The 113,381-nt window shown below is 39.2% G+C and overlaps 4 protein-coding genes across 5 annotated transcripts; 2 read left to right on the plus strand and 2 right to left on the minus strand.

Moving 5' to 3' along the window:
• Positions 1–21,168: 21,168 nt before the first annotated feature.
• Positions 21,169–22,197, plus strand: LOC135705128 (lysozyme-like). Its single transcript, XM_065226698.1, has 2 exons — positions 21,169–21,492; positions 21,568–22,197. The coding sequence occupies exons 1-2, from the start codon at positions 21,186–21,188 to the stop codon at positions 21,699–21,701; spliced, it is 441 nt and encodes a 146-aa protein (XP_065082770.1). The 5' UTR covers positions 21,169–21,185; the 3' UTR covers positions 21,702–22,197.
• Positions 22,198–46,922: 24,725 nt separating this feature from the next.
• Positions 46,923–75,988, minus strand: LOC135705146 (uncharacterized). Its single transcript, XM_065226734.1, has 3 exons — positions 75,780–75,988; positions 60,203–61,024; positions 46,923–47,379 (listed from the first exon to the last, which is right to left on the minus strand). The coding sequence occupies exons 2-3, from the start codon at positions 61,008–61,010 to the stop codon at positions 47,306–47,308; spliced, it is 882 nt and encodes a 293-aa protein (XP_065082806.1). The 5' UTR covers positions 61,011–61,024; positions 75,780–75,988; the 3' UTR covers positions 46,923–47,305.
• A 2,216-nt stretch (positions 75,989–78,204) lies between these two features.
• On the plus strand, positions 78,205–82,930 carry Hem (Nck associated protein 1 Hem). 2 transcript variants are annotated; one of them, XM_065226707.1, is made up of 3 exons: positions 78,205–78,334; positions 79,141–80,513; positions 80,581–82,930. In XM_065226707.1, exons 2-3 carry the CDS (start codon positions 79,164–79,166, stop codon positions 82,597–82,599), a joined length of 3,369 nt encoding a protein of 1,122 aa, XP_065082779.1. In that variant the 5' UTR covers positions 78,205–78,334; positions 79,141–79,163; the 3' UTR covers positions 82,600–82,930. The 2 variants fall into 2 exon arrangements, with proteins under 2 accessions (XP_065082779.1, XP_065082780.1); XM_065226708.1 differs by lacking the exon at positions 78,205–78,334 and adding an exon at positions 78,882–78,975.
• A 4,836-nt stretch (positions 82,931–87,766) lies between these two features.
• LOC135705143 (aldehyde dehydrogenase, dimeric NADP-preferring-like) lies at positions 87,767–108,179 on the minus strand. Its single transcript, XM_065226729.1, has 10 exons — positions 108,128–108,179; positions 90,487–90,521; positions 90,031–90,089; positions 89,560–89,962; positions 89,102–89,496; positions 88,838–89,035; positions 88,352–88,467; positions 88,135–88,270; positions 87,911–88,061; positions 87,767–87,846 (listed from the first exon to the last, which is right to left on the minus strand). Exons 2-10 carry the CDS (start codon positions 90,499–90,501, stop codon positions 87,835–87,837), a joined length of 1,485 nt encoding a protein of 494 aa, XP_065082801.1. The 5' UTR covers positions 90,502–90,521; positions 108,128–108,179; the 3' UTR covers positions 87,767–87,834.
• Positions 108,180–113,381: the final 5,202 nt, after the last annotated feature.

Here is a 113,381-nt window from a genome sequence, read left to right on the forward strand (position 1 = left end):
TGTTGCTAATCTTTAACTAATAAAGTATTTTATTAACTACAGTAGTTCCTCGGATACTTATTTCCACTGAATATATCACGGCCCAATAGGTTATGGGCCCAGCAGTATCGTGGAAGCTGTAGGACAAGAACATTTCCGGTGAAATCGCGTTTGGAGCTCAAGGACATTTTTTTTTCGGTTCGGTAGTGGCGTTGTGTTCGTGTGTGAAACAAAATGGCGGACGTAAAAGTATCGTTCGAAAAGTTGAATGACAATAATTTCGCGGTGTGGAAGTTCAAAATGGAGCTCTTCTTGGTGAAGGAGGAGCTGACCTCTGTTGTGATGGTAGCCAAGCCTGCTGAACCGACGGCCGAATGGATCCAAAAGGATGGAAAGGCTCGTGCCATGATCGGGCTGGCTGTGGAAGATTCGCAACTGGTGCACATCATCAGGAAGACGACGGCGAAGGAGATGTGGGACTCATTGAAGAAAATTCATGAGGAGTCGTCTCTTTCTTCAACTTTGCACGTACTGCGGAAGTTGTGTTCGATGCGGTTGTCTGAAGAGGGCAATCTGTTGGAGCATCTGAATGACATGACAACGTTGCACAACCAGTTAGAAGTAATGAGAGAAGGACTAAAGGACAGAGTGTTCATGGCGTTGATTCTCTCAAGCCTTCCGATGTCATACGGTAGCCTCATCAACGTGATTGAGAGCCGACCAGAGGTGGAAGTGACTGTCGAGTTCGTGAAGAGCAAATTGCGTGAAGAATGGCGTCGTCGACAAGTGTGTGGTGATGGTGTGGAGAGCATGGAAAAGGCTCTGAAGATGGTGAGTGGTAAAAGCAAATTCGAAAAGAAGAAGAAAGAAGTCATTTGCCATCATTGTCACCAACCCGGACATTTTCGGCGCGATTGTCCGAAGCTTGCGAAGGAAAAGTCGCAAAAGGAGAAGAACGATGCTGGAAAAGCGAACATAGCGGCAGAAGTTTCTAGTGGTGTGATGGAAATGTGTCTGGTGGTTGCGACTCCGTGTGATGCTGGAAAGTGGTATTTGGATTCCGGAGCGACGTCGCACATGACGAGTGACGTGAACATGTTGAACAATGTGGACCGTAGTAAAAGTGTTGAGATCTGTTTGGCCGATGGTACACGCATCAGGTCCGGTGGTTCTGGAACCGGAAAAGTTGTGTCGCTAACTGGAAGTGGAATCCGGATGAACGTCACGCTCAACGATGTGTACCATGTGCCTTCCCTCGCAGGTAATTTACTGTCCGTAGGTAAGATTTGCGATCTTGGATACAGTGTCGTATTCGAGAAGTCTGGTTGTCGAGTCCTACATAACAAGGAAGCAGTACTGGTAGGCGAGAGGAATGGAGGGTTATATCGGTTGAAGCAGTTTCCAGAGCAAGCATTGGCGACCACTGTGAAGCATCCTGAATTGTGTGAGCATTTGTGGCATCGTAGGCTGGGTCATCGTGATCCGGAAGCTATTACGAAGATAGTGCGACACGATTTGGGTTTCGGCCTGAAATTGCAGAAGTGTACTGTAGATTGCGTATGTGGAGTTTGCTTGAAAGGGAAGATGTGTCGGATTTCGTTTCCGAAGCAGTCCCAGAGCAAGTCATCAGCGGTTGGAGATCTGGTGCACTCGGACGTTGGTGGTCCGATGGAAGTTGCCACACCCAGCGGCAACCGATTCTACGTTACTATGGTGGATGATTTCAGCGGTTACACTGCAGTGTACCTGTTGAAGACGAAGAAAGCTGGATCCGAAAGCAGTGAAGTTGGTCTTCGTTGGATACGCAGAGGGTCGCAAGGCATACCGTTTCTTGAATCTCGAGAACGATACAATTCTGATCAGCCGTGATGCGAAGTTTGTGGAAGTGCGTGAAGAAGAGGTGCCCCACGGGTGCCGGCAGGAAGTTCCCGAAGAAGAACCGTTTCTGTTTCCTGAAAAAGTGAGTGAAGAGGTTATTATATCGCTTGAAGGGAAGAAGATCGAAGAGGTTACTATACCCGAAGCTGTTGAAAGTAGTGATAGTGAAGAGGAAGCGGATCCAGAAGAGTTGGACAGTTCGCAGTATACGATCGCGTCTAATGGTGATTCATCGTTCCATGGTTTCCCGTTGGATGAAATCGCTAGGCGGTCTTTGAGGTCATCGAAGGGCGTAGCACCACGTCGCCTGATAGAAGAGATTTTCGTGGCAGGCACGCTTCCCCCAGAGGAGGAGATGGAGCCGAGAACGCTTCAGGAAGCTTTGAGCTGTGGGAAGAGTGCTGAGTGGAGAAAAGCCATGACTGACGAGCTGCGATCTCACGAAGACAACGAAACGTGGGAGTTGGTAAACCCCCCTGCTGGGCGAAAGCCAGTAGGGTGCAAGTGGGTTTACAAGATAAAACGAAATGCTGCTGGAGAAGCTATTAAGTATAAGGCTCGTTTGGTCGCCCAAGGTTTTTGTCAAAAGTATGGTCAAGACTATGACGAGGTCTTCGCACCTGTTATAAAACAGACCACTTTGCGGACGCTTCTGGCGATCGGGACCAAACGGAGCTTGGTACTTAAGCATTTTGATGTGAAGACTGCGTATCTATACGGAAGACTGGAAGAGAAGATATACATGCGGCAACCAACCGGTTTTGAGATTAAAGGTAAGGAGAAGCAAGTGTGCAAGTTGAAAAGGAGTATTTACGGGCTGAAACAGTCGGCTCGTTGCTGGAATCACCGTCTGCACGCCGTTCTCGAAGTCTTGAATTTCAAGCAAAGCCAGGCTGATCCGTGTCTTTACACGAAGGTTGTAAACGGAAAGCGCGTATACTTGCTTGTCTACGTCGACGATATTTTGATCGGCTGCGAAAGCGAGACGGAGATCGAAAAGATCTATGCGGCCCTGAGTAAGGAGTTTGAGATGACCAACCTAGGAGATGTGAACTATTTCCTGGGGATGGAAATCAAGAAGGAAGATGGTAAGTACGGCATTTCGCTGGAAAGCTACATAGACCGAGTTGCTGAGAGATTCGGCCTCGGTGACGCCAAGAGTGCGAAAACCCCGATGGAGGATGGATTCGTCAAAACCAGGGAGGACAGTCCTCCACTCGAAACAAACACGCAATATCGGAGTCTAGTCGGGACACTGTTGTACATCGCAGTCTGCGCGAGACCGGACATCGCTGCTAGTGTGTCCATTTTGGGGAGATGCGTGTGTGCCCCGACGGAAGCCGATTGGATAGCGGCTAAACGGGTAGTTCGCTACCTGAAAAGTACAAAGAAGTGGCAGTTGAAGTACGGAGATCCTGACGGCAAGTTGATTGGATACTCAGATGCGGACTGGGCGGGTGACTTGAAAACTCGAAAGTCGACGACTGGCATCGTTTTCATGTTAGCAGGTGGAGCCATTTCGTGGACAAGCCGTCTGCAGAATTTCGTCACATTGTCTTCGATGGAATCGGAATACGTGGCGTTGAGTGAGGCGAGCCAAGAGGCTGTTTGGCTTCTGAATTTGTTCGACGACTTCGGTGAACCGTCCTTCAAGCCAGTGACGCTGTGGGAAGACAACCAGAGCTGCATTAAGTTCATTGTTTCGGAACGGACGACCAAGCGATCGAGACACATTGAGACTCGGCAGTGTTTCGTCAAGGAGTTGTGCGATGCAAAGGTACTGGAACTGTTGTATTGCTCAACCGAAGAAATGGCTGCAGATATACTTACCAAGGCGCTTGGACAGGTGAAGCTTCGGAAGTTCTCTGCTATGCTGGGATTGACCGGCGGAGATCGTTGAGGAGGAGTATTGGTAGGAGCAACGATCGAGATGCTCTTACCATCAGAGCTGTGCTGTCAAGAATAAAACTTTCTACCTACACCGACAGCACCGCCTACCTTGTTTTTCTACATTCGTAAAAGCACCATTCAAGTGAGAGCATTGTTGTTGCTAATCTTTAACTAATAAAGTATTTTATTAACTACAGTAGTTCCTCGGATACTTATTTCCACTGAATATATCACGGCCCAATAGAGAAGCCAAAGGAGAAGTGGAAAAAACGGAAGGAAAAAGACATGAAGAAGAAAGCTGAACAGAAGAAGGTGATACCCAGGACTCGTCGGGAGCGAAGTAAGGGCGATGCTCTGATCGTCGAAGCTAAGGACAAAACGTCGTATGCAGCACTCCTCCGGAAGGTACGAGAGGATCCGGAGTTGAAGCAACTAGGAGAGAACGTGGTGAAAACCAGGCGAACCCAGAAAGGCGAGATCCTCTTTGAGCTGAAGAAGGATCCTGCTATCAAGAGCTCAGCCTTCAAGGAGCTCGTCGAAAAGTCTCTTGGCGAAGGGGCGAGCGTAAGAGCTCTATCCCAGGAGACAGTGGTCGAGTGCAGGGACCTGGACGAGATCACCACAGAAGAGGAGCTAAGAAGTGCGTTGAGAGTGCACTGCGATCTGGGAGATGTCCCGATGTCAATCCGCATGAGGAAGGCGTACGGCGGCATGCAAACGGCGGTTATACGGCTTTCGACAGCTGCAGCGAATAAGCTGTTGGAGACGGGCAAGGTCAAGGTTGGCTGGTCATTGTGCTCGCTGAAAGCCACTCCTCGGGTTACCAAGCAATTGGAGCGATGCTTCAAGTGCATGGGATTCGGTCACCAGGCGAGGAACTGCAATGGCCCTGACAGATCTGATCTGTGCAGGAAATGCGGAGAGAAAGGCCATATTGCAAGAGGCTGCACGAAGCATCCGAGGTGTATGCTCTGCAAAAAAGAGGACGGTAACGATCATACGACGGGAGGCTTCAAATGCCTAGCATACAAAAAGGCGATGGCAGGCCAACAGTAATGGAGGTAACCCAAATAAACCTCAATCATTGCGACATTGCTCAGCAACTGTTGTGGCAGTCGACAACAGAAACAAAGTGCGACGTTGCAATCATTGCGGAACCGTATCGAGTCCCTCCCGATAACGGTAACTGGGTTGCGGATAGAGCTGGGATGGCAGCTATACAAGTTATGGGCAGATACCCCATTCAAGAAGTGGTTGCGAGCTCATACGAAGGCTTCGTCATCGCCAAAATCAACGGAATCTTCATGTGTAGTTGTTACGCACCCCCAAGATGGACGATTGAGAAGTTCTACAAGATGCTTGATGGACTTACCGAAGAGCTGGTCGGACGACGACCGGTAGTCATCGGAGGAGACTTCAATGCTTGGGCAGTGGAGTGGGGAAGCAGGTGTTCCAATGCAAGAGGGCACAGTCTGCTGGAAGCTCTGGCAAAACTGGAAGTTATGCTGGCCAATAAAGGCACCAGCAGCACTTTTCGCAGAGATGGCCGAGAATCCATTATCGACGTTACTTTCTGCAGTCCGTCGCTGATGGCAAACATGGATTGGAGAGTGTGCGAAGGATATACCCATAGCGACCATCAGGCGATACGATATGGCATCGGTCAACGGAATACTGTGGCAGTACGGAGGACGAGAACTTGTGACCGAAAGTGGAAGACGAAAGCTTTCGACAAGGATTTGTTCGTTGAGGCACTTCGTGTGGACGGGAGTCCCGTAGATCTAAATGCGGACGAGCTGACAGAAACGTTAGTGAGAGCATGTGACACGACCATGCCGAGGAAACTGGAGCCAAATAACAGACGGCGTCCAGTCTACTGGTGGAACGAGGCACTTAGTACTCTCCGCGCTAGTTGTCTCAGAGCCAGAAGACGTGTTCAGAGAGCAAGAACGGAAGCAGACAGAGAGGAACGAAGAGAAGTGTTTCGAGCGGCCAGGGCCGCTTTTAAACGAGTGATTAAGCAGAGCAAGTCGAACTGTTTTAAGGAGCTGTGTCAAGACGCTGATGCCAACCCCTGGGGCGACGCATACCGAGTCGTGATGGCGAAGATCAGAGGTCCAACGATGCCCGCTGAAATGTGCCCAGAGAAGCTGAAAGTCATCGTGGAAGGACTTTTCCCGAAGCACGACCCAACAACCTGGCCACCTACACCGTACGGAGAAAGAGAGGGAGATAACGTCGAAATCACCAACGAGGAGCTCGTAGTAGTGGCGAAAGGATTGAAGGTGAAGAAAGCTCCCGGTCCGGATGGAATCCCCAACGTAGCGTTGAAAGCGGCGATCCAGTCATCCCCGGACATGTTCAGGATGGTGCTGCAGAAATGCCTGAACGAGGGTCACTTCCCTGACAGGTGGAAGATACAGAAGCTAGTGTTGCTGCCGAAACCAGGAAAACCGCCGGGGGATCCAGCATCATACAGGCCTATATGCCTGCTGGATACACTCGGAAAACTCTTGGAGAGGATCATCCTAAACAGGCTGACGAAATACACGGAGAGTGAGCACGGATTGTCAGAGAGGCAGTTCGGATTCCGGAAAGGGAGATCGACGGTGGATGCAATTCGGACAGTGGTCGAGAGAGCTGAAAAGGCGTCCAAACAGAAGCGGAGAGGAGATCGATATTGCGCCGTCATAACGATCGACGTCAAGAATGCGTTCAACAGCGCCAGCTGGGAGGCCATCGCCGAAGCACTGCATAGAATGAGGGTCCCTGACTACCTGTGCAGGATCCTGAGGAGTTATTTCCAGAACCGGGTTCTGGTCTACGAGACAGACATGGGACAGAGATCGATTAGGATCACAGCGGGAGTTCCACAAGGCTCCATCCTTGGTCCAACGCTCTGGAACGGGATGTACAACGGCGTGCTAACGCTGAAACTGCCCAAAGGAGTTGAGATCGTTGGCTTTGCGGACGACGTCGTCTTGACGGTAACAGGCGAGACGCTGGAAGAGGTGGAAGTGTTGTCAACCGAGGCAATCGACATGATTGGTAACTGGATGAAAGGAGCGAAGCTGCAAATAGCCCACCACAAAACGGAAGTGTTATTGGTCAGTAACTGTAAAGCGGTACAGCGGGCGGAAATCACCGTCGGGGAGCACACCATAGCCTCGAAGCGTGTGTTAAAATACCTGGGAGTGATGATCGATGACCGGCTAAACTTCAACAGCCACGTCGAATATGCCTGTGAGAAGGCTTCGAAGGCCATCAACGCGATAGCTAGAATCATGCCGAACAACGCTGGTCCCAGCAGTAGCAAGAGGCGTCTTCTGGCCAGCGTGTCATCATCGATACTGAGATATGGAGGTCCAGCCTGGGTTCCAGCGCTGGAAACGAAGCAGAACCAAAGGAAACTGAGCAGTACGTTCCGGCTTATGGCCATGCGAGTCGTGAGTGCGTACAGAACCATCTCGTCGGAAGCAGTATGCGTTATCGCCGGTATGATCCCTATCGGCATCACCCTGGCGGAGGACAGTGAGTGCTACAGGCAGAGAGAAGCCGGAAGAGTACGGAAAGTTGTGAGAGTGGAGTCATTGGCTAAGTGGCAACAGGAGTGGAACACGACGGAGAACGGTAGATGGACACATAGACTAATACCGATTATTTCGACCTGGGTGAACAGAAAACACGGAGAAGTCAATTTCCACCTAACGCAGTTCCTGTCTGGCCACGGCTGCTTCAGGAAATACCTGCATCGGTTCGGACACGCAGCGTCACCCCTCTGTCCGGAGTGTGGCAACGTCGATGAAACGCCGGAGCATGTGGTCTTTGACTGTCCAAGGTTCGAGGCAGTGCGAACGGAGATGCCCGTCCTTAACGTGGAGAATGTCGTCGATGAAATGTGTCGAGAGGAGGACTCTTGGAATGCCGTCAGCAGGGCAGTCACACAGATTATGTCAGAGCTGCAGCGTAAATGGAGAGAAGAGCAGCGATCTAGCAACGCCAGCTAGCGCTGAGAGTACGACAAGTGCATGAGCACAGCCACCCCCCGAAGTAGTCGCTTCACAGTGGTCCCGGGGGGATCCAGGCAGAGGAGAGAGTAAGGAATGGGTTTTAGTGGAGCTGCACTAGGCAACTAGTGGATACCACACCGTGCCACCTTCACTACAGGCCAGGCTTCTTGAAGCTTTCCTAAACCTTACTATAAAAAAAAAAAAAAAAAAAAAAAAAAAAACACGCACACACACAGGCTAATACCGACTCTTTCGACCTGGGTGAACAGGAAGCATGGAGAAGCCAACTTCCACTTGACGCAGTTCTTGTCTGGTCATGGCTGCTTCAGGAAGTACCTGCATCGGTTCGGACACACAACGTCACCCTTCTGTCCGGAGTGTGGGAATGTGGAAGAATCACCAGAGCACCTGGTCTTCGAATGTCCTAGATTTGATGATGTGCGAGAGGATATGCTCGCCCTTAGCACGGAGAATGTCGTCGAAGAAATGTGTCGAGAGGAGGGCACCTTTAACGCCGTCAGCAGAGCAGTAACGCAGATCATGTCAGCGCTGCAGCGAAAATGGCGGGAAGACCAACTAGAAAGTAGTAATGTGCTCACACAAGTGCGAACTGAAAGCCGAAGCCGGGAGAACTCTCCGTCAGAGTAGGCTGTATCCACCACCAGGGATAACCGAGTAGAACGTGACGCTGGGAGATAAATGGCTCACAAATTGGAGAGACGATCAGCGAACTGGAAGCGCCAATTAGCTGAGGTAAAGTGAGGTGCGTAATGCACGGCCCCCTCTGAAGTAATACGACAAGTGGTTCCGGGGGAAAAGGGCAAGGCGTCTAAGGAGGTTTTAGTGCGGTAAGAATCCCACACACCGTGTCACCGCGACTGTGCGCCCAGTCGTCAAGCGGTGGCACGATGGCCTTTTTGAAGGTTTCCTCCTTGCCAAAAAAAAAAAAAAAAAAAAAAAAAACACGCACACACACACACACACACACACAAACAAACACACACACACACACACACACACACACACACACACACACACACACACACGAACACACGCACACACACACGCATACACACAAACACATACACACACACACACACACACACACACACACACACACACACACACACACACACACACACACACACACATACCCACACAAACACACACACACACACACACACACACACACACACACACACACACACACACACACACACACACACAAAGACACACACACACACACACACGCACACACACACACACACACACACACACACACACACACACACATACACACATACACACGCACGCACACACACACACACACACACACACACACACACAGACACACACACACAGACACACACACACACACACACACACACACACACATTTAGTTATGCTGGCCAATAAAGGCACCAGCAGCACTTTTCGCAGAGATGGCCGAGAATCCATTATCGACGTTACTTTCTGCAGTCCGTCGCTGATGGCAAACATGGATTGGAGAGTGTGCGAAGGATATACCCATAGCGACCATCAGGCGATACGATATGGCATCGGTCAACGGAATACTGTGGCAGTACGGAGGACGAGAACTTGTGACCGAAAGTGGAAGACGAAAGCTTTCGACAAGGATTTGTTCGTTGAGGCACTTCGTGTGGACGGGAGTCCCGTAGATCTAAATGCGGACGAGCTGACAGAAACGTTAGTGAGAGCATGTGACACGACCATGCCGAGGAAACTGGAGCCAAATAACAGACGGCGTCCAGTCTACTGGTGGAACGAGGCACTTAGTACTCTCCGCGCTAGTTGTCTCAGAGCCAGAAGACGTGTTCAGAGAGCAAGAACGGAAGCAGACAGAGAGGAACGAAGAGAAGTGTTTCGAGCGGCCAGGGCCGCTTTTAAACGAGTGATTAAGCAGAGCAAGTCGAACTGTTTTAAGGAACTGTGTCGAGACGCTGATGCCAACCCCTGGGGCGACGCATACCGAGTCGTGATGGCGAAGATCAGAGGTCCAACGATGCCCGCTGAAATGTGCCCAGAGAAGCTGAAAGTCATCGTGGAAGGACTTTTCCCGAAGCACGACCCAACAACCTGGCCACCTACACCGTACGGAGAAGGAGAGGGAGATAACGTCGAAATCACCAACGAGGAGCTCGTAGTAGTGGCGAAAGGATTGAAGGTGAAGAAAGCTCCCGGTCCGGATGGAATCCCCAACGTAGCGTTGAAAGCGGCGATCCAGTCATCCCCGGACATGTTCAGGATGGTGCTGCAGAAATGCCTGAACGAGGGTCACTTCCCTGACAGGTGGAAGATACAGAAGCTAGTGTTGCTGCCGAAACCAGGAAAACCGCCGGGGGATCCAGCATCATACAGGCCTATATGCCTGCTGGATACACTCGGAAAACTCTTGGAGAGGATCATCCTAAACAGGCTGACGAAATACACGAAGAGTGAGCACGGATTGTCGGAGAGGCAGTTCGGATTCCGGAAAGGGAGATCGACGGTGGATGCAATTCGGACAGTGGTCGAGAGAGCTGAAAAGGCGTCCAAACAGAAGCGGAGAGGAGATCGATATTGCGCCGTGATAACGATCGACGTCAAGAATGCGTTCAACAGCGCCAGCTGGGAGGCCATCACCGAAGCACTGCATAGAATGAGGGTCCCTGACTACCTGTGCAGGATCCTGAGGAGTTATTTCCAGAACCGGGTTCTGGTCTACGAGACAGACATGGGACAGAGATCGATTAGGATCACAGCGGGAGTTCCACAAGGCTCCATCCTTGGTCCAACGCTCTGGAACGGGATGTACAACGGCGTGCTAACGCTGAAACTGCCCAAAGGAGTTGAGATCGTTGGCTTTGCGGACGACGTCGTCTTGACGGTAACAGGCGAGACGCTGGAAGAGGTGGAAGTGTTGTCAACCGAGGCAATCGACATGATTGGTAACTGGATGAAAGGAGCGAAGCTGCAAATAGCCCACCACAAAACGGAAGTGTTATTGGTCAGTAACTGTAAAGCGGTACAGCGGGCAGAAATCACCGTCGGGGAGCACACCATAGCCTCGAAGCGTGTGTTAAAATACCTGGGAGTGATGATCGATGACCGGCTAAACTTCAACAGCCACGTCGAATATGCCTGTGAGAAGGCTTCGAAGGCCATCAACGCGATAGCTAGAATCATGCCGAACAACGCTGGTCCCAGCAGTAGCAAGAGGCGTCTTCTGGCCAGCGTGTCATCATCGATACTGAGATATGGAGGTCCAGCCTGGGTTCCAGCGCTGGAAACGAAGCAGAACCAAAGGAAACTGAGCAGTACGTTCCGGCTCATGGCCATGCGAGTCGTGAGTGCGTACAGAACCATCTCGTCGGAAGCAGTATGCGTTATCGCCGGTATGATCCCTATCGGCATCACCCTGGCGGAGGACAGCGAGTGCTACAGGCAGAGGGAAGCCGGAAGAGTACGGAAAGTTGTGAGAGTGGAGTCATTGGCTAAGTGGCAACAGGAGTGGAACACGACGGAGAACGGTAGATGGACACATAGACTAATACCGATTCTTTCGACCTGGGTGAACAGAAAACACGGAGAAGTCAATTTCCACCTAACGCAGTTCCTGTCTGGCCACGGCTGCTTCAGGAAATACCTGCATCGGTTCGGACACGCAGCGTCACCCCTCTGTCCGGAGTGTGGCAACGTCGATGAAACGCCGGAGCATGTGGTCTTTGACTGTCCAAGGTTCGAGGCAGTGCGAACGGAGATGCCCGTCCTTAACGTGGAGAATGTCGTTGATGAAATGTGTCGAGAGGAGGACTCTTGGAATGCCGTCAGCAGGGCAGTCACACAGATTATGTCAGAGCTGCAGCGTAAATGGAGAGAAGAGCAGCGATCTAGCAACGCCAGCTAGCGCTGAGAGTACGACAAGTGCATGAGCACAGCCACCCCCCGAAGTAGTCGCTTCACAGTGGTCCCGGGGGGATCCAGGCAGAGGAGAGAGTAAGGAATGGGTTTTAGTGGAGCTGCACTAGGCAACTAGTGGATACCACACCGTGCCACCTTCACTACAGGCCAGGCTTCTTGAAGCTTTCCTAAATCTTACTATAAAAAAAAAAAAAAAAAAAAAAAACACACACACACACACACACACACACACACTCACACACACATACACACACACACACACACACACACACACACACACACACACACACACACACACACACACACACACACACACACACACACACACACACACACACACACACACACACACATTAGGGTGAAGCTGCAACGAAGTTTTCCGTACATAATGATCGTTACTCATAACAACGTTAAACAAGAAATACTTAATATTTACGTCTTGGCTTTTAGACACTGAAATCGCTGATTCACTATTCGTGAGTGTTCATTCAGAATGAGCGCTCACGAATCATAAAATTGCTGATTGAGACTATTTGAAAGTAAAATTTTTAGATCTTATGTATCAAACACATACTTCGCAATCTCTTCTAGTAACTTACAAGTTAAAAATATAATAATAACGTCTTATGATTTCATAATTCCTATGAACATTGTTTATGGCGAAGTAAGTGGATTTTGCCGTGCTGAGAATTAGTTTAATCAAAATTGTGGTAAATTTTTAATGAATTTTGATTAAAAAATGTATTTAATTGTGTTTTAAATTCATTTTGTGCAATTTTTGTACTTAGGTTATTTTAGAGTCTGAAAAGCATTAACTTGAAGATTCGTGACATAGAATCAATTAGCCCCTTTTTCAATTATTCATGCGAAGATCTCCGTAACGTTGAAAGTAAAGTCAGCCGTTCCAAACGAAGCACCTACAGGAAGAAAAAATGCTCTCATGAGTTCTTTAAGTGAGAAAAGATACTGCTTCGATTGCTGCTGTTGTCGGTTGATGGTCCCACACAACACAATCATGCAACTACCGTCCGATCTGATTAAAAATGTTGCTAACTGTTTATTATCATGTGTACAAATTATCCTATTTATAAGCATCATATTATTTCCAAAATAAACGAATAAAAAAAATGATTTTGTTTATTTCATAGGCATTGAAATATATCGCTATGAGAGTGTGCCAGACGGCCTAACTGAGATTTAAAATAAATTTTAAAGGTTTTAATTACGTAGATATTTGGATAAACCATGTTCCAACTTCACATCGAATAAAAATTAGTAATGATTAAAAAAATGAATTGAAGATAGAGCCAGTAAGAAGAAAACTAGGTCCAAAAGCTCGAGTACTTACTCTACTGGCAAGCATAAATAAGGCTACCAATCTTCATAAAAGTTTTCTGAAAAAAATACCGATCCTCCAGTCAGATTTGAAACGTTGTCGTCTCTAGCCGTGTACAAGTGCTTCGTTTACCAAACTGATTATTACCGCCTTAATAATCAAATACAATAAACGAACTGTATCTCGGATGGGTAAACTATCCCACAAATGGTTTGGATGATACCCCGAACACGTCGTTAAGGTCTCTTTCTGTAAAACAATATCACAAACTTCGTTGGTATTTTCTAAGTGTGTAGCATAAGAAGTGTGTATTGTTAACGGAAAGCCAGCAGATCACGATTTACCATGGTATGCGCGATGTGATCATTTGTTTGCATTGCAACCCAATTATTGTTATAGAGCGAAGGAGCTGGGGATTAAACTCATAATCTTCTGCTAAGTAAGTAAAAACTAGTAATCCTAATCCGTAATCCTATATATGTATAAAGAGAGAGAGAGAGAGTGTGTGTGTGTGTTTAAAGTGGTCCTGAAAGAAGCATTAAATTTCAAATTATTATTAAATTAAAACAGCCGCTTGCTGTTGGTTATACTTCGTTGGCACTGGCTAAGCAACCTCTGGAATTCCTCCTTAAACCGCTCTGTGGTCTTCTTCGGCGCACAATTGAAATTTACACCAGTTACAATTAACAAAAACTTTATCTAAACGAAAACTAAAAGACATGTATTTACACTATTTCACATCGAACATTCATTCTACAAAATACGTACGGAGGTTCGCGAGCTGTGGTAGAAGCGGACTGATTATCTGTGTTTATCGTCGTTGGTTCTCGGTTCTCTTCTTTGCAGTAGTATGGGTTCAGGAGAAATCATTCCAACCGATGAGGCCCCTCCAGCGATACAGTGCGATCACTCGACCTCGCTGCATCCATACGAATCGATCACATCATTCGCAGACATCTAGATACCACCAAATAATTATTATTGTAACATACACTGCACAAACGCATAGGGCAAAACTTGGCAAAAATAGTTCACCAGTTCACTGAGAATTCAAACAACGTAAGCAAACAAATTCGTGGCGTAGACAACGATAAAGTCACGCACAAACCTGGAACATTTTACTCCGCGGCAAGTGCTGCCAGTTATTGTAAACTAAACAAATCACGTTGCTAAATCATCTGATAATATTTCAGCGAATGTCTGCATATAGGATTACTAGTAAAAACGGTCACCGCTAGGTCACTGAGAGCCTTATTCTATATGCATATATTCCATTACGACCCACTTCGTGAAATTTAATAAGCTCATGACCCAACAATATTGAATACAGATCGTGAAAGCCCAAAATGACCATAAAATCTCTTTAATACATAAAAAGCCTTGAAGCCTGTATGATGGTCTAAAACCCAAAAACAGAATGGCATTGAAAGTATACCTGTGCACCGCCGCACCATGCCACCGTGATGATTTCTGATACGCCGACAATGTAATTTTTTAATACTTTTAAATTTTGGAAGACGTGTTTCTCGCCAACCAAGTTTCACAAAATAATAAATAAATAAGAGATGAACTAGCCTTCGGCTAAAAATCTCTATTATAAAGATTTAAAAAAAATAATGATAAGATATAAAAAAGGTCTTTGTTTCTTTACCATAGACCGGATTTTTTAAAATCGTTCTACTGTTTCCGGAGGTACCGGAGTTTCAAGCACTTCCAATCTATGCTTATCGAAGCCGAGAAAATTTTAATCCAGTAGGATTCTAGAGACCGTACTGCCCCGTAACGTGGGTAGATCACCTTTTCGTGGTACGTTACGGGATGTAAGATCTACCACCGATTCCTAGTCCTGACTACTTCAAACTAGGGGAACAGGATTTTTCAGTAATCCAAGGAACATATTTTAGTCCTTGTTACTTTGTATGCCTTGTTGATAGTGACAAGACTCCGCTTTGTCTACCGAAGATAATCTTGAAACAAGGAAAAAATGAGTTAATTGTCTTCATCTATGTGATTACTAATCTTCTATTCGTTGTTCCCTAGTTTGAAGTGGTTAAGACTAGGGTTCTAATGCATGGTCATATTCGATTTTTTTTACAGTTGTCATTCTTGCATTTATCGCAAGGATCCGACTCTAATTGAAAGGTCCCGCTATTTATACCCTTCGGAGTGTTGAAACACCCTCCAAAGGCGTGCCCCTTTGTCAGTCAAAATTGGATTCCTTAGCAAGAAAAATAAGCAATGACACAAATAATAACCATGCATCAGAACCCTAGTCTTAAATTCAACCGAGGGAACAACGAATAGAACATTAGGAATCACATAGACTAACTAACTCATTTTTTCCTTGTTTCAAGATCAGCCTCGGTGGACAAAGCCGAGTCTTTTCATTAGCATAAAAAGTAACACGGACTAAGATGTGTTCCTTTGATTACTGAAAAATCCTATTCCCCTAGTTTGAAGTAGTCAGGACTAATAATCGGTGGTAGATCTTACATCTCGTAACGTACCACGAAAAGGTGATCTACCCACGTTAGGGGGTAGTATTTTTCTTAAATGACTATATTTTTTCTTTATAACTTAGTCTAAGATGAGGTTTTGATTGGAAGTGACGTCTTCGTTCTATGATTTGTTGAAAAATATCGAATAATTCACGGAAAATTTCAGCTCAATGTTGGTCATTGCCGGAAAATTATAGAAAAATTTAAGGCAAGGAAATTTACGGTACAGAATATTACTCGTATCAGCAGGATGGATCTCCAGCCTACTTAGCAAGTCTTATACAGATGTGTATGAATTTAAGGTGGTGATTAAAATGATATGCGACGTATACTTAAATATGTGGTGCATGCGGTTTGCGACGTCTCGAAGAAGCGGCTAAAGCTGGTTATCCGGGTTAAAGGTGATTCAATCGAGAGACGATTGTATAGGCATTCTACATACAATGACAAGTGACTTCTGAAATTTAGATCCAAAATTATGTCTTTTTGTTCAAATTCATATGTGTCACCCTGCACACTGTTCACAACAAGCTAAACATTGCATTGGGTCCTAAGTAACATTGACAGATTCTCTTCTTCGAATTTCTCTTTGTAGCCCCATGGTCATGTATAGACATTCCCAGGTATTTTCAGCACACAAATCGATAAGAGAAGCTTTTATCTAGCATCTAATATTACAAACGCAACAAGAAACGGTTATGCACACGAAAGACAAAGTCAGCGAAGAGAATCGATCATTGTTACTTAGGACCTAATACAATGTTCAGCTTGATATATTTCCAGATGAAACGTCATAGCCATAGAAGAAGGTAGATTAAATTACCTACCGCCTTATTCGAGTGATGGCAATAATTGGAAATAAACTGTTTTAAAATAACTATAATATGTGGTACTGTTAATCTCGTGTTGTTACACGCTGCTTTGAATAGTTCAGCAAACCTCCCAACTTTAATCAGCTTAATAAGTATGTTTACGATGTAATCTAGATCTTAGATTTGATCCTTCATGTTTTATACAACTTCAACACACGCAATGCAAGACTTGAAATAGGCATTCACTCAACATTTATTCAAATTATTCCTATTATTCCGTGAAGAACGCAAACGTAAAATTGCAACATCTGCATTTGTTCTGCTTGCCAACATCGTGCAGCAACTTGTAGCAACTCTAACGCATGGGAATGGGAAAAGAGCGAACTGAAATCTAAGAACAAACTTTATTAATTTACATTTTGAAACATATTTCATACGTCACGATGGTACGCTAATTAAATATTCATGCATGCCGCTGCTGCTGCTACTGCTACTGCTACTGCTACTACTTGAAATGCAAACGCATTCAAATAGGTGCAGACATAACGTCATCATTTAATTTTAGCTGGAAATTTATATGCCACTTTCTCAGTCGTGGTCTGGATACATCTTGAACATAAAAAATGGAAACATGCTAACCAGCAACTGTTGGAATATGCTAGTTGGCCTCCATCTGATTACATTTTGCTTCTTCATACCCCCGAAAAATCGGTCATTCCGAGGTTGAGTCCTAAACTTTTTACACCTATCTTAATTTTTCTTGTAGACATAGAAGTTGATGATAAAATGATAGCTAAAACCTTTTAAGGGGGTATTCCCAATCTTTTGCCTTTTTTCGGCCTGTTTTTCAATTAATTTTTTTTTCAAGGAAAATGAATAGAAATGCGCCTAACTCTTTGGGATTCTTGTTTATTGAACATTAAAGTTTACAAATAAATTTTTTTCGACACAAAAAAAGACATTATTGACGTCACAAAATGGCGGCAAACAGACCCCTGTTCGCCGCAAACGCCTGGACGGGCGAGACTTTTCTCTGGAACGGCTTCATCTGAAACAGATTTCGTGATGAAATTAATAATCTGCATAAGATTCTCTGGAGCTTCTCCCGTTGGCAGCAAAAAATCTTGCAAATTAACAAAATGGCGGCCATATGAAAAAACAGGCGATTTTTAGCCCGCTTTTTTGCAGCTTTAAGGTGCTTCAAACAATGTTAAATGTTAATATTTTTGGCTGAAAGTGGGAGAAGCTCCAAAGAATTTAATAAGGAACAAAATGCGCAAAGATTCAAGTCAATATCTCTTATAGTTTCTGAGAAAAAAAATGTGGTTTCGAGAAAAACGCGTTTAAAGTGTTGACTTTAGTTAAAACCATTTTGGGGGTTCTTACCATTAGTCAGCTATGCCTGGACACCGAATTCGCTGATCGGAAAACGGCTTGGGGGGATGAAAGTATATAGTCTAACGTACAAAAAAACGTGAAAAAAAAAATTTGATTTTTTGAAAAAAAAGATCGGGAATACCCCCTTAAATTAATGTTAACGATCAGATGCGGCACATAAGTGCCATACGATGAAGTAGCACGGAACCCTGCTATGGTATGGCAAATTTTTTCATATTATATCTTTAATTATTAACTACTTAATATTATAAATAACGTTTCAGATTTAGAACAGAAGTAGAACTAAACCAATTTCTCGAGGCCCAAGGAAGACAACCCTATATCCCTATCAGAGACGTGTTGGCTACCCACGATCTCTGCTATATGCAGTCGATTTATGTGTTTCTGCAAATGTCTAGTAGGGGGAGGAGGGGCATAGTGAACAGGTTGGGCATAGTGAGCATCCCGCAGTTTGGCTCTGGATCTCCAGCTGCATGAAACAAATCAACTGGTAGTAGGTTCAATATCATTATGATATTGATCATACTACCAACCAATTTGTTCCGAACGGCCGGAAGTCTAAGCTGGTGCACGGGATGCTCACTATGCCCCTCTTATCCCTATAAGAATTTAATTCGTTTGTCTTTTGTATCTCTTTATTAGTTTATGTTTGTCTTGTCCCCCGTCTCGATGAGTCTCATCGTCGCCCACTGGTCACCATAGCCGGTCGAACTCCAGACGAATCTAGAACCACACTACCGTTCATACTGGCGACATCGCTCTGATGAGACAACAAAACCCTACCCCCAAACTCCTTCTCTTTTCCTATCCTTCGACAATGTACACCTCTAACCTCGGGTAAGCCACGAGTATTCGGTCCAACTCCTACTAGACATAGAATTAAGTGAATTTTGTTACAAACAAAGAACAATGAATTATCGGCTCCGTAAAGCTAATGTGATTAAGCCTTACATATAAACGAACTAGATAAAAAAAAAAAATAAACTAAACCAATTTCGTTTGGCTTTATGAAAAGGTCATTTCAGTCGAGTTAAGTAACAAAAAATCCAAATAAGAAACATGTATTACTTACTGTAATACTTTCCCGAGCAGGAGAATATAACTAATGAATACCTCATTTTGATCTGATACCAAAATTTTGTATTGATCAGCATGACATAAGAGGAAAAATACCAAAGAATAATACAAAAACATTTCATGCAAAATACTTTGTAAATAACAAAAATTGATATTTATATACCAAAAGAATACCTGTGTTGTATTGTTTTGGTATTGCAATTGCATAATTTGGTATTGGAATGGTATTGTGGGAACATTTTTTTTTTTGTATTATTTTTTTGGTCTTTTGACAGTGAGCTGTGTGTTGTTTCTTTTGATAGCCAATACAACCTGTTACAACTCTGCATTGAACAAATTTTAGAAAATTGTTTCGCTTAGCTGTAGCAATGCAAAGAGAAAATCGATGAAGCGAATCGATCATGGCGTATGCGCCCTTACCCGAGCAGGAATGAATATCTCGATACCTTAGATTGGTATGGATGAGCCTGACATAAGAGATAAAATACCAAAAAATAATACCAAAAAAATGTTCTCAAAATACTATTCCAATACCAAATTATGCAAATCCAATACCAAAACAATACCACACAGGTATTCTTTTGGTATCCAAATATCAATTTTTGTTATGTACAAGGTATGTTGCCTATAACAAGGGGGAGAGGTAGCTCATCGATTCTTCCGGTTCGCCTCCTAGCATCGTGCTATAAGGTACCAGGCGATAACCAGGGTAGTTGATCGATAGCTCGATGACGTCATTTCGTTGACGTATGCAATGGGAAATTCTCATAGTAGGCGTTGACGTGGGACGTTGTCGAGTTGTTGAATAGCAACTATCGTGGTAACTCACCGATTACCTGTCGATCTTTTAAAATTTGGAAAGACGTCTGCATTGAATTGTCTCATATAATAATATTCCGCCCACTATATCACAAGAAATTGCGAGTAGCTGAAAAGAATGGAGATAAGTTAAGCATTGGGTACAGGACCAAGTCTCCCCTGGGTGGTGCCAAAAGATGAGCGCAATAGAATCATCAAGTTGCCATAAGGCACGGAATGAGACTATTGCATGGCTGGGTAGTCAAAGTCTTCCATTCGTTAGTCATTTCAGGTGGATTAGAACAGGTTTAGGTGGGCGTTTTCCAGATTTGGATTGTTCAGATGTAATCCTGGTTAGGACCCTGTCATTGAACGTCGCGTGAAAGTGGAACTAAGTACTTTTTCGTAGTTTTTAGTTTTCGGATTTGAAAGATCGTCGGTTACAGTGGCCTGCTTACTGAGCAGAAAAATGCGGTCCCAGGTCCTTAAATATCAAATAGATTTATGGTAAAATCGCTTGTGTATCGTGTATTTTGCGAAACTCGTTGTTGTCGTTGGTTCCGGGTTTAAATGGATACACAAATTTGAGCAACGGTATTATGTGATATGAGGGGCTCGGTGGCCTTAGAGCAACCGTTTTTGCTTACTGAGCAGAACATCATGAGTCTAATCTCAGGCCCATCCACATTCAAGATTCTTCAATCGTTTTATTTGTTAATATGACTACATGGTAATAACAGCAACTCGGTGATTAAAAAGGTGCTCGTCTGCCTAGTGGCAAACGTTTTTGCTTACTGAGCAGAAGACCGTGGGTTTAGTCCCAAGCTCCTTCGCGTTATAGGATCGTTAGGACATCAATTCAGCTTATCGTTTACCAAAACGAACCCTGCTGTAAACCCAACCCTCTTATCCAACATCCCAGTGATTCCTCATGGAAGTGCAGAGGTGTTCTCGGCTTCCATCAAAGCGAGTGTCATGTCAACACAATCCTTCCCATTCCTTTCTTGACCTGTGTTCGGGCGCGGCCGGCGCTGGTATTGCCTAATATAAAGATCACCAGTTTTTACACATTGAGGATGATTGCTAGTCCCAAGCATCGTCTATTGGTTCTCTGTGTAATTACAGCTGATCTGGCAGTAACAGAGTAGCAACCGTGGGCGGTCAATCAAGCTCAAGCTCAAGCTCACAAGGTATGTTGCCTATAATATTTTGGTATTATTCTTTGGTATTTTTCCTCTTATGTCATGCTGGTCAATACCAAAATTTGGCATCAGGTCAGAATTAGGAATTCATTAGTTATTTTCTTCTGCTCGAGTAGACATACTCACTGTCGATTTTACCTCTTATGTCATCCATACTAATTTAAGGTATCGAGATATTCGTTCCTGCTCGGGTTGTAACCAATCAACTTGTTCCAATAGTTACACAACTTCAATATATGTGCTTTACGACATTTTCAGAATAAAACTGAATAAATATTCATTTCATGTGCATATATTTCGAATGAACAAACAAAATTAATTTAACTAGATATATAATGAGCTACAATTTTCTGTTGCTCGTCAGTTCAAATGTAAAAGCTCCATCAATGATGAAAACGATCGCATTTATTATTGCAATTGCAGCAGTTTGTACTGCGTTTGGGGCCGTTGAAGCCAAAACATTTACCGAATGTGAACTGGCCAAACTTCTTCGCAGCAGGTACAACTTTGATAAGAATAAGGTGAACAACTTTGTCTGTATGGCAAAAGCAGAAAGTAGTCTAACCACAAACAAGACCAATAGGAATAAGAATGGATCCACCGATTACGGGCTATTCCAAATCAACAACAATTACTGGTGTTCATCACCGGGGCACACTTCTAAAAACAATGATTGCAAAGTCTCTTGTTCCGGTAAGTAAATAAATTAAAGAAAATATTATATATTATATAAATATTTTTTCCAATTTTGAACCTTATTCATTTCAGATTTAATGACTAACGATATTACTAAGGCAGTAACTTGTGCTAACAAGGTTTTTGCTCGTCATGGATATTCTGCATGGAATGGATGGAAATCAAAGTGTCAAAATGGAGTCAAAGATCTGTCATATTGTATGTAATCCTGAATTTACAGAGAAGAATAAAAATAATTAATACGATTTAATTATCACAGTGCTGTATACATTTAACTATTAAAAAGTTCAGGAAAACATATGTGGATATGGAAGAAGCTAGTATTTAATTCATGAGTACAATTAAATCACGGAAATGTATCTACAGCCGATATACCAACTCAAAATTGAGTCGAATTCAAATCAAAATTGTAAAAAGTGCGGCAATTGCAACGAGTGAGTAATTTTTTACTCGATTTTCCTCAAAAATCTGATCGAATATGAGAAAATTCGATGGACATTTTACTGAGTTAATGAGTACGCTGATCATTTTCCAAAATGTGAGCTCATTTGGTTACGATCTCATACTGTACTATCCCATTAAAGTTTATATGGGAATTCTTCTTTTTGCTTTATTATAGAGACTTTCAGCCTCTATTAAATGAGAATTACTATGGGTAAATTGAACTTTATGTTCACCTCGTTCTAACCGCACTGTGCATAGGTGTAGAGGGGGCTACACCTATGCACAGTGCGAAAATTTGATCAGTTGCTAAGAATTTTGAACTGACGGTTTTGAACAAAATTAAAAGAAATTAATTTAATACTGAGTTAGGGGGAACTCAGTATTAAATTAATTTCTTTTAATTTTGTTCAAAACCGTCAGTTCAAAATTCTTAGCAACTGATCAAATTTTCTAAATTTTCAATTTTCAAATTTGTCTCATAAAAAAATTGTTTTCCAGGTCTCCGAACCTTGAAATTTGTTTAAGTTGCGGGAACATGAAGTTTTTTGAAGATCATTAGATCGAACGCTACTGAGCTGCTTTAGCAATGGACCCAAATATTGGAGAATGAACACTAATCTCCCTTAGGGGCATCCCTTAGCTCAGTCGGTAAAGGTGCAGCTACAAAGCAAGACAATGCTGGAGGTGGCTGGGTTAGATTCCCGGTCCAGTTCAGGATTTCTTTCTAAAGTCTGAAACTTCCAAGAATTTTCGAGAAAATTTTGAGCAGAATTCCAAACAAATTTTGAAGATAGCTGAAGAACAATCCGATTGATAATTCCAAGGGATTATATAAAAAAAAACTGTAATTTTGAGCATAAAGTACAAGTAAAGTGTCAATTTTGACACCTGTATGGTGCATTGTTAGGAGAATTTCAAGATAGTTCTGAAAAGAACTCTATGAGAAGAAGAGAATAAAAGTTCAAGTGAGTTCAAACGGTAATACCTTATTTTTATTTTTATTTACAACGCAATACATTTTTTCCTTGATTTGTTTTCCGTCGATTTTGTTTTCCGTGCTGAGCACCAATGCTACCGACGCCAGGGAGGCAGCTCCCACACATGGACCCTACCTATTGACCCATCAACTCATGAATCGGGGACCAACGGCTTTACTTCCCTTCCGAAGTAAGGCGTGATCAGAGATGTTATGCCTCAGAATATCCCGGCGGTGCCGACTGGGATTGAACCCAGGCCTGCTGGGGTGAGAGGCAATCACGCTTACCATTACACCACCGGCGCCGCTGACACGCAATACAATCCTCAACTTCCTTTCCTCTGTATATATCATTTTCCTTGGCAATAGGAGTAATAGCCGTAGTAATTATCATAAGAAGCTGACAATAATCCGGTTGTTGGATAAAATCATAAGAAAAGAAAAATAAAATCTAAGATTAATCCAAAGTTATTCTGAGCAGATTTTTCAGGTATCCTAATAAAAATTCCAAGGGAACATAATTCCGAGGGGCGGTGACCTCGGCGTAGTGGTTAGCATCCATACCTCTCACGCCAAAGTCACGAGTTCAAATCTCACCCCCGGACAAGTCACGAATAACCCAAGAGCGTTAAAGTGACTATAATAATAAAAAAAAAAAAAAAAAAAAAAAAAAAAAAAAAAAAAATTATTCCAAGGATGGTTAACAAAAATAAGATTGATTCTAGACAAATAAAAAAACATGTAATTTTTTTTTTTAGATTTCTGAATAGAAATTTAAGAAAATCTCTGGGAGCATCCTAGAGAATTCTGCGAAAAATTAAGAGTTCTGAGAATAAACTTATTGAAACTCCGAAGAGAATTGTGAAAGGAGAATTTTAAGGAGATACCAAAGATAATCCCATTTTTTCGAGGGCAGTGGCTAACAGACTGTGCTTACTGGAGCACTTAGTGCTCCGACAAGCCTCTATTAGTTCTTCGAAATGTTACTCTTAAACTTGATGTCTGGAAAAGTGAATTTAAATGGCTACCAATAGCAGATTAAATTTTTTCAAGTCCAGAAATTGAAATTTTATTCCATTGAATCGTAAAAATTATTCTTATTCTGAAACTGTTTTCTTTGATAGATTGATTGATAAGTAAGTCTTATATTTTTTATTAACACCTCAACACTGAAATGTCATCCGTGGTGCCCGAAAAATTCTACAATATTGATATATTTGCTAGGTCTTCGATATTTTCTTGTCTATGAAATTGAAAACCCAAAATATTGATTTTTTTTTCAAGTTCAAGAATCCAAAAAAAATTAAATCCGTTTTTGAAATTTTCTCTTGAAATGATTTTTTTAATTCTGATATCATAAAAAAACTAAGGTCCGAAATCATCAAAATTTTCACAACTATGAAATTTTGCAAATTGTCTGGAATATTGCTAAAAAAATGTTCTTGCCCGGAATTCAAACATCTTCAAATGTTCCAGAACAATTACTAAAGAAATCAGAGTCCTAAATCATTATAAGATCTCACAAATTCATCGAAGTTCCTATATATTGAAAAAAAATCTTGTTTACTTGCATTTGCATTTAGAAATAATCTATGAAAGTCCACAATTTCTAAAAAAAAATCTAATGTTGAAAAAATTATTACCCTTTTTTATAAGTCTGCAATAGTTCGCCAATAACTTGTAAATTAATAAGAGCTAATTAAATAAGAAAGCTAAACATCCCTATTCTATCCCTGAATTTCTCTGTAGTCTACTGATCTTATATGAAATTTAAGAAATTTCTCCAAAAACATAAAAAAAAACATGACCCTTGGATTGCCTATTCTGGCCGGACTTGGCAAGCTGCTACTAATCAAATTCCACCAAACAGTGGTACAGCGAAAATGGCTTCACAGTGGTTCCCTAGGAGATGAATCCAGTCAATACTCCGGAACTATGCGATTTTCAAGTTTTCAGCATTCGACATAATAGCACTCGATCAAATGGCGTTCAGCGTTGGCAACTGGCCTAAACCTTCATCTTTTAAAAATGTCCCCCACCCCCCTTATTTTGAAACCTGGCTACGCCCTTGGGATTTGATCTAAGTTAGAAACTGGCCACTTCCCCGGGGGCACCACCCATATGTCACCAAAGGATTACAAGGCACTCAGTAAGCGTGCCATTGTTCTTGACTACGAACTCTAATGTAATTTGATGTTTCGCCTGATGGGTTTTATTCGTTTCATGTTGGTTTTAGTCTCACGGCCTATACAAACCGGAACATGATCTGATCATATCTCTGAAATCAGTTGACCGACTTCAAATATATTCAACAGCGTACTCGACCTTCTCCGATTTGCATAAAACTTTGCATACTTGTGTGTCATGGCCAATCATTCACATTTTTATAAAAATTTGGCCAGGATGATGATTTTTTTGTCAAAATGGAATCTTTGTAACTTTTCAATAAATTGTAGTACAAAAACGTCACTCGATCAGAGCCCAAGTAACCATAGGCACGTTATATAGCCTTTTTAGCTGTATACAGCTAAACAACGGCTATATCAGTGTTTGTAAATTCTGATGAGGCTCGTATATAGCAAAAAAGGCGGAATAACGTATCTATGCTTCCATTTATTAACGTCCATTTAAACAAACCACCTTGAGGAGGTGGAGATAGTTCATTCAGGACGAACGTATCTATGGTTACTTGGGTTCTGATCGAAATGACGACGTCTGCGACAAAGGTGTAGAGAAAAATAAAGTTTACAGATTAAATCGTATATGATGTTGACTAGTTTAAAACGAAATTAAAACTTGCATGTACAGTATTGGCCATTCAAATTGCGCAATAGGCCGATTTTCATACAAACTAGCAGACTTTGGCATGTTGCAACTATCTTTTATTATGATAAGTTGCTGAATTAATCTGATGCTGATTAAGCTGAAAGGGGGCGACCCCGGCGTAGTGGTTAGCATCCATACCTCTCATGCTAAAGTCACGAGTTCAAATCTCACCCCCGGACAAGTCACAAATGGCCCAAGAGCGTTAAAGTGACTATAATAAAAAAAATAAAAAAAAATTTAAAAAATAAGCTGAAACTTTGACACAGAACTATAAATGTGCTGAAATTTGCGTGTACGTAATATCAAATTATTGGAAGCGCTTGCCAGAAATTGACGGGTTGGTTGAAAAGGGCCAACTAATTAGCACATTCATAATTCAAAATTTCCGAAGTCTATTATTTCGGAATTTTTTGACCATATCGTAAATAACATTCTTAGGCACGCCGTCATTTATTGGCAATATGGTTGAAATTTTTTAAATAATAACACTTCGGAAATTCAGAATTATAAATGTGCTAATTAGTTGCCCATTTTCAACCAGCCTGTCAATTTCCGGCAAGCGCTTCCAATAGTTTGATATTACGTACACGGAAAATTCAGCATATTTGTAGTTCTTTGTAGAAATTACAACTCAATTGATCATAATGATGTTTCAGGAATTTCAGAGATTTTAAGGAAAAATCCAGTTACAATAACTTCAGTAAAGCCCTAAAATCTGTAGAAAGTTTATGCTTTCAGGGTAGTTGAAAGATCTTGAATTAAATCCGATTAATTCAGGGCTGTTCCTTTAAATTTTACAATATTTTGAAAACATCTTGCAACTGCATAAACTATTTGGTTTTAAACTGCAGGAAATTCTCCGAAAATTTCATCGAAGTCCAAAGAACTCCAAAAAAGTTGGTAAAACTTGAGAAAAGATTGGGGAACTATAAAGATATTTCGAGAATTCCTTAAAAATGACGGAAACGTCCAGAGAAGCCCGAATATGTGTGTTTGTATACAATCTATTTTCTACTGACCGGCAGTACTTTTATGGAAGAAAATTGTTTGCAGCTATTTTTATACATGCCTGTTAATACATGTACATTCTGAGGTTGCCTTCATATACAATAAGCCCCACATGAAAACATTGAATATATCAATTAGATACATGTAATGCATTCACACTTCCAGAATAAAAACAAAATACGTTTTCTAAAAATTTAAAATTTAATATTATCTCACCAACTTTTGTTGTTTCTTCACTCTTATGTCCAATTTTCGTGCCTATTTGTGAACTCGTTGTCCTTTTCTGCACTGCTGATAGTCTCCGGAAAGTTGATCTTAAATTCCTAGTTGCGTCTTATGAACGGAAAATAGACTGTGCCCATATCCGGATAGTTTCGTAACAAGCATCAGTCCATTGTTGTATAGCATGTGCTCCATCTTACTGTTCTTCAGAGAGAAGCCCGGATGTATTCTGAAAATTTCAGAAAATTTCTGAAAAGTCCAAAGAATTTATGAAAAGTCGAGAGAATTTCTGGGGTGTTTAATGAATTTCATCGAAGTCCAGAGAGCATAAAAAAGCCAAAGAAATTCACAAAAAGCTAAGAGATTGTCACAAAAGCTACGTGAAGTTCAGGGAAGTTCCGAGAGGGAACATAAATGTTCTTACATGTATGGACGCTTAAAAATCGGGGGGTGCACATACAGGGGTTACTCAAAATAACTAGCATAGGCAAATTTTTGGTCAACTTGGTGTTGTAACTTCGTTAAATATGATCCGATTTTAAATCTTTCAAGACCATTTGACTGACAACTAATATTGTTCTACGATATAGCCACTAAAATAATCCTGGTCACCGAATACCGGAGATATTCCGGGTTTCCGGAGGGCTTGTCTAACTTGCTAAATTTTTGGAAAAATTTAATATATGATGCTGCCTTTCCGGAGTTACTGGAATGCCCTGGGGGGAACATGTAGTAGGATGCAATCACATTTTTACACAAAACAATACCATTTGGGAGCTTATTCTGGAACCAGGAGATGCCCCAGGATAACATGTTAGAGGAAAATTGTATTTTCACTTCACAATGCCGTACGACAGCTCGAACTATCTGAAGTCTTGAAATGGACCATTGACTACTAGCAGTGGATAGGGAGATTAGGTCTTTAAACTCTGGTTGTAGACCAATAAAAGTCCCTCTTGTATTAATGTAAGGTGTAGCAAGAGCACAACAACAACTCTTTAATGAACAAAATGACTTTCGACGTCAGCTCTGGAGATGTTCGCCAGCACTTTTGTGCTCACTAGTGACCATCAGTTAGTGCCATTTCCAGCATTTCAAATTAACAATAGTGACAGTGCGAATAAACCATTCTTATTTGAAAAGTTGCACTTTTAATCTGGGTTTCAAAGCTATTTGCTATTTGCAAAGCTTTGTATTATTAATGAATTATTATTTATAAATTAAGAATGCAATTTAAAATTGTATGAAAATGTTATAATGGAACCGTCTAATATGATGTTGGACCACAATTTGCTTCAATAACAGCTTGGATTCGTCTGGGAATTGATTCATAAAGTTTTTGGATGGCTTCTAGTGGAATGTTGTACCATTCTTGGATCAGAAGATGTTCAAGCGATTTCAACGACGATGGAGGAGGAAAAACGCTTCGAATACGAGCTTACAACGTCGACCAAAGTGGCTCAATTATATTTAAATCCGGCGACTGTGCTGACCATGGCAGGTGTGTAAAGTCCTCGTCGTGTTCCGCACTACAGGTTCCACGGCATGTTTTTGAGTAAAACCGCAATTGCCCCCTACTACAGGTTCCCCCGAGGGTATCCCGTGATTCCGAGAGCGGTCAATGTGGTCAATGATTAATTTGAAGTTTTTGGAAAGCCTATTCTTGAAAAACCATGAAGAATGAGCTGTCGCACGGCATGTTTTGGTGTAAAAATGCAATTTTCCTCTGCTCCAGGTTCCCCCGGGGGCATACCGGAGGTCCCGAGAGCGGCCAATGTAGTCACTAATCCATTTAAAGTCTATCAAAAGCCTATTCATGAAAAAGCTAGCAGAAAAAGCTGTCGCCCGGCATGTATTGGTGTAAAAACGCAATTGACCCCTGCTACATGATCCCTCGGGGGTATCCCGTGATTCCAAGACTGGCCAATGTGATCAATGATTCATTTGAAGTTTATGGAAAGCCTATTCTTGAAAAACCATGAAGAATGAGCTGTCGCACGGCATGTTTTGGTGTAAAAATGCAATTGTCCCCTGCTCCAGGTTTCCCGGCGGCATACTGGATGTTCCGAGAGTGACTAATGTGGTCAATGATGCATTTAAAGTTTATCGAAAGTCTATTGACGAGAAACCATGAGAAAGAGCTGTCGCACGGCATGTTTTGAGTGATTAAAGGATCTGCCCGCGTTCAGAACCCTCCACCAGAACCGATTCCAGGGAAATGGCCGATTTTAGTTCTTGGCATATGATTCGCTTAAGAAATGGTTCTTCTTTCGTTGTATTCACTAAAAATATATATATTTAACCAGCATCATATATAAAATTTCACCAAAAATTTAGCAAGTTAGACAAGCCCTCCGGAAACCCGGAATATCTCCGGTATCCGGTGACCAGGGTTATTTTCGTGGATACACCGTAAAACAATATTAGTTGTCCAGTCAAATGCTCTTGGAAGATTTAAAATCGGATCATATTTGACGAAGTTACAACACTCCAAAAATGACCAAAAATTTGCCTATCCTAGTTATTTTGAGTAACCCCTGTATGAAAATTCAGTGAGTAATCGTTCTCAATTCACCATGACAGCACACTATGCCATTCGGGCCGAAAATCGGTTACAAAGAAGGGTAAAAAGGAGCTACAAAAAGTGTTTCATTAAAACTAATTATCAATTTATTAAAACTCAAAACCATGTCCATAAATCTTGTAAATTTGAACAAACACACAACGGGAAAATTTAAGATTCAATTACAGATTTACCTTCATTCTGATTTGAAACATATTCATTCCGGAAAACTTGCTTGCATGCTACAGTTCATTATGATAACTTCCATTAAATTTCTTGTAAAAAATGCAGAGGATGTAAGAGTAGTTGAATCATTAAATGCAATATACTGCAGTCAACTTAATAAACAGCAAAACTATATGATTACCGAGTAATTTCATAAATGCGAAAAAATGAATGAATTTAACCACTTCATTTAGTGTTGTATTCACATCATGCAACATCCTTTTATGCCTATGCTAGCTTCGTCCAAATATTCGTCTGCCGTCTGCCAACAGGCTGTTAGAATTTGATTTTAAGTAATATTATGGTTTTATTACCGGTGCATAATTAAATGGCAACATAATAATAATAATACTGCATTCTAAATCCCACTTAAATCTCCGTACGTTGTCCATCTAATAGACACACCGAACACTGCGTCCCTCGAATACGAACTAGATATCGTCTGGTACATAAAATTGAATCATAGCTCGAGAAGACAAAACTGAATACCTACAATAATGCCGATCACAATGCCCAGGCCCAATCCTACCTGAAATAGCAAACAACGCAACTGCATTCTGATGTGCTTCGCACAGAAATTGCATTTGGCTCTCTGGATGGATGCTCTCGTCGGTAATAATTTTATAATTGTTTTTAAAGCTTTAATATTATAATGCATTATTAATTACACTCCCACATCATTGACAATGATTTATTATCGCCATTTAGTCAGGTCTGCATATACTTGCACCGAGCCTTCAAACCGGGGGTGGACTTCTCATAAGTGCAATGGCAAGGTATTGGATCCATTTGGAAATTCCTCCAAAGAGAAACGTCGCTGTTCGAAATCACACATCTGGCCGTTTGGTGTGTGGCTTCGCAGAATGTGAATTTATGGGCGGCGGCCGCAACATACGAAGCGCGAGAATGTGAAAATTCTTCACTACATAATTGCATGCATTTACGGTTGATGCATCACCGCCTCGACTGAATGGACCTGAAATCCGGCTGGAAATAACAACAACAACAACAACAACACCAACAGCCAGCCCGATGTACACATACCAACTCACGTGCCTACAATGTCCGAGATTGAGCCATAATCGTTTTCCTTTTGTTTTGCGTCTGGAAATTAATTATTTCTGTCCCGGTGTGTTCGCGAAACGGTGGCCACATGGGAGGGTAGATTGAGAACATTCATTTCCCACACATTTCAGTCGTTAGGGATGTTTGTAATTTAGGAATCTCTTGTGTCATGCTTTAAGCTAATACAGTGTGTATAATTAACCCAACAAACAATTTCAGCTTTACAGGCCTTCTTTTCCACTATCGTGATAGCGATCTAGACGGAAATCTGCTTACGAACGAGTGTGAGGTTATCTAAAGGTGGAAGCAGGACAATGACGAGCACATTAACGATGATGTAGCAGAGAGCGCAGAGAGCAGACTTATGGGCACGTACATAAGACGACAGGTTCCAGGCCCCAAGCCTCCAGAAAGTCAAAAAAGGCGATCGGTCGACTGAAAACAATAAAGCCGCTGCACAGTGCATAGTAGGGTGGGTCAACTTCAGAACCTCTTGTACCACACTGCTCTTTCGATTTGTATTGAGGTCCCTAACAACTGTGCCAAATTTGAACAAATTTTGTAATGAACTGTTGCTGTTTGAATCTATTTGAGGTGTCACAAGATGGGTTTTATTCGTTTTAGGACTGATTTAGTCTCATGGCCAATACATGATCATGATCTGGTCATATCTCCGAAACCAGTTCAATAAAAAAATAAAAAATATTCAAAATCGTTTTATAGGATCATAGTAGCGGAAAATCTACTTCAGCCTTATTGCCCATTCCCGACCTATCGAGCACAAAACATCAAATAGGGAAAATGGATGTAATGTCGGCCTAAATTCCCCTAATTTGAGCCCATACATAATTCAGCATGGTCCCCGGTTCATGAGTTGATGGGTCGATAGGTAGGGTCCAGGTGTGGGAGCTGCCTTCCTGGCACGTCGGTAGCATTGGTGCTCAGCACGGAAAACAAGATCGACGGAAAAAACAAACCAAAGAAAAAAAATAAAATAAAAAAATAAATTCAGCAATTGACTAAATTTTCAATAGCGACCAAAAATATCCATTAGTATCGTCCCAATGACGCGTTCATCTAGATAAAATGGATAAAAGGCAGCTGTTTAGCGATGGGCCCAATCTTAGATCTTAGGGACGAAGTGTTGAGGAACGCAAAATAAGATCTCAAAAACAAAAGGCGCACGCAAATGGGCTTTTCTTTCCCGATATGCCAAAGAGAATCCCAATGGTGTTTCAATGGCTAATAGGTCCAAGAAAACCCGCAGGCCAAGTTGAGCCGCCAGAAGTAGTTTTGCATTTTCAACAATAAACGAATATTTCGCGACCCCTTATCAGAACTAACGGTACATATGGAAAGGTAAATACATTTGGAAACCATCTGTAGTAATAACATTCCGTTTGGTGTTAAACTACGCTAGATTAAGAAAGACTAAGGGCGGGTAGTGCTTTATAGACCGATAATGGGGTAGTTAACCCTGCATTTCATTTTGGTGGTTGTGGGGCCGTATTACGTTCACTGGTTGTCGAGAAACACGACTTAGCTCCATGATTTTTGGGAATTTTGTTCCGTCCACATCTACGGAACCAGTTAACCGATTCTATAAATATTTAAAAGTGATCAATGAGACCATGAAATCTATAATTTGGTTATTGTTGCGATCATTTCAGTTTAGTGGTCGAAACACAACTTAGTTCTCTTAATCTGTGTTTTTTTTCGGAGGTTGTTCCGTCCATATATCCGGAACCAGTTGAAAAATATTCAAAGGCGATCTATCGGACCGTGGAAGCTTTCCTTTCGTGGTTCTTACGTCCAATTCTGTACAGTGATTACCGAGAAACACGTCTTTGAAATTTGTTCGTTACATTCACACACAAAACACAAATCGTGAGTTAACGATTGTGCGATTACAGCGCACTTCTTCCGGCACTAGGGGAAACGCTTCTATAGTTGCAGTACGTTAGAAGCGTTAGGTTCCTATAGTTGTGCTTGGAGACTCAATACACAACTATAGGAGCCTAACGCTTCTAACGTACCGCAACTATAGGAGCGTTTACCCTAGTGAATTATTTCAGTTTTCAACTGTACCGATAATAGTCAAGCCGCAAAATCGTGAATGATCCTAAAAAAAATTCCAAGATCGAGACTTAAAAAAAATGGCTTAGATCCAGAATTTTAAAAATTATCCTAGCACATTGATTTTTTAACCTATAAACCTTTTAGAAATAAAGCTAACACGTTTGGCCAGAATTTATAGAATTTTTCCGTGTCAGAGACTCGAAATATTTTTGACGTTCTAAGTAGAATCATGATAAATTATTTAAGTCTAAAAAATGGAAAACCAAGATTTAAAATGTTAATGTTAACAAACCCAGTGGCGTCACGTCCACATGTGCAACCTGTGCATAACACAGGTGTAAATAATTAAATGCGTTTAGATTTTATAGTTTTATGGTCACATTATTGTTGTACTTCTTTACTCCAGACCACAAGTGACCATGAATACACTATTTTATAGTGTGACTCAATTAAATCATCGAACTTGGTTTGCTTCAAAAAGGATTAAATTCAGTTCGGATGGTCTGCTTAATCCCTAGTGCATTGATTTCTAAGCATGTCGATATCACTGCCATGACAAAACTCGTTAAATAGTGCACCTAAAGTTTGTGAATGGTCAAATGCCTGATGTAAGCAAAGCAGACCTTCTATCACCTCTTGAAACATACCATAAATTTTCCACAATACATGGCGGTTTGCACCACTAGTTGTAATTGGAACTTTTAGCAGTCACGCGTCAAACGGGAGCAACACGGAAACAGCAGTCTGGTACGCTTTGGACGTGTATCATATTTGCAGACCGGTTTAAATGTGTGAGTTTAAATTAGAAGAACATTTGTCATGTATGGGTGCTTAAAGTGTGCATTTCTTTCTGTGCACTTGGATATCTGATTACAGGCAAAGAGAGTAATAGAGAAAGAGAGCGCAAAAGCTCGCTCTGATTATCTTGTCAGTTGTAAATCTCTCAATTACCGATGGTTGCGCCGGTGCGCCTGTCAAAACTTATGAGCTTCCCCAGGTTCATTCTGATAGTGTTGTTCTGATGAATAAAGAGTAACTCTTTAACTCTTTAACTCTTCAACTGTTGATTAATTCAAGTTTGCTACACAGGAGACTTCATGAATTTTCTTTAGATTTTGATACTGTTTTGTATAAAAAAATAAAATTCGCAAGTGTTTGACGGATATTCTTCATCGTTAGAGTTAGCCTTGTGATAAAAACGAGAATTAGTTAAGTTTTGCAATTCCTCCTGCTTCAGTTAGCGTGAAAAGGGCCATACAAGTTTTGTTTAAACAAGATGATAGACCATTTAAATGTTACGTTAGGTAGTGATTAATAAAGTAATGGAGAATATGTCCCTCGAATTCATGGAGCAAATAAAACAAAAACTTTAACGAACAAAGTTTGGTGCACAGGCAAACAAATTTGTCACGCGACGCCTCTGAACAAACCTACCTCCAGCTGAAAACGATTTACGAGATCAATTAGTAATAAAAATTACATTGAAGGATAAATAGTTCCCTTCAATTTAATTTGAAATTGTTTCAACATTCCTCTAAATTTAATCAAAGTGTTTTGTTACTTCATGCGTGATGTTCAAAACGTAAAGTTTCATGATAATATTAGTACTTATAGCATTTCCTCCCAAATCTGAATCCTCAAAATGTGTTCCACCAATGGCGAAGTCAATAACGATAAAACTAACATTTCAAACCAAAGTTAGTAACCTAAGTACCGTGGGGGACCGAAATTCGTACACCTCATACAAAAAGTAGGCGTTTTGTATGAGACGTATGGATTTTGATTCATTTCTTAGGTGTACGGATTTCGGTTCGCCACGGTACACTATTGTCCCTTTCTTATTTATAAATTACAGCTCAAAAATGAATCTGTTGAATGCAATTTTTTAATAGAATTCCTATACTTGAAATTATTTATCCTAACTTGCACATCCCCACACTCGCATATGCAGTGTGGACTGAAAACAGGAATCCAACGCAACAGAGCCATACTGGAGCAGCACATCGCTTCGGATGATTATCTAGATATCGTTCTGATTGGCTGTTTAATTACGATGAATTATGACCCTCGGGAACGATTTTGCACAAGACGGCAAGAAGATAATATGAATTATGGGACGCGTGTACGGGAGCTTTCGTAGTATTCTCAGAGGCGAGATTTGTAATGATTATAGTCTTTCTCGTATTTACACACATCTATTTTCCATTAACAACAGCAGGTAACCACGTTAACATTAGTGTAGTACACGTGTCATAAAAGATATTAATTTCCGATTACAAGTACGTTCTTAGATTAGTCAATATGAGACATTGGAAGATTTTACTCCACAATGAAAGAATTTGTTTATTCATCGACACTGTAGGAAATCGCATTATGGAAAACCGCAATAAGGCCAAAGACACCAACCATGGAATCAACTCATTCTACAATGGAAACATTGTACGTGACGTTACTACGGTTTTTACAGATTTGTTGACAGATTTTGTACTGCCCTGCGCTTTGGTCAGAGAGCGTATAGGGCGCCGTTGTGCCAATTTGATCGTGGTACATTTCGAGTATGAGAGAGTGATTAGATCAAAAGTGCCTGATAAAAATGCAAGTACTTTCGCGGATTACTCGAAGTTGCAATAGTGAAGATATGATAACAGACAAGCAGATACAACACTCTCAAAACGTTCATTGAAATCGCTTTTAACGGTATATTTAAATGTTTCTTAGTTGGTAGTACCGCCACTTGTGGCGTGCATAATCAATTCCCTTGCGTTTGACGTTTACACACTACAGTCTTCTGTTGAGTGTATACGACAGATGGCAGTAGTGTTTACAATGTGAAATGTTCAATGTGTTGTGTCTGTTTGTCTGTGTTATAATATTGAGGTAACATTAGGATAAAATCAAAACATTGAGAAATATAACGCATCACTTTCAGGAATACTTCACTTCGCAACCGATGAACCATTCTGACGGCCATATGAGTACCCAAGTAACCATATAGTCGCAATAGGGGAAACGCTCCTATAGTTGCGGTACGTTAGATGCGTTAGGTTCCTATAGTTGTGCATGGAGACTCATGACACAACAATAGGAACCTAACGCTTCTAAACGTACCGCAACTATAGGAGCGTTTACCCTATAGCTTTTTTTTCCTTGATTTGTTTTCCGTCGATCTTGTTTTCCGTGCTGAGTTCCAATGCTACCGACGCCAGGGAGGCAGCTCCTACACCTGGACCATTCCAATCGACTCATCAACACATGAACCGGGGACCAAACGACTTTACGGCGTGATCAGAGATGTTATGCCTCAGAAGTTCCCGGCGGCGCCGACTGGGATTCCACCCAGGCCTGCTGGGGTGTGAGGTAATCACCTGCTGCAATTTTACTAAATGATTCAATTCTTTTCTACAGTGATTCAACAATTTTCGAGTTAAATCAAATATTTTCAAAATTGGTTTAAAATTTTAGAAGTGAGACCAAATCAGAAACGATTCAGGAAATTCCAAATTGAGGTGACACTTTTCAAACCCGATTCAAAACTGAGTCGAATAAGTCATCAAAAAATTTCTAACTGAGTCTTTCTGTTATGTTATTCAATCCTTTTTAAAGTTTTCAACACTTTCCTGAAGTGATCCAACATATCCAAAACCAAAGCTTGAAAGAATTGGTTTCGCATTTTCTGGAGTGAGGCCACATTAGCTGTTTTAATCTCTTTCCTAAATGAACCCAAGGTTTTTCCTACATTGATTCAACTTTTTCCTAACTGAGTCCAAACCTGCCAGGACGGGTTTGACATATGCCTAAGAGAGCCCCAGATTTTTTTGAGCTTAAATTTTCCAAACGGAGTCCAACCTTTTCTGAAGTGGTTCAATACCAAACTTTTCTGTTGAGTGATTGAATTATATTTAATGTTAGTCTGAGCTTATCTGAAGTGATTTAATTAACTTTTAACGTAGATTCCACTCCTCTAGACCCCTTCCTCGTTCTTGAGAGGTTCACATCTTTTGAAAATTATTCTGAGATTTTAAAGTATGGACCTTCGTGTGTTCATACCTGATGGGAGCTTTTTTTAAACAAACACAAATTGTTGAGAAAAGTGGGTTTACATCCACAAAAGAACGCATTTTTATATAAATTTAGGTTTCTTGATTAGCCAAGTTGGATTTTGGCTCCGTCCTTTGAAAAACACGTTTGGATTTTGTAGAATAGTCCTTTGTGAGTGCATACGTGATGGTAGATTTTTTTGAAGCCAGGTTGGATTTCGGTTCTATCGTTTGAAATATGTGCTTGGATTTTGCTGAATCCGTCCGTGAAGGACCAACCTGGATAATATTCACAAAAGTAAGTATTTTCATAGAAATATATTTTTTCTGTTTTGTCGAACTGAATTTTCCCAACAAACAATTTGTGCTGAACAAAGGCTGAATAAGCAATTTTTTAGCTGAAAAAGCATATTTTTTCCTGAAGAAACTCTTATTCTGCATCCAATGTTTGTTGGGTTGGCTCCTATCTTTAAAAAAAGGCTTTTATTTTATAGAATAGAACCTGTTGAATCCATACGTGAGGGCTAAATTTCTCAATTTAAGAGAAAACCGAATTTAAATTCACAAAAGTACGTATTGTCATAGAAACTTTGATTTTCTGTTCTGCAAAATTGAATTTCGGCTCCGATATTTGAAAAATAGACTTGGATTTTTTAGATTGGAATTTTTGAAAAAACCGTACAAAAAATACGTATTTTGATGGAAGTTTGGGTTTCCTGTTCAGCCAAGTTAGATTTTGGCTCCGTCGTTTGAAAAATAGGCTTAGATTTTATAGACTGGACCTTGCTGAATCCATACGTGATAGGGGAAACGGCTCTAATGTTGGCCTATGGATCGAAGATTGAGACCATCGCTAAAAATTCGCTATTTATCAATTTATCTAGATGAACGCTAATGGATATTTTTGGTCGCTATTGAAAATTTAGTCGATTGCAGAATTTATGTATGGACACAAATTAGGGGCATTTAGGCTGACATTACTTCCATTTCCTCGAGTACATATTTTGAAGCATGCACATTTTTTTTTAGAAAACTGGTTTTAAATTCTCAAAAGTACGTATTTTCATAGAAATTTGTGTTTCTTGTTCAGCTATTTATCAATTTTATCTAGATGAACGCGTCACTGGGACAGTACTAATGGATATTTTTAATCGCTATTGAAAATTTAGTCGATTGCAGAATTTATGTGTGAGCCCAAATTAGGGGCATTTAGGCCGACATTACATCCATTTCCCTAGTACATATTTTGAAGCATGCACATTTTTTTTAGAAAACTGGTTTTAAATTCTCAAAAGTACGTATTTTCATAGAAATTTGTGTTTCTTGTTCAGCAAAGTTGAATTTCGGCTCCTTCCTTTGAAAATAGTGGTGGATTTTATAGAATTGCTGAATTCATTCTTATTTTCATAGAAATTTGATTTTTCGGTTCTGCCAAATTGCATTTTGGCTCATATCTTTGAAAAATAAGCTTGTATTTTATCGAATGGACCTTGCTGAATTCAGGTTTAAATTAACCACTTCATTCGAGCAGATAAAATGACGCACAGATAAAAATTCTGAATTTTAATTGTGATGTAAACATTCATTCTCGTAGACTTGTATTTCATTTCACGCAACCGAGCAACTTGCAAACAATGTTGTTTACAAAGATGGGCTTTTGTATACAATATTTGCTACATTGCATGAAATGTGTCGGAGCTTTACATGATATATAATGTAAACGTATATGATATGTGACGCTCCATTTATGTGCATCATATTGAACAGAAATTTACACTACTTTTTCGAACTGTGCGTTTACTACCACTCGAACTTTGAAATGAAACATTATTTTGAGATTTTTTCTTCTAGAACCTCGAGAAAAGTAGCCAACATTTGTGCGTTTCATAAAAACATAGAAATTAGTTGGTCCAGTTTTGTGAAATCGCTGGTAGAAAGTCACGCCAAAACTGCTTGACAAAGTGGTCAATTGACAAAAATTCCTATTTTTGTTAAAAATTGGTTTTAATGTTCAGCCAACATGGATTTCGGTTCCTTCCTTTGAATTTTAGGCTTGGATTATGTTGAATAGACCTTCCTGAATCCATACGTCTAGCTAGATTTTTTGAAGCACACACAATTGTTGAGAAAACTCAGTTTAAATTCACAAAGTAGGTATTTTTATATGGATTTGAGTTTCCTGTTCTGCTTCTGTTATATTTGAATAAGGAGGAACTATCGGAAACAGAACTTTTTTTATAAGAACTAGGGTAACTGATGATGGTTGGACCTATTTAGGCCGGTTTCACACGACGTCAACATTCATGTCGTATTTTTTTATGAATTCAACATATAATTATAAAAAATGCGTGATTAGGGGAAAGATCTACCTTTCTTGTTTCTAATAATAACATAAAAAGTTAAATATTATGAACAAATGATTTTATAAAACGTTTTTGTTCAGCAAAGAATTATGATGTTGGTTGGACCAATACTGATCTTGGTTGGACCTAAAAAATGATGATGGTTGGACCTATTTTTGCAAATGCTAGTTTAACCCATATTTGTTCAAAAACTTTGTTTAGAGCTTATTGGTATCATGAAAAAACCGTTTTTATACAGTTTTTATGAATTTGCTATTTAAAAAAATCAAGAAATTTGAGTTTAACTTCGTTTTAAAAAAAGTTTACTTTCCACGCATTAGCTATTCATCATGGCTTATTTTCTCGGAAATCATTGACCCGATTTGGAAATTTTTAAACGTCAAACTATAGGTTATATTGTGGTCCCATTGAAAGCTATCAAATATTTTTGGAATCGGTTAACTGGTTCCGGAGATATGGCCGGAACAAGTTACAGGGTATATGGATCATGGACCTAATTTTGATATGGAAGGAATAAAACCTATCATGCGACACTTCACTTACACATTACTTCCAAATTCGATAACAAGATCAATAACAAAATTGAGTGCCTTGGACCACATTGGCCACTTCCGGGCATGTTCTGGGTGCTCCCGGGGAATTTAGGGGCTTAAAATGACCGAATATCAGAACTAAATTCCGGTTTTATAGTTCTTTTTCTCCTAGGAGTTTTTTTTTTCGGAAATAGGTTTCAGTTAACAATTTTTAGTTTGATAACATTTTATTTCAAGTTAATTCACACACAGAAGGTGTATGAGAAGTGCTTACTGTAAATTCATATTAACAGATTCTTTCGGCGCTTTCGTGGTAGTTTGGAAATCGGTGGTTACCCTTTCAGCCAACCTGACGATGGAATTCCTCCTTTAAATTTACGCCCAACTAATGACGCAAGGTCTTTAGCAGCTTCCAAGATCTTTTTGGTCGTCTTGGGACTGCCAGAAGCAGCGCATTTACAAACCCAATCCCCTAACTGGTTCTCCAAATCAACACTCAACACTATTTCCCTTCCATATTTCTTGCCGTGGCTTCCCTTAATTTTTGCGTGAAGTGTCGTTTTCGGAACATTGTACCTTTTCTGTGCCTGGTACGCGGTAAGTGATTTATTTCTTACTAAAAGAACAGCCTCTTGAAGATTTTCGACCGTATAACTCTTTTCTTTAGCCATTTTTTTCAATCGAAGAAACTGATCACTCGGCCAAAACTAAATCGAATTTCAAATCAGTTGCGCGTAGGATGTAGACAAACCGAAGCGCACCTAGCGGCCGTCTTAGGAAACACATAGGTCCAACCATCATCATGCGTAGGTCCAACCATGATCATATTTATCTTATCGAATTTCGTCAATTATTCAAACATTCTAGTGAAACCAATGGATAAATGGCATACTAACGTGTTGTTTACACCTTAAAGCAGTATTTTACTGCATGAAAATAAAAATAAATGTAAAAAGTATTCCTTTTTTGTATGTTTGAAAGTAAGGCATAATGACGAGCTAATGCGTGGAAAGTGAACTGTTTTGAAAACTCATTGAAACTCAATTGTTTTGAAGTTTTTTCAATAAAACACCCATGCAAATTGAAGAAAATGTATATTTTATGATAGTAAAGTGATCTTTGAAAAAAAATTTCAGCGAATGATTGACTAAACTAGCGATTGAAAAAATAGGTCCAACCATCATCAGTTTTTGGATAGGTCCAACCAGAATCAATTACCCTATTACGTTTGTGGTATTCCGCTTGATGGTTTACCCGGAATTTATCAAAACCCAAAGATCAGTTGCTTTGATCCTATTCATCTACATTATTACCAATGTTCTTCCTTGAAATGATACAAAAACTTAGGCGCGAAATGTCTTGTTTATAACCTGAGTGTTACACATAATAAAGTCAACATTTATGGCTTCTGTTATGCATTATTGTCAAAAATCACGGCTTCAAAGAATTAAAAGACTTAAGCGAAGTAAGAAGTAATGTAAACGCTCGAAACCAACGAATAAAATTGAATCAGAAGTTCAGAACTAAACCTTATGATTGAACGTGAAATGAAAATGATTTGCCTTAGCAGAAAAAATATGAGAAATAAAAAAAAATACAGCAGAGCACGTGAACTCCTTACTCGGAGACGAGCCAGCCAACGGCTGAAAGTCTCCTTAATAACGATATAAAAAAAAAAAAAAAAACGTGAACTCCTATCCAATCCATCCCAGTTTGTAATACAACTTCCCAAATAAGAAATCTGCCATTTTTTTTATCACATTCGGTCAACAGCTGGCTGTAATTCACCGTAGACAACAATCTTGAATATTAAATTTGCTTTGTATGGACTTGTCTGTCCCCGCATCCGGCAATTGAACCCTTTTCAAACTGAGCATGACACATCTCGTCCTATTCCGAGGTCAAAACGGAAACAAGCTGAAAAGATATAGGGGTCCAGATTCGAACGAATTACATTCTGTAAAAATCATCTACAGCTAGGAAAATATAATACAAAATGCTGGAAAGGATAGAGAAGATGATTATGAGTTATACCAACAGAATAATCGGAAAAATCTGATTCTCCGGAGAAGCCGCAAGTGTATAATCATCTATGTCTAATAAGCGGCGCCGGTGGTGTAGTGGTAAGCGTGATTGCCTCTCATCCCAAAAGGCTTCTGATCAGGGAAGTAAAGCCGTTGGTCCCGGTCCATGAGTTGATGGGTCGATAAGTAGGGTCCAGGTGTGGTGTAGGAGCTGGGAGGCCCTGGCGTCGGTAGCATTAGTACTCATTACGGAAAACAAGATCGACGGAAAACAAAACAAAGAAAAAAATCACTGTCTACTGACCGTCCTAATCTAGCATTCTGCCGTCGTGTCACAATTAGGTATTGCACCGTATGCGGGGAGTATCATTTACGTTCACAAAATATGCCTAGCATCTTAAAATGCTTCATCATTAGAATCTAGTGGAATCGCCAACCAACAGGCGGACTTATTGTGTCTTGCTGTAATAATATCAGTGCCAACATTTCAAAGGGGAGTAATTGCTTTTGTAAACAATGGCTTTAGCTATCGATTTCTCGCAAATAAAAGTCCATCCCTCCAAATTAACAATGCTAGCTGTTAAAGGAAACATTCATCTACCTGCTTGTGTCATTAATCTTCATGCGTAAGTTTTAATTCACGAGAAATCGACGGCTAAAGTCATTGTTTACAAATACAATTACGCCCCTTTGAAATGTTGACACTGATATACATGTTATTCGGAGGCCTTAGGCGGGACCTCAGTCAATAAAGGAAAGGTATTACAAAAGACAAAAAGACATAACACTACGCCTGCTGTTCATCGTGAGTGTTTATACGGTAGGTTTAAATGTTTGTTGGTTGGTAGTGTAGCTACTGGTTGTAGAGTGCAGTGCCAACCAGATTATGGTCAACAAATGATGATGAGAGTGTTTCATGAACGAAGTTTTACATTCAATAATATTCACAGTGATATGTCTGTGTGTATGTCTATTACCAAGGCCCGATCTGGCCTAGAACTTTTTTGGGCATGCACATTTTTTTCGGCTTTCTGGGCATTAGACTGGCCAAACAAAAATAAAAATTCTAATTTTCCACGGACCAACCCCTAAATTTGTTCTTTTCGGTGAGAAAACCATACTCTGATAGTTTCAGCTGGCACTTTTAGTTTGAATTAAGTATAGAGAATTTGGATAAAATTCATGAAAAAATGATACCCTTATCCCTCATTAAAAGGTTTCCTTATTCTCGATTTGATTCAGATTTTTAAAACTTGTGGTTCAAACAATGAGTAACAACTTTGCATCATGAATCCAGTAAGTTTTTTTTTTTTAGATATTCGTATTTGAATGTATATGAGTATTTTGTATATGAACATTTCAACCAAATCCCCTTTAAAACATTAAACTAAATGTATCGTAGACCATTTCAATGACAATAAATACTTAATGTCTATTTTTCATACATTATTGTTGTTGGGTAATTCCCCGTTTTGCACTACGTGCGCACCCGCGAATAGCTAGATCGGATTATGTAGTTTGAAAACTGTGTAACACCGGTGTGATACGATCACTAATTAATAATTTTATTCTATGCACTACGAAACGCATTTATTATTCTAAGTGGACTGTATTTATTCAACGCGATCGAACTGAATCGATACCGGTACCGTCGGTGGTCGGGAGCTAACTGGCTATTCTACTATCTCTATTTGCAAGTGATGCTGCGAGAGCATATCACTGATAGCCTACCGTGCCTATCTCTCGTGTAGGTACATGCAGACGTTCGTGGTCACTCATTTCTCCTGGATTTCCTAATCTACAGTGATGCACACAATTATGTATCCTAATTTCCCTAACAATTGTCACAAGCCAAAAAAAACCTCGGGAGCTTCTTTTGTCCTAGATATATGTACATCCGAATTCTCCCAGGAATCTCTTCTAGCTATCCTATAAATTTTCATCTGATTTTATCGGAAGCTTCTTCCAGAAGTACTTCTGAATTCCACGAAAGCGTCATTTGATTACCGCTGGAAGGTTCATCCAACGTCTTCAGCATGTTTCTTAAAACTTTCATTGGAAGTTTATATTCAATCGTTTCAAACTACCCTAGAATTTGACATCCCCGGAAAATTCATCCGACTTCATTGATTAGTATTTTTGGCTTCGCATATGTTCTTCCTAAAGAACAATCAATCCCATCAAGGTGAGCATTCTCTAAAAAAAAGCCTGGTAGAACTAGGAACTTTAAATAATAATTAAAAATTCAAATGAACTTAAGTTGGAAAGTGTCACTTAAAAATTCATACATGTAAACCACACAAATTTAAGAAATAAAGATCATTTAGCTTGAGCTTGAGCTTGAGCTTGATTGACCGCCCACGGTTGCTACTCTGTTACTGCCAGATCAGCTGTAATTACACAGAGAACCAATAGACGATGCTTGGGACTAGCAATCATCCTCAATGTGTAAAAACTGGTGATCTTAAATTAGGCAATACCAGCGCCGGCCGCGCCCGAACACAGGTCAAGAAAGGAATGGGAAGGATTGTGTTGACATGACACTCGCTTTGATGGAAGCCGAGAACACCTCTGCACTTCCACGAGGAATCACTGGGATGTTGGATAAGAGGGTTGGGTTTGCAGCAGGGTTCGTTTTGGTAAACGATAAGCTGAATTGATGTCCTAACGATCATATAACGCGAAGGAGCTTGGGACTAAACCCACGGTCTTCTGCTCAGTAAGCAAAAACGTTTGCCACTAGGCAGACGAGCACCTTTTTAATCACCGAGTTGCTGTTATTACCATGTAGTCATATTAACAAATAAAACGATTGACGAATCTTGAATGTGGATGGGCCTGAGATTAGACTCATGATGTTCTGCTCAGTAAGCAAAAACGGTTGCCCCTCATATCACATAATACCGTTGCTCAAATTTGTATATCCATTCAAACCCGGAACCAACGACAACAACGAGTTTCGCAAAATACACGATACACAAGCGATTTTACCATAAATCTCTTTGATATGTAAGGACCTGGGACCGCGTTTTTCTGCTCAGTAAGCAGGCCACTGTAACCGACGATCTTTCAAATCCGAAAACTAAAAACTACGAAAAAGTACTTAGGCCTTCATTAAGTTCCACTTCCACGCGACGTTCAATGACAGGGTCCTATCCAGGATTACATCTGAAAAATCAAAATCTGGCCAACGCCCACCCTAAACCTAAACCTGTTCCAATCCACCTGAAATGACTAACGAATGGACGACTTTGACTACCCAGCCATGCAATAGTCTCATTCCGTGCCTTATGGCAACTTGATGATTTTATTGCGCTCATCTTTTGGCACCACCCATGGGAGACTTGGTCCTTTACCCAATGCTTAACTTATCTCCATTCCACTCAGCTACTCGCAATTTCTTGTGATATAGTGGGCGGAATATTATTATATGAGACAATTCAATGCAGACGTCTTTGCAAATTTGGTAGATCGACAGGTAATCGGTGAGTTACCACGATAGTTGCTATTCAACAACTCGACAACGTCCCATCGTCAACGCCTGCTATGAGAATTTCCCATTGCAGACGCCAACGAAATGACGTCATCGAGCTATCGTTCAACTACCCTGGTTATCGCCTGGTACCTTATAGCACGATGCTAGGAGGTGAACCGGAAGAATCGATGAGCTACCTCTCCCCCTCAAGAAATAAAGATCATTTAGAGTAAAAAAGTCCTAAAGTTTTTCCCGGCCTCCCTTTCTTCTGGCTTCCTTCGGAAAATTCTTCTGACTTCTTCAGGAACATTCTTCCAATTTACCTTTAAATCTTCAGTTTCGTCTGAAACTTAATCCAAACTTCCTCTTTTTTTCCCTTGATTTGTTTTCCGTCGATCTTGTTTTCCGTGCTGTGCACCAATGCAGCTCCCACACCTGGACCCTACCTATCGACCCATCTACTCATGGACCGGGGACCAATGGCTTGGCTTTACTTACCTTCCGAAGGAAGGCGTGATCAGAGATGTTATGCCTCAGAACATCCCGGCGGCGCCGACTGGGATTGAACCCAGGACTGCTGTTATGAGAGGTAATCACGCTTACCACTACACCACCGGCGCCGCTAAACTTCCTCTTTGGAGGTTTCTTTTCGCTCCTCTGGTAAATTTCTCGAAACTTTCACCCATCTTTCTTTCATCGGGAAATGTAATTTTTGGTATATTTCCATGATTTTTTTCACTAAATATGTCTACGTTTCGATGCAGTGAGCAGGGCTGTGGAACAAGATACTTTTCTCTAGAGCAAATATTCGAAAAACATTAGACTAGCTCAAAATGTCAAAACTGTTATAAGATTTCTGAATCAGAAAGTAAGGTCTATCACTAGTTCAGTATCTTATCGTTGATATTCCTTCAGCTGGTTTAAAAATGGTCATTGGTTTCTTAAATGACACGAAGTTTTTCTAGTTTATAATAAACATTAAAGATGTTCTTAACAAAATATTTATGAAGTCTATTCGGGTCGATATGATATTTCAACTAAATTCTTCATTAATCAACATTATTATTCATTTCATAAATATAACTGTATCAAATGAAATCACGTTTTGAGCTTGTTTGGTAAAAAAAATATAGCCCTAAGTAGGCAGTACTTCAAAAAATTTAATTCATTCTACGGAAAATAATTGCTTCTTTTCAATCTTTTTTATGTTAAAACTGTTTATTGTTGACCCTTCATAAAGCCTCAAGAAAGCAGAATAGTCTGTAAACCTTTGTTTGCAAGGTCGCTCATATCACCCCGATAGTGTGCTCATTTTACACCAACGGTTTTATTTCGGTTACAAAACGAACATTTATTTAATTTTTTCTTCTTTCATAAGATTCAAACGTTTACTTTTAATATTCAATTTGCGTTTATGATGTAAATGGGGCTGGAAACTATCCATTTGGTTATACATCATTCGAATTTTCCACTGAATTTTGTATGATTAGCGATGATTTTCTTAAGGTGGCCAAACTGCTCTATTTTCCCCTACTAATTTGATTAGATTGGTTTTTTTCGGATTGAGTTAGTATCCCTCAACTGGGAACTTTATCCAATTCTTCAGAAAGTTTTAGAGGATGATTTACCGTTGTGAAGAGAATTTATTTTAAATAAAAAGATAGCAGGCAGATTGGTATCCAGATGCAGCCTTTTTTTTTGACTGTATATTGTGGAATTTTACATGCACATTACATTCGTTCTCTCTTCGCAAATGTTCATTCGACGGATTTCTGGTGCAATTCTTACCTGTTAAGCATTGATCTTTATATGAATGTAGCATTTTACTTCATCAATGTTTCGCAGTTTATTTTAGCAAAATTACAATAAATAATAACCTTAATGCCGAGTTTATGGAAATTGAATACATATACATATATTATTATTTTTATTTGTTAAACTATAATCATCTTTCACTCGTTGGAAATGATTTATTTGACGGTTTTGCAAGACTCCAATGAGATAGGTTGAGATTGCGTCTCAACCAGTGGATGATGGCTGTAACCTGAAATGTTGAAAATGTTAAGAATGTTATGTTTAGATATGATGAATATGAAATTATAATAGTAACACTTAGAGACCAACCAGAAAAAAATAACAGTAACAACTTGAGAGTTACTGAAAATTTTGTCGAATTCAATTTAAATTTACAAAAATTTACTCAGTGGATGAGTAAAATTTCCCTTGATTTTCTTCAAAAATCGGCCAAATATCAGGAAAATCGATGGAAATTTTATTCATTAACTGAGTTACCCAATTTTTTGCAATTTTGAGTTACTCTCATCGGCCGTGAATATTGATCCAATTTTTGAAATCCGACATTGGGATTTTTTATATCGGACAAAATGGATCGAAGGGTTTCAGAATTATATTAAATTTTGCCCACGGGTAGCACTTATGCTTTTAAGAACGAAAAACAAATTCAAAGAAATAGAGTTGGCTAAATTTCCCGGAAAATTTAAATCATTTTTTTTCGATTTTCCCAAACATCACATACATTACAAAGGTGTCTTTGAAAGAAAACCTTATCAAGATAAATCAGTATCACTGAAACACCCATCAAACTAAAGCTTAGGTTCGTCCCATTCATATGAGGCTAGTTTCGAAATATTCTATCAGGGGTCTATAGATCAATTAAGTTTTTTTTTCATATTTTTTAGTGTAAATTACGTCCAAAACATAATTTAATTCCGTTTAAACCCAACAAATGTATGGAAAAGTGATCCCCGATAATGTTTTGTTTAAACTAGTCTTAAAGATAGAAAAGCACCTAAGATTTCGTTTGGTAAGTGTTTCAGGTTTTATAATAATATTGTTCTACCAGATACACCATGACTTATTTTAGAAATCCATAATTCATTAATGAAATATAAAATAAACAATATTATAGGATGCAAACTAAATTTCCATTTTAAAATTCAATTTTTTTTTTTATTAAAAAGACTTTCAGCCATCCGCTGGTTTATCTCTGTTATTCAAGGTTTAATCCCTGTTTTATAAATCATGGAATAGAAAACCATTGAATTTAATCATGATAATTTTTAATGCTTCTATCAAATTCAAAAGGATCTTATTTAAGCACAATTTTGATCACAACATGATTATAAAATCAAACATGTTTTAATTTTTTTTAAAACAAGTCACTGAAATATATCGAACCTTTTTAAATTTTAAAGAGCATATTAACCGATTTTGGGAGGATCAATTATTATTATCAAGCTTAAAGATAGTTAAACAAGCATGGTGTAGATACGACTCGTAAAATCGTGATGTCCTCCGTCGATAGTTGGTGGTCCTCTGTGAAGATGTGTTCCGCAACCTTTGATTTAAAATCATATGTTAAGCCTTTTTGCTCTTGCTTTTTGGCCGTATTAACCTCCGCTATATGTTCTTTAAATCTAGTTGCTAAAGTTCTCTTTATTTGTCCTACGTATACTTTGTTACAATGATTACATTTTATTTTATATACACTTGCTTTTGTGGCATCTTCCCTGGTTTTAATGTTTTTGGGGGCCCAACTCGCATCAAGCGAGTCAGCCCCAGATGAAACTTCACCGATAACTTATCGGTACGTGGATGTGATATCTTTGTACACTGGACACAACCGATGTTGGAGTTAGAATGTGCTGTCTTTATTTCTATGTATAGTAACCAGCTACCTGACTTGAAACATGCTGACGAGAAGTCATTTTTAGTTGAACAATTTATGGTGGCAATCGTTCCCATACTTGCTGGTTATGCCAAAATGCTGACTTAAGCAGACACTGAAGTAGCGTTGCTTAATGTTAAATTTTGATGGAAGCATGTAGGTACACTACACTTTACCTAAGACATTAGCTGGGCCTTTAGTGAATCCTAACAATGATTTCAACTGGCTATGTCCAACAATCAATACGAAACTAACGATTTTAAATTGGCTCACTACTTGACTAGCCTATTGGTCCCAAGCAAATCGATTAACGTACCCCATTCTAGTCAAAATTCTAGTACTACACAATGTTTGTTTTGATTCGCTATGAAAATTTGACAGATAAAATGAGGGGTTATTGGATTTTCCTATGTTTCGAGGGGTGAATCGATTAGCTTGGGACCGAAGATAGTACCAGAGCTGAGCCAAAAAGATGAGCACATTTCTTCGGAACCTACTAGTCTTAGAGTTACCTCTATGCTATGTCTACTTGTGAAAACTAAATCTAATCCGAATTGTTTTAACTGTGGTCTTAGCTTACAAGTAATATCTTGATCAAATGGAACGGACACTCGTTTCAAGGGTTCAGGTGCTGCGGTGGGGGTTGTTAATAATCTCCTTTGTAGAATTCTCGCTTTTTTATCAATGATTGCCTGGATTGTGGTTTCCTTGTATCCGTTGAGTCTTGCTGTTTCGAAGATGTACTGTAATTCCTTAACCTTTCCTGTATCACTGAGTGGAAGAGTCTGCATCCGATGAATCGTGTGGTGGAAGGCGGCCATTTTCTGTTGGAACGAATGGTTGGAACTATAGGGGATAACTCTTTTTGTGCTTGTTGGTTTCGTGTAAATTTCGTATTCAAGCGAAGAAGATGATGCCGATTCCCTGATGCCTAGAATATCAAGAAATGCGAGGGGGGCGGCACATCTAAATCTCAATTCTAGATGCTCAAAAAATCTCACACTAGCGAATAAATCTTCGAAAAATCATCATCCCCCTCGAAGAAATGCGAGTTTCCCGTCTTTTTCTACCTCGTGAGTGAATTTAATATCCTTGTGAATTATGTTGATCTCATCTAAAATTTGAGGAACGGCTCACCGTTTAACTACGCTGAAGACATCGTCAACACACCTCCACCAACGGTTTGATAATAGTCCTTTCTCCTTTACGATTGTCTCCAAGTTGGCCATGAAAAGTTTACACAGGAAGGGGGATAGGGGGTTTCCCATTGGGGCTCCTTTTGTCTGCTTGTAGAAGTTACCTCGGAAAGAGATGCAGTTCTCTTCCATACAATGGGGGGTCAGCTTAAGGTACGTCCGAACCTTGTTTCTCTATGCTGCATCCTCTCGTTGTGTTAATAGCCAGTCCTCCAAATGGTTGATCGCTTCTTCGACCGGTACGCTGGGAAAAAGAGCTGTGACGTCGAAAGATACCATAATCTCGCCTTCGTTGATGTCTCCTGAAGATTGTAGTTGCTGGGCGAACTCCTGGGTGTTACTAACTGCTTTATTCTGGAACTGATTCAGCATACTCTGGAACTCTGTGACTAGCTACTTCGCTAGTTTGTGGGTGGGAGAACCAACTGCATACACATCTCTAGCATTTCATTCCTCAGTTTCTGGACTTTGGGGAGACCTTTGATCCTGGGTAGAATAGGATTAGATTCCAGTGCTTTCTGCTTTCCTCGAGATCAACAAACAACGGAATTCAACTTTACTCATCAGGGATCAAGGAAACGGACACACATGGCTTTTCAAGTGACTACCTAGGACACATCAACGAGTAAACAGCGGAGTATCTGCTCCCAGGCATGGAAAATCATTTGCATTCATTTCGTGCATTCATTTACATTCATTTGCCCCTAACTTTTTCTGTATGTATGTATGTAAGTAGCCACCATCCTAGCTTGGGTCTTGCCCTGCATGCGGCTCCACTCAACAGCAAGATCAAATTCCATCATCATTCTGAATTCAACATACTGCTGTATGAAGGGCCCAAGGGTTGGACGGGCCCGTAAGCAGAGGCACTTACGCGAAACCCGCGGGAATAAGAGAATCTCCTTCCAACAATATGATTCAACAAAATGAATAACGAAATTCGCAATACATGTTAAGCTTTCCACGGGATGGTTTGTTTAAGAAGAGCGCGTCAAATTCATTGCAACTGTTGGAGTGAAATGTAACTATCTAAAGTGACAGTACACATTCCCTCCTAGACTCCGGTTGGCACTCCACTCCATTGTCCAGTTACAACTTCAATGATGCCCTGATGCTCCCTCCCGTCCCAGTATGTATTGTAATTTACATTATGAATTTATATATAATCATATGATATATAATGTATTAAAAATATGTAGTAAAATGAAAAATATAATAAAAAATAAAGATGTTTTACAAAATAAAAATAACCTCGATTGTTGGGTCCTATACACACACTTTTTGTTTTATGTGCCATGAAATGACATAATTCATCATTGTATGTTTTGAAAATATAATACTAAAGTATTGAATCAATAGACCGAAAATCGAGGTTATTTGGACATGAGACATTATATTTAAAAGGATACTACCAAACCGACCATCAAACGCACTGCCCAAAAAAGCAGACACGTCCCCTCGAAAATGCAATCGAGAAATGTACAAGAACAATCCTCAACTGGAACGTACTCACCAAATCAATATATCCGGGAGCGCATTCCCGATGTCGTCGAACGGCAAAAAAAAGGAACTCGGTGAGCAAATTTGTGATAGGGAATTTTCACTGAATTTTCACTGAAAACAACCACGAATTTCACCACACCCAACTGCGAAACACGTTCAGAAGCACTATTGGTACACTTTCGATATCAATTACTTTTGAAAAAACTTTTTTTTTTTTTTTTGCAAATCGTTGATCGTTCTACGTGAAGAAGTAATATTAAAAACATATAGTCAAAGTATTTTTTTTTTTTTTGCAAAAATAGTTGCAACTGTACCAACATCAACACTGATCGTGCCAACTCTTTCACGCACCTTGCAGGGCGTACATAAACTGAAATTAAAATTTTCACTCGCGATGCCACAAATTTCTGGTCCGGGAGAAACAATCAAACCATGCAGCGCCAAATCTTCTGATGCTTGCAATTTTGCAAACATGATGAATCATGTTTCTTTCTCGATTCTAAAACTTCTCGGAAAGCGAGAAAACAACCACTCACACACGTATAACCGTCCGGGAGGCAGAGTGCCAGCGCTAATCCGGCAAATGCAGCCGAAAACTATGAAAGCGAACGCACGCACAAAACAGAGAACAAACACAACCTTATCCAAAAGGGTTCCGTGCGCGACTGTCATTTGCCCCTAACTTTTTCTATCAACAAAATAATGTATGGATCTTTTGTAGGTTTTTTTTATAAGCTACAACTTTTGTTAACAACTCAAATCCGCATCGCTTATGTATGACGAACCAAGCGAACATAATCCACTACTGTTTTTCAATGAATGTATTTTACATCCACTGAAAAACAGTAACAAGTTCTGCCCGCTCTAATTCGTCATGCATAAGAGATACGATTCCACTGCGTCCTAGCAAGAAGTACGGTCAGCTTAGTTCGCGCTCCGCTATTTTGGAAGTTTTCTCGCTATTCGCTTGATTTAAATTGTCAGTTTTATCTCGCTTAGAGTTCCCAGCTAAATAATTAACTAAAAGTGTGTTTTTTTCTGAGAAGAAAGTGTGTTTTCGGCATCATCGGAAGGAAAATTGTTTTTACGATTGCCAATTCGCCAACCATTTTGCGCACCACCGGTGCGCGGTAACGCATACCTGCACACGGATCATCGTCATCGAGTGTTCAGCTGAGTGCCGACATACAAGCACACACCAACGAAGACCGCCCGCATACGCTGATCGAAGATCATCCACGCTGCGCGTCGCTCCACTGCTGCCGTTTAAACGCTCGGTGGTAGTAGTATAGGATTATCAGATAAGTTTTTGTTCTTGTTTCTCTCTTTCGCCCACAGTTAAATTTTAAGTTTGTGTTCTGTGTTTGTAGTTTTTTTTGTGTATTGTGTCCGAGTGATTATCGTTTCAGTGGTAGAGCGTTTTTCGCTCCCACTAGTACGGCAAAATGGACATTTTGTCGCAAGACGAAATGGACGTTTTGTCGGAAGATGACACCACTTTGCCACGCGATGGCAAGAAGGGTCGAAAACGTACGTCATCTCTCCCTGGTTCATCGTCTCAGTCTGGCAAAGGACAGGCTCAGATAAACCCCCGATCGCGAGCCTATCCAGATGACTCGACTGGCCCATGGGTTGTCTACTTTCAGCCCAGAAACAAACCTTTGAATGTAATGCAAATTACTAATGATCTGACGAAGCGATACTCGGCCGTGACTGAAATCACGAAGGTTAGGCACAATAAACTTCGTGTCTCCGTCTCTAACCTCAAGCAGCCTAACGAGATTGCTGCCTCCCAGCTCTTCACGCTCGAGTACAGAGTTTACATCCCAGCTCGTGATGTGGAGATCGAAGGTGTGGTCACCGAAGCGAGTCTGACCCCCGAGATCTTGGAGAAGCAGGCGGTTGGCCGTTTCAAGAACCGTTTGCTTCCTCCGGTGAAGATACTGGACGTCCAAAAACTGGGCTCAGTATCTGTCAGCGAGGGTAAAAAGAGTTTTACCCCCACAGACTCGTTCCGTGTGACCTTTTCTGGTTCAGCCCTTCCTCACTACATCGAGCTGGGAAAACATCGACTACCTGTGCGTTTGTTCGTTCCCCGGGTCATGAACTGCCAAAACTGTAAGCAGTTGGGACATACGGCCTCCCACTGTGGCAGCAAGGCACGCTGTTCCAAATGCGGAGAGAAGCATGGGGATGACACCTGTGCAGCTACCGCACCAAAATGCGTGTACTGTAAGGGAACTCCTCATGGTATCTCGTCATACCCGGTGTACAAACAACGCGGGGAGAAATTACAACGCTCACTTAAGGAACGTTCCCGGCAGTCTTTTGCAGAAATGCTTAAGACGGCCACGCCATCGACCAACGACAAAAATCCCTTTTCTCTTTTGTCAGATGACGAGACTGACTCTGACTTGGCTGAGGAGGGAACTTCTTTCTGTTTTTCAGCACGGAAACGAAAACGCATCCGTTCGCGGAAAGTTGAGAATGAAGAACCTTAAATCAGCTTGCCCAAATCAAGGAGTGGTGGAAAAAAGGAAGTTTCTACTCCTCCTGGATTCAGAAGAACTGACTATACTCAGGATTTTCCACCTCTCCCGGGGACATCCAAAACCCCTGATGTCCCATTTTTAAGAACAGAAGCCCCTTCTTCATCTGGGTTGTTCTCATTTGATAAAATTGTGGACGATATTCTCAAGTACCTGAATATTTCTGATCCTCTCAAAAGCATTGTTCTGGCAATGCTTCCTACTGTGAAGACCCTCTTGAAGCAATTGACATTGAAGTGGCCCCTCATTGCAGCAATCATTTCTTTCGATGGATAATTTTCCAAACGAGGTCGGGGATTTGATCACTATTCTACAGTGGAATTGTCGAAGTCTTATTCCTAAATTAGACTCTTTTAAGTTTTTAGTTCACAATAATGATTGTGATGCATTTGCTCTTTGTGAAACTTGGCTCTCTTCAGATATAGATCTTCCTTTTTATGATTTTAACATTATTCGACTGGATCGTGAGGATTCGCGTGGAAGAGGGGTACTTTTGGGGATCAAAAAGTGCCATTCTTTCTATAGAGTGAATCTTCCACAATTTACAGGTATTGAAGTTGTCGCATGTCAGGCTATTATTAAAGGTAAGAGCCTTTGTATTGCTTCTGTTTATATTCCTCCTAGAGCCGTTGTTAATCGAAAACAACTTTCAGATATATGTTCAGTACTTCCTGCTCCACGGTTGATTATGGGAGATTTTAATTCCCACGGTACAGGCTGGGGGGAACTGTATGATGACAACCGTTCTACTTTTATATATGACCTCTGCGACAGCTTTAATATGACAATTCTTAACAATGGAGAAGTAACACGTTTGGCTGGTCCATCCTCAAATGGAAGTAAATTAGACCTCACACTTTGCTCTAACTCATTATCGTTGGATTGCACGTGGAATGTGATCCAAGATCCCCACGGTAGTGATCACTTGCCGATCAAAATTTCAATTGCCAGTGGGTTCAATCCGTCGGAATCCGTTAACGTCGCGTACGACCTCACCCGTAATATCGATTGGACAACGTTCAAGACCGCGATAGAGGAAGCCGTGTCGTCGGTAGAAGGGCTTCCACCGTTGGAGGAATATAACTTCCTCTCCAATCTGATCTTGGACAGCGCGCTTCGAGCTCAAACTCGGCCGGTTCCTGGAACGTCTTTGCGTAGGAAACCTCCTTCCCCTTGGTGGGACCACCAATGCACTGAGGTTTATCGTAAAAAGTCCGACGCGTTTAAGCTTTTCCGGAAACGTGGAACACCCGTGTATTTCGAAGCGTACTCGGCTCTTGAACGCGAACTCAAGAGCCTCATCAAAGCCAAGAAACGCGGATACTGGCGGCAATTCGTGGACGGATTATCGCGCGAAACGTCGATGAATACGCTTTGGAACGCGGCGCGAAGGATGCGTAACCGGTCTTCGAACAACGAGAGCGAGGAGTACTCAGATCGTTGGATTCTCAAGTTCGCGCGAAAAGTATGTCCTGATTCCGTGCCGGCACAGATGATTCCTCGCGAAACGACGAATTCTGTAGACGAGATCAGCCAGCCTTTTTCAATGCTGGAACTCTCACTCGCGCTCCTTTCGTGTGGCAATTCGGCTCCGGGGGCTGATAGAATCAAGTTCAACTTGTTGAAGAACCTCCCAGACGTCGCTAAGAGGCGCATGTTGAACTTGTTTTGTCAGTTCCTGGAGCTCAATATTGTTCCGGATGATTGGAGGCAAGTGAGAGTTATAGCCATTAAAAAGCCTGGAAAACCCGCTTCAGATCATAACTCGTATCGTCCCATCGCGATGTTATCGTGCATTCGAAAATTGTTGGAGAAAATGATCCTTTTTCGCTTGGACAAATGGGTTGAGACGAACCACCTACTCTCAGATACTCAATTTGGATTCCGTAGGGGCAAGGGAACGAACGACTGTCTCGCGTTGCTTTCCACAGAAATTCAGTTGGCTTTTGCTAAAAAAGAGCAAATGGCTTCTGTATTCTTGGATATCAAGGGGGCTTTTGATTCAGTATCGGTTGAAGTCCTTTCAGACAAACTCCACGCTTGTGGCCTTTCTCCATTAATAAATAACTTTTTGTACAATTTGCTGTCAGAGAAACATATGAGCTTTTCTCATGGAAACTCTACAGCTTCTCGATTTAGTTACATGGGTCTCCCCCAGGGCTCATGTTTAAGCCCCCTTTTGTATAATTTCTACGTCAGAGAAATTGACAATTGTCTAAGTGACAACTGCACGTTGAGACAACTTGCAAATGACGGCGTAGTGTCTATGACAGGGTCCAAAGGGGTCGACCTGCAAGGACCCTTACAGGATACCTTAGACAATTTGTCTACTTGGGCTATTCAGCTAGGTATCGAATTCTCCACGGAGAAAACTGAGTTGGTCGTTTTTTCTAGGAAGCATAGCCCAGCACAACCGAAGCTTCAACTTTTGGGTAAACCGATCACTCATTCTATGTCCTTCAAATATCTTGGGGTCTGGTTCGATTCAAAATGCACCTGGAGATCCCACATTGAGTATCTGAGACGAAAATGCCAACAAAGGATCAATTTTCTCCGAACAATTACCGGAACGTGGTGGGGAGCCCATCCGCAAGATCTTCTAACGTTGTACCGGACAACGATTTTATCGGTTTTAGAATACGGTAGTTTTTGTTTCCAGTCGGCGGCTAAAACTCACATCATCAAACTGGAACGTATCCAGTATCGTTGTCTTCGTATCGCGTTAGGATGCATGCACTCGACTCATACTATGAGTCTAGAAGTGTTGGCGGGCATGTTGCCACTATCGGATCGGTTCTCGGAATTGTCCCTCAGGCTCCTCACCCTTTGCGAAGTTATGAACCCACTGGTAATCGAAAACTTTGAAAAGCTTCTTGAGCTGAACCCTCAAACTCGTTTTATGTCATTGTACTACGTGTACATAACACAGGATGTCAGCCCTTCACAGCATAATCCTCATCGTGTATGCTTCTCCGACTTCGACAGTTCTGTTCATTTTGATTTATCAATGACGCAAGAGATTCGCGGAATCCCAGAGCATCATCGTTCCATGATTGTTCCGTCAATTTACGCTGCAAAGTTTGGCCAAGTTGATTCCGCAAGATCGTTCTTCACAGATGGATCACTAATAGAGTCGTCCGCTGGTTTTGGTATTTTTAACGAATTTCATAGCGCCTCTCGAATGCTTCAAGCTCCTTGTTCCGTATATGTTGCTGAGCTGGCGGCAATACATTATACGCTAGAAACGATCGCCTCACTTGCACCAGATCATTATTTTATTTTTACGGATAGTCTCAGTTCTGTCGAGGCTATTCGCTCTATGAGGCCGGTAAAGCACTCCTCGTATTTTCTCATGAAAATACGAGAGCTTTTAAGTGCTTTATCTTTAAGATCTTTTGTCATCACCTTTGCATGGGTCCCATCTCATTGCTCGATTCCGGCCAATGAGATGGCTGACTCACTTGCTAAGGTGGGCGCTATGGAAGGCGATATTTACGATCGACAAATCGCTTACGATGAATTTTTCTTCATTTATCGTCAACAGTCACTCGTCAGCTGGCAGAATAAGTGGAGTGAAGGGAGTTTGGGACGATGGCTATATTCGATCATCCCTAAGGTGTCGAAGAGTCCTTGGTTCAAGGGGTTGGATGTGGGTCGAGACTTCATTCGTATGATGTCTCGCCTCATGTCCAATCACTATTCGTTAAACGCTCACTTGTTCCGTGTTGGGCTGAAGGACAACAATCTCTGTGAATGTGGACAAGGTTACCAGGACGCAGATCACATTATTTGGTCTTGTGCTGAGCATCGCGGAGTCAGATCTGAACTGTACGATTCCCTTCGGGCTCGAGGTAGACAACCTAATGTTCCAGTTCGGGATATTTTGGCTAGACGCGATCTGGAGTTTATGAAACTCATATATGTTTACTTTAAGAATATTAACATTAGATTGTAAGTTTTATTAACCTTGTGTTTAGTTTGTATTTTGTACGTGCGGGTTTTTTATGTTTGTTTTCAAGATGAATAGAAATTAGTTCATTTTAGGATTAATTAAAATTTGTATCGTAAACCACATTTCAAACCTCCCTCTCCCTTTTCCCATCCAAAAAAAATTGTAAATCCCCACTAACCTCGAGACAACCGCGAGTATCCGGTCCAGCTCCTGTAACTTTAAATATAAGAAATCAATAATGTATAACAAAAATGATAACTCGGCTCTGTAAAGTTTATTCGATTGAGCCTGTACAAATAAAGTAATTAATAAAAAAAAAAAAATAAGAGATACAGATTTGAGCTATGGACAAAAGTTGTAGCTAATAACAAAATCTACTAAAACTCTATGATGCATGCATTGCGGAATGCTGTTGATGAAAAAAGTTAGAGGCAAATGAATGTAAATGAATGCATGAAATGAATGTAAATGATTTGCCATGCTTGCCTGCTCCTACAGGAAATTAAATTTAAGATTACCTAGCTTCTGTACCTGGGTTAATATATATTCGGTAAAATGCGATGTTTTCTTCAGTCGAGTATCCCTAATAAAAATAACCATAAAAGAGAGCTTAACAACGTGTTTGGGGCATCATCCAAACCATTTGTGGGATAGTTTAACTATCCGGGATACAGTTTTGTTTATTAGGGATTGCAGAAGTCTGCACATAGTAGTCGAAATACGCGTATCTGTCAAGGATAAGCAAAAAAGGTAGTGGAATTAAATGGAAATTACTAATCCTTATCTCTCTCTTTATTTACAAAAATCGTTTATAACTTTTCAAATACAATGCTTCAGCAAAATATACGTCATCCAATCTTATAAAAGTACTTAAAATAAATGATTCGCCAGAAAATAATGCGTAATGTTCATGTTGATGATCAAAAACAAAGTTAATGGTAACCGTAACTTACTTATTTAAAAATTGTCTAAATTGTGAACCGATAGAATATCATTTTCTCCAGTAAAGTTGCTTTAAATTAATTGTTGTGCAGTTTTGTAGAGCATTGTGCCTAATGCTGTCAATTAACAACTGCGGAAGTGCTATAAGAACAATTAGATGAGAGCAACAGCAAAGTTCCAGTTAGGAAGTAATAGTCAAACAATAAGGAGTAAACACTTTTTTAATATTTTATTCTTTATCATCAATGTTTCTTTCCGATTACCTCAACTTCAAGATGTTTCCTTCGGAAACCATTCTAGGGTCACCAGGTGGTCAATCTAGGTCCTGGAAGATATCATAGACGTTCATGAATTTGATACAAAACTCTGAAAATGTTGATGTGTCGCATATCCCATCATGCATCTGTTAAAAATGTGAATCGGCAATTTTTCCCGGAGGCGTCGAAATATAGACGTGATGAAATTTTTCTTGACTGCAATGAAAAAACCACGCTAACGATAAACAAAATTGACTGACATTTCTGTTTTCACCATGCCTAATGTCACGGATACACTTGTATGACAAACTATAAACATGAGCGTTATGTGTATAATAAATTATGAGCACATCCATGGTCACATTGCTGATGATGATTTTTGACAGCAGATAAAATATCAGCGTTAGTGAACCAACACTAGTGTCAACAGGGTATTATTGATACTGTTTGAGTATGTTGGAGCTGATTTTGATTTTTTTAATGCAACTTTCAGATGTTTAATTGGAAATTCTTGAATTGTTTATAGAAAATCAACAATTTTTATTGGGAAAAACACTTGTTTTTGATTGAAACTTTTCAAATTATTGATGATATTTTGATAGTTTTACCGGCGAAAACATTATTTTCCACTATAACTTTCAAAGCTACAAAGCTATTTTAACATAATTTATGGAATACCTATTTTAATTAATTAATTGCACCTTAACAAAAAGGTTTATTGGTAGATTCGGTTCAAACTATGGGAAGGTTACCTCAATAAATCCAAAAAAAATAATTTACCTTTTGAAAGACTTTGCTTCAGGTGCAGCTTCTTCAGCTCATACAGCTGTCGCGGTGTGTAGAGTTTCTGTTTCGCCTCCAGTAGCGGTTGGAACATTTCATCATTCGAATCTTCATCGCTGCCACTTTCAGTCGTCAACATGGAGTTGTTTGAGCTGGAAGAACTATCGTCGCAAACCGAAGATGATAGGGACGAGATTGTTTCCGACGTCGTTGAGGTACTATTCAATGATTCAGGAGTTTTCGGAGCACTGAAATTCGATGCTGTTGACTTTTTCAGTTCCTTCTTGGTTTGTTTCACTGGCACCGCAAATTCTTTGATTGTTGTGAACTGCTCATGAAGAGGCAGGTTAGGATCATACGATTCAACATCCTCTTCAGCAGTTTCATTGTCATAAGAGTTTATTCTCATGTTATCTTTATTTATCATTGCAAACAACTCACTGTTCAAGATTATTGGTACATTACCCTCTATGCGAATATCACCGTCTTGTACAGCAACTTTCCTCGTTTTACGGCTGCTTATATCTTCACCCTGCCCACTTATTCCCAATTGCCTCAGTAATGGAGTTATTTCATTTGCATCTTTATAATTTAACATCTCCTGCGTTGTTGGCATGTATCCCAGAGGTGTCACTTTTTCCTGAATTCCAATGACTTCCGATGCCAACTTCAATTTGTTAATATAATTTACATCCATAATCACTCTTCCTCGTCCTCTGCTTCTCTCGTAGTCGGAAGCTGACAGTGAGTATCTCCAGTCACATACTTCACCGTCGACATTGTCGAAACTCGAATCACGGGACATTTTTATTGAAGTATCTGAAAAGAATAGGAGAAAGTTGGAATTTGTTAGATCTGGTGAAGAAGAAAAAATACATTGAAAGAACTTTTCCTACTGCTGATCATACATAAAGCTCGATTCACTTAATATCTGGACGCAAGAAATCAGCTCTATCTCGAGATTGGTGAAATAAAACAATTGAGCAGTTAAAATAAAGGTTTTTTATTGCACTTGCAGGAAAAAATATCAACAGTCTTACTTCGATTTGGTTTTGATGAAATGACGTACTTTTCTTGAAATACCTCGCATCATCTTTTGGACACTGTTCGTCAACTTGAGCGGCCATTTTATTCCACCATCGCTGCAGCATCTCGAGTCACTTTTTCAATATTTTTCAGCTTCCACTTAACAATTGTCCAATATTTCTCGATTGGGCGAAATTGAGTGCAATTGGGTGGAGTGAAGAATTTTACCTGTATTTTTCGATGAAATCCACTCTGTTGTCACGGTACCATTGAGGTGTCTCTTCGGCAGCTAACCAAATCTGGCCAAAACTTTCCAGGGCCTTTGTGACCTTTGGTAAATGGTGGAATGCGTTTTTTCAGACACTCTTCCTTGTACAGCTTCGAGTTCATAGACTCATTTGTACGCCATCAGAGACTCTTGGGTTTGCTCTATTTTTTTTATTTTTTATTATTCTTTATTTGGGAGATTTTTAGCCGTAGGCTAGTTCATCTTCGATTTGGGTTTGCTCTAATTGTTCTCAATACCTTCCAATTCAGTTGCCGATCGTAAGTTGCACTAAGACGCTTACTGTGATCCTTCCGTTCACGGAAACGTTTTAGGACAGTGTGTGTGTGTGTGTGTGTGTGTGTGTGGGTGTGTACAATCTAACCCCCACTGTCCGGCAGTGTTATTATGGAAGAAAACTGCTTTTTATTAACCTTCAATTAAAGCAGGTTTAGTCCGGGAGTTAGAAGGTGTTAGCTCTATTGAAGCTCCAGTGACCCATTTCAGAATGCCTGGTAATTCACGACCACTCCGAGGTCACTTTTACTTACAATAAGCCCCGCATGTTCACTCTACCTTTATCAAATGGATAATGGTATCATAAACACACTTCCAGATTCAAAAAAGTATTATTTCCAAATCTGGCACGTATATAGTTTTGAAATTTGTTCAACTGTATTAAATCGATTTGAATGGACATTTCTTACCAATTTTGTTTCGAATACCTCTTGATTCATCTGCTGGCAGCACTTACTGCCCCTTACCGGCGACCAACTCGTCTGCCCGCAAAAGCAACAACGCCTAAATCTCAAAGCTCTCCGGACGTCCTCTCGAAAATGCAATCGAGATATGTATAAGAACAATATTCAACTGGAACGTACTCACCAAATCAATACATCCGGGAGCACATTCCCGATGCTTATTTTTTTCTCGCATGCCCGTCGTCGTCGAACGGCAAACAAAAAGGAACTCGGTGAGCAATTTTGTGATACGGAATTTTCACTGAAAATAAACCGCGAATTTACGAATTTCACCACTCCCAACTGCGAAACACGTTTAGAAGCACTTTTGGTACACTTTCGATCAATTTCTTTCGAAAACACAAAAAAAAGTTGCAAGCAGCGAGCCAACATCAACACCGATTGGCCGAACTCATTCACGCACCTTGCAGCGCGTAAATAAACTGAAATTAAAAATTAACACTCGCGATGCCACTAATTTCTGGTCCGGGAGAAAATCAAATAACGCAGATTGCGACATCTCTTCTGATGTTTGCAAACATGTTGAATCACGTTTTCTTTCTCTATTCTAAAACTTCCCGGAAAGCGAGAAAACTACCAATCACACACGTATAAACGTCCGGGAGGCAGAGCGCCAGCGCTAATCCGGCAAATGCAGCCGAAAACTATGAACGCGAACGCACGCACAAAACAGAGAACAAACAACCGTACCCAAAGGCGTTCGAAACTGCAATCCACGCACGGAAACGTTTTAGGACAGTGTAGCCAAATTCAACGATTTCGCAATTTTTTAACCTGCCACGTTGAAAGTACAAAATTAATTTCCTACTTTCGGCTTCTATCTGTCACAACTTTTTTATATTTTAATGAATCGTAACAAAACTTTTTTCCACTGAAAGAAAGCGCCCATTACATATGTCAATATATTGACAAACATCGTATTGTCAATTTTCCTTACAATATAATCAATATATAAATATTGACAACATTAATGACAATACACTAAAGCGTTTGTTACACAGGTCAATATATTGACAATAAATTGACATACTGACAATATTATTGAAAGATAAAATTGATGACGATGGTTTGATGACGAGTATTGTTGAAAACTGATTTTCATTTCACTTTCTCAATATTCTTCCCCTACCCAAGAGGAGGGAGAACGTACGTCATTTAGACCGACTGACTCACAATGCACCTTCACGCATGCAGTGTTGGCATTTTGTTTAAATCTTCGTGTGTGATATAAAATGGATATCAAACTAATTAAAAAAGTATCTTTTTACAGTCGCCAATCACTACCAGGCTTCGTCTATATCGATGTTCATTTTCTACAAAATCACAATCATGTAATTTTGTTTTTTTTTTTACTTTAAAATAAAATAAATACTATCTGCGTTTCACATGCCTATACGTAACGCAAATTCAATAATATATGCAAGTTCTTCCTTTAGGAATGTTTACCAAAACATCAGCATAATAGTTTATTTATGGGAAACTGCATACCATGAACGTGCGTTATTCAACACGAGTGGTAATTCCACGCAGTCGACAATCGATTTCATTCAATTCCATTAATTTGTTATCATGTTGTCCTGTGTATTTTCTGTGTCCTGTCAAAAAGTTACAACATTTGATATTGGCGTTGACGGAACCGTCGAGAAATCATCTCTTCTAACAAACATTGACAGTTTCTTATTGGAACTTTCAGTGGAGTGAAAGGATAGTACCAACTAGAAATACTCAGAGGGTGTGATAGGCGGAGAAAACAAAATACAATACGGCATCAAGGATTTGTTCCTAAATTATCTTGCAACCCTAGCTAGAAGCTAGCATTTCAAATGACTTTTATTTTTGATTCGATTTACATGCAAAATAATAATTGATTGCATCGCAATATTTTGCACATTTCCTGGTGCCATTCATTAACCAACAAAGATCATTTTGTATTGTTTTTGGTTCCAAAACCTAGTTGAATTTGAGAAGCACACAAAACATTAAGGGGATTGAATTTCTGTTCGATTGCAATACTTTCAAATTTATTCTAGAAAGAATAAGAAATCCTCGGAAAAATTCTAATAGGAATGTTCGATTGGCTCAGATTTTGACAGTTCATTTGGCTCAAAACATTCTCTCCGCCCATCTCTTCCTCTCAGTATTTCTAGTACCAACCAATTCAACAATTTTGAAATTTATTACGAAATTGTACGGACCTATTTAAAACCGTTCAATGATAATGTGTCGATTTTATTGATTTCTTACGAGTGATGGTAATTTGAAATTTTACCGACTCAGGTTATCCGAATTCAGTGTGTAGTTAGTATTTTCCACACTCAAAAAATAAATCACATTTCCAATGGAAAATATCCATTAGAATTTCACTTAACTTTCATGTGATCTCATAATTGGGAATCGCCTCACAAAATCACATGAACCTTATGTGTCCAATGAAGTTTATGTGATTTGTCATATACAATTCATGTGATCGTATGAACGTTATTTGAATTTCAGATAAAAATCATTAATTTTGTTATTGGAAAAATATCATGTGCGTTTCCAATGGAAACTATATGAAAACTTTTTTCAGTGCATAGGTCCAGTAACGACGTTTCTCTTTTGACCCGCTGATCCATGTTTCTTGTGTGGGGAAATTAAGACAAGTAATATTGACTTTATTACATTGAGGTTAAAAGGCTTCAACCGTATTGCCATTGATGTTGTCAATATTCGTATATTGATGATATTGATAGAATTGACTGTTTTTTTTTGTCAATATATTCTGAGTATTGACAAAGTGAAATGAAAATCAGCTTTTCGTCAATACTTGTCATCAATCATCATCATCAATATCACCTTTTCAATAATATTGCCAGTATGTCAATTTATTGTCAATATATTGACATGTGTAATGGGCGCTGAAGATAGCTTCCCAAACAATCTGCTGTCAAAACATTCAATAATCGACCAAGAGAACTGCTGTAAAAAAATAAGCAGTGCGTCAAGATTTTTAGTGAATCTAGTTTTAATCAGAATTATATTAATGGACCTACACAAATTTTGACGTGCATTGTAGACAATTATTTAACTTCAAAAAAAAATATCAAAACCAATGAAAATTTATTTTACACACTGAAAAGTTACATAAAAAAATTAATATCGATTTTTTAACTAGGGGAATTTACGTATTCTCGTCAATCTAAGCAGCGTCCGAACTACTATTAGCGATTTCTCAGCGTCACACACATACATGACAGGTTTGTTTGTTGACATTTATCTGCTGCTTGCTGTTCTACCAATTCCAATCGATAGAACTGATCAAAACGGGTTGAACATGTTTTTACAACGCTCCAAACTTCTCAGGTGAGTGTGACTATTGTCGGCAGTCTCTTTTTCTTCGGCACCCTTTCCATTTGAACTGCGTGTTAACCAGCTGTTCTATTATCGGCAACTCGAAATCAGCCGTATTTTGTAGTGTGTATATTTAATTTAAAGTAAAATATGGCATAACAGGATTGCACAGTCGTAAAAATGTAATCAGATTGAAGCTGAAAAGGTAAGGAATCGGCTTAATACATTCAGCGAAGAGTTTTGATGGGAAAATACAGTGAAATTCACGTTTCAATTTCGGTTGCCGAAAACAGTCAATGGGTGCCGAAGCCATAATTTACCCTATATTTTTTAAAAATTAGGAAACATTTTTTTATAGAAAGAAATTCTTTTTATCTATAAGTCGCCCATACACTGGAAGATGGGAACTTTTAGAGCACAAAAAATGTTCTAACAAAAGGTTTGTTTTGTCTGCATTGAAATAAATCTAACAACGGGAGTTCCGAGTATCCCCGGGGGAATGAACAGTTTTGTTGATTTTACAGTATATTAACAATTAAATATTGTGGGCGTATCCTGTCGTTCAGACGTATTGCGTGTGCCACAAAGTGAGGGTTTGATTCCGCTGCAGCTCGTATCAGGAAAATGCAGCTGGGTGGCATCCCTATCTTGTTCGCCTTGCCTTGAAAAGAGCTAACATCGCTGCGGGCCCGCGAGTCGTGGGCCCCACTGACAGCTCATAATTTGTAAACAAATAGAAGATTCATGCCAGAATTTCAAAAAAAGCCTGACTGATATTTTAGATATTCTTAATATTTTTGCTTACATTTTGTGAAAAATAAACTTAGAACTCATAAAATATTATTTCTGATTTTCTACCACGAAGTCAACCATTTATATGGCAAGAAAGGGAAAATAATTTTATTGGATAATAATAAGACAATGCAGTCACGCCATTTTTGCAGTTCACACTTGAATTGTGACGTTTCAGATGTTGGTTTCAATAACATGGCGGCATATCACCCAGTAATAAAATTATATGCAAAATTTACTAGAAGAGTTTCTAATAAGCCCTCCCAGTTCCTCTGTATACAGAACAAATCTGATACTATAATCAGAATTGCTCAGGCTGCATGAAGCAGCCGATTTCATCAAGGAAGTTCTATTAACAACCAAGAATTAATCGTTTGAGGCATACTGAAGCATTAAGAAGGTGATATGTGTCACTATATGAAATCATTATCGTTGCAAATACATATAAATAAATTAAACATAACCCTATGCTTCAGTACCGTCAACCTCCATGTCCATGGGGAGGGAAAAGAAGGTGAAGTGTGTGTATGACACATAAAACCTGTCAATTTAGCTTTCAAAGGGTCACAATAGCGATTAGCTGTAACGATGAGCAACGCGATGAGCGAGCAATCAGCGATCATAAAATCGTTAGTTGTGTCCTTCTGAAAGCAATATTGACAAATTTTATAAGTCATACACGAACTTTATCACCTCTTCTCGCATCTAACAAATAAAAATAATCATTATAGTATCCCATAGTTTCCTAATTACCAAAACTAGCATTTTAGCTGTAATGAGCAATTGCAAGCCTGATGAACGGTTTGTTTTCCCACTAATCTGTTTCCCTCTTGCTCGCACTCGTTCGATTTAAATGGTGCAGTAGTGTGCGCCGATTTAACGTCAAAAAGCTCTATACACAACGTAGGAAGAAGTTCTGCTCGTGCGCGATCAATGACGTTTATATAAGGTCTGGGCCAAAGGGCTTATTGACGAGTGCACGGATGGATTTGAGTTCACTCACTCGACAAAAAGTGACACAACAGCGGGGCCCTGTTTACTAAAAATGAACACATATGTGTTCATTTTTAGTAAACAGGGCCCCGCTGTTGTGTCACTTTTTGTCGAGTGAGTGAACTCAAATCCATCCGTGCACTCGTCAATTGGTGTTAGTGAAATGTGCAAATGGTTAGTGGTGTTCGTATTATATTGCAATGTTTATCTTTTTACACGAAACAGCTGTTGGCAGTGACGTATATCTATCTGTTCTCAGTATGTTGGCAGTGACGTATATCTATCTGTTCGCAGATGTTCAGCAATGTTTACAACATTTTTGCTTCTAACACCAGCAAGCTGCCTGTTGGCCCAGACCTTATATAAATGTCATTGGTGCGCGATCACCATGTTTTTGCAATCAAGAATTATTCATGTGTTCAAGCGAGGGGGGCGACACATCTAAATCTCAATTCTAGATGCTCAACAAATCTCACACTAGTGAATCAAACTTCGAAAAATATTCTTTCATTTCTCTCATCTACTTGCATCGTGCATCATCTTTTTGCTGGAAATGTTCATTATCGACATCAATCTTCTTTCTATCTACTCAGCGTGCGCGCAGCTAAACACAGCAAAACACAATTTTTCCTGCATCGTAGATAGAGTCGCCCCCCTCGTGTTCAAGTACATAGAGAAAGAAAAGGTCTACCTTCTTCTGAACTTTTACTTGAAGAATATAATTAAAAAATAAGTGACATCGTGTTCAAGCAGATATTGCACATACTGAACACTAAACACTAGACAGCGGACAACGCGCAACACCCAGTAGACCAGTAAGGACATTTTCCCAGTATTTTAATTTATTTAAGCATAATATTTAAGTTACAGTCAATTAGAATTAGCATACGATACAAGAGATTTAATATTACCTGTTCGTTTTTGCGTAAAATAATCAATATTTATTTTACTTGTAATTACCTTTGAAAGTTTTTTTCAAGTTTTTTTTTTGTGATCTGAAAATTTTCCCAGTTTGGTTAGAAGTTTCGAAGCTAACGCATGTCCACAAACCTAATTGACGAGTGCACGGATGGATTTGAGTTCACTCACTCGACAAAAAGTGACACAACAGCGGGGCCCTGTTTACTAAAAATGAACACATGAATAATACTCACGTAACATTTGAAACGGGTCTATCAACTTATGTACACAAAATTTGTTAAGCCTTTTTCGCGCGAACCGAATACGCTCACGTAAACTACCAACACCATCGGGCAAAGGAAATTCTCCCCTTCCCCATAGTGCTCTTGGTTTGCGTGGGCGTACTTCGGTTCTCGTGAAAAGGACCTAGCAATTTATTTACAAAAGTTGATAGGCTTTTTTCAAATGTTACGCGAGTATTATTCATGTGTTCATTTTTAGTAAACAGGGCCCCGCTGTTGTGTCACTTTTTGTCGAGTGAGTGAACTCAAGTTCATCCGTGCACTCGTCAATAGAAAGATAGGCAGAAAAAGTGTATCATGAAGAATGGTTGCATGCAGGGCTGCTTCCACTCACTTGCTATAGATGAGTGATTTTCGGAGTTTTGAATTCGTTAGATGTTGTAATGGAGATTTGTGCTGTTGGATGCGGGAGGAGATTGGAGGGCGGGTGTTTGACGCATAGAGCCTGTCAATTTCGCTTTCAGAGTGTCGGAGTCAGCTGTTTTATGATTCGTGAGCGCTCGCGATTTGTAGAATCGTTGATTGTGACTGCAAGTGCATTTGGCGGGTTTTGTGTGTCGGACGCTTGCTTTTTGGCCTCTCCTTGTGTCTAACATGTGCAGAGTATATTATGGTTTTGAGATTCCTGGTTGCGTGAAATATATTAAATATCTGCTATGCAAACAGATTTCGCGCTAATTCTTTCGCATAGTTTGATAAAGGAGGTTCTTATCTAGCGTCCAAAACGTCAAATACAACAGGGAAAGGTTTTGCAGCTGAGTTATTAACGAAAGAGAAAGTCGATGAAGAGAATCGATCAAAGCAGATAGGACCATTTGAAATGTTCATCGAGAATTTGTGAGAATATCTTTTTGAGATTTTAGTAGTCACGTTTTGTTTTTGTTTTTTTTTATGTAATTATCGTAAATAATAGTTATTCAATAATAGATAGTTCATCCATATATTCGTACGTTGATGCGAAGCGCTGTGGATTATAAGATGCTTGATGACCCTGGAGGGATCGATTTTGCTTACTGAGCAGAAAATCATGGATTTAACCCCAAGCTCTTCCACAGCACAATAAATTGCCACCATGATTTGTATATTTGATTATGAACCTCGGAATTTATTTGCATATCAAGCGAAAACGTAGTCCTGTTTTGTCGCGAAGTGTTATGGTTATGAGATGCTCGATGACCGTGGAGGGATCGTTTTTGCTTACTGAGCAGAAAATCATGGGTTTAATCCCAAGCTCTCCGTCATGACCCTTAAAATTCATGATCACTAAACAAAATGAATATGTTCTTTCGATAGCCGGCTATCGAGAGATTAAATAAACAACAAATAAATAATACATACTTTTGGTGAATCCTAACCGAATACCCTACCCAACCCTCCAACTCCGTAAGTCGGTGGCCTCTCGTTAAGTAAGTACTACCATAGAGGTAACTCTAAGACTAGTAGGTCCCGAAGAAACGAGCTCTACTTTTTGGCTCAGCTCTGGTACTCTCTTCGGTCCCAAGCTAATCGATTCACCCCTCGAAACATAGGAAATTTCACTAACCCCTCATTTTATCTGTCAAACTTTCATAGCGAATCAAAACAAACATAGTGTAGTGCTGGAATTTATACTAGAATGGGGTACGTTAGTCGATTTGCTTGGGACCAATAGGCTAGTCAAGTAGTGAGTCAATATCAAATCGTATGTCGTATTGATTGTTGGTACTACATCAACATTTCCTTCCCTATCCCTAGTTATGGTAAAGATGGGCGTGACCGGGAATAGCGACAGTCATGCTTCTGTTACTCTTGTTTAGATTGGAACCAATGTTTACTCCCCAGCATTATTCTTGAAAGTAGTCTAACTGAAAATTGCAGAAGAGACGTGAGTGTCGCTAGTATCCAATCTACGAAGTATATCATAATAACGCTAACGCTATACACACACACACTTTACCTTCTTTTCTTGCATCTTGTAAATAAGAATTATCATTAAAATATCTCATAGCTTCAAAAATCCGAAAAATAGCATTTTAGCTGTAATGAGCATTTGCAAGCTTGCCGTTCATTCATCCATGTGTGCTAGATAGAGAAAGACGATTAAATGTCACAAAGGTCTATTACGGATGGCTGCCCTTGGTCCTGCCATGGCGGAGGTAGAATTACTATTATTTATTGATAGTGTAGAGGACCCAAAACAACACACAGCTGGTAGGGTATTACCACACGTAGCCGACGTTTGCACAAACACATGGTTTCATTTTTCCTCCTATGCTGAACTTCAACGATGCCTACCAAGGAAACAGCGCCATCTCTGGAAACATTCAATATTGTATCAACTTAATTAAAATTGCACGACATAATATCCCAGAAAATCGATCTCACGCCATTCAGTAATCTGGAAGCAGTCAGAAATTAACTTCAGATCCTTAATTTATCTTTTATTTTATCGAAATTATGGAAAGCAATAAGGTTTTCGGCAATAAATCCAATATTTCTTCATCATGTCAGCAATGAATATATTTGATCGTATCATTACCGTTTCAAACCCACTATAAAACTAACGTTCTCGGATGGCACTTTCAATAATATTCACAGGACATATAGTTAGATCGACTAGCCCTCATTTGAGTTGTCAGTCGGCTCACACCAGAGAATAAGAAGAAGAAGAAGGAGAATAATAATAAAGAGATGAGATCAGAGACGTTGATAGAGACACGCAAAGAAAATTTCTGCCAAACAGCAGCATGGTTTTTAAGGGATCTTCGAGTGGCTTCAAATAACTTTCATACAGTTTCATTTGAACGTTCGACCGGAACTGAATAAAGCGTTTCGTTACCTTTAGGCTGAGAATCCATGCGCCGTACGAAGTTTGAACAAATAAGTATGCCACTTAAAACGTGCTCAACTTTTTGGCTCAGCTCTGGTACTCTCTTCGGTCCCAAGCAAATCGGTGCACCCCTCGAAACATAGGAAAATCCACGAACCCCTCATTCTATCTGTCAAACTATCATACACGCTATTCTGAATCTATCCAGGGATTGGGTAGATGGCACCCATTCTTGTATCCAATAAGGAGTTGTCAAAATCTGGGTTAATTAGTTTTGTTCTGATGAGTAGAATCTACCCAGATTCTGGGTAAATAGTTCTCATCGAAATTTTCCCAAAGTGATTGTTGCGCTGCCAGTGAAAGTTTTAATGCTCAAAATATAAAAATCCGATGCTAAAAATGTACAGATATGGAACTGTTTGCTTGGCGAATGCTGCCAGCAGCTAAAGTTAGTAAGTATATTGTAAGTTTCTGGACTTTCAACATTCTCCTAGTTCTTGGTTATAGAGATATTCGAGGAGATATTCTGTGACGATGCCAAATGTTTGTTGTAGTTCCTAATTTATAGATCTCATTTAATATAAAATCTTAATAAATGGTTAGCATTTGTAACGGTATCGTTTTTTGGGTATTTCAATGACATATTCCGTAGTTTATATTTTTCTGACAATACGACCACAACAATCAATAACAGGCTAGACGAGCTAGTCGGGTGAGGTTATGTTTGATAGAGCTACTGCAGCGGTCATATCATCTAATTTCTATTAAAATGGGTAAAGTTTATCCTTTTATCAAACGTCAACATCTGAGTAACCGTTACCCAGTTTCTGTCACAGGTACGTTCACCCAGATTTGGGTAAATGCATGTTTACCCATTTTTGGGCAGGTTCAGTTTTGACCGATCTGGGTGGATTCTACCCAAATTTGGGTAGTTTTGAAATAGCGTGTAGCGAATCAAAACAAACATTGTGTAGTACTAGAATTTCGACTAGAATGGGGTACATTAATCGATTTGCTTAGGACCAATAGGCTAGTCAAGTAGTGAGCCAATTTAAAATCGTTAGTTTCGTATTGACTGTTGGTATAACTTTTGTCATATTTTACTGTTTTGCTTGCAGCGCAATCATTTTTATTAACATAAAACTTAATGAAACGTTCCGATTCGAAATAGTTTTTAATTACTAATAAATGTTGTATTTAATTGAATCAACAACAAATAAATGTATAACAGACATCAAATATTTCGTGGAAATAATTAAACTTTTTTTTTCATCATTGAGAACAATACTCCTTTCTGGTGAATTGAGCGAACAGTAATGTTTATTTTATCACTAAAAATTTATAAGTGGGAATTCTTACGTTATTTTGCCTCAGTGTATTTTCTTTCCACACGACATTTACTAACATTTGGGAAAACCTGCAGTTAGTCATAGCTATGAGTTCCTGCAGGTTTTCTCAAATATGAGTAAATTTCATATTGAAAGAAAATTCTGAGTCAATTGAATTCAGTCGCGGAGTCGTTCTGATTGGTCGTTTTGGTCTCGATCGTTGATGGCAAGGTAACATATAGGTGTTCTAATGTGTCAAATTCATGATTCAGCCATGTTGGATTTTTGTATGGGACAACGACCGAGTTTGTTTACAATTTGCTGCACTTTTCCCCCCGCGACCTATATAGTGACAAAGCTTTATCATCATGTATATCAAGTAAAAAAATCATATTTCGGACTAAAAATTTAGCGCGTAATATAAATGCAGCCAAGTTATAAACGAAAGAGAATCCACAGACAAACAGACATAACACTCGCAAGTTGTTCATCGATCAAGCATTTAACGGAAAATTTAAAAGTATTGTAGCGCTCATAGTCAATTCTCTTGCGTTTGACGTTTACACGCTACCGAAATCTGTTCAGCGTATGGCCCACCACAGTGTTCTCAACAGATGGCGGTAATGTTTTAGCGACGATGTTTTACAGTGAGAAATATTCAATGTGTTATGTCCGTTTGTCTGTGAAGAATCTGTCAATGTTACTTACACTCAAAAAATTTGTCACATAAATTTCACTGGAAAAAACACGTAACCTTCAGATATTAAAAATTGTCTGTAAAGTACATGACGTTAATAAAATTTATTACTAATTATATTAAAAGCAATGTAATATGCTTTGAAACTTAGATGAATATAGTTTCAAATGAATTTCACGTAAGATAATTTCACTTACACTGATAAAATTTCAAAGATTATTTTTATGTGTCCCACACATGAATTTTTGCAATTTGATCAACAAATGATATCTATGTGTCGACCACATACTTAATATGTGTACACATAAAAGCCATGTGTAACCACACATACTATTCATTTGACTCATAAATTTCATGTGTGCTTCTGGGTGGATTGTGTTTATATGTGGTCACATGAAAATCATATGGAATTTCACATGGAAATTCGTCAATACAAATGTGTGGAATTCTATTAGTGTAGATTCTACATAAATTTATAGTGTGAAAATTTCAGAGTGGTGATGGCACAAACAAAACCTAAGATGGCGATTAACACTGAGTTCATTTGTGACGTCACGCTGCAGTACCTAATTAGGTTCTGCAGCGTGACGTCACAAATGAACTCAGTGTTGTAGGCTGAACCTTTTTGACAGTTCAGTGGTACTGTTTACAAGCACTTAGTCGTTTTTTCGAAAAAAATAAAATCTAAAATTTCCGAATTTTAACTTGAAAATTGTCGAGGAACAGCGCGGTGAAAGGATGTTGCTCGTGGACAATGCAGAAGTGTGGTTTACATCTCACTGCAGTCTGAAAAATTATCGAGAAAATCTACCCAAGAAAAAAACGACTAAGTCCACGTAAACAGTGCCACTGAACTGTCATCAGATTGAGGTTAACCCCGACGGTGCAAAACCTAATAGAGATTTTCACGTCTGGTTGTATTGGTGCGATATGTGAGAGCGTGTTAGTGAATATCAGAGGAAAATACATAATAAATCGATGTCAAACTCATTTTGACAGATCTACTTTCATACATTTTTTAGGTTAGCCAGAGGAAAATAATAAACAACTTTACACGGCGTTGCCCCCGCTAGTGTGCGTGCGTCAAACGTCACTAATCTCTATAGCCGAAGCCAACTTTTCGTCTATCTGTTCTTCCTCATGTGAGGTTCTGTGAAATTTTCACGGTAAATTATTCTTAACAATTTCGCACTCACAGGGAAAAGTTTACCTTTGTTTACATTTTTTGTGCAATGTAACATTGACGGTGTCGTGAAATGAAATGAATATTTCGTATGAAAATCCAACGGGAAAAGTCAAAGATGCACATCAGTCTGATTGGTATGAAGTTTCCTACACAATTCTAAGGTTGTTTGGAAGTTTTGATGAAAATTCAAGCTGAACAATGCATTAGGTCCTAAGTAACATTGATAAATTCTCGTCTCTCTTTGCATCCTCACGGCCATGTCACGAGAAAAATAATTATAATAAAGCAACAAAATAACAATGATTTTTACTGTTGAATTTCGAGTACAAAATCATTTTTTTATTGTTAAGATGCTTAACCCCCCTTTTTTACTGTAAATTTCTCAAATAGGAGAAATGGATGTAATGTTGGCCTAGATGCCCCTAAGAGAAAGTCGATGAAGAGAATCGATCAAAGCAGATAGGCCCTTTTCCCAGCTATGTATAGAAATCGACAGTGAGCATGCATAAGGGCCTATACGCGATGATCTATTCTCTTCGTCGATTTTCTCTTTTGTTAATAACTCGCTAGATTTAACGTTTCTCGGTGCGTTTGGTGTTGCTTTTGATAGCTAATACAACCTGTTACTACTCTGCATTGATCAAATTCTAGAAAATTGTTTCGCTTAGCTGTAGCAATGCAAAGAGAAAATCGATGAAGAGAATCGATCATCGCGTATTCGCCCTTATGCATGCTCACTGTCGAAATAAACGTTAAATCAAGCTGAACATTGCATTAGGTCCTAAGTTACATTGACAGATTCTCTTCGTCGACTTTCTCTTTGTATCCCCACGGCCATCTTAAGACATTCTCAGGTATTTTCAGCACACATATCGATAAAAGAAGCTTTCATCTAGCATCTAATACGACAAACACAACAAGAAACGGTTATGTACTCATGTTATTAACGAAACAGAAAGTCGACGAAGAGAATCGATCAATGTTACTTAGGACCTAATGCAATGTTCAGCTTGAAATCTATAGCGAGTTATTAACAGACGAGAAAATCGACGAAGAGAATCGATCATCGCGTTTACGCCCTTATGCATACTCACCGTCGAATTATTTCGTAGCCAGCGAGTCAACATTATCCAGTGGCAACATCTGCGTAGAGCTTTTACGGCAGTTTTTTTGTGCGTAGCTTACCTGAAATTTATTCTACGTTCTTTTAGAGTCTATTTCTCCGATTTTCAACAGCAGAACAATGAGTACACTAACTCGTTTTTCACCAAAATTAAATGATTGGAAAGCGCAAAAGAGCCTAGGTAATGACATCACACGATTATTAATCTCGATCACAACACAAATACAACATTTTAATTCGATTATAAAGCATAAAATATTCTGATTCAGCATTGACGTTGACGGCAACTCTGTAGCTCTTTACTCATACGAAAAATCCCGTACGCATATACGTCAGACTGTGCTTGAAACATGGCGGTCTTATCTCTTCACTCCACCTATTAGATACTGCCAATTTTTGCTAGAAGAGACGATTTTTTAACGGTGCCGTCAACGCCAATTGGCGTTAGCGATTTTCTCTGAACCGAGAGACTATCTTTACTCCAACGGTGTTTTTCATTTACGTGTGTGAAAAAAAGCAAAAAATCTTCCTTCACTTTCTCGCATAAAACCGCAAACAAATGGCGTTGACGGCACCGTCGAAAAATTTGCTCTTTCAGCAAATATAGACAGTTTCTTATAGGTATTTTCGGTGGAGTGAAAGGATAGTACAAAGTCCGCCATGTTTCACGCACAGTCTGACGTTTGCTTATGGATTTTCTCATAGGAGTAAAGAGCTACAGAGTCGCCGTCAACGCCAAAGTCATCACACTCGTCAAATGGAACATCTACAAGGCTGCCAGATTAACGGATACAAACTGAACCGCATAATCGAACCGGTAATCGGAGCCAACATATAGGGCCTGTTCAAATACTACGTAAAGCTAAAATCAATGGACCACTTTGTCATGCAGTTTTGGCATGACCTCCTACCAGCAATTTCACAAAACTGGACCAACAAATTGGTATTTTTTCTTTGAAACGCACTCTTAATAAAAATCTCAAATTTTATTTTTTTATTTTAGAGTTTGAGTGGTAGTAAACCTGGTAGTAAACGGCGTATTAATTGCTCGAATGAAGTGATTGATTAAATTTGCCAACGTAAAACGCCAAAATCAACAATATTTTGAGATGTTTTCTTCTAGAACATTTAACTTATTTCGAAACTCGTATTTAGTGTGAAAATGCGTTGCAAAGCGCTGCGATTCAACCAATGCGAATGCGCTGAAAAAGTACCCAAAATATTTTATTCCTTGATTTGTTTTCCGTCTATCATGTTTTCCGTGCTGACCACCAATGCTATCGAAACTAGGGAGGCAACTCCCACACCTGGACCAATGCGCAGCAAAATGCGTTAAGTGTGTCAAGCCGTCCCGGATTTGTTTTTTTCTATGCTGGCGGGTATTTAAAAAGTTCTTAAATCAGGTTAATGTTGCGCTGATTAATCTATACACAGAGTTAGATTACCAAAGTCCGTAAAATTGTCCTGATTTTTTAATCATCAGATTTTTCAGTAGTTTTCACTTTAACTGAAAATTCCGTAAATCTTACTATCTCTGAACTGTCAAAAATTATCGTTTAAAGCCTAAATTTTGAGATCATAGCAAGATGTATTCAAATTTTAAAATCAACAAAACATCTGTTTGCAACAAACGTCAAAATTACCTGACGGAATAATTGGTGCCGGATTGAACATTTCTCATTGTAAAACATCGTTGCGAAAACACTACCGCCATTTGTCGTATACACTGCGATACAATTTGAGCGTGTTATGTGGTGTTATGTCTGCTTGTCTGTGTTATTACCTTATTCAGGAGTTTGTCGCAAAAGCTACTAAACATCAAAAGTTTTATTGAGAATAGCTGATTTACAGCTTCAAAACTGTAAAAAAAAATTGCCGAATCGGAAACCGTGATTAAGTTTGTCCGCTTTTAGAATCTTACACGGCGAATGAGAACGACCCAAATTTGAGTTTAGTTCACTCATAATCGCTAAAAGTGCAGGAACTCAGCGATGAGTAAATTTGTCTCATGGTTTCCTGTGGAAAACCTAAAAAATCTGCCGGAAAATGAGGAAATTGACGAAAATTTTATTCAGTCTCGGGGTAGTACCAATATACTGAGTGAATCCAATCTTTACTTTTCTCAAATTCGAGAATTTTTCCCTGGAAAAACCTGGGAAAACATGAGACAAATTTTACTCATCACTGAGTTCCTGCACTTTTGGCGATTATGAGTGAACTAAACTCAAATTTGAGTTATTCTAATTCGCCGTGTATTCATACGAATAAGTAAAATTGATTCTCTGAGTTAGTTTCGTTTTTATATCTATTTGAGTGAGTTTGAACGGCCTTGTTTGTTTACGGGTTTGAGTTCGAACTGCATATTTGTCGGATCGATTACCGCAGAGGTGGCGCTGGTTTCTACTCGAATTATGAGCTACTGCATCGGCTTATGTCTGAACTACAAACACACGCACACGTCCATACCGTTTTGACAGCTCATATCGGAGTACTTTGGCTTTCTCCCTTCTCGTAAAAACGTCATTATGGAATCCTTAAAATTCTGTGAAAAGTTTTGATTTTCTTCTAGAAATTAGTGAAATTATCCGTCAAAAGTGTTAAAATTTTGTGCACGAAGGTAACTACTATTCGTATGCAGTGAAGTTTTCAAAATATGTGAAGAATTAGAAGCGTGGAAAGCAATTTTCGTTTGCGCCAGACAATTATATATTGTATTATACACGGCTCGCCCATTTTTTGATTGCATTTTTCCGCTGCATACCGCACAAATGAACGAGTAGAGTAGGTGCAGCGAAAGATAGCGGGGGATCTCGGATTATGCTCGGCTGGATGTGCTGGTTGTGTCAATAATTAGAACGGATATCCAGAATATAGCCTGTTGGTGATGTCCGATGGAACAGTTTCCCGTTAGTCTAAAATGTTCGTGTGCCACACTTGATTGATCAAAAATGTTGCGTGGAGTGAAATGAAGCTCATGTTGTCCAATCCGAAAAGTTAACGAGAGGCTCTTATTTTCATTCTATGCCTCCTCTTCCATATATGTACCTACTTACTTTTCTCTATTTGGAATAGTGCGATCAAAGCAGAAAAGATGTAAACAACATCGTTGCGTGTGTATTTATGCATTTTTTTTTGTTTCTGTGTATTATTTTTCTTAGTCAGTTTATGACTGGGGGATTGTTCGTCGTAGGTGAATCATGAAAATCAGTTCGTCATCGTTCCGTGATTTCAGCTGGTTGGATGCTGTCCATGGCATTAGTAAATGCTCTATTTACTTGTGTGCATTTAGTTCAGATTAGTAATTGGATGGATGTTATCTATGCCAACGACGTGCAGATTGATATGCTATTTTATAGTTAGATTGAGCAGTTCCATGTCGTCGATTAACAGTTAATTACTAATCCTCTGTGTTATATTTTACAGAACGCTGAAAACACGACTCAAGGATGTCTCGTCAACTGAATCCAAATCAGCAGAAAATTTCTGAAAAACTCATCATCCTCAACGATCGTGGGGCCGGCATCCTTACACGAATCTACAATATAAAGAAAGCATGTGGCGATACCAAGTCCAAGCCTGGTTTCCTCTCCGAGAAGTCACTTGAGTCATCGATTAAGTTCATTGTCAAGCGGTTTCCGAATATCGACGTCAAAGGCCTAGCTGCTATCACTAACATTAAGTCGGAGATCATCAAATCCCTTTCGCTGTACTATTACACGTTTGTCGATTTGCTGGATTTTAAGGACAATGTTTGCGAGATTCTGACGACCATGGATGCTCTGCAGATCCATCTAGATATTACACTAAACTTTGAACTGTCTAAACATTATCTGGATCTGGTGACGACCTACGTTTCCCTTATGATCCTTCTTTCGCGAGTTGAAGATCGCAAGGCCGTACTCGGTCTCTTCAACGCTGCCTACGAAATGCAACACCAACAAAGCGACCAGAGCTTCCCCCGACTCGGTCAAATGATTATCGATTACGACGCTCCGGTGAAGAAACTGGCCGACGAGTTCATTCCCCACCAAAGGTTGCTTTCAAGTGCGATTACATCACTGACCAAGATCTACCCGATGAGAAACTTAAGTGCGGAAAAGTGGCGCGAACTGCAATTGCTTAGCTTGGTTGGCACTCCAGCAACGCTTCTGAAAGCTGCCAAAACCGATACCATGTCGTGTGAGTATGTATCGCTCGAAACACTCGACCGTTGGGTCATATTCGGTTTGATGTTGAATCACCAGGCCCTGGGGCATCAAGATTTGATCACATCCATGTGGATATCTGCACTGGATTCTAGCTGGGTGATGGCACTATTCCGAGATGAGGTCATCTACATTCACCAGTACATTCAGAACACATTCGAAGGCATGAAAGGCTATGGCAAGCGTATTTCAGAAGTGAAAGAGTGCTACAACCAAGCTGTTCAGAAAGCGGGTCTGCTTCACCGTGAGAGACGAAAGTTTTTAAGAACCGCACTGAAAGAACTGGCCCTTATTATGACCGACCAGCCAGGATTGCTAGGACCGAAAGCGTTACTCATCTTCATTGGTCTATGCTACGCACGAGATGAAATTTTGTGGCTGCTTCGCCACAACGATAATCCTCCGGTGGTGAAAAGCAAAGGCAAGTCAACGGAAGATTTGGTAGATCGACAACTGCCTGAATTGCTATTTCATATGGAAGAACTTCGGGCACTTGTTCGAAAATACAGCCAGGTCATGCAGCGTTACTACGTACAGTATTTGTCGGGGTACGATGCCATTGATTTGAACTTTAAGATGCAACAGCTACAGGTAAAATAGTTATATTAAAGAAATCGACTTTCAATATAACAGTGTTATTCTATCCTTCTTGGTCCAGGTTTGCCCAGAAGACGAAAGCATCATTCTGTCCTCGCTGTACAACACAGCCGCATCGCTGAATGTGAAACAAGTCGAAGACAACGAAACGTTCGATTTCCGTGCATTCCGGCTCGACTGGTTCCGATTGCAGACGTTCATGAGTGCCAAGTCGGCCATTCGCATAGTTGACTACCCGGATCTGGCACGTCTACTCGACTCGATGGTATTCCACACCAAAATGGTGGACAATCTTGACGAAATCCTGGTGGAAACTTCCGATCTGTCAATTTTCTGTTTCTACAACAAAATGTTCGAAGATCAGTTCCACATGTGTTTGGAATTCCCTGCACAGAATCGCTACATCATTGCATTCCCATTGATCTGCAGTCACTTCCAGAACTGCACCCACGAAATGTGCCCAGAAGAACGTCATCACATCAGGGAACGCTCCTTGTCGGTAGTGAACATGTTCTTGGATGAGATGGCTAAAGAGGCAAAGAATATCATTACAACCATCTGCGACGAGCAGTGCATGATGGCAGATGCCTTGCTTCCAAAGCATTGTGCCAAAATACTTTCCGCAGCAGCTAGTCGGAAAAAGAAGGATAAGAACAAAAAACACATGGATGATATCAAAAGACCTGGTGATGAAAGCTACAGGAAAACGCGAGAGGAACTGACGACGATGGATAAACTTCACATGGCACTAACGGAACTTTGCTACGCTATCAACTACTGCCCAACGGTCAACGTGTGGGAATACGCATTTGCTCCACGAGAATACCTCTGTCAACATCTTGAAACACGATTCTCCAGGGCTCTGGTTGGAATGGTCATGTACAATCCGGACACTATGGAGATTGCCAAACCATCCGAACTGCTAGCCTCCGTGAGGGCCTACATGAATGTTCTACAAACGGTCGAGAATTATGTCCACATTGACATCACAAGGGTATTCAATAACTGTTTGCTGCAGCAAACGCAGGCGCAGGATAGCCACGGAGAGAAAACTATTGCAGCCCATTACAATACCTGGTATTCGGACGTTCTGCTGAGAAAAGTCAGTGGAGGAAATATCGTATTCTCGTTAAACCAGAAAGCATTCGTCAGCATAACGCCAGAGGGTTGCATCCCGTTCAACCCAGAAGAATTTTCCGATTTTAATGAACTGCGCGCCTTAGCTGAACTGATTGGTCCGTATGGAATAAAGCTTCTGAATGAATCATTAATGTGGCACATTGCCAACCAAGTGCAGGAACTCAAACGAATGGTAGCACTGAACAAAGAAGTTCTCATCATCCTGCGTAGCAACTTTGACAAGCCGGAGATTATGAAGGAGCAATTCAAACGTCTGCAACAGGTAGACAACGTGTTGCAACGTATGACCATCATCGGGGTCATCCTAAGCTTCCGCCAGCTTGCCCAAGAAGCGCTAGTTGATGTTCTAGATCAACGCATTCCTTTCCTGCTATCCTCTGTGAAAGATTTCCAAGAACATGTTCCAGGCGGCGATCCCCTCAAAACGGTATCCGAAATGGCCTCAGCCTCAGGACTCAAATGTAAGGTTGACCCTGCTCTATCGAATGCACTGAAAGCTCAGAAACCAGAAATAGACGAAGGCGAACATTTGATCGTTTGTCTGCTGATGGTCTTCGTTGCCGTTTCCATTCCAAAGCTAGCCAAAAACGAAAACTCCTTTTACCGTGCATCTCTTGAAGCACATACAAACAACACCCACTGTATGGCGGTCGCCATCAACAACATCTTTGGTGCAATGTTCACAATCTGCGGGCAGAACGATATTGAAGATAGGATGAAGGAATTTTTAGCTCTGGCCAGTTCATCATTGTTGAGGCTGGGCCAGGAGTCGGACAAAGAAGCGATTAAAAACCGTGAATCGATCTACCTGCTCCTGGACCAAATCGTTCAAGAATCACCATTCCTCACGATGGACTTACTCGAATCGTGCTTCCCGTACGCACTCATTAGAAATGCATACCACGCCGTCTACAAACAGGAGCAAATACTAATGCACTAGAAAGGAACCATCGCTCTACGCCGGAACTGCTTCTATCAATTTGCTTTTATTCGGTACAATTACAATAAGCTAAACGTTGCACTCTTGTGAAACATTCAAGAAAATGGGGATACATTTACTTTTACTATCCATCACCTCATGAATAGTCGAAAAAATATGGAAACTACTACAAAAAATGTATCTTTTTTCTGTAATGATAAGCTACAAACGGATAATAAATTATGAAAAAAAAATATAATTCATATTCATTGTAATACGACAAGTTAATCGTAATGTCATTTATAAACGGCAATATTTCATAAAAATATGAAAATAAAATATTTAGAAGCTATTCCAGTGAGATGTACTTTTATGCACAGAAAATGAGAGAAAACCGTTGATGACAATGGACTGTTATACCTACGTTTATTGGTAATATAGGAATCATTTTTATTGTTTTGAGTTAGATAAGCAGTCAATCGTGGGATCAATCCCAGGCCCTTTCATTATTAAGTTTTAGAGTAACATCGTCACATACTTATCGTGTGTTTTGTGAAGCTCGTCGTCGGTAGCGGGTTCCCCGGAAGCTACACCTAAGATGGCAGCCCTATCACGGCGGGGATAGGAGACCTTAGACTAACCACCTACTGCCTCTGAAACTTTTATAATTGTTCAAGAAACCAACAGAGAAGGATATCGAACTGATTTAACGGCAACGACTTTTAGCGCAAAACAACGGACACGAATTGGATCATGGAATGTATTGACGTTAGCCCAGCAGGGTAAACTGGCACAACTCACCAACGAGGCGCGACGCATGAAGCTAGAAATCCTGGGACTGAGTGAAGTTCGTTGGCCAAACTTTGGAGAACACAAACTGCCGTCGAGACAGGTACTACTATACCCAAGAAACATTGCTTGCTTTATAGAGGTTTTATAGCAAGCTACAAGTGTAAATTGTGGTCTACAGAACCTTCATAAAACCAAAATTGTTACTAGGGTACTCTGGTATTCGAGGTGAAAACGCTCCCCGCTATCGTGGAGTTGGTCTCCTACTTAGCGTCCAGGCAAGTGCTGAGTTCATCAAGTGGGAGCGGCGTTGGCGGACTTCGGTTCGCGAGAAAATGGTTTGTTTACTAAATATGGTTGAGGTTTGTTTACTAAATATTGTTGAGGTCTTTTCAATTGTTGATCTTGAGTTGTTGTACTTTTCGGAGAAAGATAATATCTTTAAATTATTTAAATGGCCTTAACTCCATTTTGTAAACAAACCTTGTAAGGCAATTTTCTCGCGAACCAAAGTCCGCAAAGACAAACCAACATAATGAACAGGTAGGGAAAATTCTCCTCTACCCGATTGTAGTTTAGGTTTGCGAATGAACACGCAGAGAAATGATTTTTAAATTCAAATGGATATATTTTTGGCTCAGGGCCTAATATATTTTTGGTATTGATTCAAATATATTATTCGGTTAATTCAAAGAAAAATATTTTTGAATCAACAAACCGGTTGTAGAGTCAGTAATCTGTTTGTTGATTCTAAAAACCATTTTGTTGATTCAAAAATATGTTTTGTTGATATAGTAATACAATATGTTTTAATCAATAACAAAATACATTTGGTCCTGAAACAAAAATCCATTTTTCTGCGTGAAGGTTTCGGTTCGCGAGAAAATGGCCTTACAAGGTTTGTTTACAAAATGGAGTTGAGGCCATTTCAATTGTTGATCTTATTTAGGAATTAAACAGGTAACCACATGATGCGACCACCGACAAACCGACATGAAACTTAAACTTAACTCTTGATCGAGAATCCATAACGGCCGATTCAAATGTGCAGCGATCCCATCTGTTAGAACCATAGAAATGTTTTATCTAGATAAAAATAAATTATCCGTAGTAGATTAAACACGAACCACACACTAACTTTAGATTACTGGAGTCAGTAAAATATTACTGGGTTTTTGAATTGCGGATCGCCCAGTAATCATCACAGAAATAATTTGCATTACCGAACTGTCCGCAGGGATGGAAAATCATTTACATTAATTTCGTGCATTCATTTACATTCATTTGCCTTTAACTTTTTTCATCAACAGAATACCGTTAAATAATGTATGAAGCTTTTGTAGCTTTTGCTATTAACTAAAACTTTTGTTTATAACTAAAATATGAATCTCTTATGCATGATGAAATAGAGCTGGCAGAACATGTTATTGTTTTTCAGTGAATGCAATTTACATTCACTGAAAAACAATGGTGGATTCTAATCGCTCTGCTTCATTATGCATAAGAGATACAGATTTGAGTTGTTCATAAAAGATGTAGTTAACATAAAAGCCTACAAAAGCTTCACACATTACTTTACGGAATTTCGCTGATGAAAAAAGTAAGAGGCAAATGAATGTAAATGAATGCACGAAATGAATGTAAATGATTTTCCATCCCTGACTGTCCGTAAAGTCAATCTGTCAGAAATAACTGTTCATTCAGTAATTGGTTTGAGTTGCGTATACTGGAAAACCCAGTATTTTGTTTTGTTTATTTTGCTGCAATTTAACTGACAAGACAGTTATTTGGTTCATTATTGTACCGTGTTACCCAGTTATATTAAAAGTTGTGAATATGCAGTGATAAAAGCACGAATCCTGGTGCAATTCACCGTTTATAATATGCCAATTAATATGACGACTTAATCCCTTGACGTACCAAGGGACAGCGCATCGACAGTGAAAGCATATAATGCAAACATCCATTTTATTAATCAAAATTTGTTGGAGATCAAGGAACTGCAAAAAGAGTAAATAATAATTGTTGGTACTAACGAAATAGCTCTTCAATTTCGCTGTCGAGCTTTCTCAGTTCCGTCATGATATAATTAATTAATTAATTTATCTTTATTAGGGAGGCTTTCAGCCTTGGGCTGGTTCGCCTCCACACATGATATAATTCAAATTTTAACAAAACTGCGCGATTAAAGACTTGCTCCCGGATTTGACTGAAGCTAAAATGGCGGCGGGAATAAAATTGACAGGTTAGAGTTTTACAATTCGTGGTCGGTAAAACAAGGTGGCTATTTTGCTGACCAGTCGGTAAAAAATAAAAACTACTTTGTGCACAGTAATTAGTTTTACTGACTTTTCGTGAAATCACGAAGATTTGGAAATTAACGACTTTCTCAGTACTTAAATATTCTGTGTACAGTATTTTGCATCAAACGATACCGAAGTTCAGTTTGTGTTTTACAGAACGTCGGTTATTCAACTGATTTAAACTGAATTTTCAGTAAATCTTTTGTTTTACGGTGTAAGCCCAGTACAAAAAAATACCGAACAACTAAATGCTGGATTAGTGTGCAACTCATAAATTTTGAACGCGTTTTCGCGAACAAAGCGGCAGATGTCAGTTTTGTGCTTTGATCAGAAATTTCTTTGTAATTTGTAATGCAAATTACAAATGATCATTCATGTCGGATGGTCGGTGATGCGACTCCGTCTATGCCACGGCCAGAGTAACACAGATGATCGTTGGAGTGGGACTTAAGGTCAAAGCCCCGATCAACATGCCGAACTGAACGATGAAAGCTCCGCAAGTGAAGTATTTTAGGTCCTGCCTGGTCCAGCCAATCGGCCAGATATCCGGATGTGCTCAGAATGATGCCCACCGCCAGGTATAGCAGAGCGGATAGTATTCCGCAGTCCTGTAGGTCAAAGTCTAGGACGGCTGAAAGGGATGGAAAGTTGAATATCAAATTATTGATTGAAGAATTCCTAGACCGTACTGGTGCCTTTACAGACTGAGGCACAAATTAAAGCACTTTCCAAATATTATCAAAACCCTCGTGTAAACACCGTCCGTTTTCGGATTCCGGCCAATCTTCACCATTGGCCCAACAACTTCCCGGACTTACTTCCCGACAAACCGCCAACGAACGCCTTTCCCGTGTTTCGGATACACAAAAAGAAGTGGTCTTACACGTTTGCTTGCTAATTAGATACTGATATATATATTTCAATTGTCCATGTAGAAAGTTCATATAGTCCATATAGTTTCATGGTGTGAGTAATACCCGGCTTTGCTAACGCCCGGTAGCATCAGCTTCAAAAAAATAGTTTACACTCGGCAAAAAGTTGAATTTATTACCCATTAATGCCGCGGATACACTTTTTCCTTCGTTTGTTTTCCGTCGATCTTGTTTTCCGTGCTGAGCACCAATGCTACCGACGTGCCAGGAAGGCAGCTCCCACACCTGGACCCTACCTATCGACCCATCAGCTCATGAACCGGGGACCAACGGCTTTACTTCCCTTCAGGCGTGATCAGAGATCATAACATCCCGGCGGCGCTGACTGGGATTGAACCCAGGCCTGCTGGGGTGAGAGATTATCACGCTTACCACTACACCACCGGTGCCGCTATTTTTTAATGTTTATTTTTGTAATGATTGTATCATTACATTGCTGCTATCAAGTTGAATAGGAATGAGTTAATGTTTTAGGAATAATTAAATATGGGAGGTAAAAGGGCTTCGCTGAGGCCAACTTCTGTGTGTCTCAATGTACAGTTGTCCTGCAGATCCTGATGCCTGCGTAGCATATAATTTATATTAACATTTTATTTTATTGTAATATAATATGATCTATGGTTAGAAGTATTTGAATTACCCAGAGAATAAATTGAATATCATCATACATTAGACCCTAGTGTTTTTAAATTGTTCTCCCTTTGCAGAGTTTTGCTATTTCAAGAATGATTCATTGATACTTGGATTCCTAGATCCTAGATGCTTGAGCATCGGCAATACAAATGTTGACCACACATGGTATCCTTATTAATGATTGAACGGCGTCCAGGAATCTGGAAAAAGAATACGGACAAAAACCAACCGGCGATAAGGATTCTTAACCGTAGACTAATTTTTCTCCCGGTAACTGTAGCTTAATTTTTCCCATGAGTTATATACCTTCATCAATATTTATCATTTTCGCTCAGGCTCAAAGTTTTGGATAGTGATTAGAACTGAAGCTTGGCTACAATGTTTGCAATATTTATTTTTAAGTGAAGCACTTTAATGGAGAGTCATCAGTTAATAAGCGTAATTTAATGGACAAAAAAATAAGAAGGTTAAATTATTTAATTTCATCAAACAGTTTGTACCATTTACACGATTTTAACACAAATGACAATGCGATTTGTTGTGTATTCCTTGCACATGAATAGGGTTAATTGTAACCAGATAATTGGTTTAGTTGGATATTAGTTTTCCCTCTACAAAAAAAAGGCATTTTCTTATTTAATTGTTGATTCAATGCCATTTATCGTCATATCATACCTCAACGATAGTCTTCACAATCATGGTCGAGGCCACACCAAGCCCAAACATCAGGGCATATGGGAGAAACTTCAACGAAAATCCTTGCCGCTTCTTCAACAGCGTTGTCAGGAACGACAGTTTGCTGTCCGAGTATGGGGGATAACGTGAGCTGAAATGGAATACAATTAGTAATTATAGGTAATAGTTTACAATGCAACAAAATGGAGGAAGGGGAAACTTACGAAGCCAGCTTCTCACCCACAGGGCTGAAGTTCTTCACCAGGCAGGACTTCTTGTGCGTAAATGTATCGAATCCATACTTTCCGTGATACGCTCCCATTCCGCTTGGACCGACACCTCCAAATGGTAGGGACTCAACTGGAAATTCGAATTGGTAGTTTATGAACAGCAGTTAGTTAATTATTTTAAAAACGTGATATTTTATAGAAATAGTACAACCTGCAAAGTGTCCCATGGTATCGTTGACGCAAATTCCACCACATGAAGTATTTGATATAATTAGATCCCTGTCGGTCTCGTTCTTGCTGAATATGTACATTGCCAGTGGCTTGTCCCTAACAGGACCATATGTAGAAAAAAAAGTGTTGTAAATGAGTTCGCATAGTAGAGAAGCTCATCAATGTAAACGACTGATGAGAATAAACAAAGTCTTTGGAATTAGACAATGAGAAAAGCCTAAAACCACACATTCAATATCTGTCTTGGAGTCTTGTGCCTCCAAACTTGTAGCTGTTGTTGAGGACTCCTAGGCATTTTAGATGACCCACCCCAGTGGTTATGTCTCTATTATATCTCAGGTTGCTCAAACAATATAACTGGCAAAAAAACACTAAACCTTGATCTTATCTTGAAAAAGTTGCAAATCAGCAAATTAAAAATTTACTAAAATGCAAATAAGTTGTAAGTTAGTCCAAATTAACTTACCGAGAATTAATCAACTCAATGGCTTCATGTGCATTTTCTACATTAATTATGGGAAGAATGGGTCCAAATATTTCGTCCTGCATTACTGGATCATTGTTTTTGACATCCACAACAATCGTAGGGGAAATATACTTCTCGTCCGCATTCGTATCTCCTCCAATTGCTGTGTTTGTACCCTTCAGCATGCTGCTTAGGCGTCTGTAGATTACCATGAAGAAAACAATGAACAAGAGTTTTGAATATACCATATTAACACAAACTCACTGGAAATGTTGCTCGTTGATGATTCGACTCAGATCCGGACTTTGCCTAGGATTCTCGCCATACCATTCCTTCAGCACAGATCGTGCCTCCTGGAGGAATTGCTTCTGGACTTTTTTGGTACAAAGGACATAGTCGGGTGCAATACAAGTTTGCCCAGCATTCACAAATTTACCCCACATGATTCGTTTGGTGGCGATGGGAATGTCCGCCGAGCTGTCAATGTAGCAAGGACTCTTTCCTCCCAGTTCAAGCGTGCAAGGTGTCAGGTTCTCTGAGCAAGCTTGATGAACGATCTTTCCCACCCGACCAGATCCGGTGTAAAAGACATGATCAAACTTCTGTTTTAACAGCTCGGAAGTTTCCTTCACTCCACCTTCAACTACTCGATAGCATTCCTGTTACAAATATAAAACCACAATTAACTATTTTTCAAAACTCTCATCCCCTGAATGCTCTACCTGATCCAAATACTTTGGAATGGTCTCAGCGATGAACTTCGAGGTGGCTGGTGCCACTTCGCTGGGCTTGATCAATACACAGTTTCCTGCGGCCATTGCTGCTGCCACCGGAACCAACGTAACTTGCAGTGGATAATTCCAAGCTCCAATGACCAGTACTACCCCGTATGGATCATTATAAATCATTACACCATCCATCATGTTTACGAAGGTCTTCTTTGGTTTCTCTGGCTTAGCCCATTCGCGCAAGTTCGATATGATGCTGCGCACGTCGTTGATCATGTAGTCAATTTCCATCAGATAGGCCTCTTGTTTGTGTTTACGCAAGTCTTGTGCCAGCACTCGAGCCATTTGGTCATGGTTTTCCTCGTACATACGCAGCAAGTTCTTGAGCTGTTTCTCCCTGTCAATGGACGATATAATTCAAAATACTGTTTTAAAGCATTTATTTTATTGTTTCGATGTACATACCTGAATTCAACATTTCTGGTCTTTCCACTAGCGAATGCTGTGTGGAGCTTTTGCACAGTCTGAAACCAAATTGATGTTAAGATTTATTTATTTGTGATTCCTAAACTGAGGTGAAATACCTCAACTACAACATTTTAAAACTGCTTGAAGATTCAACACAGTAGATCTTGGTATTTTGGTCATTCAACATATCAGTGCCAACATTTCAAAGGGGCGTAATTGCTTTTGTAAAGAATGGCTTTAGCCGTCGATTTCTCGCAAATAGAAGCTTACCCCTCCAAATTAACAATGCTAGCTGGTAGAAGAAACATTTATCTACCTGTTAGTATAATTAATTTTCATGAATGAACTTTTATTCGCGGGAAATCGACGGCTTTAGTCATTGTTGATTCAATTGCGCCCCTTTGAAATGTTGGCACTGATATGACAAAAATTTCAACAAAGAGTCATACTTACATCTGATATGCTCATGTTGTACAAAGTTTGGTTTCCTGGAATAAAAAATGCAATATGTTACAACACTCGTTAGCCTTTTTTTTACGACTTACATACATCCATACCTCTAACGCCAAAATCACGAGTTAAAATCTCACCCGGACAACCCAAGTAACCATCAAGCTAAGGGCTGTTCAGTTTATAAAACGGACACTAAAAATTGTCTATATCTTGTATTCGTATTGTTTCTTCGGAACAAACATATATTATGATCCAATCAAAAATATGCAATGTTAAAATTAATGATAATCAAACGCATAACTTCAGAATTAGTAATCAAAGCTAGGTTTAAAAGTAAATTGAATTAAAAATATCCTAAAACAATATTTTGTTCTTCCATTCATTTATTTTCTCACGTAAACAAACAAAGTTTTTTTTTTAATATTTTTTCCATGGGATCCTTTTTTTTTCCTTTGGCTTGTTTTTTCCGTCGATCTTGTTTTCCGTGCTGAGCACCAATGCTACCGACGTGCCAGGAAGGCAGCTCCCACACCTGGACCCTACCTATCGACCCATCAACTCATGAACCGGGGACCAACGGCTTTACTTCCCATCCGAAGGAAGGCGTGATCAGAGATGTTATGCCTCAGAACATCCCGGCGGCGCCGACTGGGATTGAACCCACCCAACTAACATTTTCAGCTTTGTAAGCCAACTTTTCCAGCGTTGTGCTGTAAAGTAGCTGAAAAGAAGCTGCAGATACAGCTACAAGCAAAAGCTATCAAAATAGTTTTGGAGAGCGTTTACTCAACTTTCTCACAACCATTATTCAATTTGTCAGTCGCACTGAATAACATCAGCCAATAAACGCTAATGTTACTTCTATACACACACTACCCAACTTTCAACTTGTAGCGGCAAAACAAAGCTAACAAAGTGAATATGTTACTCATTTGATGGCTTCTACACAACCAACCACTCTTGCTGAATAACATAAACATCAAAAGTGCTTTTTCAACAACTAAACAACCTATACTCAGCTTATAAACTGTGTTAGAGCGAATTTGGAAGCATTTTCACAGTCAACTAGGTTTTATTTTTAGACGTGTGCAGTTTTACAGCTTTTACTCTGCTCTTTTATAACTAGTTGAGAAAATTGATTCATGTGTACTATTATAAAGCCTCTACTCAGCGATGTTGTTGTAGAAGGGAATGCTGATTTGTTTACATAAGTTCAAAGTGTTGGCGTAGCACAGTTGGTAGTGTCAAGGTTTGGCAATGAGGTCGTCTCGAGTTCGATTCTAGGTTCCGGTGCAGGGTAAATAATTTGGTGATGATTTGTAACTAATTTCGATTAATTTGATTCACAGCAAAATAAACTCAATAAATTCCTTCATAAAAAAGCGTATTTAGCTCGGCTTCAAGAGAAAGCTGTGTAGTGATTATTGGATAGCCGGGAAAAGGTTGAATAAGCGCAAACAGCAGGATAACAGCTGTATAGAAGCGTTAATGGATATGCAATAAGAGCTTCTCCCGACTGTTCCAACAGCCATAAGTAGCTGACTAAGTTCGCCAGATTTGCTTGTATAGAGGTTGAGTAAAGGTTTCCTCATATCGTATAACGTTTGAATACAGCTTGAGACTGTATAAATGAAATGAGTAAAGCGTTTACATTGTGAAAATTGTTACATTCAAAGTGTTTTTTATGTTACTTCATACGCGAAGTTAACGATTTTCAGAGTTGGTTGGAAATGCTAACATGAAGCTTTAGTGTGATGATTTATTAGCTAGAGAATGATCTTTAGAAGAGGGTATGTGGATAGTTCCGTTAGAGTACGGCAGTATGAAAATTGAATAGAAGTTGAAAATGAGCGAAGGGCCATTAAAGCGATCACCCTACTGCTTTCTCTCTGAGATGATCACGTTGGTCATGACGAGAGGAGCAACACAATAGTTGGGTAAAGAAGAACTGCATTATAACACACCATCGACTGGAAATGCTCTCGCAGCGTGGGGCTTTAGGTAGTGATGAAAACGTCGCTAGAACTATTCCACAGCCGCAGTCAGTTTATGAGCAACAAGAGGGACGCACATTTTTGCCTGTGGACTTGGAGACATACTTCAAGTCCCCGCGTACATCGTACGGGCTAGGCAAAAATGTGCGTCATCTTGAAAACTGTCGCTTTAATGGCCCTTCGCTCATTTTCAACTTCTATTCAATTTTCATACTGCCGTACTCTAACGGAACTATCCACCTACATTCTTCTAAAGATCATTCTCTAGCTAATAAATCATCACACTAAAGCTTCATGTTAGCATTTCCAACCAACTCTGAAAATTGTTAGTTGGGCAGGCCTGCTGGAGTGAGAGGTAATCACGCTTACCACTACACCACCGGCGCCGTTAACCATGGGATCCTCTTCACACACTTACGTAGAAAAAATATTCAGGTTTATTGGTAAAAAGTGACCAACTTCCCCCGTCTTACGGTATAGTTTCATTTCATGGTTGCTCAATAAGTGTAAGTCCAATAAACCATAGGTGTAAGTTAAACCTGTTCATTTTAACAGAAATGTTCGGGATGCACCGGGTCAACCGTGATTACTGTTCGTCATGTTAATTTGAACTTCTGAGCAAATTTTCAGCAAATTCAGTGATGATTTAGAGGTGCTTCAAGCAAATTATATGTTTTAAGGTAATTTACGGCTTATAATATTTGTATTTTAAGATTGAAACAACTAAAACTGCTCTAACAACTCTCATAGCAAAGCTCAATGTGTTATCTACCAACTTTGTGACCAAAGGTTGACTATTCAAAGTGATTTTATTGAAGTTTGACTAAGTTTTATGCCCGGAAATATCTTAAAAATTGAATTTTTTTAAAGTAATTGTTCAACGAACTTTCCACCCATCTATCTTCTATCTTCTTCTATCTTCTATATATATAAAAATGAATTTCTGTCTGTCTGTCTGTCTGTCTGACCCTTATAGACTCGGAAACTACTGAACCGATTGGCGTGAAAATTTGTATACAGGGGTTTTTGGGGCCGTGGAAGGTTCTTATGATGGTTCGAGACCCCTCCCCCTTCTGTAAGGGGGGGGGGGGGGCTCCCATACAAATGAAACAGAAATTTCTGCATAACTCGAGAACTAATCAAGCAAATGGAACCAAATTAGGCATGTGGGGGCGAGTGTGGGGGTATAAGGAGATAATCATAGGGGGTAGCCCCTTAGACAATAGGGGGGGGGGGCAACGTACAATATAACATGCTTTTTTTTAAATCGGCGCATAAACTCAGCTAGTATGATATAAAAATGTGTAGTCTACGACATAATGTTCCTTATACTGTTTTAGAAATTTTGTTTTCGTGTGGATTCCATAGATTGAGCGATAAAAAATCAGAAAAGAGGCCGTTATAGCTAAAATTCACAAAACAACAGAGCCAATAAAAGATTCAATTAGATTGACAGAACATAGTTGCATTGCTTTTCAATGACGACCGATGACTGTTTCATTGATAGATGATATTTTTATAAATATGAATCCTCAGTAGACACGTTTTTATTTCAAAGGCAAGTGTCACTCAAGCCATAACAGCAATTTATGAAATAACGAACATTTTGGATGGCTCGAGTGACACTTTCCTTTGATAAAAAAAACATGTCGACTGAGGATTCCTTTTATAAATCATCTATCAATGAAACAGTCATCGGTCGTCCTTGAAGAACAATGCAACTATGTTCACTGTAAGTCCAATAAACCAAAAAGTTTCGTTCAATCATCTACAGAATGGCTGAAAGATTCTCCAAGCCGAAAAATTCTAAGACACTTCCGTAAGGTTCCTTATAAGGAATGTTTTGAAGAATATAAATTTGCTTCATGAACCGCAATCAAAGATTTCTGGAGAATGTTATAGGGTAGATGTTCCAGTTATGGCACGTTCTTATTTCGCGCAGTGTTTCTTTTTGCTGTCTTCGTGCGCTTTTTTAATAGCATCTCAACCGTTGATTTTAGTAGTATGGCATGTTCGAAGAAGATTCTACCAGAGGCGTCGCGTGCCACATTTGTTTACCTGTGCACCAAACTTTGTTCGTTAAAGTTTACCACCACATAGGGTTTTTGATCGAATTTCTGTCCTACTAAGCACAACCCGCGCTTTACCTCTCTTTTCTGAACGAGTTTAAACAAAAAAAATTGAATATTTCTGACAAAAATGACTTCTAAATTTATTAACCTTTCCATAAGTACCGTTGGATTTGATAAAGAGTCACAAATTGTTGAGATATTGTTTAAAATCTAATTCTGCTTCTTGATTATAAATTCGTTCTACGAGTTTCAATTCCGTCCAAACGCATTGAAACGCCATTAGATTTTCTTCGTCCTACGGATAAACGTAGAAAAAGGAGATTCGCTAGGAGCGCTTTTTTGTTTTGAGAACAATGAGCGTAAGTATTCATACAATGCGCTCTAACAGGATATATGTTGTAGTTAATGAACTAACGCATCGGAACTATCCTATTATTGATTTGTGCAGAGTGAAATCATTGATATTATTGATCATTTCTGATCAATAGAACGGAAATGGGCGATTACGACGAAGTAGTGCTCTAGTTTCTATTGCTCTATTGATTTTAGTTTTAGTTTTCAATGCTCCAGGAATTGGAGGGACATATACTCAATTACTATATTAATCACTACCTAACGTAACACTTTAAGGGCCTATCATCTTGTGTAAACAAAACTTGTATGGCCTTTTTCGCGCTAACCGAAGTAGGAGGAATTGCAAAACTTATCTCACTCTCGTTTTTATCACAAGGGTAACGCTTTCGACTGAAGTGTAATAAAGAATATCCGTCAAACACTTCCGAAAACATTTATTGATACAAAACAGTGTCAAAATCTAGAGAAAATTCATAAAGTTCCCTGAGTAGCAAACTTGAATTAATCAACTCTTTATTCATTAGAACAATACTATTAGAATGAACTAGGGGAAGCTCATAAGCTTTGACAGGCACACCGGCGCAACCATCGGTAATTTATAGATTTACAACTGACAAGAGAGTTATAGCAACAATCAATACGAAACTAACGATTTTAAATTGGCTCACTACTTGACTAGCCTATTGGTCCCAAGCAAACGATTAACGTACCCCATTCTAGTCGAAATTCTAGTACTACGCAATGTTTGTTTTGATTCGCTATGAAAGTTTGACAGATAAAATGAGGGGTTATTGGTTTTTCCTATGTTTCGAGGGGTGAATCGATTAGCTTGGGACCGAAGATAGTACCAGAGCTGAGCCAAAAAGTTGAGCACGTTATTTCGGGACCTTCTAGTCTTAGAGTTACCTCTATAGTTATAGCGAGCTTTTGCGCTCTCTCTCTCCATTACTCTCTTTGTCTGCAATCACATCCAAGTGCACAGCGAGAAATGCACGCTTTAGGCACCCATACATCACAAATCTTCTTCTAAAGCGCCCATTACACATATCATATATCATATATTGACAATAAATTGACATACTGACAAAATTATTGAAAACGTGATATTGAAGACGATGATTGATGACAAGTATTGACGAAAAGCTGATTTTAATTACACTTTGTCAATACTCAGAATGTAGTGACAAAAAAACAGTCAATTTCGCCATCAATATCATCGATTTAATAATAAAATATTGACAATTGTATTGTCACGTTTGAAGCCTTTTTACCTCAATGTATTAAAGTAAATATTACTTGTCTCAATTTCCGCACTCAAGAAACATATCAGCAAAAGAAAGTGTGTTTAGAGTTCATGTTTGCATTCGGGTCCAAACAGAACGATTGCTGGTTTAGTGGATATATATAGAAACCAATTTTCACCCAACAGTTACTTATACTTGCACATTTTAAATAAATTTTCAGAATTTTTAGAATAAATAGCGTTAAATAATGATCTATTCCAGGCCTGCTCTTGAATTCTCAGAATGATGTAAGAACTAGGTGATTAATTATAGCATCCAATTTTATTTTTGATATCACTGAACTCTCTTGTTTTGTTAGAACAATAATGTTTACCTAATGTTACCCATACATATAATGCTTAGTTTTATCATAATGATACACTAGTTTTATCATGACGAAAATCCTCTTATACCATAGAGGTAACTCTAAGACTAGAAGGTCCCGAAATAACGTGCTCAACTTTTTGGCTCAGCTCTGGTACTCTCTTCGGTCCCAAGCTAATCGATTCACCCCTCGAAACATAGGAAAAACCAATAATCCCTCATTTTATCTGTCAAACTTTCACAGCTAATCAAAACAAACATTGTGTAGTACTAGAATTTCGACTAGAATAGGGTACGTTAATCGTTTGCTTGGGACCAACAGGCTAGTCAAGTAGTGAGCCAATTTAAAATCATTAGTTTCGTATTGATTGTTGCTTATACCACAGACAAACAGACGTAACTCTTTGAAAAACTTGTTCTTGAAAACATAGTATCTCAAAACATATAACCTCAGTAACGACATCTCTCTGGCTTCTCGCGGAAAACAAGCTTGCTCGCTAACTCGTAAACAATATTGCATAAAAGCTCTATAGAATATATAGAAACGTCAAAGTGATCCGATGCCAGCGCTGCGGCGAGTAGTTCGCGTAACTGATAATATTCAAATCAACCGTTAAATGCATGAACGAAGACACACAATGAAGAGTTACGTCTGTTTGTCTGTGCTTATACTTTCTGGCAAATTACTATTGATGATTTTTAAAGTCAACTAATGACCAAAAGATAGTGATGTAAACATTCATTCACGTAAACTTGTATTTTATTTCACGCAACCGAGCAACTTGTAAACAATATTGTTTACAACAATGAGCTTTTGTACAGAACTTTACATGATATTTAATGTAAACTTATATGATATGTGACGCTCCATTTATGTGCATCATACTGAACAGAAATGTACACTACTTTTTTGAACTGTGTAGGTAATATGTCATATAAACTGTATTAATGGCCACACATATAGTTTATTAATTAACATAGAATTTACCGTGAACGTGGGTTATTCTGCGTGAGCTGTAATTCCGCGGACTTGTCATCCAAATACCAAATTGGTATACCAAATGTTGTAACTTTTTGACAGGATACAGAAAATACACAGGACATGTACTTCCAAATTGATCGAATTTAATCAAATCGATTGTCGAGTGCGCGGAATTACTACACGTGTGGAATAACCCACGTTTACGTTACGCAGTTTCCCAAATAGAAACTATCATGCTGATGTTTTGGTAAACATTCATTAATGAAAATCATGCATATAATAATTAATTAACGTTACGTGTAGGTATGTGAAACGCTGATAGTATTTATTTTATTATAAAGTGAAAAAATATCATGATTATGCTTATGATTTTGTAGAAAATGAACATCCATATAAACGAAGCCTGGGTGATTGGTGACTGTAAAAAGATACATAATTTTTTTTTTTTTGAAATCGATTGTATATCACACACGAAGATTTAAGCAAATGGCAAAACTGCATGCCTCGCTGCATGTGCGATGGTGCTTTATGAGTCAATCGATCTAATGACTTACGTTCTCCCTCCTCTTGGGTAGAGGAAGAATATTGACAAAGTGAATTTAAAATCAGTTTTTCAACAATACTCGTCATCAATCCATCGTCATCAATATTCTTCCTTTTCAATAATATTGTCAGTATGTCAATTTACTGTCAATATATTGACCCGTGTAACGAGCGCTTTAGCGTGTTGTCATTAATGTTGTCAATATTTATGTATTGATAATATTTTAATGAGAATTGACAATACGATGTTTGTCAATATATTGACATGTGTAATGGGCGCTTAATTCAAACTCACACATTTAAACCGGTCTGCAAGTGTGATACACATCCAAAGCATACCAGACTGCTGTTTCCGTGTTGCTTTGTGGTACACGGCGAATGAGAACGACTCAAATTTGAGTTTAGTTCACTCATAATCGCCAAAAGTGCAGGAACTCAGCGATGAGTAAAATTTGTCTCATGGTTTCCTGTGGAAAACCTAAAAAATTTGCCGGAAAATGAGGAAATTGACGAAAATTTTATTCAGTCGCGGAGTAGTACCAATAGACTGAGTGAATCCAATCTTTACTTTTCTCATATTCAGGAATTTTTCCCTGGAAAATCCTGGAAAAACCTGGGAAAACATGAGGCAAATTAACTCATCGCTGAGTTCCTGCACTTTTGGCGATTATGAGTGAACTAAACTCAAATTTGAGTCGTTCTCATTCGCCGTGTATGTTTCAAGAGGTGATAGAAGGTCTGCTTTGTTTACATCAGGCATTTGACCATTCACAAACTTGCCACACGCCACCCAAAAAAGCTCGCTTTTAGGTGCACTATTTAACGAGTTTTGTAATGGTAGTGATATCGACATGCTTAGAAATCAATGCATTATGGATTAGGCAGACCATCCGAACTGAATTTAATCCTTTTTGTAGCAAACCAAGGTTGAAGATTTAATTGAGCCACACTATAAAATAGTGTATTCATGGTCACTTGTGGTCTGGAGTAAAGAAGTACTGCTATAATGTGACCATAAAATCTATAAAAATCTAAACGCATTTAATTATTTACACCAGTGTCGTGCACAGGTTGCACATGTGGACGCGACGCCACTGGATTCTACAAATGTAAAAGCGCTTTATTTTATCGTAAATTTACACTACTTTTTAGAACTGTGTAGAAATTCGAAGTCTTTAGCAAAGATGCTAGAAATATAATTTTTCTCGTTATATTCATTCACACTTTGAACATTATAGATCCACAGTGGATTAATCTTCAGCAACAAATAAAAAAACTGAGACTTGAAATGTTTTTTTTTTGTTTTCGAACATGCATATATTCCTAGAAATTTCTGGAGTTAAATTCCATGCACAGTTTTAAAAGCTCGAGTGCAATCTGCTTTCAAGGTAGTTCTGAGGAATTTAAGATTTCAATTGAAGTCGGATAGTTTTGAGTAGAAGGAACTCTGAATTGAGTTAAAAGCAAATTTTAAGGAAGACTCTTAGTTATTTCTAAGGAGCACAACTCCTTCAGAGTAAAAATCCAAAGGCCTTCTGAGAATAATTTGTGAGTTTGTGGGAGAAAACGAATCCGGAGCATAAGTCCTTGGAATCTTTTTGAAAATACTAAAAGGAGGATTACAATTAAATCTGAGAATAACTCCAGAACATCTTCAAAGGAATTCGAAAAATAAATTCAGAAGATTTCGCCAAACAAATTGTGAGAATAAATCTGAGGAATTTGTGAGGATAAATGCCAATGAATTCTTAGGAGACTTTCAATGTGAGTATTTCCTGAAGTTAATGAAACTGCTTTGCAGTTCTTTTTTGTTTGAGAAACTAGCCTGATGCTCACAATACCTCTCATTAAATTCTTAAACTTCCCTGAACTTTATAGGACTTCCTTAAGTTTCCTTAATATTTCTAACGCTCATAGATCTCTACTAAAGGTTTAACAATACGCTGAAGTTCTCTAAACTTCTTTAAAATTTATGTGACTTCTCTAATGTTAACGGAACTGCTCTGAGGTTCGCTGTTCCTTTATGAAATTCTCAAAACTTCTGTAAGGTTTTTGCAGTTTTCATGAAGCTTGTTGTACTGCGCTGAATTTAATTGAAACGTCCTAAAAATGTTTAAGCTTCACTGAACTTTTAAACTCATGGGAAGACCTCAATTAAATTTTTAACGTATCTGAAGTAATCTAGCGGCACCGGTGATGTAGTGGTAAGCGTGATAACCTCTCACCCCAGCACGCCTGGGTTCAATCCCAGTCAGCGCCGCCGAGATGTTCTGAGGCATAACATCTCTGATCACGCCTGAAGGGAAGTAAAGCCGTTGGTCCCCGGTTCATGAGTTGATGGGGCGATAGGGCAAATTAAGGGTCCACTTGTGGGAGCTGTCTCCCTGGCGTCGGTAGCATTGGTGCTCAGCACGGAAAACAAGATCGACGATTCTTTGACAAATCAAAGAAAGTTATCCGAAAATCTGGAAACTGCCTTAAATTTTCACTAATTTTCTGAAACTAATGGAACTGACCTCCCCTGAAATTCTAAGCTTACTTAACTTCTTTCAAATGCTCCCGCATTTTGCTAATGTTCATACAAATTCCTGAACTTCACGGATCTCCTCTTAAGCTCCATAAATTTCTATGAAGTTCTCGAAATGTTTCTGAAGATCACTATCCTTCTGTGGAGATTTGGAAGTTTTTCTAAATTTCTGGAACTTATGTGCATCCCGTAATGCTCATGGAATAAGAACGTAATGATAATATAGTAGATTTTTAGAAGTTCATGAAACTTCCTTTAAATAATTGACACTAATTTAAAGAAATTTCAATAGTCTGGACTTTCCTGGTGGTATTAAAACTGCCTAAACGAATATTGAATTTCCTTGAATTTCACTAGACTGCCCTGAATTTATCAGTATTTTTTAAGAACCCGCATCTTTACTGAAATTAAATAATTTACCTTGAAGTTTCGACAATTTTCCTTAAGTATTATATTTATTTATTTATTTATTTAATTGATTCCATCAACAGGCTTCAATAAGCCCCAATGATGTTAAGTAATACAAAAAACAACATGATTTTCTGTGCTTAAAACTTAAACATTACACTGCTATTCACGGTTACCTGTGCCCGAAAATATCGAGGTGAAACTACGGCGAAGCGTCTGACGTGGTACGTGAAAATCGAACACTGAGGCAACTCTGTTGAAAACTCGCTGCAGTCCGTTTATTGCTCCATTCATTCCGTAGTTCGTGCGACGAAAGGGAAGTCTCAGCATAAGACTGTTTCTTAGTGCACGTGGTCGTACATTCAAATCGATTTTTTCGAGGATAGTAGGACAATCGATTCTCCCTTGCAATTTATCGGCAACAAGTAAAGCCCTTGCAGCGTCTCTTCGGGTCGAAAGAGTTTCCAAACCAATCAGCTGACATCGGCTTTCATAGCTAGGCAAACGGAAAGGATCTCTCCAAGGCAATCGCCGAAGGGCGAAGCGTAAGAATCGGTGCTGGACTGATTCGACTCTTGCAACACCATTGTTGTAGCTTGGATTCCAAACTGCTGGGCAATATTCAAGGACTGATCGGACCAGTGAGGAGTACAATGACTTCAGGCAATAAATATCAGTAAAGTTTTTGGTTATTCTAAAGATAAAGCCTAGTGTTCTGGAAGCTTTATCAACGACATACGAAATATGCTGCTTATATGTGAGTTGCGAATCCAAAATGACTCCCAAATCCTTCACGTGGCTCACTCGTTCAATTGCTGAACTCAATAGGTTGTAGTTGAAGATGATTGGTTCTTTTATCCGAGAAAAGGAGATTACTGAGCATTTCGCCGGGTTAACTTCCATTCGGTTCAAGGTGCACCAGTCAGCAAAAGCATGAAGCTGGCGTTGAAGAAAGTGAGAGTCGGCAATGGAACGAATCCGAAGGTAGATTTTTAGATCGGTAGCATACGATAGTCGAGGTCCGTCAAGCACATAATTCACATCGTTGAAGTAGAGCAGGAAGATCAAAGGTCCAAGGTGGCTACCCTGGGGTATCCCCGATGTAGCAGGATAAGTATCAGATCGGTAATCGCCTATGGCAACCATCAGTTGGCGACCGGTTACATACGATCGAAACCATTGTAATAGGTTACCATTGATCCCAAGTCTGTCTAGTTTAGCAATAGCAATATCATGGTTTAGCTTATCGAACGCTGCTGACAGATCGGTATAAATCACATCCGTTTGAGCTCGGTCAACCATGCTATCAGTTACATAAGATGTGAGGCATAGCAGATTGGTGGTGGTGGAACGACCTGACATGAAGCCATGCTGATCATCACTCAAAACATGCTTGCAGTGAGAAAGTAGCGGTTCCATTATGACTAGTTCAAAAAGCTTCGATACGGTGCTCAGTGAGGTAATTCCACGATAGTTGTTGACATCTCGTTTGTTTCCTTTTTTGTGAACAGGAAACATGTGAGCAAACTTCCAGCAAGAAGGAAAAATACCACAGCGAAGCGATAATTGGAACACGTGACAGAGCGGAGTCAATAGACTTCTTGAGAAAAACGGACGGGATTCCATCGGGTCCAGGGTTGCAAGAAGATTTCAGCTTGGAAGCAGCTCTTAAAATAGTCATATCGTTGATGTCGATGCCATTTAATGTATCGTCGTGCATTGGAACGTTGCTTGCTGCGAGGTTAACATATTCGTCAGATAGGCTCTCGTCAGTGAAAACCTCGGCAAATTTGAGAGAGAAGAGTCGGCAAATCTCCTGATTTGTGGATCCCACTTCGCCATTGAACACCATGGACGATGGAAGACCGGATTCCTTTCGCTGCTCGTTTACATAGTTCCAAAAGGATTTCGGATGTGATCTCATCCTGCGCTGAATTGCTTTGGCGACTGATCCGTTTGAATTGATGGTTTAGTCGAATATAATAGCATTTTAATTGGAACGTACGGTACTTGGTGTATTTGCGTAGTGCAGCTCTTTTAGTAGATTTCAGTCTACGGAGCTCCTTAGTCTGCCATGGATGATGAGCTGTTTTCTGGTGACTTATCTTCGGGACATGTCTGTCGATAGTATACGCCAAAATGTGTGAAAACGTTCTTGCGGCTACCTCAACATCGTGATGATCGAGGATGTTTTCCCAGTCCAAGCTGGAGAGCAAGTCTGAGATGCTGCGGTAATCTGCTTTTCGAAAATCGTAGGAAACAGCAACGGGCGTTTCGTCGAAATCGTGAAGTAACTAGCTCTCCACAGTCACAATCAAAGGAAGGTGATGTGGAGTTGGTTTCACTAGTGGAGCGGGTGCACAGGAGATGAATGGAGCGACATCCTGAGACGTACTGTAGCTATCAAGAAGCATAGTGGCTCCATATTATAATCATTATAAACGCTCACTAATTTTCCCTGAAATTATCTATGCTTACCTGAAGTTCTCTAAATTTGTTTAATTATCCGGCAAATTGTCTAATAAATATTCATAATTCCCTGACGCTTTTGACGTTTTCGAATCAATCATAGAATTCTTGAAATATCCCATAATTCCACGGAACTCCGTAAGCCGTTTCAAATTTGCTTGAGTCAATGGAATTATTCTGAAGCTATCTGATCGTCCTCGAGGTACTCGGAACTTCGCTGAATATCATGAAACCATATAAAAATATCTCAATGTATTAAAAATTCTCTGGAGTCCCTTGAAGTTTGCTAAAAGTTCTTGCATTTTTTTAATTAATGGAAATGGAACTTCGTTGATGTTTTCTAATCAATTAAGCTAAATTTTCGCATTTTTTTAAGTTCATGGAATCTCCTTGATATAACATCCTTAGAATACTCTCACGTTTCCCGGATGTGCATATACATTTTAACGTGTTCCAGAAATTCTTTTGGTGCTTTGCTGGAGTTTCCGGAAATTCCTTGAATTTCCCGAAACTACTTTTAGGTTTTACACAATTTTCTAGAAATTATTCGAACTGCCCTTCGATTCTCAGATCTGTCTTGATGTTTTCGAAGGTTTCCTAAAGCTCTAAATTATCTCAGTTCTGCTCGAAAGTAAATGGGATTCCCGTAAACACCTTTAAATTTCCCTGAAATTCTCTGGACTTCTGTGATGTTCCTGAAATATTTCTGAAGTTTTCATAACTTCTCTGTAGGTCTCTGTACATCCCTGAATCGGAAAATCTTTGGGGTTTCTCGATTTTTTTTTTGCACATCATGGAATTATCCCATTTTTTTTTAATTTACGATTATAGATCTTTAAACTGCTCCAAAAGTCAGGACTAAAGCTAAGGAAACTGCTCTTAAGATCTGAAATTCCCCAAAAATCTCTAGATCTAGCTTTTCTGAGGAACTTAGAACTTCTTAAAAATGTGCACAATACCCCTTATGTTTCCTATATTTCTCAAGTTTGCTTGACACCTGTGAAGTTATCTGAAATTCTGGGAACTTCATAAAAGTTCCTGCAAATTTTCGGATGATAAAAGAACCGCTTTGAGGTTCTTAAACATTCCAGTAAGTTCCCCATATTTTCAGTGTATTAGCTTCCCTTATGATCCCGCAGTTTGTTTATGGAGCTTCACTGAAATTCTCTGCATTTCTTTTCATTCCTCAGAACTTCTACAAAGTACCTGCAATTGTTGTGAAGTTAATGGGACTGCATTGAAGATCTCTAATCTTTCATAAAATTAATTACAAACTTGAAATAGGGTTAATTATCCCGTTTCCGGCCTATTAAGCACAACCCGCACTTAGCCTTTCCTAATCTAGCGCAATTTAGCACCAAACGGAATGTTATTATTTCTGATGGCTTCCAAATTTATTTACCTTTCCGTATGCACCAAAAGATTTGATAAAGAGAAACTAATAGTTGAGCTATTGTCAAAAATCTAACACTGCTTCTTGACGTCAAACTCGGCCTACAGATTCTAAACTCGGCCTAACGCATTGAAACGCCATTAAAACGCCAATGAATTCACTTCGGCCTATCGGATGAAGATAAAAAGTGATTCGGTCGGAGCGCTTCTTTTATTTTCGGAAATAATGCGTGCAAACTTTCATATCACGCGTTCTCATTGACTTCGTTCCGTAGCTTATTAACTAAAGTATTGTACCAAACGCACAATTGACTTGTTAACTCTGAAATCAAGGATTTATTTGAAGTTTTCTGCTCGATAGGCCCAAAATAGGCGATTAGGCCGAAGTAGTTCTCTACCCTAAATCATATATTTTTGCCTTGATTCTAGCACTTGCATATGGAATGCGAAACTTCAAGATATTGAATAATTTTAGATCTTGGACTTACTCAAATTAAGTAAGTTTTTTTTTAACTTTTTAAAGTGAGAAATTAAGTAAGTGTTAAACTTCAACAATCAATGGATTTGATTGTAAAACTGTTTCTTAAAAACTGATTGTCATGTCTTAGAAACGTTTGGATAAATTGTTGTTGTTTTTTATATACAAAAAACGTATTTTTAACGCATTTAAAAAATAGTTTTCTTATTATACAGGGTGCGTGACGAATTTTTGCAGTAAATTTCAAATAGTAATTTCTCATGCTTGTGCATCATGATTTAGATATATTTGGCAGCACTGGATAGCTTTTACTGTTAGGTGTAAGATTTAAACAAACAATGTTGAGTAAACGTAAAGATGTCGAAACAAGAGAGCAATCTGTCAGCCGTTGTCGCTTTGTTGCGCGCCGGAGTATGCATGAAAGAAATAATTCGGTCGGTAAATGTGTCTGAAAGAACAGTGTATAATATTAAAAAAAGGCTTTGGAAAGTAATAAGACGGAGCACCTGCTCATACTGCTAATAAAGCACAGAAATGGCTTACGGAAAATATTTCGTAAATTTGGGAGGAAGAAATTTGGCCCCCAAGCAGTCCCGATATCAATCCGTTGGATTATTTTATATAGGGCGTCGTCCAACGAGATACCAGTAGAACCCCTCACACCACACTTAAGTCGCTAAAAGCTAAAATCAAGGCAGTGATTACTTCTATGGATCGAAATATTTTAAAACGTGCATACTGCAGTTTCCGGAAGCGTCTAACTACAGTCGTTGAAAGGGAAGGCAATTTTTTTGAATAAATTTACTTACAACTTCCATATGTTGCGAAAGAAAATAAATCGCACAAAATTCATTGCTAGAATAACTAACTGGTGTATTTTTTCTCAAATATGCCATTTACTGCAAAAATTCGCCACGCACCCTGTAAGCCTGTAGTTTATCCGTTAAAGTTCTGGTAAACTCAGGTAATTTTATTTAGAAAGATGAGTAGAGAACGGCGATTAAACGTCACAAAGCAAAGAATGATCAATCTTGACATAAATGCACGCTAAAAATGTTGAAAATAGTGACTGATTACAAGAAAAAGTTACTTTAAAAAAGAGGATTTTTAGTAAATGGCTTGAAAAAAGTGACCAAGTCAGTCTATCGATGATTACACTAGATTACAAATAAAAGTAAAAAATGAACTTCAATGTTTGAACTATGATTCTTATGTAGAATCGTGTGCTGAATCCAAAAACGTTATCATTGGAGATAGTTTTCTAGATACAGTTAAAAAATGAAATTTCACTTTAAAAAATTTTTTTTTTGCTTAACCACAAATAGGGTTAACTACCCTATTTCCGGCCTATTAAGCACAACCCGCATTTAGTCTTTCTTAATCTAGCGCAGTTTAGTACCATACGCAATGTTATTATTACTGATAGCTTCCAAATTTATTTACCTTTCCGTACGTATCGTAAGAATTGATAAAGAGAAACCAATCGTTGAGATATTGTCAAAAGTCTAACACTGCTTCTTGACGCCAAACTCGGCCTACGGATTCTAAACTCGGCCTAACGCATTGAAACGCCAATGAATTCACTTCGGCCTATCGGATGAAGATAAAATTTGATTCGGTCGGAGCGCCTCTTTTGTTTTTGGGAATAATGGGTGCAAACCTTGATATCACGCGTTCTCATTGACTTCGTTCGGTAGCTTATTAACTTAAGTATCGTACGAAACGCATAATTGACTTGTTAACTCTGAAATCATGGATTTATTTGAAGTTTTCTGTTCCATAGGCCCAAAATGGGCGATTAGGCCGAAGTAGTTCTCTACCCTATCTCCGGCTGTAATGAAGCTATATCAATTATTTGAACGCCTGCTGATCATTATTTATTGTTTCTAAAGATTTTTTCTGACTACATTTTTGGATTCATCGCACGATTTTACATGGGAAATAACCATCAGCGTACAAAGTTCAAATATGCTGCAAACTAGTGTTATCCACACCTAATTCGTCGTTTAACGTTACCCAAAAATGTCAATCAAGGGGTTTTGTTACGTTAAATTAACGATTTCTAGAGATGGGAGGAATTGCTATATAGCATCTTATACTAATATCAACATGAAAGTGATAATTTATTAGCTAGAGAAAGTTCTGAAAAGGATAGATTGATAGTTAAAGTACGGCAGTGTGAAAATTGAACAGAAGTTGAAATTGAGCGTATGACCATTAACACGACAATACTAATCAAATGTATACTCCTTTGCCTAGCTCACACTAGATGGGTGAGGAGATTTGATGTATTTCCTCCTTTAATCCCCCGAAAATTCTTACTTATAGCTTAAAATCAATTACGTTGTGAATTAAACTTAAATTTCTCCAGTACGATGTATCTAAATATCACAAAACTACATAGGATCTGTGCGATTGAAACGATGAAGAATTAAAACCAGCAATGTTAGGATGAAATGTTACCAATAAGATCGATATTCCATCAGAAAACTAAGTAACTGTCTGCATTGCTCTTATCCTATCCATATCTGCAATTTTAATTTCGTCCAGAGTCCAACGTTGATATAAATTTGCAGTTCATCTCTTAAGTATGTTTACACCGGCGTCGTTAATCGCAAGTGGCCTTATCATATTGCTCATGATTGTGATAACCAAGAGTTGCCGTTCGCGTTCTTTGTGTACATGGTTCGATCAGAATAAGTTTCAATTTGATTAATTTGATTTTTTTTTTAAATTGCCATTAGATTTTTATGATGCAACTGCGCTCAAATGTAGTTAATTCTACTTTTAAACAGATCATATATGAAAGACTTACCTCAACTTTTAGAACGATTACGAAATAAATGAATGAAACTAACTACTGCTGCTGCTGCTGCTGCTGCTGCCGAAACAGTACTGAATGTGACTTCAATTGAATCGATCAGCGTTAATCTCTACAGAACATGCAGTAAATATTTAGCTTGTCAGTGTACGATAAGCTTGCTGATATGATGAAACTTACTGTTGTTGGCCTACGGTAAAGCACGCTTCTCGAGACAGCGCAGGCGCAAATTACAGCTCTGTTCAGATGACTGAGCCAATTCAAAAGTTTTATTTTAAAACGATGTTCAACTAAAAAGTATCGCATCATTCAGGTCTTACTTTTTTTTATCAGAGAGCTATAAACACTTTAAAATGAAGATGTGTGGATTTGTTTCGGATGAGTGCAACAACGCTTATTTAGAGATGCATTTATTTGTATTAACTTGAGAACCATGCTGAGATTATGAAAATTACATTTAACAAATCAGATAACAAATAACATTTGAATTTCCCTTCTCAGATTCCGATGGTAGGCCGTTTCTAATTTTTGGCAATTTTTTCCTTTTCTTTTCTTTTCTTACCTCCCAAAATAGGGGTCAAATGCTTAACCTTGTGAAAAGATGCTTCTTCGACTAAAGAAAACATTTAAAACTTACTCTAAATACGTCCCATTTGTGAACATTAAAATCATCAAGTATCCGTGCTTAAGTCATCGAAACTGAAAGTACATTTATGTTTAGATTGAAACCTATACCAGTTTGTAAAGTAGCAATTTTTAGTGGGCACTATCACAAATATTTCATGGAAATGAAACCGAATCCGCTGTAAACGTACACCTGCACGTTCTAAAGCTTAGTGTTAATAGTTTTGCAGTCTGTTTGTAGTATCGACAGCATACACTGTTTATTTAGTCAAACGTGCGTGCTTAACCTCATTCGTCATCCTGTAATGGAATAGATTTAATATTAGTTCATGTGGCATCATTTTAGAGATTTTAAGATTTAAGTTAGAATTTAGATAATAAACTAGATATTAATTACCCTCCACTCTATCTCTCTCTTTCGGTGTTTTGTTTTCCGAATAGCAGTAGGTACATATCTGCAATTTTATTATATTGCATAAACCTGTTCAAAAACGTTTCGAATTTAGCCAGTCTTCCTGTTTCTCTAGTCAAAATGAGCTTCTGTGTTAATTTTCAGCAACATAAGCAACTTGTTTGACCAGCCAAATTTCGGACATTTTTGACTACATAAATAAAAGTTTCAGTTGCTAGTCGTCTCTCAAAGCGATTACCTAACCAAACAACATTCTGGTGCTACTTTTGTGCGACGTGTGGAATTTTTAGCATTATTTATACGAACATTAACAGAAAACTGTATTGCGTTAGATTGAGGTACTTCGTTGTAGGAAAACAAAATGCTTGCATTCCATCCTCCAGTTCAAATAATAATCCAAAAATAAGAGCCTGTGTAAAAATAGGTAAATATTGATGAAGGTTTAAAGTTGCCCAAGGGGACTCTATTCCTGTCAAACACATATAGATGCACCGTAGCTCAATGTGATTTTGACTTTTTTTGGACAATCTAACTCTTTTGGGTAGACTGACATCGGTAAAACTGACGGAGGTATGAGAGAACAAAACAACTTACTCTGTTACAATTGTATTGCAGTGCTCAATGCTAGAAAGAGTAGCCTGTTGCAGTCACCCTTACCCAAATATTCATCACGTTGATGTGATAAACGACGAAATTCTAGATTGTTGTGCAATTTTTGTTATGTATGGAGATTTTGACCAATTACGAAATAGTCTTTGGTACCAGTTGCCGAATGCTGTCAAAATTGTATTTGTGGTTGCTACAACAATAATCACCAAGCCTCTTAACAACAAAATCTGACCCACAGATATCCATATCTATCGAATAAATCTCGCGTCACTTTTCAAAAGGTCCTAAGTAACAAATGTAAACAAATCGAGTTAAGCGATACAAACTATTGCTCTTCTATCCTTGTATGTGATGCAAAAACACCCAGCAAAATTTACTTTCATTTATTTAAAATAATCATAGGTCAAAAATTGTCCAATGTACAGTTTGAAATGATGGGTACATGATTGTTACTTCGGTCATTCGGACTGCCTAACATGATTGGTGCTCATTTTCTAAAGGCGGGGCCAATCTAAAGTTAAGTACTCTACTCTGAAATCTGTTAAAGGGAATCTAGTATCAAGGTTGCTCATTTCAGCTAAAACAATGTTTTTTTTTTAATTATGAAATAATTAGATGCCATGATCATATTTTGAATTGGTAGGATACAAGAAGAGGTTGCAAAGAATGTGTTTGACATATCAAACCTGTTTATTTCACTTTATGAGAGTCACAATCAGCGATTTGTCACACACTCACTCACTCACTCGCTGATTGTTACTCATAGAAAGCAAAATTTACAGGTTTTATGTTTCAAATGCATACTTTGTAACCTTTTCTTGTAAGTTACAAGTAAAACATGTCATCATATCATCTTTTGGTTTTATTATTCCGAAAACATTATTTTTGCTGAAATGAGTATTTGCAACCTTGTCTAGTATCATGTAGAACAAAACGTCCAATCTATCACTCATTGATTATGTCATTGAGAAAAATCGTCCAGTGTAACATGTCCGATGTACAACTTAACTAGTCAAAACGTCCTATGTGGTTTTTTTTCTATATTGTAGCATGAAATTCAAAGCAAAATTGTGATTTTACCGTTTCTACTGAATTTTCAACCCTATTATACACGACTACATTAAAAATAGTATTGCAAAATGTATTGTTTCTAAACAGTTAAAATAATAATCTGTCGTACTTCAAATTTGATTTCCTCAAAATGGTGGATATGTTACATTGGTCGTTTTGAAAAGTGACGCGAGAAATGATGAATAAAACGGGGTGTCTGATTAAGTGCTGAAAAAGACTCACTGTGACTGATAGATGCGCCTTTATTCCACTATTTGCTTTAATCTGAGTAAATCACTTATTAAGACTCTGAACCGTTTGGCAGATTTTTTAACTTTTGGTTAAAATTTGACAGATGGAAAGTTATTGATTAACCCTGCTGTTCGAGCATGGTTATTTCTGACAGACAAGCAGTAAAATTTTGACAATCGTGGCTGAGTTCTGTTCGAATACCGATCGATCGGTAAAACAGGGATTTTCAAACATAAGAAATAACTTTCGAAATGTCACTTTTAACCACGAATTAAATTTAACTCGGCAAATGGTTCACAGCCTAAGATGAAGTTCACCAACTACGTATCAATGAGTTATTAACGAGTTATTAACGAAACAGAAAGTCGGTGAAGAGAATCGATCAAAATCACTTTCACCCCTGCTGTTTGATTACAAGATTACAACTCTGGAGAGCATTTTGTGTGGTTCTGGTTACGCAATTGCATCCTTCCTTTCGGAGGCGAATGCCACTTCGACTTGTTCCGTCTAGAAATGATTATCTGATGACTGTGTTGGGGAAGCAGTATATGCATGTACGTAGTTGATGGATTTGTTAATTATTTCGACGGTTTTGAAAAATGCTTGACATTTAGACACTCTAGATCTAATCTAATCCCTAGACTATGCGATAGTATGCGCTCCGAGAAGATGTTGTATGCAGATGAAAATTTGGGTGATACAATCAGTTCTAGGTGAATATTCCAAAAGGTCCTACCTGCTTTGATAAATTTGCACTTTCGTTAATAACCGCATCGCTTACCACAGTGAATACTGATCTAAAAATAACCCAACCCACTATCACAACTATCCTTCTCACGGCACTTGTGGAGATGCAGAGGTAAACTTGATCTCTAACACCGATTGTCAAACTAATCTTCCTTCCTCTATCCAAAGATAGTGAAGGCAAGGCCGGCGTCGGTACAGATCTATAAGTAGAATTAATCAGTCAATGTGTACATTGAAGGTGGAAATCTAATCCCAAGCTCCATCTATGTGTTTCACTGGTTCTGATCAGTAACGGAGTAGCAACTACGATGTGTAATCTTAAAAAAACATAGCCACCGTCATGGATTTCGAAATAGCGTCGTCTATTTTCGGTTTGTACGTTAGACTGAATTACTGCCACCCAATGTTGCTTACTCCTAACTGGCGCTCCTGTCTCTCTGGCCCTCCCGCTCAACCGGCGCTTCCTTCGGTGGTTCCACGTCTTACTGACGTTTCAGTCCCACCAGCGCTCCTGTCCTACCAACGATTCCGCCCTACCGGCACTCTCGCTTCACTGGCACTCTAAAGAGCTGCTCATGTACTCTAATAAAACCTTAGCGTGAAACTTCAAAAGCACAAATGTCACTTCCACAAAACATGCAGTAATGTAATTGCTACTCTCTGTTTGTTATAACGCTGCAACTAAGAAGTAGCAATTTCATATTTGTACGTTTTGTGGAAGTTGACATTTATGTTCTTGAAGTTTCACGCTAAGGCTTCCTTGGAGTATCACATTAAAAGAAGGAAAAACTCCTGCTTGAAACAAAACTCAAGTACCTTGGTACATGTGTTGCCAAGGCTAAAAACCCTCAATATGAAAAAAATCGGCCTATTGATCCATCCGACCTATCGTACTTCGACCTAATGACCTGACACACTTCGACTTCCACGCGTTGGCGTCGTACCAATCGTACGCATAGGATTAATTCAAATATCATTTCTAAAGGGGATAGGGGGGTCCTAGAATGTGTGGTAGTACTTTTAGTAAAGGGTGTATTCGATAAAAATGGCACAAACACATCACATTGCGCAGCTCGAAACGAATCATTTTTTGTACGAACACTTGTATGAAAAAGTTTTTCGCTTGCACTTGCGCAGTTTTGAGAACATCTCCAACGACAATACGCACAATTACCTTTCACACGCATTTAATATGCACAATTACCTTTCATTTGATATTTTGATCTTTGAAATCGGCTCAGTGGTTCGAAAGTTATGAATTTAAGAAAAAAAAAATCAATTTTTGGACCGCCCTAATACGGAAAATGATTATCCTATTAAAACAAATACAGGTATAATATTTTGCAATAAGGAACAAAACTACATTTTTTTACGAAATTCTGAGAAACACTATATTGTTTTGCTATGGAATGGCTGTATTATAATATTATCAAAAATTATAATCTTCGCTAGTGGAAAATATCAACTATGTGACACTTCAGTAAGCTTCAAACGATTAATTCTTGGTTGTTAATAGAACTTCCTTGGTTAAATTGGCTGCTTCACGCAGACTGA

Source organism: Ochlerotatus camptorhynchus, unplaced genomic scaffold (assembly GCF_037179485.1).
Source record: "Ochlerotatus camptorhynchus isolate MF236.1 unplaced genomic scaffold, CSIRO-AGI_Acam_v1.1 ptg000258l, whole genome shotgun sequence".
In the NCBI taxonomy this organism is placed as follows: domain Eukaryota; kingdom Metazoa; phylum Arthropoda; class Insecta; order Diptera; family Culicidae; genus Ochlerotatus; species Ochlerotatus camptorhynchus.

Bases quoted from the DNA above. Each gene is read 5' to 3' on its own strand.
- LOC135705128 (XM_065226698.1), top strand. From the start codon at position 21,186: ATGATGAAAACGATCGCATTTATTATTGCAATTGCAGCAGTTTGTACT. The intron at 21,493-21,567 runs GTAAGTAAATAA...TATTCATTTCAG, and splicing joins TTGCAAAGTCTCTTGTTCCG to ATTTAATGACTAACGATATT.
- LOC135705146 (XM_065226734.1), bottom strand. From the start codon at position 61,010: ATGTCCCGTGATTCGAGTTTCGACAATGTCGACGGTGAAGTATGTGAC. The intron at 47,380-60,202 runs GTAAATTATTTT...TCAACATTTCAG, and splicing joins GAAGCAAAGTCTTTCAAAAG to GTTACAGCCATCATCCACTG.
- Hem (XM_065226707.1), top strand. From the start codon at position 79,164: ATGTCTCGTCAACTGAATCCAAATCAGCAGAAAATTTCTGAAAAACTC. The intron at 80,514-80,580 runs GTAAAATAGTTA...TTCTTGGTCCAG, and splicing joins TTAAGATGCAACAGCTACAG to GTTTGCCCAGAAGACGAAAG.
- LOC135705143 (XM_065226729.1), bottom strand. The intron at 88,271-88,351 runs GTTGTACTATTT...TCGAATTTCCAG, and splicing joins TACCATGGGACACTTTGCAG to TTGAGTCCCTACCATTTGGA. The intron at 88,062-88,134 runs GTAAGTTTCCCC...ATTCCATTTCAG, and splicing joins GTGGGTGAGAAGCTGGCTTC to CTCACGTTATCCCCCATACT.